Genomic DNA, 144,179 nt, shown 5'->3' with positions numbered 1-144,179 from the left:
ACTATGGCTGCCTGAACAAAATCACGAAGAAGGACATGTACCCGCTCCCACGGATAGACGACGCGCTTTATTGATTTCACAATGCGAGACAGATTCCTTCGATAGACCTTAAGACCGACTATTGCCAAATCGAAGTAAGCGAGAGAGATCGAGAAACGACTGCCTTCATAACACCGAACGGCCTATTTGAGTTTAAGGTTATGCCCTTTGGCCTTTGCTCGGCCCCTGCGATTTTTCAACGAGTGATCGATACCGCACTGGTAGGCTTGAAGTGTCATATTTGCCTCTTTTGCGTCTGCAGTGTCGTTGTGTTTAGTTTTTTTTCACACTTCCAGCGACTCCAGCGTCTTGAATCTCGTTGTGCTTCCAGCACCTTCTTGTGTTTTACAACACCTCCAGGGCCTGGAATCTGTACTTCAAACAATTAGGATCTCTGAACTGACTCAAAGCCAGAGAAATGCTGCTTCACATACAAGGAGCTCTTGTTTTTGGGTCGCGTCATCAACAAGATGGGAGTGCGCCCATATCCGCAGAAAACAGCTGCCATCCCGGCCTTCCCGCCACGCACTGACAAGAAGGCCATGCGCGGATTTCTCGGCTTGTGCGTCTATTACAGATGCTTCGTCAAGGACTTTTGACAAATCGCCAAGCCACTAATACAGCTTACGTAGACCAACGTCTATTTTAAGTGGACATTTGCACAACTTCAATCATTTCAGAAACTGAAAGGACGCCTGCAGGACTGAAAGGATGCTGCAGAGGAAACTGAAAGGACGCCGCATTTCGACGAATACGCAGATACAGAGATCCACACCGTGACAAAATTCTACCAATCTTCAGCAGAACAGCTAGTTCATGCTTATTTAGGTTCCTGGTGTAGTTGCTTGTTCAATAATATAACTGCATTTTAGGCTAATAAACTGGCTATAATTAGTCATATGGTGGCTTGGCGAAGTTACACCCCACATTTAACTAGCCATAATAAATACAATTCGATGAGCAGACGCCGTGAATACGGTGAGCAGACGACATCACACGAATGAATACTTGTGGAGGGGCTTACATTTCTTGCTATTGGCTGAGGGGCTTGTAGCATCCACAGTGCTGAAGGGAACTTCAGAAATAGAGTCTAGTAGCGCTTCAACAATCACACGGTTGTTTATGCCTGTCGTAATAGACTTCTCCCCGCAAACAGTGTTCACTGCAGGCACCTCGCCCACCTCACCCTCTGTCGGAGCAGATGCTGCTGGGCAAGTAAGTTTGGCCAGTGGCATCTTTCTGCATAGCAAAGTAGCGTGTCTGCGTTCCTTCAACAGACATTTTTAGATTGCTATGCTCTAAAGTCAAAGCTTGTAAAATGAGGGAGTCGCGGAAGGGTCATTGGACGTAGTGTGGAAGTTTGCTAGTCGTAGATGGATGAATGCAGAAACTTTATTTAGAGTCCTGACAGACGCGACAAGCACGCAGTGGGCTTCTCCTACGTAGCTATCATCATCATCATCATCATCATCAGCCTGACTACGTCCACTGCAGGACAAAGGCCTCTCCCATGTTCCGCCAGATAACCCGGCCCTGTGCTTGTTGCTGCCAATTTATACCCGTAAACTTCTTAATCTCATCTGCCAACCTAACCTTCTGTCTCCCCCTAACCCGCTTTCCTTCACTGGGAATCCAGTTAGTTACCCTTAATCACCAGCGGTTACCCTGTCTACGCGCTACATGCCCGGCCCATGTCCATTTCTTCTTCTTGATTTCAGCTATGATATCCTTAACCCCCGTTTGTTCCCTAATCCACTCTGCTCTCTTCTTGTCTCTTAACGTTACACCTACCATTTTTCTTTCCATTGCTCGCTGCGTCGTCCTCAATTTAATCTTAACCCTCTTTGTAAGTCTCCAGGTTTCTGCTCCGTAGCTAAATACCGGCAAGATGCAGCAGTTATATACATTCCTCTTGAAGGATAGTGGCAATATACCTGTCATAATTTGAGAGTGCTTGCCAAATGTGCTTCACCCCATTGTAAAAGACTATGTCTACTTAGGGCAGGTAATAACCGCTCCGCGGTTATTACGTGCTCTAAGTAGACATAGTCTTTTACAACTTGAAGTGCACGAGTACCTATCTCGAAGCGCTGCTCTTTTCTGAGGTTGTTGTACATTACTTTCGTTTTATGCAGATTCATTTTAAGACGTACTTTTCTGCTCCCCTTGTCTAACTCCGTAATCATGAGTTGCAGTTCGTCCCTTGAGTTACTCAGCAATGCAATGTCATCGGCGAAGCGCAGGTTACTAAGGTACTCTCAATTAACTCTTATCCCTGACTGTTCCCATTTTAGGCTTCTGAAAACCTCCTGTAAACATGCGGTAAATAGCATTGGGGAGATTGTGTCCCCCTGCCTTACACCCTTCTTGATTGGTATTCTGTTGCTTTCTTTATAAAGCAATATGGTAGCAGTTGATCCCCTGTAGATTTCTTCCAGGATGTTTATATATACTTCATCGACGCCTGGATTTCGCAGTGTCTGCATGACGGCTGATATTTCTACTGAATCAAACGCCTTCTCGCAATGTATGAAGGCTATGTATAGTGGTTGATTATATTCTGAGCATTTCTCTATTACCTGATTGATAGTATAAATGGGGTCGATTGTTGAGTAGCCTGTTATAAATCCTACTTGTTCTTTTGGTTGATTTATTTCTAATGTTTTCTTTACTCTGTTAGCATTCACTTTTGTAAATTGCTTGTACACTACAGAGAGCAAGCTAATCGGCCAGTAATTCTTCAAGTCCTCGTCATCTCTTTTCTTATGTATTAAGATGATGTTAACGTTCTTCCAAGTATCTGGTATTCTTCCTGTCGGTAGACACCTCGTAAACAGGGTGGCTAGCTTTTCTAACAGAATCTTTCCTCCATCTTTCAGCAGATCTGATGTTACCTGTTCCTCACCGGCAGCTATGCCTCTTTGCATGCTCTCCAAAGCTTTTCTGACTTCTGGTATTACTGGTGGGGTGTCATCTGGGTTACTGCTAGTTCTTATAGTATTAAAGTCGTGGTTGTCCCGGCTACTGTACAGATCTCTGTAAAACTCCTCCGCTATTTTAACTATCCTATTCATATTGGTAGTTTTTTGCCTTCTTTGTCCCTTAGTGCTTACATCCGATTTTCGCTATCCCAGGCTTCCTATTCACTGCTTTGACGCTTCCTCTATTTTTCAGAACGTGTTCGATTCTCTCCATGTTATACCTTCCTACGTCGGATACCTCACGTCTAATAATCAACTTCGAAAGCTCTGCCAGTTCTATTTTGTCTGTTGCACTTGAGACTTTCAAGCTTTGACGCTTCTTAATTAGATTCTTCGTTTCCTGGGAAAGCTTCACAGTGTCCTGTCTAAATACTCTTTCTCCAACTTCCACTGCACACTCCGTAATGATACTCGTCAGATTATCATTCATTGTATCTATGCTAAGGTTGGTTTTCTCACTAAGAGCCGAGTACCTGTTCTGAAGCGAGACTCTGAATTCCTGTACTTTCCCTCTCAGTGCTAGCTCATTGATTGGCTTCTTGCGTATCAGTTTCTGTTGTTCCTTTCTCAAGTCTAGGCGAATTCGAGACCGCACCGATCTATGGTCATTACATGGTACCTTGGCAACCACTTCCACATCCTCACGATGCCTGGGTGTGCACTCATTATATGGTTTATTTCGTTCTTATTTTCGCCATTAGGGCTCCTCCAGGTCCACTTGCGGTTTCCTCGTTTTCGGTAGAAGGTATTCAAAATCCATAAAAAATTGCGTTCTGCGGATTTTACTAGTAGCTCTCCCCTAGCGATTCTAGTACCGATGCCTTATTCTCCTACTGCCTGGCCTCCAGCCTCCTTCTTCCCTGTCTTTGCATTAATGTCTCCCATCAGTATTGCATGCTGTGTTTTACGTTACTCATTGCGATTCCACGTCTTCATAGAAGCTTTCAACTGAAGCGTCATCAAGGCTGGATGTAGGCGCGTAAGCATGTACCACCTTAATCTTGTATCTCTTATTCAGTTTAATTACGATACCTACCACCCTTTCGTTTATGCTATAGTAATCCTATATGTTGCCAGTTATGTTTCTGTGAAGTAGGAACCGCACTCCCAGTTCTCTTCTGTCAGCCAAGCCCCGATAGCAAAGGACGTGCCCATTCGGTAGCACAGTATAGGCCTCATCTGTCCTCCTAACCTCACTGAGCCCTATTATATACCATTTAACACCCTCTAGCTCCTCAAATAGTACAGCTAGACTTCCCTCACTAGATAAGGTTCTAGCGTTAAACGTTGCCAAGTTCAGGTTCCAATGGCGGCCTGTCCAGATCCAGAGATTCTTAGCACCCTCTGCTGCGTTGCAGATCTGACCACCGCCGTGGTCAGTTCTTCGCAGCTGCTGGGGACTGAGGGCCGTGAGTTATTTGACGTATGCATGTGGGAGGTAGTGGCCAGATACTGTACCAGGGTGGCCAATCCTTCTCTGGTGAGGGTGTGCGTTCCCGGCGGTGGTTACCGGTGAGGCCGCACCCCAAGCCTCGTAATGCAGTTCCATCACCACGCGGATTTTTTTTTTTCATCCGGTTGGGAACTGCGCGGCACCGGGATTAGAGCCACGGACCTTTTGCATGTGAGGCGGATGCTCTAACCACTACGCCATCGCTGCTGCAGATATGGTAGCCATTAAAGTATGATCTTCTTCAAAAATGAATGTTTTGCACGTACACGATGACTGACACTTTGAGAAATGTTGGCAGGGCATAGATATAAACTTACTAAATTTCCATAGCGCCTTGTGCAATGCAGTTTTAAACAAGGTACAGCACTGGCGGCCGCAAGCTTTTAAGCTGCTGTGCGTGAATTCTTGGCTAAGATTCTCACTCGTTGCGCAAAACTCACAACAGATGTGAATAAAAAAAATAATAAAACGCTTTTTTATGCGTTATGCTAAGGCTAACATATCCCCGTGAAAATTGAAGTGAAATTATATCACTGCGTTTCTCAGTAAACCAGTGAAATTGCATGATGTAACTGAAACCTACAACATGCTTTTGTTGTAGGCGTATCAGGTCTCCGATAATACGAGTTACACCTTGATTAGGTTTGCCTATTCGCCGTGGTGAAGCGTATACGCAGATTCGGTGAAGTTGAAACATGCTTATAGCTCATGCGTAGTCATATCTTTCAAACCCGAGTTCATGCACTTTTCTTATACACGCCGCGCAAACTATGCTATGTACCGACCCGTAGATGATTGCGTCAAATGTATGTCAGATCGTAAATGTCATATCGTAAACTTCCATTGACAATTGGTTATTGATTGATATGTGGGGTTTGGCCACCCAATGCAGATATAGAGAAGGATTGGCCACCCTTGTGCAGTATCTGGCCACTACCTCCCACATGCATACGTCAAAAAACTCACGGCCCTCAGTTCCCAGCAGCTGCAAAGCAACTGACCATGGCGGTGGTCAGATCTGCAACGCAGCAGAGGGTGCTAAGAATCTCTGTACTACAGGCCGCCTTTGAAACTTGAACTTGGCAACGTTTAACGCTAGAACCTTATCTAGTGAGGGGAGTCTAGCTGTACTATTTGAGGAGCTAGAGGGTGTTCAATGGTATATAATAGGGCTCAGTGAGGTTAGGAGGACAGATGAGGCCTATACTGTGCTACAGAATGGGCGCGTCCTTTGCTATCGGGGCTTGGCAGACAGAAGAGAACTGGGAGTGGGGTTCCTGATTCACAGAAACATAGCTGGCAACATAGAGGAATACTATAGCTATAATGAACGGGTGGTAGGTATCGTAATTAAACTGAATAAAAGATACAAGATGAAGGTAGTACAGGCTTACGCGCCTACATCCAGCCATGATGACGCTTCAGTTGAAAGCTTCTATGAAGACGTGGAATCGGCAATGAGTAAGGTAAAAACACAGTATACTATAGTGATAGGCGACTTTAATGCAAAGGTAGGGAAGAAGCAGGCTGGAGACCAGGCAATAGGAGATTATGGCATCGGCACTAGAAACGCCAGAGGAGAGCTACTAGTAGAATTCGCAGAACGCAATAATTTGCGGATTTTGAATACTTTCTACCGAAAATGATAAAACCGCAAGTGGACATGGAGGAGCCCTAATGGCGAAAATAAGAACGAAATAGACTTTATAATGACTGCACACCCAGGAATCGTGCAGGATGTGGAAGTGGTTGGCAAGGTATGATGCAGTGACCATAGAATAGTACGGTCTCGAATTCGCCTAGACTTGAGGAAGGAACGACAGAAACTAATACGCAAGAAGCCAATCAATGAGCTATCACTGAGAGGTAAAGTACAGGAATTCAGAGTGTCGCTGCAGAACAGTTACTTAGCTCTTAGTGAGGAAACCAACCTTAGCGTAGATACAATGAATGATAATCTAACGAGTATCATTACGGAGTGTGCAGTGGAAGTTGGAGGCAGGGTAGTTAGACAGGACACTGGCAATCTTTCCCAGGAAACAAAGAACATAATAAAGAAACGTCAAAGCATGAAACTGTCAAATACAACAGACAAAATGGAACTGGCAGAGCTTTCAAAGTTGATTAATAGGCGTAAATTATGCGACGTAAGAAGGTATAACAAAGAGAGAATTGAACACGCTCTGAAAAACGGAGGAAGCATCAAAGCAGTGAAGAGGAAACTTAGGATAGGCAAAAATCGGATGTATGCACTAAGGGACAAAGAAGGCAAAATAACTACCAATATATATAGGATAGTTGAAATAGCGGAGGAGTTTTACAGAGATCTGTAGAGAAGCCGAGACAACCACGACGTTAATACTATAATAACTAGCAGTAACCCAGATGATACCCCACCAGTAATGATAGAAGAAGTCAGAAAAGCTTTGGAGAGCATGCAAAGAGGCAAAGCTGCTGGTGAGGATTATGTAACATCAGATCTGCTGAAAGATGGAGGACAGATTGTGTTAGAAAAACTAGCCACCCTGTTTACGAGGTGTCTCCTGACGGAAAGGGTACCAGAGTCTTGGAAGAACGCTAACATCATCTTATTACATAAAAAAGGAGATGACAAAGACTTGAAGAATTACAGGCCGTTCAGCTTGCTCTCTGTATTATACAAGCTATTTACAAAGGTAATTGCTAACAGAGTAAAGAAAACATTAGAATTCAATCAACTAAAGGAACAAGCAGGATTTCGAACAGGGAACTCAACAATTGATCACATTCATACTATCAATCAGGTAATAGAGAAATGCTCAGCGTATAACCAATCACTATACATAGCCTTTATAGATTACGAGAAGGCGTTTGATTCAGTAGAAATATCAGCCGTCATGCAGACACTGCGGAATCAGGAAGTAGATGAAGTATATATAAACATTCTGGAAGAAATATACAGGGGATCAACTGCTACCATAGTGCTTCATAAAGAAAGCAACAGAATATCAATCAAGAAGGGTGTAAGGCAAGGGGGACACAATCTCCCCAATGCTATTTACCGCGTGCTTACAGGAGGTTTTCATCTAGAATGGGAACAGTAAGGGTTAAGAGTTAATGGAGAATACCTTAGTAACCTGCGCTCTTCCGATGACATTGCATTGCTGAGTAACTCAGGGGACGAATTGCAAATCATGATTACGGAGTTAGACAAGGAGAGCAGAAAGGTGGGTCTTAAAATTAATCTGCAGAAAACGAAAGTAATGTACAACAAACTCAGAAAGGAGCAGCGCTTCGAGATAGGTAATAGTGCCCTTTAAGTTGTAAAAGACTATGTCTACTTAGGGCAGGTAATAACCGCAGAGCCTAATCACGAGATTGAAGTAACTAGAAGAATAAGAATGGGGTGCAGCACATTCGGCAAGCACTCTCAGTTTATGACAGGTAGATTGCCACTATCCCTCAAGAGGAAGGCATATAACAGCTGCATCTTGCCGGTACTTAGCTACGGAGCAGAAACCTGGAGACTTACAAAGAGGGTTCAGCTTAAATTGAGGACGACGCAGCGAGCAATGGAAAGAAAAATGGTAGGTGTAACCTTAAGAGACAAGAAGAGAGCAGAGGGATTAGGGGACAAACGGGGGTTAAGGATATGATAGTTGAAAGAAAGAAGAGGAAATGAACATGGGCCGGGCATGTAGCGCGTAGACAGGATAACCGCTGGTCATTAACGGTAACTAACTGAATTTCCAAAGAAGGGAAGCGGGTTAGGGGGAGACAGAAGGTTAGGTGGGCAGACGAGATTAAGAAGTTTGCGAGTATAAATTTGCAGCAGCAAGCACAGGACCGGGTTAACTGGCGGAACATTGGAGAGGCCTTTGTCCTGCAGTGGACGTAGTCAGGCTGATCATGATGATGATAATGATGATGATGATGTGGGGTTTAACGTCCCGAAACCACCATATGATTATGAGAGACGCCGAAGTGAAGGGCTTAGGAAATTTTGACCACCTGTGGTTCTTTAACGTGAACCCAAATCTGAGCACACAAGCCTACAACATTTCCGCCTCCATCGGAAATGCAGCCGCTGCAGCGGGGATTTCACACCGCGACATGCCGGTCAGCAGCTGAGTACCTTAGCCACTGGACCACCGTGGTGGGGTGACAACTGGTTACTGCCACCGGCCCACAACGAATACCAGGGTATTAAACAAAACAGGAAGTTTCACTGTCCGTAAAGGTGAACTAATATTGTCACTGCCTTTCAACGCAAACCACAGGTGACAGGCAGCACTGAACAATTTCGAAGACGGTGCCACTATTTCTTGAAGAGACCGCAACATGTATTAACTTTTCCGAGATAAACAAACAGCCAGTGGGGCAAATATTTCATCACGCAGTTTACCACACACCTAGACATTCTCCGACACATACAGCTAATGTTGCCACTGTGAGATGAAGATTAAGCTTTCAAAAAGAAAGAAAAAACTTGCCCCAAAGACCAAGTGACTGCAGCCCACTAGGCCGGGTGATTTTACGAGAGATTGACACGGGTCCAAAAGTTGATATTTTGGACTTCATTGAGTAGTTTATGATTCGTGCACCTCTCACCAGGTATCCTGAAAGGCAACTTCGTTTTATGATTAAAGGCATAACTTACGAGAAAAAAGATATCAAACTTCACCAACACAGAGGCACCAATTTCGTCACCTGACATTTTCGAAAATTGCAGATGCTATAAAAAGACAAATATTTTTGTTTCAAGGAAGATATTGTGACGGGGCGAGGTCTAGGCTTATATGATAGCGTCCACCGAGAATCGGCAGCCGAACAATATGTCTGAAATGCCTCTCGCGCAAGCGCCTAACACACAGGCGTCTTCTTCATCTTCGCAAAGTGCCACGCTTGCTCCTGTCGATAATGCACCGTAACATCACTCCCGTGCGGCGGAAGCGCCGCCACGGCGCTTAGTACGGCGAAGACGAACGAGGAGGGTGATATGGTTTGAGTCTGGCAACGTGTACAACGTCTGTCTGGAGTGAGGGGGTCGAAGAAGCATTGTTCAGGGGTGCGATCTCGTAGCTCACGTCATTAAGTTGTCGTAACACTTTGTAGGGGCCATGGTAGTGTGACAGTAGCTTATCTGATGAGCCGACTTGGCGGTTTGGTGTCCAGAGAAGTACCCGAGACCCCGGCGGGAAGTACATGCTTCGGTGGCGACTGTCATAGCGGTCTTTTTGTTGCGCTTGCGACAAGTGCAGCCAATCACGGTCAAGCTGACAGGCTGCATAGGCTCGAGAACGAAATCGCTGGCGTACTCAGTAGACAAGGGGGCAGACGAAGGAAGGAGCGTGTCAAATGGTAATGCTGGATGTCGCCAAATAGCAAAAAAAAACGGCGAATAACTAGCTGTGTTGTGCCGTGAAGAATTGTACGCGAATGTGACAAAGGGGAGTGCTTTGTCCCAGTCACGGTGATCTGGCGAAATGTACATTGACAGCATCTGCGTTAGCGTTCGGTTCAGACGCTCGGTCAATCCATTTGTCTGTGGATTATAGGCGGTGGTAAGCTTGTGCTCAGTGGAGCAGGCGCGGAGATTGTCATTCACAACACGTGAAAGAAAGTACCTTCCTCGATCAGTAAGCAGCTGCCGCGGAGCGCCGTGATGAAGAATGACTTCATACAAGAGAAAGTCAGCGACTTCAGTGGAACAGCTTGTCGGCAGTGCTTTAGTGATGGCAAAGCGTGTGGCGTAGTCTGTGGCGACTGCAACCCATTTATTTCCGGAGGTGGACGTAAGAAACGGGCCTAACAGGTCAAGGCCAACATGGAAAAATGGTTCCGTCGGTGTGTCAATGGACTGTAGGAGGCCAGACGGTAGCACAGAGGGGCGCTTGCGGCGTTGGCAGCGGTCGCAAGCAGTGACATAGCGAATCACAGAACGATACAGTCCGGGCCAGAAAAAGCGACGTCGCACACGATCGCAGGTGCGAGAGACGCCTAGGTGACCGGCTGTAGGTGCGTCATGTGGTTGTTTGAGAACGCTGGTACGCGGGTGATGGGGAAGCATGAGTAGTAATTCCGGGCCATCAGCGTTGAAGTTGCGACGGTACAAAATGTTGTCGTGCAGTTCGAACAGGCGAATGGAAGGGTCTGTTGAAGCAGAGGTCAGACGCTCGATGATGGATAGTAACGACGGGTCACGTCTTTGTTCGGTGGAGATATCACCCAAAGCATGGATAGAGAGAACGCAGGGGTCTGAATCAAGGTGTGTCAAGAAGGGCGTTTCAACCGGACAATGTGACAAACAGTCTGCGTCTGTGTGCAGGCGTCCCGACTTGTAGTGGACCACGAACGAGTATTCTTGCAGACGGAGCACCCACCGACCGAGACGTTCAGATGGGTCCTTTAGCGATGACAGCCAGCAAAGAGCGTGATGGTGCGTAACAACGGGAAAAGTTCGGCCATACAGGCAAGGCTTGAATTTCGCCATGGCCCACACAAAAGCTAGGCATTCACGCTCAGTGATGGAGAACTTCCGCTCGGCATGTGAAAGAAGACGACTGGCGTAAGCAATCACGTGGTCCTTCCCGCGCTGTCATTGGCCAAGGGCCGCTCCAATTCCATGGCCAATGGCATCGGTCCGAAGCTCTGTAGGAATTGAAGTGTCAAAATGGGCCAGTATTGGTGGCGTAGTCAGCACATGGATAAGAGCCGAAAAGGCGTCCGCTTGCTCTATGCCCCATGCGAAGGGAACGTCCTTCTTCAAGAGATCAGTAAGCGGTCGAGCGATGTCGGCGAAGTTGCGGACAAGTCGACGAAAATAGGAACATAGCCCTACAAATCTTCGGACGTCCTTGGTTGAGCGTGGTTCAGTAAATTGTTGTACTGCTCGCATCTTTTCGGGTTTTGGTTGAACACCATCGGCACTGACAAGGTGGCCGAGTATGATGATTTGGCGACGTCCGAAATGGCATTTTGCAGAATTGAGCTGGAGAGCATCTTTTCGAAAACATCCAGAACAGCTGATAGACGTGTTATATGGCTGTCAAAGGTAGGTTAAATGACGATGACGTCGTCCAAATAACATAAGCAGATGGACCACTTATATTCTCGGAAAAGGGAGTCCATCATGCGCTCGAAAGTTGCCGGCGCATTACACAGTCCAATCGGCATGACTTTGAATTGGTAGAGGCCGTCGGGCGTAACGAAAGCGGTTTTTTCACGATCCATGGGGCCGACGGAAATTTGCCAATAGCCGGACCGAAGGTAGATAGACGAAAAGTATTGGGCACCATGGAGGCAATCGAGGGCGTCATCAATCCGAGGCAAAGGGTAGACATCTTTGTGGGTCACTTTGTTTAAATGGCGATAGTTCACGCAAAAGTGCCAGCTTCTATTCTTCTTCTCAACGAGCACGACTAGGGAGGCCCAGGGGCTGGTTAATAATAATAATAATAATAATAATAATAATAATAATACCTTTTATTTCTTCAAATAAAACAGTACATGTGACTAGGCCTGCCAAAGCCAATTGGTGGCTTGAGTGGCAGAGCCTGGCAGACAGCGAAAAACCGGACGCGTTACAAGATTGTACCTTATGGCCTAAGAGGGATGACAAGACAAAAAACAACGTGCATATAAAATTAGAAACAACAAAGCATATAAGCGATAGTTACGAGCATTATACAATATTTACAGCAATTGAAAGTGAAAAGGTGTAAAGAAAACAGAAAGAATTAGAGCAAATTCTCCTCAAGCAAAGTAACACACTGGATAATTGTGCAGCGTCATGCTTGCGAATGAGTGTCTATGAATTAACACACAATATGCATTACAATTGTAGACAGATATGCCGTAGCAGTTTCCTTATGTTGTATTTTGTTTTTGTGCGAAAAATGCTGGGGGAAAGTGCATTGAAAAAGGTTGGTACATAATGGGCTCGTATTCTAGTTCCATACTTTGTCGAACACCACGGCCTCCAGTAACGTACTTTGGGCCTTAAAGAACGAGAAGTAACATACGGATCCAGGAATTCTTTGGACCAGAAATGTTTTAAAACTACCATTTGAATTAACAGATCATTAAAGTATGGCATAAACAGCGTTTTGAAAATGTCTTTCTCAGAATTATTGTTCAGGTCGTAAGATATATTTTTTAAAATTTAACGCAATATTCTGTTTATTCTATTGTGCCAACGGACAGCGCAGTGTCCGTAAATTGTTATTCCGTAACGCAGTATACTGTAACCTAAAGCGTGTGCTATCATTTTACGTACTGAAAACGGCATGTTGTGTCTTATATTATATAATAGACATGACACAGCGCGAAGTCTTTTGCAAACATAGGCAAGATGACTATTCTAAAAAAGGTCGCTGTCAATGTATAAGCCAAGGTATTTTACAACAGATGAATACTGTAATGAACTACAAGAGCAGGATGAACAGTCAGAACAATGCAAAATGAAAGGATAAGCAAGGGTTACTTTCTTCAATGGGTTGTGGAGGCAGATTAGATTAGTTTGACACATTTATATAATGAGGTTATCTCGAAACCAATCCATGGCTTTAGTGGCAGCTGACTGAAGAAGAGTAATCGCCTCATAAAAGTTGTTTGCAGTCGTCGCGATCACAGTGTCGTCGGCGTATTGATATAGAAAAACCGGTATCGCGCTGTGAAGGTCATTTACAAAAATATTAAATAGCAGCGGACTAAGAATTGATCCCTGTCGAACGCCGGTTTCGATGATTTGGAACGCGCTGTGAGATTGTTCAATGGATACAAGTTGACGCCCTCCTTGGAGGAAATTTGCCAACAAAGACCAGAAAGAACCCCTAAACTCTAACTGAAGAAGTTTATGCAATAACAAGGTATGATGTACACTGTCGAAAGCCTTGCTGTAGTCAAGAAAGAGTGCACAGGCAACTTTTTTGTTATCGAACGCCTCGTTCAACTGATCAGAGAAGTTTCCCAATAGCGTCCGAGTGCTTTTCTCCTGTCAAAAACCATACTGGCAAGGCGATAAGATGTTGTGACTATCGAGAAAGCTTGTCTTCGTTAACAACAAATGTTTTTCTAGTATTAGTGCTATAGAAGGCAGAATTGATATCGGACGATAATTTTCAAGTTTATCACGCGCAACTCATTTGTGTAGAGGTATAACTATTGATGTTTTCAAGTTTATGGGAATTTATCCACTAGAAATAATGAGATTTATTAGTGCTAGCAGAACTTCATGGGTGTATTCAAATGTACGGTGCAAGTCAGTTATAGAAACACCATTATTACCAGCAGACTTTTTACACTTCAAACTGAAAATTATAGATCGTAAGTCCTCATGTGATATTGAAGGTAGATAAGCCGATTCGCTAACACTGTAACGTAAAGTGCACGGGCCTATTTGGAAATTTGTGTTGTTATTTGTTCGAGAGAAAAAGTTGTTGAATTGATCAACAATCTTTTGTGCGTTATTGGCTTGATTCGAAAAAAAGTTATTCAAAATGTTGACGCGAGTATTTGCGCCTCTAAAGGTGTTAATTAACGCCCAGGTTTTTTTGCTGCTGTTACTAGCATATTTAAATTTTGCTCGGAAATGGGTTCGTTAAGCCGAGCGAATCATAGCATTAACCTTGTTTCGGCTTTGCTTAAATTCGGCTCACAAGTCTGAGGAATTAAGATAACGCTTACATTGTGTCCAAAGCAAGTCCTTTTGTTTTCTTTCAGCGAGATTATGTGTTGACATTCATTTGTTATCCATTTACGTTGTTTAATCTGTATCGTTCGCGTTGCACTTTCTTGACAACGAAGAACTCCAGTCATAATGAGCTACCAGATTATCAAATTTTTTTGAATCTAGCACCGAAATTAGTTATTTTGTATCGGTTGGCATCGTCGTCATATGTGGACAGCTCATTGAGCCGCAAACAAAGTAATGGTCAGCTATCTTCGTCTGTACTATTGTGGTTTTTGTGAGCAGCTTCTGCACACGTACGAAAACGCGGTCAAGGCACGACACGACGAGCATGCCAGCCAAAAATTCCTCTCGAGTTGCTTGATTTATTCGGCACTCTGAGCCCTATTTAGAAAGGCTGTCTAAATAATCAGCAACGAGGCCTACAGTGGGACGCAAAAGGTCAATGTTAACGTCTCCTATGATGCACACATGTTCTTCTATCGATAAGGATGGTAGTGTGGACTCACGTTCAGATAAGAAAAGGCGCGTATTGAAACTGAGAGGCCGGTACACTAATAAGAGAGTCACCGAAAAAGCGGGCGTGTTCGAGCGCAGTGCTAGCACTTCTGCTTGCGAAAAGGAAAAGGATAGCTGCGAAACTGCCAATCTGTCACTTATAAAAACGGCAATGCCTCCTTCTTTTCTTGTTGGGGGTGTGTATGAAAAGGCTTGGTAACCCGGCAGAACAAATTGTGAGAATTACTCGAATGAATTGCTCATTTCAGTAATGACGAAAGCATCGAAAGTTAGGCGAGATGAAGAAGTGATGGCACAGAACTGATCCCTAAGTTTCCGAAGACTACGAATATTCACATGTGCTACTTTGAAGCCGTCAGATGAGGCACCAGAAAGAAATTTAGCTGCAATCGCGAAGTCGGTGCAAGGGATACTTTCTATATTCGCCATGTTTAAGCCAGCTTATCTAAATCCGATAGTTTTTCAATGCGAATGGTAGGTGCTCCTTCAGCTTTTCTTGCTAGCACCTTTACCGGAAATGTTGTAGGCCCGTGTACTCAGATTTGGGTGCACGTTAAAGAACCCCAGGTGGTCAAAATTTCCGGAGCCCTCCACTACGGCGTCTCTCATAATCATACGGTGGTTTTGGGACGTTAAACCTCACAAATCAATCAAGCTAGCACATTTCCGTCCCTCGTCCACACGAAGTTATAACCATTTTTTTCCCTTTCGAGCGGGTCAATCGGAAGAGTTCTCGGTTCGTCTGTGTCAAGTTTTAATTAATGTTCAAGCGAGGAAAGTTATCGGACTGGGCAAGATCGCGAAGGCCATTTTGAGCTCGAAGCCATTTTTCTTTTATTGAAGTGTTCTGTACTTGCACAAGAATGAGTGGGCTGCGTGTAGATTTATCATTGGTTGGCAAACGATGTACCTTGCATATTTCATCTTCTTGAAATTTTACTAGGTTCAAACATCCAGCTAAGTCACTAATGAAGGACTTCAGGTTTTCACCTGGTTTAAAAGAAAGACCATGGATTTCAAAGTTACAACGTCTACTATATTGCTCTAATTCATTTATTTGCACTGTCGTTCTGTCAAGAACTTCAGCTTGATGGGCAACTGTTACGGAAACAGATTCCACCTCATATCTTAGATGCGAGATTTCGGCTTGGTTATAAGTCATAGTAGAAAGCATGGTATCGTATTTTTCCAACAGGAAGTCAATAGACGTTTGAATTTCTGTCACAGTGCCCGCCATCTTTTCACGGGTTTCTTTGAAAGAGAGCAGTTCTTCAACTTTCGACACAAGCATCTCAACAGTGCTAGTCAGATGGACCAATTTGGTATTAACAGTAGATAACTGGGGAACAAGTGAACCATTGCTATCACCCGAACCCATGCCAGACTTGCACATCTGACACGCCCACGTTTCACGCCTAACCGTAGACATTTTGATATAAGCACTGTCAGTGATCGCGGAACAGTTTTTTCCTATGTGAAAGCTTGCTTTAAACTCGAGCACACCAGGAATTGCCTTCGACAGGCTTGGTACATGATGAACACAAGGAAGACATTGCAGTGCAGTCAGCGGCAATAACCAAATCACTATTTTTAAGGTGAAGTTTAGGGACCCACCTGCCAAGAATGAAGAAAAAGTTTCAGTGACGCTGGCCCGTCTTGCCGCTGACTGCAATGCCGAGCCAGGAAGGCAGGCTTTTTGTACGCTGCTAGCGGCCCACAACTACCGACAACAAGTGGACCAGGTTGCAGTGATGCAGATCCAAGAACGGGCGTGTCCATGGATTCGGGGGCCACGTGCGCCGAAGAGCGTCTATGATGTCAGTGCTTGACGAAAACAGCGATTATCTCCCAGGCTTCTCACTTTGTCCTGCCAAGAATGAAGAAAAAGTTTCAGTGACGCTGGCCCGTCTTGCCGCTGACTGCAATGCCGAGCCAGGAAGGCAGGCTTTTTGTACGCTGCTAGCGGCCCACAACTACCGACACCAAGCGGACCAGGTTGCAGTGATGCAGATTTAAGAACGGGCGTGTCCAGGGATTCGGGGGCCGCGTGCGCCGAAGAGCGTCTATGACGTCAGCGCTTGACGAAAACAGCGATTATCTCCCAGGCTTGTCAGTGTGTCCTGCCAAGAATGAAGAAAAAGTTTCAGTGACGCTGGCCCGTCTTGCCACTGACTGCAATGCCGAGCCAGGAAGGCAGGCTTTTTGTACGATGCTAGCGGCCCAAAACTACCAACACCAAGCGGACCAGGTTGCAGTGATGCAGATCCAAGAACGGTCGTGTCCAGGGATTCGGGGGCCGCGTGCGCCAAAGAGCGTCTATGATGTCAGCGCTTGACGAAAACAGCGATTATCTCCCAGGCTTGTCACTGTGTCCTGCCAAGAATGAAGAAAAAGTTTCAGTGACGCTGGCCCGTCTTGCCACTGACTGCAATGCCGAGCCAGGAAGGCAGGCTTTTTGTACGATGCTAGCGGCCCACAACTACCGACACCAAGCGGACCAGGTTGCAGTGATGCAGATCCAAGAACGGGCGTGTCCAGGTATTCGGGGGCCGCGTGCGCCGAAGAGCGTCTATGATGTCTGCGCTTGACGAAAACAGCGATTATCTCACAGGCTTGTCACTGTGTCCTGCCAAGAATGAAGAAAATTTTCAGTGACCCGTCTTGCCGCTGACTGCCGCTGACATCAGGAAGGATGATGGTTTTATTACGTCTTTAGTAATCATTTTGTCCACTTCATTCTGAATTACTTGGCGTTCCTTATGAGATACGCGATATGGACGCCGCCGTATAGGACTGGCATCACCAGTGTTGATCCGGTGAGTCCCTTCAGTTGTTTGGCTGAGAGGGCGGTGGTCAAAGTCGAAAACATCTCTATATGATGTTAGCAGACTATGAAGGCTGGCAGCTTGCGCTGCAGTGAGGTCGGGAGCAATCATCTTGGTAATGTCATCTGCAGGCAGAGTGTAATTGCGGCCAAGACCGGGGCAAGTAGTATCGGTGTGCAAACCAGTAACCCTGCAGCTGTCAAGTGGAGATAGGGTGGCCAAAAGCATGTCTTGCGGAATAACTTGAGTCAAGAGACTCACGTTGAGTAGTGGTATAACCACTGTAATATTAGTGATGGCGACACAGTGTGAGCAAGGGTAACGTCTCGCGCCATCAGTACGTCGACTATAGGAGTGACGAGGTAGTCACCATCGGGCACATGACGTGAGCACGACAAAGTGACATATGTAGCAGCTTGCGGAGGCAAGCGAACGTGGCGAAGAGAGCTTAAACGGGGAGAATAGTCAGCTGGAAAATCGGCAAGCTGCGGCAGTTCTAGCTGAAGAGCACCAGTGGCACAATCAATGAGGGAAGAATGACGTTGCAGGAAGTCCAAACCAAGCATTAGGTCATGAGGACATGTTTCAATGACGGCAAACTGAACTAATGTAGGATGACCGGCAATGAACACACGGGCCGTCCACATCCCTTGAACTTCAGGGGTCCTCCCATCAGCGACACGAAGTGTGCGGGAAGCGGCAGGCGTGAGCACTTTATGTAGGCGTCGGCAAAGGTTCGCGCTCATTAGAAAAATGTGCGCTCCAGTATCTATAAGGGCAGAAATAGCCACACCGTCCACGTCAACGTCTACCAAACTTTGTCGCGTCGGACGCGTCAAGAGAGGATTTGTGGAGGGAGTCGAAAATGCAGCGTCATCTCCGGGTGCTGCACCGTTTAGTTTTCCGGGTAGGCAGGAGTGGAGTTGATTGGGGACGACAACCTGTGAGTCTGCAATGTTCGAGATGACTGCCGACTGACGACCATACGGTGACGGAGATCAGCTGTTGAACCTTCTGTAGTTGTTTGGCGGACAAGGCTGCGCGGCAGATGCGAATCGGGTGCGGTCTTGTCGGTAGTGAGGTTGAGATGAAGTCCGAGGTGGCTAGGACCAGTGGTAATTCCAGTAACGGACGACATGACCGATACGGGGGCAATGAAAACAAATTGGTCGATTGTCGACGGTTCTCCACGCAGCAGGGTCGCGAGATCGGGCCCTAAACTGCTGCTCGTGATAGGACGAGGGTGGATGCCATGAAACTCGCTGCGGGCTGGGCAAAGCGCACACCGAGGGAATACCTATGCTGGCAAGTTCTTGGCGGACGATGGCTTGAGCCGTGTTAGCAGTGAGTGGGGTCGTGTCACTTGCAGCGGTGCGAGCCGGAGCAGAGGCAATGGCTTCAAGTTTGCGCCGTACAATTCGGGTCGCTCGATCAGATCAATCTAGAGGTGGCGGCTGTGTTCTTGCACGGTCTTCGCAAGACGACGTTGCAGCCGTATTCGGAAGGCTGGTAAACACGCTGTTAATCCGCCGACTCTTTGCTTGCTCAAAGCGTCGACATTCTTTTATAGTGGCGTCTACTGTAGAAAGATTTTTGCAGATGAGGAGGTCGAATGCATCATCCGCAATACCCTTAAGAATATGTCCGACCTTGTCAGCCTCTGGCATCTCGGCATTGGCTTTGCGACAAAACGATTACACATATTCTATATAGGAGACGCAAGACTCGGTCGAGGTCTGCGCTCGAGACGCGAGCATTTTGTTCGCGGCCATTTTTCTTTCAATCGTCTTTCCGAACAGGTCCAAAATTTGCTCCCTGCAAACTGCCCAGCTCCCAAGTTTTGTTTCATGGTTCTCATACAATGATGTGGCGGTTTCCCTAAGATAGAATGACAGGTTCGCCAGCATAAGAGTCGGGCCCCATCGGTATCGAATACTCACACGTTCGTACTCTGCCAGCCAATCTTCAACGTTAACTTCACCTGGATCGCCGGAACCGCTGAATGTGCCAGAATCGCGCGGGGGTTCGAGCACGAAGGTTGTGGTCGCAGAAGGAGATGTAGTTACCGCATCATCTCCGGCCGCAGGAACACCAGGAGCAGATGCAGACGCCGTACTTTCCGTCATCGTTGTGGAATGACCCTTCAAACGACGGCTGCTGCGAAGTTCCGTTGCGAGTCGGTTACCCAGCACCTCCACCAATTGTGACGGGGCGAGGTCTGTGCTTATATTATAGCGTCCACCGAGAATCGGCAGCCGAACAAGATGTCTGAGTTGCCTCTCGCGCAAGCACCTAACACACAGGCGTCTTCTTCATCTTCGCAAAGTGCCACGCTTGCTCCTGTCGATAATGCACCGTAACAATATTTTTTGTCTGAATTGCATGTCGAATGAAGAATGAATTCATACGGTTTCAAGTTTGTAGACCTCAAAAAATAGCTTTTAAAAATGTCTAATTTTGCGACAGTTTAAAATAAGTTACGTAATCCCTATTTTTTTTCTCCGAAAGTAATGCAAGCAGCGTTTTCAAACTTGACACGTTTCAAGGATATAGTGCGTTCAATGGGTACGTAAATTATTGCTGCCGTAGGGCAAATGTAAATTTTTATACAATGCCTCAAAATTTTCATATTGGCAAAAGTGTACTCCACTGAAATTTGAATAATAAAAAAACCTATCTTCTATTTTTCTTAAAATCTCGTAAATAGACAACGGAAGACCATCATACAGTTATATAGAAAAACATGTTGCATTATCTTGTTTTTAGCGACACTATTCGTGGTACAAATCAGAGCTTTTCAAGAATGCGCTGATAAGTTAAGAAATCTAGAAATAGGAATGGAAAAGTGGCAATAAGCTTCAAACGCGAGTAAACGTGACCGCATTTGGTGAAGAAAGGCTGTTTTAGCAGATAGGAGTAACTATTTTGAACACGGTATTCTACAGTATCTGAATTCACTCTTATACGTAGAGCACTGGGACTTCTACTATGTGGTGCCTTTCCATTACTGACACACAGATAGAGCTGCTGTGACGGCCATGTGTTTTCAACACGTTGGGTAAGAGAATTGAATGTTGAATGTGTTCATAAACAATTCATAACAAATTTTTATCATTTGGTGCACGAAGACTGCCGCATTAGACAGAAGAACACGATTTAGGGCAAGTTGTCGTCCGTCGTCTGCTCTACAAATGAATTGCTGTGTGCCGCATCTCGGAGGCAATGCTTTAGATCATATGGTTCAAAGTAGAGACAAAGATTACACCTCCCGTAATTTTATTGACAAAAACATTGTGAAATTCATTTTAACGTACTATACTTCAGTTTTGCATTCGCACTGTGGATACTTGCGCACAAGTATCCACAGTGCGAATGCAAAACTGAAGTATTTCTTACAAACTGAAACGTGTATTTCCTATCGAGCTAAGTTAGGCGACAGCACAATGAAGGACCTTGCAAGTTGTTATTGTTAATGGTGCCTTAAAGCTAAACATGTCCAGCCATTGATCTCGTCATTGATTATAGTCATGTTAGTCGTACAGTGGTGCCGATCATAAACCAATTGAACGAGACGCTAGACTTACGCCAATCACCTATTTTGTTTTCAGTACCACGCCCAAACCAACAGGCACATACCGCTTCGTATGTGCTATTTAAGGCTTCCAACTATCCGAGAAAACAGAATAGGGCAGGAGGAAAAGTTAGAAAAAAAATTTAACACACAAAAAGAATGAGGTCTCAAATGCTTTAGCAATGAGCTATAACTACTTACTGCGCACACACCTGCTACGTTCTAGTGGTTATTTATATGATTTCTAGATTATAATTTTCTGTAGCACGTCTGCATTCGTCATTCCACAAGAAAGTGAATTAAGCCCCTTCTCTCATGATAAAGTGCGCCCAGTAAGCGTTCCTCAGCTGTCCGAGTATGTGTGTACCACTACGGGGATATACCAGCTAGACGTAAACAAACCAGATCTCCCTGTCACACCACACAAACACGTCATAAGCGTGATAAGTCAATGCAGTATTGCGTTGCACGGACATAGTGTTCAATATTGCCGAAATCCTCGAAGTGTTGGCTAACAGCCGCAAAAACATCAGGCGCTTAGCCGACACCCTTGGCTTTGCTGCGGCTTCCATCGCGGGAAAAGCCCACGGGTCGGGCACGACAGCGTCGCAGCGCGGAAGTTCCCTGCAAAGGGTCCTCACTCCTCTCATGTATTGGTGCGGCACGTTGGGCACTCCCCCATGTTCAAGGTCACTCCAGTAACGTCGTTGGCGCAAAATGCAACATGCCGCATTTCGCGCCCGCTTCTGTTTGCGCCTTGTGTCAGACTATTGGCCGTGAGATTGAGCAGAGTGACCACCTGGCGGCAACTGACCGAAACGGGGAAATGTGCATTGCTCCTTGCGTCGTCTGATAGCCATGTCGTGTTTCTATGTGCGCCAACGTCATGCACGCTCTCAAAGTCTGGTTCACCCAGTCGTGTCAGCGCAATTGTAACTATTTTTACGCATGCCTGAAAGGATGTGCGAAGTAATTTTGTCTTTCTCGGCTGCTAATGCATTGTCAGTGAGTGCAACTTTCCAGAGTGCAGTTTATTGTCGTCGTACCCTTCATTCACCAGAATAGTTTCCAAATGGGGGCCGCTTTCTGTTTTATGCACATGGCAGAATTCTCTTGGCATCTTTCTAAACATGAGGACTATTAAGTGGTACGTGAATTCAGTGTTTTATAGCAACTCTGTTTAAAAAGGGGGGAGGGTTCTAGGCCATGCAATTGCGCGCTGTTGGTAGGTGTAAAACTACGGCACTGGCTGTATTTATCGATCATGCGACGAGCCTTAGTTGTGTTCATCTGACCGTGGTACCACTACGTAGAAATGTTGCCATCACATAAACTGTGAGACTTTTGTACTGCTGCGCATGGTAACACGGTTGCGCATGGTACGCAAGTACACATTTGTGCATCCATGCGCAAGCACACGAATGCTCAAGCACACTAAATACACGGTTGCGCATATTAAGAGAGTTACCATACGCAACCATGTGCTTAGATTTACGAAAGCTTTAAAGAGTCTAGACGTTGAAAGTATTTCAGATGGCATGCTTTATATAAATGACCCGCACGAAAATGGTAATATCCTGGCAATGGACTGTCTGTTTCCTACTATTGTCCTACATGACCTTTATGGTTCCTAATCCTGTGTGTTGCCTGCAGGACGCTACTTTAAGTTTACAAAACCCTTCCTCTTCCTGTGGAAGGATTCCTTCTTGTTACCTCTGGGATGTGTCCTTTATGCTTACTGCACGATGTTACCTGGCAGTGAACTATATGTTACCTGCAAGTGCACCTTAGTTCACATGTTGGTAAGAAGTGGTAGTACAATAATAGTTCTTATCAGTGCAGCGGCCAGAGGGTTGAGTGACTGTGGCAAATCTCCTCCCCACATTCCCGTTATGACACACACACGCCACACGCACTATATATATATATATATATATATATATATACATATATATATATATATATATATATTGCATTTAAATATAAATAACATAACGTAAATATATGTCAAGCAAATACTTACAGCGCAAAGTATTTTTTTCAATTTTAGGGAAAAAACTAAAAAGTTAAGCTCGCGAATTTTGCAACGTGCGAGAACAGAACGGCGACAAAGAGACACGAACGACACGACTCTTGTCTCTTTGTCGTTGTTCTGTTCTCGTGCTATAACTATCGTCATGTCAAATCAACTAGCCCAAGCTGCCACACTTCTAAGTCGTGAACGAGGTGGAAAAGCTGAAAGATTTTACGATACAGCCGCCGGAGGACGCGACCGCTCGCTGGCGCGCGGCATTTACGTTTCCGAGTCTATGATGAGAAGATAATTAGTGATAATATCTACGGTTGAAATGAGTGTCCCGGGAAGGAGTTATGCGACAGGTACTGCCGCCAGCTGCACCCCGTCGTCAACCTTCCCCGCCGCTCGCCAGCGCACCAGCAACAGGCAGCGCCACGTCACGGTGCATATAATTTGTTTCTTCGCCACCGCGTGGGAAAGCGCCCGTTCACAGCATCACGAAAACCTTTTTTAGCAACTATATTTGTGCAAGTGGGGCCCCTGTGGTGGTTCGCAGGGGTCGGTTTTGCGTGAATTTTTGCCGTGTTTTGACGTGTGCTTGCGCTCCGTGTTTGTTTTTTGTGTTCTGCTGGTGCTGCTTATTGCAAAAATGAGCTATACTCAAGCGAGGACGTGTGGCGTCGTATTGTAGAGCACTCGCCAGGTATGTACCACATTCCTGCTGTAAGCGCTTTGTTAGTGCTACGTTTTTCGTAACATGTGGACGATAAGGGCATTTTGTTAACGTAACGAACCTGTTTGTGTGTATCGTGTCGTCAGGATGAAGGCAACTTTGCGCGAAGTGAAGAGCGGGCGAGCTTTGTCTTTTGATTGAAGCATGGTTCAGTGTTTATGTGTGCACAGCGTGAATTCGGCGGAAGTTTTGAGCAGAGTTAATGGCGGCGCCCGCCCCTGTTGGCCATGGTGTTGGAAGGGGGCTTGTGCGCGATGGACTGCTATTTTAGTTAGATAATTCTTGGGCAAAGACGGCGTTTGTTAGCTCTAAGCGTCGATCACGTCTAGGGTGCGTGTGCTTGGATCTGTTTCTTTTTTGCACGCCTGTTCATATTGAGTGCTATGGAAGTGAACCTGTCTAAGACAGTTTCATAATTTGCACGTCCTTTTTAATTGCTATCATGAATTCTGGCGGGTAGCTGAACGTATGCAGCTGTAAGCAACCGTGCTGGCAAGCATCTTTGAACTACCGTACAACTCGAGTTGTGTTCGCGTGCAGCATGTTGCTTAGTCTTAGGTAGGGCTCACAAAGCTTGCACTTACGTTTAGGTAGTCATGCTGCCCGTTTAGTCAAATCCGAGCTTACAGCATACACTCTCAACGTAAGTTGCCCGATTCAGCTAGAACTCTTGAATTCTGAGCCATTTGTTAAAATTGAACTGTATTTTCGAGCAAATCTTCGATGGCTAATTGTGGCCGAATCACTGTATCTTAACTGTGCGAGTCCTAATTCCATCATTAGTGCATGCAATTGAGCACATTTGATTTTATTCAGCTTGTTTTCACTATGCTTGGATTTCGTTCTTTTGTTTTGGTTTATTAAATATTGTGTGCGCCTCGCCCGACCATGGTGTTCAAACTTTGCCAAACACTTTTACATGTACAAACAACAAGAACAGTTTAGACCACCATCTGCAATGAAATTTTCTAATAGATGACAAGTTCGAACTCATCTGGTCAGGAACATACATGAAAAGAATTAAAAACCTCACACTGACCACAAATAAAAGCATATTAGTCACCTGTGAGCAGGGCTCCTGTACAGAGGCCAAAACGCCATGCTTTTCTTTGCTTTCATTCATGGCCAGTGTGTGGTTTTAATTGGTTTCACATCAGATGACAAGCTCAAGTAAATTCTCTAGGCATGCACTACAGTTGTAGAAGGGAAGTCTGGTGTTCGCAGAAACAAAATTTTATTTGTCACTCAAAACTTGTGATAGTGTTTTACATCACAATATGCATACATAAAGCATGCACGTGTTACTGTTTAAATGTAAATTAGACATTATACTTATCTGAGAATCATGAATATAGACTGAATGTACCTAAGCTGTTTGCATTGAAGCAAATATATGTCGGCAATTAGTCTTACATAATGTTTATTGTGTATTGCTAAATTCCAGCCAATAGCTTCCGGTATTCTGGTTACTGGAGATTGTTGCAGAAGCTTGCATGCTTAGTTAGGATGGTATGTCGTAGCATTTCCACTTTTTTTTCATACATTCATAACACAGCCTGTGATAAGAGGTATGTGAGGGGTACTGCCTATTTAGCCAACCAGAATTATTGAAACTAATGGCCATTATTTAGCAGCAAACAATAATAATTTAGGGAAACCAATTTCTGATAATGTAGGCATAATAGTCACAATGTAAGCCGCCGGAAAAAAGCTACATTAGCTGTGTTCAAAATAATATTCAGAATTTAATTTCATTTGTTACCTGCAATGAATCCTTGATAAAATTGCATACCGTCATGTATGTGCTGTCATATCCCTAAATTGGCATGTACACCCACTATGCAGGAGCGCTATTCAAGCATATTTATGACATACCTGTAATGCGGAAATTGCATATTCTTTTTTAAAGTTGCGGCTGGCTTCACCAAAAACATTGAGGAAGCTTTTCTTGTAACATGTCCGGTTTTCGTACGTCCTGCTTTTTAAAGACACATCATTCCTGGTCATTCTAAACAACTGCCAAACAAAGCTTTACTAACCGACACATTTTACTAAATCGTTTTTTTTTTCATCGCAGCCTTTGCATGCTCGTTGTACGAAGAGTGTGGAAGACATCCGGACTAGCCTGTCATCAATGCTGGCTCATGGAAAACTTGGCTGCTGGTGCACAGCAGCTGTACATTTTTTCTGTTTTCTGTGAAAAGGGAACTTCACAGAACCACCTGGTTGCTGTATTCAAGGAGCACGCATGTTCAGGATGTTCAAATATAACCCTTTTGTTTTTTCCATAAAAAAGAAGTCAGCGCTGTAAGTTATGTGTGTAAAAGCCTTCTTTGACGACAGCATGCAATGTGTCCAGGGAGACGCAACTTGAGATATTAATTATCATTGTCTGCGGTGCCATTGACTAAGATTGATTAATGAATCTATTGGTGACCGCCGCAGGCGGTCACGTATGTGTTAGTTATTTCAGCGAATCACATTTCTATATAACTTCACTTGTAAGAATTCTAGCATGCTTGGGCTCAGATATCCTGCTGGAAAGTTTAGTTGTGGCTTGAATCATTATGTATGCAGGAGAGTGAGAACTAGGACAGACTCCCTGATGTGATTGATGCATTTATTCTCATCATAAGTCAAAGGCATTGGTGAACATTATAATAATGGCTGCCCTTTTACTTTTGGCTGGCGAAAGCAAGAACTGGCTGCTCGTCCCACTGGGGAGTAATATTTTGCTGATCCTCACTGCCTTGCATGTGTAATCACGAAAAGCAAAGTTAAACTTTGGAACGTGATATCTAGAAACAAACATGCTCAAAGAATTTTTTCAAGTGGGACTGTGTAAAAACACGCCTGCTTTCAACGTTCAAATGCAGACATACCCGCTTATTTTAGTTACTAAAATTTTGGTATTCTTATTTGATGAGGAAACTGACAGCATTATTTTTTTGTTTCCGCCTGGACACAACTTATCTGGAAAGTGTTTTTTTCTGCTGTTGGAGCTGAATTTCGGTTCAACTACAGAGCACATTTCTGAATGTGTCAGTGCTACTTACTAAGCTCTTTAATGCATATTTAGTTTTTTCAAGATCTACTGAGTGAGCTGTGCTCCAGACTTGCATATCATGTTTTAATTGATGCCTTGTTATGTTAAGTGAGCATTGTTAATGATAACTGATAGAGGTCATTCTGGAATATTGTAACTTGAGTCCATAGATTGAGGTGAGGGGAATGGTGAATTTTTCTAACTACTTTGTAATATCTGGTTGCTTTATTTTTTGTGAAGTGTAACTAGAACAATATTTGCTAAGTTTGTGTTAAAACCACGATATGATTATCAGTAGAGACCGGAACTTTAGAGGCACGAAAAAAAATGTTTTAGGGGTCTATAATAGGCTCTAAAAACTGCCATTTAGGCATAAATAGGCGTTAAAAAACTATCATTCAGGAATTTATAGGCACTGATTCAGTAGCGTGCTGAGGACAAATATTTTACTTATAACAAACACAGCAGGTGAATTCAGAGCTTTAGAAAAGCTAACTTTACATTTTCCATTAAAAGGAATAGCAAAAAGCACAATAGTTTGAACAGATTTGGGTGAAAGCTGAGGTTTCACCCAAGCTGAGAACAGCTAGGGTGAAAGCTGGGGTGGGGAGGGGGGATAGGGACCACCCTGTCTGTGGTGCATACTTCCACCACTTAGTGCATACCTTCATTGCATGATGTTACCCAACAAGTTTAAATTGTGGATTACTATGAAGTGTAGCCGATAAAGTTGAAAGTGAATCATATCAGTGAAGCTTTCACATATGGCTGCATTCTGTGTAGTATGTGCATGCGAGTTCACAGATGTTGATATAAAAATAACATGAATCTGTGTGCCCATGAAATGACCACAAAATACACGTTATTCGCGCCGATTCAGCAGCTGTTTCAATAAATTGACAGTTGCATAAATAATTTTGGAACTTTTATGCCTATGGGTGCATCGGAGTGGACATCAAACTTGAAAATATTGTTGGCCTTTCCCATTTCTTCTCGCCGGCTTCTCATGAAGACCGTTTCTCGATCGACGAAGTAGACTTGTCATCCACTGGTTCTTTGCCTGATAAAGTCATTTTACGGCTTCTCTTTATTTTACATTGCTCAGCAGACTTCCGACAGCTGCTGTTACGAAAAACCTAAATGCCAACAAAACGTATGTGTATGCTGTAGTCGGCAGCGCTAGACTAGCTTACTTTCGGCTGATTAGTGTACGTTCTAGGTACACTGCTGAGCTGCACTACTCTCGCACCTAGTGACTGGGATTTTGAAGGAACAGTGGATACACTAGCGTTAGCCTCTCCTCGCTTTGCTACAGTACACTCTAGCAACGCTCAAGCAGCCGTGCTGCACTACTCTCAAACCAAGCGAGGGAAGTTTTTTAGGGGGGCCAGCTACCACTATAGATGCTAGCCTCGCTCTTCCTCACTGGGGTACAAGCCCCACTCACGTAAAGCGCGTTTATAGTGCGATATTATTGGAGCGTTGGCAAACGTGACATGCGTCGGATCACATTGGCCGAGTCTAGATATACGTTGGCTGTGGCAGTGCGTTGACTTATAATCTGTTTTCACCAATATACAGTGTATCATCAACACAGTGCCTGCGTGCGTCGACCCTACGTCGAACCATAATCGCACTTTACCAGTAGTTAAAAACATCGACGAAAAAAAACGAGCACTCTATGCATGTGTTGTCATTAATATAGCCACATCAAGTGCTTCTTGTTTAACCAGGCCTAAAGTTTTTTGTAGCACCGTTATGCACGTTATTCATCGATAAAATCTTTCTGCTGATCACTTCTATAAGACGTTTACGGGCGCAAGAACATGTGCGTACACGTGGTAAACGGAGTGTAGTGCGAAGCGTCGTCAGCCACTAAGCTTTCCTGACTAGAATTGTTGACTCTCCCACATTTCGTGGTTAACAGAATGAGAAAGGAAAAAAATGATATGCGTATAAATCGCGAATGGTGGCACTAAACGAATCGCACAGATATGCGGCTTTTTTATGATCTTGCTTTTTCTCTTTTTTGTAGTATGCAGACGAAAGCGATGTAAATAAGTAGTTAGGTCACGCTACAGCAGTGCGTAGCAAGTGGAACACAAGCTAACCACGCACAAACAATACAGAAAAGACGTGATTTAATGCGAAAGCGTGAAGATAGTCATCCAGGGCGGGTATCCCTATGAAAGGCAAAATGCGTTTCACTGGCGGGTAATGTTAATGTTGCATAGGCGTTGTGCGCCGATTCAGTCTAGAAGAGCGTAGATATCAACAGTAAACTTTAGTCAACGCATTTTATCTATCTGCCGTCAATTCGCTCAGACCACATGCAAAGTAGGGCCGCTGCGTGTATTTCTAAACACGCCGCCGACCGCCTATCCACACTTTCTCGGGACATTCTGCCACCTATCGGCCGATCTCGCCGCCAATAGAGTGCTCAAGATTCGCTAGTGTACCGACAGTGGCTAGAATAGGGAAGTGTGATGAGCGGCAAGCGACGCCTGTGGAGCGCTCTCAGGAGCAGCCACGTTGGGGGGGGGGGGGGTTCAGTCGTTTATACGTTGTTTACACGGTTCTCACAGTTTCGTTGGGCACTTTCGTTCTCGTTTTTTTTTGTGCGGTAGCTTTCTCATGGCGCAAAAACAAAGCCATTGCTTCATCCCGGGGTGCACGTCAGGCTACAAGCCAGCTAAAAACAACCATGCATTGTTCGGCATTCCCAAAGGGCGAAGCTCTGTCAGCGCGCGGAATCGCTCTCCGCCACTGCGCAAACAAACTGCTTCAAGAAAACTCGGCAGTGTGTGAGCTGCACTTCGACGAGCGGTTCATCTCCAGGCATTTCGATCACACTGTGAATGGCAAAATTGTCTGCATTGAAAGGGGTAGGCCCATAGGCGTGCGCAGGATTCCCGTTCAGATGGGGTGGGGGGTGGCGAAGGTTCATTGCAGCGCCCCCCATTCATAATAAAATAGTGTATGAGGCACATTTTGCGCCCCCCTTTACGTGACTAAAAGAGTGCCCCGCCGCCTACTCAATGTATAGGGTAGATTTAGCACCCGCCTGCCAGGTGACTACAACAATGGGTAGGCTTTTCGGAGAAACTCTTCGCATTTGTAGACGCCTTTGAAATCACGGTTTCAAAGTGGTTTAGCTACAACGTACAAGCTTCGCAGTGACAGCTTGGAAGAGCTTGAATCCTGCTTCGAAAAAAATTTAACACTGGCCTGCACGCAAAATGGCCCGAGCCTCACCAATTTGACCAAGTTTTCTCGGCTCGAACAAAATTTATCAAGAAATGCAATCAACTAATACATGTATCTTCTTCGACGATATAGCTAACTTGGAAAATATTCTGTGGCGGTGCCCCTCGCGCTGTGAGGAAGTCATCAGGCCTTCCAAATGGGCGAGTGCTATTACAAGCTTCGGACTCAAACCAGTCCACCGGGCCCACGATACAGCACAGAGACTACGTCTTTCTGTCCCTACGTGGGAGTGGCCCGCAACGTGCTAAAGCACGTTCCGAAGGACCAAATAAAATTCATCTATTCACCCAACCCATCTGCGTTTTTATACAAAGGCACTCCACAAGGAGCGAGCATCTTCCCGTGAAAGGAGGACTTACACCTGAAGCTCAGGCGCGTCATCCAGGCTTGCATCCCAAAAGAAACAATGTTCCGTGGTGCGCTTGTGAACATTAAAATTTTTTTCTTGGGGTAAAAAAAAGATGTGCGACCAACTATTAAGAATGCATTGTTGTAAACAGTTAGTGAGTGACTACTCAGAAGCGTGTTGTATGACGAGTGTGCAGAAAATAAAATGTTTTTTATTCTGATACGGCTCGTGATTCTCGTCTCTGAGTTTGATAATGTGCTAGCAGAAGTAGCTATAGCGAGCCATGGATGTTACGAATGATGGAGCTTTATTTACAGATCAGTGCTTCAGGAAATGATGGTTCGCCTTGGAAAGTGTTGCAAGCAATGGCTCACAACTGAGTTGATCGTTCCACTCTTATACAACTTCACATCGACAAAATGTTTCAGTGCCGTCACACGCTCACTATCGGCACCCTGTTGATATTTCAGTTCAGTCGCGCACCCGCGCATGTATCCTGTTATTCCAGAAGCTAATTAACATATTTGCTCGGTTGCCATATGAGGCAGTGCATGAGCAACAACATGTATATTATATGTTTCACACTACCCGCGCGTGTGATTGATTCCTGTCTCTGCGCAGCGCATCGCCAAATTGGGTGACGTGGATGGATGGATGGATAGATGTGGCTACACCCTTTAAATCTGGCGGCGGCTAACGCCACCAAGCCGTAAAGCTTAGTGAACTAACTATTAGATTTATCTTTTTTCCCCTTTAAATAGTGAGGTTGAGAATTCGTACTTTGCAGTTAAGGGTTTAATTTTCACTCGTGCCTTGACTTTAGCCACCAATCAGATAACCTCTTTCCAGTTAAGTCTACCCGCCTAAAGTCTATTTTGCCCTCCCTGTTCCTATACCCCAGTGCTTTGAAAAACTCTGCGCCATCACCCTGAACTATAGGGTGAAGCCCTTTACAGAACATTATCAAGTGTTCGGCAGTTTCTTCTTCCTCTCCACACGCACTGCATACTGTGTCTACCCCTTCGTATTTGGCCCGATATGTCTTTGTTCGCAGTACTCCCGTCCTGGCCTCAAACAGATGGAACTACCCCGAGATTATCATAGATCCTTTCCTTGGCAATTTCCTGCTTAAAAGTTTGATAGATCTCTAGTGCGGACTTCTTAATCATGCCCATTCTCCACATGTCAGTCTCCGTTTCCTTCACTTTCTTCTTAACCGAAAGTTCTTCTTGGTTTGGCCACCTGCTGTTTTCTAAGTATTTACCAGTCAACTTCCTGGTTCGCTTCCTCCATTTTGTATCGACATTCTTCATGTACAAGTAGTTGAAAACCTTCCTAGCCCAACGCTCTTCCCCCATTTCTCTCAATCGCTTCTCACATTTTATCTTGCTGCTAGCTTCCCTGCCCTCAAATGATGTCCATCCCATATCACCTTGTACTCCCTGATTTGGTGTATTCCCGTGAGCTCCTAAAGCAAGCCTACATATTCCACGTTGCTTAATTTCTAATCTTGCTTGAACTTCTGATCTCATGCACAAGACCGCATTGCCGAACGTCAGCCCAGGAACCATGACCCCTTTCCGTATTCCTCTCACAACATCATACCTATTGTAATTCCACAGTGCCCTATTTTTCATGACTGCTGCATTCCTGTTACCTTTAGTCGTCACGTATATTTCGTGTTCCCTCAGATACTCGGTCCCATTGCTTATCCATACGCCCAGATATTTGTATTTATCTGTTATCTCTAGCGTGACGTCCTGTATTCTAAGCTCACTACCTTCGTTGTCACACGTTGAATGGATAGATGGATATGGCTGTACCCATTAGATCGGGCGGTGGCTAGCGCCACCAAGCCGTAATATTTAATGAACCCAAAACTATATTTATTTTTTTTCCTTAAAAAGTGCATTTGAGGATTCATACTTTGCAGTGATGAGTTTAATTTAATTTTCACTCGTGCCATGATTTTAGCCACCAATCAGATAACCTCCTTCTAGTTAAGTCTACCCGCCTAAAGTTTATTTTGCCCTCCGGTCCCGAAACCCCAGTACTTTGAAAAGTCTGCACCATCATCCTGAACTATAGGGTGAAGCCCTTTACAGAACATTATCAAGTGTTCGGCAGTTTCTTCTTCCTCTCCACACGCACTGCATACTGTGTCTACCCCTTCGTATTTGGCCCGATATGTCTTGGTTCGCAGAGCTCCCGTCCTGGCCTCAAACTGTAGAGAACTACCCCGAGTATTATCATAGATCCTTTCCTTGGCAATTTCCTGCTTAAAAGTTCGATAGATCTCTAGTACGGACTTCTTAATCATGCCCATTCTCCACATGTCAGTCTCCGTTTCCTTCACTTTCTTCTTAACCGATAGTTCTTTTTGGTTTGGCCACCTGCTGTTTTCTAAGTATTTACCAGTCAACTTCCTGGTTCGCTTCCTCCATTTTGTATCGACATTCTTCATGTACAAGTAGCTGAAAACCTTCCTAGCCCAACGCTCTCCCCCCATTTCTCTCAATCGCTTCTCAAATTTTATCTTGCTGCTAGCTTCCCTGCCCTCAAATGATGTCCATCCCATATCACCTTGTACTCCCTGATTTGGTGTATTCACGTGAGCTCCTAAAGCAAGCCTACCTATTCCACGTTGCTTAATTTCTAATCTTGCTTGAACTTCTGATCTCATGCACAAGACCGCATTGCCGAACGTCAGCCCAGGAACCATGACCCCTTTCCGTATTCCTCTCACAACATCATACCTATTGTAATTCCACAGTGCCCTATTTTTCATGACTGCTGCATTCCTGTTACCTTTAGTCGTCACGTATATTTCGTGTTCCCTCAGATACTCGGTCCCATTGCTTATCCATACGCCCAGATATTTGTATTTATCTGTTATCTCTAGCGTGACCTCCTGTATTCTAAGCTCACTACCTTCGCTGTCATTAAAAATCATGACTGCTGATTTTTCCTTACTGAATCTAAAATCTAACCTATCTCCCTCATTACCGCAGAACATTATCTTTCGCCAGGTGGCGCTGGCACACGTGCAAACGTGTGCCAGCGCCACCGGGCGGTTTCCTCCTAAGGCGTTACGTGCTAGCTGGCACGTTCATCACACTTCCCTATTCTTGCCACTGCAGTGTAGCGTCGCTGCATAGAGCGTGCGCGCGCGTCGACGTTACATCGGAATATATCGGACCTTAAATACAAAAATTCACAGCCGACGCTTCTTGAACAATGTTTATACTCTAGAAAATAACACGACATTGATCACCTTGTCTACGTGCCGTAGTACTGCAATAAAATGAACTGAGTATTCTGAGACACACTGTGAACATGTCAAGTTTATTTACAACTGCGGAATCGCTTCCGGTCGCAAATTTTGTTTGTTTTCGTTTCTCGCAGATTTCACTGCCTTGGGCTACGCGGGGTCTCACAGGCTCCGTGGGGACGACATAAGCGCCGTACTTCCTTTCGCAATGCGTTTTCTGGCACCATCGTTTGTATCAGTTCTCGGTCTTGGTGCCATCACTTCGGCTGTAATGTCATCTGCCGACTCGTCTGTGCTCAGCGCCTCGTCTCTCATCACCAAAAACTTTTACTATAAGATTCTCAGGCCAACAGTAAGTAAATTACCAGCAAGTATTTAGATACAGTGTAGTTTTGTGTTGCGGCCAAGTCACTTAAAAGGGCCAAGTTGACAGGAGTGTTACCGCTGGAAACGGTGCGAATAGACACATGTTCGCTATTTACTTGTGTTCAATGGTACGAACCCTTGTATATTCTTTACTCTTTTTGAAAGAACGAATCACTAAAAAATTGAGCTAAAACGTTCAGTGTCCAGAAAAAAACCCTTCGTGTTGTTTTTCATCACGCGCCAATAGAGACAGTAAGCAAGGTTGCTAAATGGCCGAGTTTCCGGCGTGGCGCGAGCCGAGTACTAGCGACAAAAGGCGAGCGCTCCTACAGGGGGAGCCCGAGCCAGCACTTTCTTACTAGTTCCACGCTGCGGTCTGGGCATCGGTGCATAATCCGTGACAGGCGGTACTTCTACTCTACATTGTCTAGCGAAGAAAGCACCTAGAGGCCACGTTAAGCTTCAACCAACTTCGCTATTTCTTGAGCTTTACACAGCTAACGTGAACTTCTCCACTTTTTTTTTATTGTACGGACTTCAGTCGCCTAGTGGTAATGATGCTCGACTGCTGATTTAAGGTCGTGGGATTGAATCCCCGTAGCGGTAGCCGCATTCTCAATGGATGTGAAAATACTCGAGTCCCCTGCAGTTGCACTTAGGTGCGCGTTCAAGAAGTCCGGGTGGTAAAATTTCTAAAGTTCTCCACTACGGCATGTTTCATAGTCCTATCGCACTTTTAGACATGAAACCCCAACAATTACTATTACTATATTTGTTATTGCGACATCCATTTTGATAAAATTCTCAAAGCATGTTGGCCATCGGCGTGCCCACAAGGTTTCGTATGAAGCCGATATATATAGCATCGGCCCGTGCGCGTTTACTATTTTATTTGAAAATGAAAGCGTTCAAGAGCCGCCGACAAAAGCGGCTCAAGAGGTGAGAAGAAGCGCTGGCCCTCTTTCGTCGCGCGAAAAACTTGGTAGTGGAAGATGCGCGTCTCCGGGAGGCTTTATACATGGCTCGGACGGGCCTGGTTGCGCACTTTTGTATTCACAGGGATCAGAACCCGCCTCACGCCTTTCTGTGCGGTTCGGACCACTCGCTTTGCGATGCAGTGATGAAAAGCACAAAGGGCTCTCCACTCGCCGCAGTGCATTGCATGATAACGCATACAACTGCTAGTCTTGAATTGTATAAAATTTCGATCTGGTGCTATCGCATTTGTACGCTCAAGCTTTCTGCGAGACAGAGATTAGACAGTGACTTCTGGGGCACTACGATTTACACGACGTCAAGTTCTAGACGGACAATCCTGGTGATATTTTCTGAAGTCGGTGGTGGACGTGGTCTAGTGAGTGCTCGCGTGAGGACGTAACAACTACATTGACAAGCCGGTTAAACCTCTAAGATGGACGCCCACTTCTTACCATTTGGAAGTGTAAACATTCTATTCATCATTAACTTCACTATCCAAATATATTCGTCGTAAAAGAAAATGGCAGGTGCCATTGACAGTGCCTTTCAGAAGGCGCCCAAATTGCCCATTTCAAGTACCTCGTCGACTTTGCAGCACAAAGCTGACACTGTGCTTATATGTCATGCGAATCTATCCTTACGTCTGCGCATCAATTGCGATTGCTCTCTCTGCTAATTGTTCTCGTAAAATATGTTTGGAAAATACGTTGCGTAATTAGAGCTTGCGAAAGTTCAAATTAGCGAAATCTTACACATGCGCATTTACTCATACTTTCGCAGAGTCATACAAGTTGACGAAAGCAGCTGCCGGCATGTTCAATATCACATTCGTCATTTGGGCAAATATGTGTCCAGAATAAGACAAAGTACAAGCAGTTTCAGCCAACACTAATAGGGACGATAACAGCATCACGAGCGATTTCACCAGCGGTAAAGCGCGTCGGCAGTTTTCTAGAAGATTTCAGTGTCATCGCTGGTGGCTGGGTAAGCTTTACAGTGAGCTGGAGCACCGGTAAGCAATAATTTCTGCCAGCCGCCCAGGATGCACGAGCCCTACATGGCGGAGGCCGCATGGCCAATTGAAATGAAGATGGGGCGGATGTTCAGGAAAAGAGAAAAAGTAACGTGAAAACTCGATTAGAAATTAAATTTACTGTGATTTAGCATGTCACAGTGTTGCAATTGGAAAATGTGATTCTAAGCAACAAAAAAAGAAAACGAAATCTCTGTGCAACTTTTGGTGTTGAACATTCCTAGCTATGTAGCTATGCGTGAACTCGCAAGCGTCTCCATTTATAAGATACGAACCGAAAAACGAAGAAAGTGTTGCAGGTGCTCATTGGGCAGTCCGGAACACTGGTCTGATGAACTTCGTTCGCGAGAGCAGGTAGGCATACTAATGTAATGGCTCTTTTTTTTCACCTATACAAATGTGGAAAATAAAGACGTATCTGGCTCTCTGGCTCAATGTGAACATGGGAAACGATGCCAGCTGGAAGTAGTCATTTTTGTTACTGCTTAACCTGATCTAAGGCCAAATTTGGTCGAACGTTATAGCGTTGTCTGCGCCGATACATCTAACACCCACCATTATTCGCCTAAGGATTTCCACAAGAATGTTTTAGCGTAAATGTTTTTCTATACTTGCTCACTGCGTCAACCGAAGTTGACAAAATTAGTGTGATATACTGAAGATATTTTTAAGGCACTGAATAAGTGGCGATCTGGCACGTGTGGTGCAGTGGCTATGGTACTCGGCTGGTGACCCACAGGTAGCGGCATCGAAGCCCGGACGCCATGGCCACACTTTCGATAGAGACGAAAATGTTTGAGGTCCACGTGCTTATACTTAGGTGCATGTTAAAGAACCCCAGAAGGTCGAAATTTCCGCAGCCCACCACTAAAGCGTCTCTCATGATCCTATGAAGGTTTCATGACGTTAAACCCCAACAATTATTATGAATATGTTGAAAATTATTATGACGCTTTTAAACTACACGGATAGCTTACCGTCCACATGCGTACAGGTTGTGACACACGTGCGTGCACAGCCTACTAAAGTAAGTGCACATGTTCAGTGATATGCCATATTTTCATTTTGTAAATAAGTGAGAATTTTGTTCACCTAGTGCTTTCCACGTACTTTTATAAACAGTTGCGTCATCACCTAATCGATCACTAATTTACTTGATGTGCCCATAGGATGCACCTAACACACTGCAGTGTTCGAGGTCGGTTAACCGTAATTGTCGTGGGTCTTATAGTAACTGGGCTGAATCACTTGCATTACCTGAAACATTAGCTGCTTTTCCTTCAATTTTTGGACATATTTAACCCAGAGCAACGATTCGTTCCTGTTTTCGCGCAGTTTATTCACGTACAGACCTACAGGAAGGCCGAGGAACGCCAGAAGAGCGAGGAACGCCAACAGGCCGAAAATACAAAAAAAACGCAAGCTCGGGACGCGCGCGTGCACCAACGCTGTGGCTTGCCGTTTCATGCTGCTTCGTCGTCGTTCGCATAGTTCTCTACATTGGCCCCCGATGAATAGCGTAGCCAACCTGGCGACTTAAGGCGTAGTCCCTATAGCGGGGTCGTAATACGGCTTCAGGCGACTCACATGCACAATTTCTCGGCCACGACAGCGTAAGTCATGAGACTGTGTCAAAGGCTTAATCTCATAATTGACTGGTGACGTACGGGCGAGAATGTGGTAGGGCCCGTGGTATCGTGCCAGTAATTTCGACGAAAGGCCCGAAGTGCTCGGTGGAATCCAGAGCCAAACGAGAGCACCAGTCGTGAAAGTAGAGAGATGTCGGTCGGTGTCTTGCCGTAGCTTTTGGTGGCCTTGGTCCTCGGTTGTCAGTAAACGGGACAATCGTCTGCAATCTTCTGCGTACCTGGCGACATCAGAAATTGCAGTGTACTCAGAGGAGTCGGGCGTGTATGGGAGGATAGTGTCCAGCGTGCACGATGGTTCGCGTCCGTACAACAGAAAGAAAGGGGAGAACCCTGTTGTCGCGTGCGTAGCGGTGTTATACGCATACGTGACGAATGGAAGGACAGTGTCCCAATTGGTGTGGTCTGAAGCTGTGTACATCGTCAACATATCACGGAGAGTGCGAATAAATCATTCTGTGAGGCCATTTGTCTGCGGGTGATATGCTGTCGTCATGCGATGAACCATGTTGCACTGAGCGAGCAACGCTTGAATGGCGTCAGACAAAAAAACACGCCCCCGGTCGCTCAAAAGTTCGCGGGGAGCACCATGGCGAAGAACAAAGTTGCGCAAGATGAAAAACGCAACTTCCTGCGTGGTTGCTGCGGGTAGTGCTGCCGTCTCCGCATAACGCGTGAGGTGGTCCACGCCGACAATTTTCCACCTATTTTCAGAAGACGACGTGAAAAGTGGTCTGCATAAATCGATACCGACGCGGTCAAACGGACGCGCTGGACAAGGCAGAGGCTGAAGTGTACCGGCAGGGCGTTAAGGTGGGACTTTACGTCGCTGGCATGCAGTACAAGCACGTATGTACTTGCGGACAAATGTGTACATGCCGCGCCAGTAGTACCGCTGACGTAGACGGTTGTACGTTTTGAGAGCGCCATCGTGAGTGCTTTGCGGGTCGTTGTGGAAAGCAGTACAGATTTCCGAGCGCATGTGGTTGGGTATCACTAACAGCCACCTCCGACCTTCAGACGTGTAATTCCGCCGATAGAGTAGGTCGTCTCGAATAGCAAAATGTGTGGGTTGACGTCGGATAGTTCTTGAGACCAAATTAGCTAGCGGATCAGTCAGAAAGGCGAGGAGTTGGGAAATCCACACATCTTTGCGTTGTTCCGATGCCATGTCTGTGAAGTCGATTGGTGTTATGACAGCTGAAGAAGGTGACTAGGAGGTTGGGTCAGCCGGTAGCGGCGAGCGGGATTGCGCATCAGCGTCGGAGTGCTTGCGGCCGGATCGGTATACAACACGAATGTCGTATTCCTGTAGGCGAAGCGCCCAACGACCAAGGCGCCCCGACGGGTCTTTCAGCGATGATAGCCAGCATAGAGCGTGGTGGTCCGTGACGACTTCGAAAGGGCGGCCTCCCAGCACCTCCACCAGATGTCGCGCAGTTTATTCACGTACAGACCTACAGGAAGGCCGAGGAACGCCAGAAGAGCGAGGAACGCCAACAAGCCGAAAATACAAAACAAACGCAAGCTCGGGTCGCGCGCGTGCACAAACGCTGTGGCTTGCCGTTTCATGCTGCTTCGTCGTCGTTCGCATAGTTCCCTACACTGTCAACAATGACGTTATTTACCAATTGTTTCTAGACTTTGAAGGTACTTGCAGTTAAAGACATCGCTGCAAAGTGAAGACCCAAATAAACTGTACTAGAGACTATTTTACCAAAAACACATATTTACTGCAAACTACTGCAAACTTGGGCTGTTAAGCCAATGTTTTCTTGTTTTGCACATTGTTACACAAATTAAAAAGGTCATAAAACATCAAATGCATAAACCCAAACATATAATTGCGTGGGCATGCACCGTAACACTCTTCGTTTTGTCGTGAAAGATGCAAAACACAGAGAATAGCAGCCTATTATGATGGCACTGAAACCCATCCGTAAAATAGTCTATAGGCAGACAAAGCGCATTTAACAACTGAATTTATTGAAACGAAAAAACCAAGAAGGGTATGGGGTGGAAAACGAAACAGAGGGCACTGAAGGCAAATTCTAACGGGGTGCAATGTATAAGCAAAACACATGCTTTCATAAAACTCAGTATTATCGTTTTTCTTGCTTCGTACGGGTGCAAAAGATAGCCCTAGTGTTCAAACATTATTATTATCTTTCTGAATATTTTATTTGTCTATCTTGAGGGGTACTTAAAATGAGTTTACGCATGTGCCAAACTTAAGAACATCATGCTAGTTTCATTGATTGTTCTTTAAATTCTGCCTTTGTTGTTCACCAAAGTAGTAGTTTTTGTAAACTTTGCGTGACATTTACAAGTAAAGCATTGTTGAGCGAAATTCCTCTTTAATGAAAGCCTACAGAAAAAATTGTATTCCTAGAGCCTTTTACTTAGGCACCTGCCCAATGTACTGCATGGGTATTACCCCGGTAGGGTCGTCCAAGGTTTTCATTCAGTGCCCTGTCCTTTGTGTGTCAATCCACCTCTTCTTAAGTTCTGAGGGGCGAAGCTCCCTATGCCGTGGGTCATGCGTCTGCGATGTATGTAGTAGTAGTCGTCGTAGTATTAGATAGCCACTTCTACAGCCGTACTATAGAGGAGCGGCACGCGCGCACCCTTTTCAATCGAGGAGCAACCCCATGCGCGTTAATCATAAATAAAAGGATAGTTGTTTCTGGTGAAATAACTTACAGAGAGGTGTATTGGTGGCTTGCTTTCCAATAAAATTTGTTTTGAATTTGATGCTTACTGAAAAAAAAAACTAGTCAGAAGAACGCACTTTGAACACTGTGACGAGAAAGCGTTGCCACGTTAAACTCAGTGGGCGTAACCTCCTTGGTTTTAGCAAGGTTTAGCGTGGGCAGGGGCGCGGTGCCGTGGATATAGTGAACTAGAGGTGGCGAAAGGTGGGAAGTAGACTCGAAGCGCAGGCCGTTAGAAAGTGTGCGAAGGCCACCTCTCGTTTAGTTCTTGGAATGTCCGCTGGATGGCGGTCCTTCTATATGCTGAATATATGATGAAAAGATGAGAGATGGCGGTACTTCGAGTGTTTACTAGAGATATGGACGGATGGATGGATGCACAGTTGGATGAACGGAAGAACGGTCGTATGTATGGACGGACGCGCGGTTTGACGCACAGACGGACGGTTGCACGAACGAACGGATGAACGCACAGACAGACGGATGCACAGACAGATGGACGGACAGATGAACGCACGGGCGGTTGCACAAACGGAAGTACGGCTGGACGGACGAACGCTTCGCCCCACTCATCATCATGCACTCCGTCGATATGCTGGGATTTTTTTCGTTTCAATAAATTCATTTGTGGGGTATGCTTTGTATGTGTATAGTCCAAATGTTTGGTCCTTAACCTTGCAGCGCTGCCTATACCTACATTGTATTCCCACTAACCTCCCCACAAGATTTCTGTAGAGAAAACGTCGTATCTAGATCCTGTGATGCATTCAACTACCGAGTATGTGTACACTTTATTCAAAGGCTTGACTTGCCGACCAGTGAGGTGGGCTTCGAGACCACGCATGCTCACTTACTACACTTTGTGTATACTTAGGTATATTCAGAAGTAATACGAATACGCATACATGTGGCAAAGCCCCACACTCAAGCATTCAGCGCAGATGGTTAACCAGCAAACCTTCAACGTGCAGGCCCGGTGTTAACCCGTTGACTCGTTAAATCCTTTTTTCTTTATTTTTACCTGTGACAAGACGTTTTAATTGTCGTTTGACGTCCGCGTGTTCCCTTTCTCATATACACTGCGTGGACCACTGGTGACCACAGTGTGTCTCCTTTCTGTGGCGCACAAATGTTTGGAGTTCTTCCGTACATATATAACGACGAAACGCCACTTCTTGTTTCATATCAATGTATCCATCCAACCCCATTACTCACCGCAAGCTTGCTGCACCTAACGTGGTTTGGCGCTGCCTTCAAGATACCTTCAGTTGCGTCTGAGCGACGTCATGAAGAAGCAGCGATTATCGGCGATCACGTAATCACGTGATTGTTTTTGTAGCTCTTGCGTATGCACCAATACGACGCAATGCCAATGCCAGACAACTTCGCGTTTGATAAGACACCTATGAATTTCGCCTTTACACTTGACGGTTTCTACACACAAAACAGTAAAAAAAACGAACACCGTGGCTTTCCGATTCTGTCCGCCGACGCAAGTAAACTCTTCTTACTTTTTTTCCTTCCTTCTCATTTTATAGATGACAAAAGTTCTAAACCCAACAGGCAACAAGACATTAATGAGGTAGTGAACTACACATGTGATAAACTGGTTATTTCGCATATTCTTGGAACGGTTCTTCGTATATGCGCTTTCTTCAGTGCGAATATTTATTCACGTGGCAATGCAAGCGAACGAAGATGAAAAAAACACACAAAACAGCTCATGATCGAGTAACCTGAAGTCCTTCAAATAACCTTTCAAATTTTCAAGTATGCTTTCTTGGCCATCCCCACAGGCCGCGGCATCGAATCCCGGCTGTGGCGGCTGCATTTTCATGGAAGCGAAAATGCTATAGGCCCGTGTGCTTACATTTGGGTTCACGTTAAAAACCCCAGGTGGTATAAATTTCCAAAGCCCTTCACTACGGCGTCTCTCACAATCATACAGTGTATTTGGTAAGTTAAGCCCCACATATCATCATTCTTGGCCATTTCCCCAGAGGTGGCAGGGGCCATACATTTGAATGAAAAACAAGCAAACCTCCCTTTGGCAGGCGTGCTTTTTACAAAAAATGTAACGTACCATCCACACGCAGATGTAACTAAATTGAGTGCACGTGCAAGTGTAAAGATGATGCCTCCATACTATGGATAATGTGCCTTCACTTTTGGTTTAGAGATGGATCCCAGCGGTGTATTATGAATGCCAAAGAGAAGCATAGAACAGTTTTCGCAAAATGTTGTGACGCCCACAGAGCGCTAGTCAGCGCCTCGCCATCTAGCAACATAAAGCGGCAGACTCAGTGGGTCCGCTCCACTGCCTCACCTGGAAGTCCTGTCCACCACCACTGTTGCGACCGGCCTTTCAGCCACCAGAGACCAGAAACAAAGAAGCTGAGGCCGGAGAAATGCGAACTTAACGGAGGGTTTATTTACACTCTGTACAAGGCAAGCTCCCTCGATTGTGCTGGGTGGCTCAACATAAGGGTACGTTCTCATGAGATTCCAAGATCGTGGAATGAGTGCAATCGCACTGTCCAATCACACCTGACATACAACTTTCGAGGGTGGTGCCCACGCCCACCAAGGTAAACGTCACCTATTGAGGTGTGGTTACTGCACTGCAATGTGGCACCAACTTGGCTGTTCCTTCATGATAGTATGCCGCTGGATGAGGGGTGCTATGCTCTGAAGATGATAATAATATACAGAAAATACGACTATTTGAAGGAAGAGATAATATAATAGCGGGTTTGAAGTTTTATTTCTTGTCCCCTCCTCACCTAGTCACGCATCAATTGTCCGCGAACATTGCTGTGAAAATACGTTTTTTACCCTTTTCATTGCAAGTTTCACAACAAAGAGAATTTCACCAGGCATGCACAGCGTTGTCTAACATGAGTTTATTATCACGAGACAGGCAATAAATGAAAAAAAAAACGTGCGTGATGTTACAGCTCCAGGAAAGCAAAATGACCCCACTATCAGCTTTATTGCCGGTACACCAGCACCCAGCTCTTGATTTACCGGTGAAGAAACTGTTAGGAGAGGCGTTTTGATATGCTGGTGCTGTGACGTCGCTTATATGATTTTATTTATTGCCTGTCTTGTGACAATAAAAGCAGTGTCTTGGCAGCGCTGTGTACGTGTGCCTTTTGTAGCTTTTTGTCCCTTCTAGGCACGCTGTTCTATGTACAGAATTGAAACTTTTGTAATGATGTCTCATTTCGCATGTGGCATCTTTGCAGGCAAGTGTAGCAGAAATAGCAACGGTGGCGCGGGCCATTGTATGCATGGTGGGCACGGCGACGACGACAATGGCGCTGAGCGTGCAGTCTGTATACACATTGTGGAGTCTCAGTGCAGACGTGGTGTACGTCATGCTGTTCCCGCAGTTGTTGTGCCTGTTCTATCTCGACAAAACGACGAACACCTACGGTTTAATCTGCGGTGAGTGCACTCATCGTGTGTCTGCATTCAGAAAACTAAAATGATTTTGCAAACTCAGTAGCTCCAGTCCGCTAAATTCCCGCATCATTTAATACCTCGAAATTAACCCAATTTCTTGTTGGGGTTTCTAAAAAATTGTCATGAAAGAGAAATGCTGAGGTGCTTAGCTACTCTGATTACATAAGTAAATTATAAAGAGTAATATCTGGTATTTTACATCCACAAACCACGACGTAATTATCAGTAATGCTACGAGGCGCTACTCTGGCCCTTTCGTTCTTTATGGCGTTACTCATATTTAGCGAGTTTGACCTCCTAGTTTTACAATGACATCACAAAGTACGCGGGCTTTATCGCAATGCTGCTGTCGTGGCCGAGTTCAAACCCGCAATCTTCGGGTCAGTACCCGAGCACCGTAGTCACGGTTCCACCAAAGTGGCGTGCGCCATCAGATCAGACATATGATGTTGTATTGCTGATTTCACAAACTACAAATCTCCCAAACTACAGTTTTTGTCTGTCGCTTTCATTCGCTTTGGTAGATCAATGGCAAGGGTGCTAAGCTACTGACCTGAAGGCCGTGGTTTCGATCTTGGCCAAGGCCATAGAGTTTCTCAAAATTAACTAAAGGGCACTCTGGCGCTGCGATCGTTCAGCGACCGTGGGAATGATGGGTAGTAGACACATTTGCCTAGTCTTCGTACTAGCGGGCGGCGAATTGTACTTGCGGCTTCGTTTATTGCTGTGTTTCGATTTTGTTTTGAAAGAAAGATTCAACCCTTTTAAACTTCGTGACCCAATTTGGAAAGGTAATTCGAAAAAATAGGGTGGTGAAGCGCAATCGCTGAACAGTTGCCGATTTTTGTTTCGTGAGAAAACAGCTTCAAGCCCCACGAACACACACGGAGCCAAAAGCAGGCGAGAAGTACGAAGTTTAGACAAATGTGTGTACTACCCATCATTCCCATGCTCGCTGAAGCGCCGCGAATTGCAGCTCCCATAGGCACTAGCGCCAGAGTTCCCTCTAGTGTATATTGGGAAACTCTATGGCCGCGGCGGTTGCATTTTTATGGAGGTGAAATGATAGAGGCCTGTATATACTGTGCGATGTGATTACACGTAAAAGGACATCAAATGGTCTAAATTTTCAGAGCACTCAACTACTGCGTCTCCCATGAGATTTTCGGGACGCAAAGCTATACATAGGAGTATCTCTAGCCTTTTCCACGTTTTTCTTTTTGAGATGAAGAACAATATCCAAACTATAGCAATCAAAATTATTTTTATCGTCAAGCTGAAACATGTGACACTGATTTTAAGAATGTTCACCGTCTGCTACTATTTATTGGCTTTATTTACACACTCCATGGCCTTCATGACTTTTCATACTACAATTATTGCGTGCTTCACTTATTATTATCTTGTCTTTTAACCTTGCCTATATTTATTTTACTTCTAAATGCAACAAACAAACATTCAATGCAAATAGAATCGGATGATACTTTTTTCCCTTTTCTAAAATGTCTCATGTATAATATGCATTGAAGACAAAGTCCAGGTTAAGGAGAAATTGTGTGCAACTAGTCTTTCTACGAGCAACTGAATTGGTTGTACAGCAGAGTAGGCTTTGTCAGAAAATGTTCTGGTTTGCTCCCACACGGCGTCTGAACCAGAAAGCCCGTGATGGTGTGATGTGGTGGAAAATACCATTCAACGTTCCAATTTCGAGACTATAGCGTCAATTGCCCCTGCAGTTAAGGCCCTTTCGGATGGGTGAAATTCATAAAAGAAAGCCCACAAAGTGTACATCCGTCAGAAAATTAAGTCGGAACGCGTGACTAAGGACTGCATTCACGCAAAACTGCATCGCCGCACTATCTGACGTTGAGCGTATTGTCCCGAAACGTCGCAGTGCACGTGGGCATCCTTTTATGCAAGCATCCATGTTTACCATGTTTTAATACTAGCTTGCAGTGGAGCATCTGAATAAAAGTAGTGCTTTGCGGTAGGGGTTGACAACTTTGTCCGATCCATCATGCACTCAGTTCGACAGGGACACGGTGACTGTGACAATACCACATAGAAAAATATTTTGAAGCCATCTCACTGCCACCGTGACGTCACTCACTTTGACCGAGCGAGCACGAGTACGGGAGGCGGCGAATACAATGTCATCATCATTTCCTATTGAAAGAAAGCGTTCGCGACAAGTTTTGCATGTGTAACAGCTTTATTCTGCATTTTGGGTCTAGAAAGAGACAGATTTAGAGGGGCGCTGAAAAACTTTTTTAAATTTTGATTTGTTGGGCTTAACGTCCCTAAACCACCATAAGATTATGAGAAATGCCGTAGTGGAGGGCTCCGGAAATTTCGACCACCTGGGGTTCCTTAAGGTGCACCAAAATCTGAGTACACGAGCCTACAAGATTTCTGCCTCCATCGGAAATACAGCCGCCACAACCGAGTTTTGATCCTGTGACCGGCGGGTCAGCAGCCGAGTACCTTAGTCACTAGACCACTGTGGTGTGGTACTTTTTCAAATAACCACGGATTGAATTCACTAGAAGAACCTATTGCCTCACAAATTTAACGCCGTTAAAATTGTAAGAATCCGTTCAGTGTGAGTTGAGTTACAAAGAGTTGTTGAATGCTGAAATGGATATCGATATGTGGGGTTTTACGTCGCAAAACCACCATATGATTATGAATGACGCTGTAGGCGAGGGCTCCGAAAATTTCGAACACGTGGGGCTTTTTAACGTGCACCCAAATCTGAGCACACTGGCCTGCGCATTCTCGCCTCCATCGAAAATAGAGCCGCCGCAGCCGGTATTCAATCCCGCGACCTGCTGGTCAGCAGCCGAGTACCTTAAGTGGGATTCGCACAAGGGAGAAATCGCCGTAGTAGAGAAGAGGATGGCGCATCACGCGACAACAACGTCACGGGTTAATGTGTCGACGCGAACTCCTCGCGGCTCTTTGGGAGAGGCGGGGATTGTTTGTTTCTCCGACTGGTCGAACGATCCCCGTGCAGTAGGGGATGTAGCAGAATTTCGGGTGGGTCTCGGGCCACATTGTAGTCCTCTCTCCTGCAGTGCCTGTAGAAGCCGGTGGTGGCGGCCGTTTCAAATTACGCTCCGGGCTTGCGTGCACCGTGATGGCGAAAATAAACAATGAGGCAGAAGAATACCATCGTGGAAGAATACTATCACATGTGGGACATCTCTTCCGATCACTATAGTAACTTAACCTAAACTATGTTGTATGGGAGACGATAGTCAAGCAGATGATAGAGCGCTACCATCTCTATGAAGTGACATTCTGTTTTGTTTTAAAGTGGTTAGTCTGTTGAGAATGGTGACATCGCCCACTGTTGTTGTTGGTACTGCATGCTACTGCTCTGCTTGTTCGGCCTGATGTAGATATCTTACTTTATAGCGAACATTTTAATGGGCCTCTTTATTCAAGATTAGACGCTCATAATATAGGCAGCTGTAAAATCTGAGATCTATTTTTTATTTTCAGAAACATGACATATATACTTCTCTTTTTACATTTTCGGCTGCACTGATGCAGCAGAATCTTGGGCTGAGTTCACGTAATGAAGACAGAATAAAGTGTTTAAAAGCAGCAAAGTGGCAGAAGGGGGAGTGCAAAACGGGCACTCAATTTAACCCACACCAGCGATTTCTTCACCCAAGAAACACCAGCGCTTTTCACAGTGGATGATTGGGCCAGTGGGTGATACATTTTCTAAGAGTACTATGCGGTAGAAAACACGGACGGTCACGGATGGTCTGCTCTTGTCCTCGTCTTTTTCCCGTTGGTGTTTTCTACCGCGTAGTAATCTTAGACCAGCGCTTTCCTCCTTTTTCAGTCAAGACACAACGCGGCTTCGACCCCCCCTCCCTCCAAGACGAATGCTTGCCAATATCTGTGACTGGGGGTCAAAGAATTTTTCAGTGCTCCCGCTCCATTCAATGGTGGAGGTTCTGGCCACACTAATCTCCCCCACCGTTAACTTCGTCCGTGTGAGTGAGGGCCATTCAGAGGGACTTATTCTCAGCTGTTGACGTTACTAGGCTCGGTATATATCCCCTGTGTATTTCTCCCTCGTGTGAATGCCGATTTAGCCACTAGACCACCGCGGCGGGGCATGTTCCGACAAAAGCGCTGGAAGCTATGCAGGGAGGGATAGCATGGGAAATAAAACGTCACGAGCGCCTCGTGACCTTGAGTACTTTTTTTTTTATTTCAATTGTCAGTGTGATCGCGTGCACACGCGTTGACAAGTTGCAGCCTCCAAGGGCAATCTCTTTAACGACCGAGAGCGTCATGCTCAAATCAGCCAATGGCTGATAGATGGGCTTTTTTACTAGTTTTCCAGTGTCCGCGTGATATGTCAAAATAGAGGAAAGCAATTTTAGCTGAATTCGATAACTTGTTCTGAATTCTAGGTCGCATGCTGCGCTAGATTATTTGGCTTGCATGTTGCCGGGAGCCTCTAGTGCTGATCGGCAGCGTTTTCAGTCCATGCTCAATAAAGTGTTGCAGGGCTCCTTTAAAGTATTATATTACGCTTCAAGGGGGAACCGTAACATAGTATTGAAAAAAAAATGTATACTGTTTCTTTCTGTGATATTCAAAATCTTCAGGCTTCTTCGAATCAGAATCAGTCATTTTTTTGTCTCAGTGCATTTTTTTCTCTCTAAAACGACATATTTCAAAACTTGTGCAGTGACATGTAATGCAGGTATTCTTACGTAACAAGGAAATCCTTGCAGTTCAACCGTTGCAGCCGTGTGTAGAGGTTGATTGATTGATATGCGGGGTTCAACGTCCCAAAAGCTTCAAAACGTCCAAAGCTTGCATCCTCAAGTGCATTTGGCACTTTCAGAAAAAAATGGACCCAGCACTGCGACAAGGAAACAAGAGAGAGGCATCAAGATTCCTGTTCAAAATGCTACATCTGGCCGTGGTCGTCTTGCGAGTATTATTATTGGTGAAATATATGTGGGGTTTACCCTATCAAAACAACCATTTGATTGTGAGAGACGCCGTTGTGAAAGCCTCCGGAAATTTCGACTAGCTGGGGTTCTTTAACATGCCCGCAAATGAGAGCACACGGCTCTACAGCGTTTTTGCCTTCATCAAAAATGCAGCCGCCGCAGCAGGCATTAGATCCAATGAATTACCGGTCAGCAGCCGAGAACCTTAGCCACTAGAGCACCTGGGCGGGGCGGGCTGTTAATATTGGTAATCACCAAAACGATTATGGTTTCGTCATTCAAAAAAATTGTGCCGGATTGAAAGACACGCCCAAAGCTCTTCCAGCAACATATTTTCACACGGCATCAAATGATACCAATCCACCTGATGGCCTTTGCCCGAAGGACACTGAAGCTTAGTGTAAATTTATCAAAACCCAGTTTAATGGTACACCAATCGTTATAGAAACCACCTTCGAGCAACTGTTATTGATGCTCTTAAGCCAAGATATCCAGAACAAGCTCATCGAAAATTTTTTGCTAAATGTCATCGTGGGAAACTTCAAAACCCCAACAATTTGTTGTATTGTTGTGTGGAAGTGCGCTCCGAAAAACGTTTTCCTCAGACACCAAACAATAAAAATATGCACTCTTGATGCTGAGTTCACATTTAATGATGGCAATCTAACCCGTGTGATTATTTGAAATTTCGCTCTGGTACTGCACAGTGCAGAGCCTACGCACCCTTTAGCTTCGTCGACAGTATACTTTTTTGACAGGGCCGCGCATCAGACGACAAAAAAGTTTCGCCAGACAATTCGTTTATACACACAAAAAAATTATATTGTTTATGTGTCTCTGGCTGGTGCCTAGAAAAAGATCCCGTGGATTTGCTGTTATTTTGTTTTACTCTCGACATAATGCATATTTTAAACTTTAAATGGAGTTATCTTAAAAGAATCTTTTTTGTACTGATTTGCTTTAATCTCAGCAACCACAGTATTTAAAATCATAAATTTTGGCAAGAACTCAGGTAACGTAATAGACAATACTCTGAAGTAGAATTACTGTTGTGTGAAGTGGCTTTCTTCTTCAATACGAAATCTAATAGCTATTACCGAGCATTAGTTAGGTACCTGAAGGGGAAATAAAAAAATTGTTACAATTTTCAGGGTAGATCTGCTGCAGTGAAAAGAAGGGTTTATTATTACCACAGCTATATAAAAATATTTACTGTAACTCCTAAGTTGCCGGAGAAAACGTTACATAAACGTCACCCAAAATACATGGTGGATAAAAGGGCTTACCCTGTTCGTTCAAAGTCTTTGGTGAATTATTTGTAAGCGATTTGTTATTTCACGAGGAAGTCATAAAATATTAAGCGCTATCAAACGTATGGTCAATTTATAAGTCGATTATTTGATGCCCCTCAAAAGGACGGAATGTGGTGAACTTTATTGATTTTTTTATTGACACCTGTCTACGTAAAGACGTATCGTTACTGAAAAGTGTTCGCTACTGTTGTAAGTATGTTACTCAGTACAATGTCAGGGTGATCACCAATGCAATAGACAACTCAATCTTCCGCTTCACACACAAAAAACCTTTTGAAAGACAGAAAGAGCGGCATTTCCTTTTTTGATCTGGCCCTTTTGCACTGGTGCGTAATCACTCACATTACTTGGGTCTTTAGGGAAAAAAAATCGGCGCTGTGTGTGAAGTAAGCCGTGTAGCCTCTATGAGAGCTAATGTACTGCCGGGTCTTCGAATGGTATATTTTCTAGTGGTTTCTAAATATTGTGGCTTGAATTGCAGCTTGCACATATAAAAACCATTTAAGAAAGCAATTTGCCATAGGAGATGACAGGCACCTAAGTTTCGCTGAAGTTACAGTAGTGCACATTTCAAGGAAATATATTTGGCAATGTGCTGGCAAGATTGGCCCAAAATTCAAATAATACAAGAAGTCGTTTGAACACCAGCATGATAATGCTACACATAAAGCTAAATCACTAAGCAACGCACCAGCAGTAATTCCTTTTTCTCAACCAAAAAAACGGAGGTGCCACTGGTGCTATTCACAAGAAGCAAATTGTTTACCGACCCTGAAGGAAAAACGGCTGTTCTGAGAATGTACACTACTCGCAGATTGACTCCTCGTAGCGTGTGGCTGCTGGTGCATGTGCCGCTGCTCGTGAGTGTTCTCGGAACCAGGGTGTTGCATTGTGGTATAAAGTGAGAGAGAGAACACTTACAGAGCAGGATTACTCCTCCTTGTCGCTAAAGAGTCTGCATTTAGTTTACAAAGCGGACACTGTCACCGTGATGGTGCAAGGCCCGCGCGCTTTCGTGCGCATGCATCCTCAAGTGAGTGGATGGTGCGTGCCATTTAAGCACACGACGCGCTAGATTGGCATACTTCAATTATGAGGCACGTAAGCTTCGCAAATAAGACATGGGATTCAGCTAATATATCGCACCTGGCATGAGCAAGTAGGCAAAAAAAAACGCAAAAACATATAAAGTGTGTCAAGCTTTTTGCCACGACGAAAAGGAAAAAGAGTCACGGGCCTGTTTCCATGCAGCATTTAAAGAATAACTTAGCATTTTGTTGCATCACCTCGAGCAGCCGATATTGCGGCTATTATATATGACAAACTTTTGTAGAGCTGCCGACCAAGGAATAGCGAGCGAGCTTCTATCACATTTATTCAACGATAGGCCACAGCTTGCCCTAGCAACGCTAATACATTGCATTATTTCCATATTGCAAAGAAGCAAGCCTGCCACTGATTTTATGTCTTGTCGAGGCGGAAAGCAAAAAGAATACATTCAATGTTTTCATGCAGATATTTGTCAGGTATACGAACGTACACAAGACACAATCTGCTAACTCTATTTTTTGTCTTACTTGCACAGAATGCGTACCGCATTGCCTAAGCGCGCAGAACGATAGGGTCGTATGCTGGCACCACAATAAAAGTGGTGTGCAGTGGCGAGCTAGTGTGGTCGACATGAGAATGTGCGTGAGCCTTGCAGCGCCACGCTGGCAGTGTACACACTTGGAACTACAGGCGGACAATTTAGTGACCGGAAGGAGTAATCCTACTCCGTAGGTGTTCTTCCCTCGCTTTCTACCGCAATGCAACACATTGGTTCTACGCGCTGTCACAAGCGGCGGAACTTGTACCATCGGCCACACGCCCAGAGTGCCCTGTTTCAATCTGTGAGTAGTGTACGTACTGCCACCCGCGTTCATGACTTCAATGTCCGGGCTTACGCTAACAAGTCAGAAGGTCATACGACATCTTTACTTTAGAGCAAGAACGGAACATGTATATGGTATCATTGAACGACTTAGAAGCATTATGAACGTAAACGTCATACGTACCTTCAGTTCACGAAGAGTACGGATGTCATCGTCATCTCGACGAACGGCACGCTCTCATTTTGTTCTGCGGTCGTCCTAGAAGGAGCATTGACATCAAATTTACTCATGCCAAGATTTTTGCGTCAGCGAGTAGCTATAGACCCCGTAGCAGCGATTCGCGACATAAAACGCATTTGAGGGATGAATAACTATAACTTTTATTTATAATACTGCGATCTGGCACTATTCAAAAACGGCTGGCATTCCCGCCATTTTTAGCGCTGGGAGCACCAGCAGTAGCGCAACCTCGTGGTCTCCTCCAGGTCAAGCCACAGCTGACTACTTCTCCACAGAAAATAGGGACGTCAGGCTCAGCGGCTCCGCAAACAATTCGTCTGCTAGGCGGACACATTCAGCCATGCCTTGTCACCTGTATTGCTGCTGTCGCCGTACAAAGTGTCGACTCAGGTTCAATACGATAGCCTGGAGCTCAGAATCTCCGCGATTCGCGACGTCGTGAATTATTTTTGCTTCAATCGACCTTTTGCCACTCCGAAATGGACGGCGTTCGAAGCAGCACTGCCGAGGTGCCCGAGGATGCCGGCATCAGCCATGTTCGCTCGTGTGTCTCAGCTATAGCTGAGACACACGACACCAATATATATTGGTGTCACCAATATATATTGGTGACACCAATATATATTGATTATATATATTGGTGTCTTTTGACGTGCAAAGACACCAATATATATTGGTGTCTTTTGACGTGCAAAGCATTCAGGTATACGCAGGGGCGTTGATGCAATATAGCTATCGCAAATTAGCATCAGCGGAAAAATTGGAATACGTTTCCTGCTTGTCAGGTTCTTTTTTGCGCCTCCGGATGACCCCACCTATTCATCCTTTCACGGTTAACAAGGTATTACCACTTTTACGTTGACACAAAGTCTCCAGATGAACTAAAATTCAACAATACCTGGATGTTACTTGTTAGCGATTATATTTGACTACACGCTCTTCCACTTTTGATAGCTTGTGTTCGTGTTGATATGTAACACATATATGAAAAAGACACCGTCATTGCGCTTTTTTCGTGCTTCGAACTAGACGACTGTAACTCACCTGCAACTCACAACGATTCCTCGACATGCTGACGGACAAGCACACGTTTAACCGTACTCTTTTCTTTCGCCATTCTTTTAAAGGTGGTTTTCATTTTGATAATTTCACGAAATCGTTCAAACCGGTGCGATGAAAATTACACGCGACGAGCCACGGCTGGACTAGACTGCACCTGCGCGCGCCAGGCTGGACCTAGCCCAGCCATGGACGAGTGCATTTCTGCACTTCGGCGCCAGTCGGCGCCACGATAAAAACACTCGGCTCGTACACGTCATCGCTATTAGGGCATTGTCGCTCAGGATGACATTTATGGAATGTATCACACCGAACGCGTAGCACTAGTGTTGATGTTGCAGGGCAGTCTATTTTTCATTTTTATTTTTTCTTCCTAGCTTTTCTACGCTGTTTCACATCGAATTAAAATAACTTACACGTGACGGATCCCATTTAAATTTGGAGAAGAAGACCTATGCATACCAAGCGATCGAATGATGGGCACATCTAGATCATGAAGTTTGATGTCAGTGCTTTTTTAAGTAATGCGAACACACAAACCTTCGGTTCATTGTTGCAATTACTGCAACCATTCGGTACGCCACATCACCCCATCGAGCGAATTCCCAGCCGTACACTATGCGAATACCCAGTGCACAATGCGCTTCATATATACAAGCCGCAGTTGTTCACAGGCACAAATAAACGCGGTCTTCTCCAGTAGCAAGCAAGCACACCAGCACTCCACGAAAGCTTTTGTCAGGGTAGGTAATTCATCGCTATGAAGAGGAATGAACAAGCGTAGGCACATCTGTGCAGCGAAAGATGACCGTCAAGGCGCAGTGACGTCAGAGCTCGTGGCAGGAAGTGGGTAGGCGTGAAATTATCTAAGAGACATTGACTTTGAAGTGTACGACACTCCATATACCGAGACTAAAGAGATAGCATATCTTGTTTTATTAGAAAACTGGGGCCCCATATAGCATTACTTCTCTACTCAGCACGTTCATTTTGGTCGAATCGTACCGTGTGATACTGAAACACAAACAAGGCCAACGAAAGCAAAGGGAAGTTCAGCCGTAATAATGCTTATGTTCATAAACAATGCATCAAAAAGACCGACAGAACACCTTGCACATACAATAAGTTATGTGAATGGATCAGACAAAAAAAAACGCTTGCAGGTATCGGCGAAGTCATTCTTTACTACTGAAAGAACCACAAGAAAAGGAAATTGAAATGTGGGCGAGCGAAAAATAGCATCAGCTATATTTATCTCAGCCCCCATCCCATCACTACCTTCATAACAGAAATTCAGCAGTTTTTGAAGCGTCCATTCATGGAAATGATATGCAACATCTTTCTCGGAATAGATTCGATCATCAGTGAGGTGAGTTAATCTCCTTCAAAACAAACAACATCCTACTCTTCTTGAATGGCAATCTACAGCGCATCCGCCACTGCCCTGAAGAAGATGCGCCTGGCCAGACCACAAATGTTCGCTCGCACACATTTCCAATGAATATGAATTCGCAACCCAGGAACGCGACAACGTGTGCCTTCCAAGGTCTTCAAGCGTGGTTGTCCTCCGAAGAGTTATGTGAACGGGGCTTTTGTCTTGCTGCAAAAGAAAGCAACCGTAAGAAAGGGTCTGTCCAGCACATGTGGAAGCATGGTGTTTTGCATCAGGGAACCGTAGTACGACACTGCGAACTCCCCATCGAGGCTGACAAGTGGCCTTCGCTCATCTTTGTTCATGACACTCTACACGGACACTGAACACTGACCACTTCAAAAGAACGCTCATTGTATGACCATGATGGTGCTTGCTGTTTTAAAAAGAACCAGAATATACAGGCCAAGTCTGTAGAAAGTTGCTTTCGCAATCGGTATGACGCAATTTGCCAAACGTAGCGTGCCTTGAAGCATCGCGCGAACAACGCGTAGACACCTCTGTGCCAAAAATGTAAACATGAGTGTTTGACGTGCTGCTATTCAGAAATTATTTGTGCACAATTCTGTTATCTGCAGTGTAGCTACGTTTTACATGACAGCGTCAGATAACCTTATTTGTTGAAATAAGTTTGGTAATTAGCGAAAAGTACACAAAAAAGTTTTGGCTTATGCATAGCAACAGAACTTGCTAGGAACACGAAAAGTGAAGAAATCAGTTGCCTCGAATTTAAGGGCTGCTACACCCTTTTCTGGTGATCCCACCTACTGCAGAGGTGGACTCGTCAGAAAGATTACAACCGGCCACTTTTCTTTACTCCAACACTCATGGTTCATAGCAAAGTTCAACGTTGTTCGCGTGATCGCTCGGGGATAAAATGCTTTTGCGCCGCGGCTAAATGGGCAAAGCAGCTTCTTTAAAATGTTGGCACTATGTCACTGTAGAAAATTGCGGCGATAGGTGGCCTCGACCTTTTTAGGTGACAAAAAAATTGGGGACCCTTAATCTTCGCCTTTAAGAGTTGAACGCGTAAGCGAAATCCGGCATCTTGTGCGCCTTTCAACCGCTAAGTGCATACCTAATAAGATCTTTTGTTACATACACACAAACGTGCGCGCGCGCAAGCGCAACGTATCTATAGTAATGCATGCAGTGACTGTTCACTGTGGCCACTTCCTTATGCTAGAACGGCGCTCTGCTGTAGTCAAGACACGTTTTTACAATCTCTCTCTCTCTCTCTCTCTCTCTCTCTCTCACACACACACACACACACTCACACACACACACACGCGCGCGCGCGTTCGCGCAAATGGTACAGATCTAAAGCAAGAGTTGCATAGCCTCCAATATACACACCGCACGCTTATCATCTCAGAGGCCATAAAAACTCTTACAATGTCTCACAGATGGCAGCACATTATCTCGCACTTGCTGTTTGCTTGATCAACGCCTCTGAAAATGCATGATATATTTTCCGCTGGATAGACATTGTTGTCCATTTTTAGAGCTCTTTGAAAGTTCCCTGTCATTCCTCATTTATTTCTCCTCCTCCTTCTTTGAAAGTTCTTGTGTGTTTTTAGCCGCGATGGCTGCGCTCTCTCCGGCCTTTATCGACATAATTTGATGGCCTCCCAAATGCGCCTACAAATCTCCGAATGGGCTCGTTTTCGTCGTTGCACCTGTCGAAACAAATGCGTTAAGGAGACTACTACCACTACATGCCCTTTACGTAGTGTTTCTTTGCTAAGCAGCTCCAAGTAACATCGTGGCTTTGTGATTGGACAACTTTTTGCCACGCGAACGGCCCGGGTTCATTTCTTAATTGGGCCAAAATTTTATTCTATATTTTGTTTGCTTTTTCTCGATTTTTTTTGCTCGCAACCAACAACATCAACGGCACAATTCTTGCGACACGAGCCCTCTGATGCTAGAACGTTAAAAGCGTCCCCGACACCTCTGTCCACAATCAAAACGCCGTCTTCGGAATTCGCAATTCTTGGCTATAGCTAGACCTTCGATTCCACAATTGTTCCCTCATCTCGAAAGGCACAGAAGATCCTAGCGATCGCTGTCTTCGACCTGCCAGTTCATTGGAGAAGTTTCCTCGATGTTTTAACCTCCTTAAGAAGGCGGACGATAAATATGAATCTCCGGTCTTCAATCGGAACCCCAGTTGTAATTTTAGTGGGCTACGCACCTTTGTCCGAAGCTAGATATTTCTAAACGTTTAACAAAAATTGCTTACCACTGAGTAGCCCCAACATATCACAAAAAGGTGAAGATAAGGGATTGGCTGACAGCCATATTCTAGTGGAACCACTTAAAAGCTGATTGACAGATCAGAAAAATTTGGTCTAGGGTGCCCTTGTGGCGGTCCTTCTGATATTTACTGTTTTTATCAGTGCTTGAAATTTTATACAGCTGCATAAATTACTCCGACAGATAAGTGCAATGCGGAATTTTTATTGATAAACATGTCTTTGCTTGTCGAAAATCTGTCAGCTTCCTTGAACAAAGCCGTATTGACAGGCTATTAACACAGCCAAACCCTTGCTATGCGTGGTTACACAGCACTAAGATCAGGAACTTATCGATCGGACAGGAAATCCTACGATGCATATCCTTGGGATTAATTGGCGTGATCACACTGATTGAGAGCTTGTGCTACCGTATAGAGAGCATGTAAATCACAGTGGGTTCTGTGTAAATGCAGAAACTTGCACAAACAAGTACCAACTGTGACTAAGTAAAAAAAAAACCATTGTGATGACTGAAAAGTACAAAGCGTGTTTATCGATAAGTGTATGTTCGCGGCTTCAGTATGCACCAAGCGGGAGCTCTTCGCTCTGCGGTGACATTTGGAGAAAGCTTGAGTTTCCACTTCAACAATAGAACTTGGTAGCACAATGGTGCTCCGATCGCAACGCGTTCATCGTTATTATAGTTTTGTTCCTTTCGGCATGGTCAATGGTGTGTGCGTAATTGGACACTTGAAGCTATCCTCTAGTGCCTTGAGCGAGTACTGTAGCAAACCACCCACTGCAGTTTCCAAGATCTTTGCAAAGCTATGTATATGGTGCGTTTCTTCAAAAACGCACTTGGCTCATGCTTCCGGTACGATCAATCACTTTGCCGCCTTGTTGCTGTGTAACCTAAATATGCGCAGTTGCACGGTTTATAGCATCTGGTGTCCGACTGTGCACTTTTGTTCTCTCGTGAAGCTATAGATAATAGGAAGTTTTCGAATAGGGGCCCCAAAGAAATAGCGTCAAGGACACTGCACATGCACGAAACCCTAACTGCGTTTGGTTTTTGGGTTGTGGAGGCTATTTCCCTAATTTAGCAGTAGCTACAAACCCTGCTCCAAAAATTTAGGGCCAAACAAACTTGACGGAACCCACTGAACTGACGGTTCTCGGCCAAGACTAGAGTGTCATAGAATAGGGGGAGTGTAGGAAGCACCGCAGACACTATTCGAAAGCTCATCGTTACTGCTTGACCCAAACTCTCCATACGCAAAGGGCTTCGTGGCCTGAAACTTTTGGAGCTCTTATTGAAAACTCCTTAATAGTATTTCTAGTTCACGTTGTTATATTTAACGCTGCATTAACACTTCCTTGATTGCCCCGCCATGGTGGTCTAGTGGCTAAGGTACTCGGCTGCTGACTCACAGGTCGCGGATTCAAATCCCGGCTGCAGCGGCTGCATTTTCGATTGAGGTGAAAGTGCTGTAGGCCCGTGTGCTCAGATTTGGTTGCACGTTAAAGAACCCCAGGCGGTCGAAATTTACAGACCCCTCCACTACGGCGTCTCTCATAACCATATGATGGTTTAAGACGTTAAAACTCACATACTAATCAAATCAACACTTTCTTAATTGAGCTTCTTTATATTTACTTCTGATTCACCGGCATTATTTCTCAAGGGCATGATGTCTACAACTGTCTACAAACTGAAAGTTGCTGACATATTCTGCCTTCAATTTTCGTTTTCCTATTTCGACCCAATCTAGTGGTTTGAATTACTCATCTGAACACGTACTGCGCAAAACAATTTGGGTGATCTCTCACACTAAAGCAAATATTGCAGTGCGAAGCAGTGAGAGAGGAGGCATGCATATCACGTGTTCAACTTCAAAATAATTCTAGCCACATATGTAAAGATATTTTGTTTACTACCACATGTTTGTCACAGATGCACGCACGTTTATTCAGGCATAATATTAGTGTATATTCTAAGGTGTTGTCGTTACTCATGAAATGCAAATATTAGTGCTAGGCAAGCTAATGAAAGGAAGCCCAGAGTACCAAGATATTGTTATGTAAATCATCATATATGTAGCACGTCGAGTATCGCACATTTGTTTTCTGCTCGTTATATACTAGTATTAGCAGTTTAAACTTATGATAACGGCCCCGCCGCGGTGGTTTAGTGGCTGTGATACTCGGCCGCTGACCCGCACGTCGCGGGATCGAATCCCGGCTGTGGCGGCTGCATGTCTGATGGAGGCGGAACTGTTGTAGGCACGTATGGTCAGATTTGGGTCCACGTTAAAAAAAACCAAGTGGTCGAAATTTTCGGAGCCCTCCACAACTGCGTCTCTCATAATCATTTGGTAGTTTTTGGACGTTAAACCCCACATATCAATAAATCAAGTTAAGATAACGGCCACGGCAGAACCCAATTCATAATATGGAAAATACAACGTAGATGCACGCTTGACAACTCTAATCTAATATAACATTTATTTTTATGAATCGCTCATTTGATCGAAAGGAAATTTCTTCATTATATAAAGTCCCTGAAACGCGCACGGGAAAAAATTAATACTATGTGCAATGTCACGTGCACACGTCGCCATTTACATGTTGCGACATCAACTCTAGGTTTGTAATACGATCATTTCACCAAATTTGGTATATATCTGGTGAAGGAATGGGTCACCGGTAAATCAAGTTCGTATCACAGTACTTGGGATTTGCATCTCGGTATGTCACTATTTCTGTGTTACGACATGTCATTTGTGTTCGTCGTGCGTTGATTTCGAGTTTGAAGAGATACGACTTTCGATATACATCAATTTCTTAAAACCACCAAGTTTACCAGGTCTGTAAAAATATACGGGCATATCGAGGTATATGTACAAACGCCCAATTTTTATGATATGCATGCCATTCATATTGATCATTGTCTCATTTCACGGGACATATATTTATGTACGAATCAAGATAATGAACAGCGAGTGGAGATCCAAGGCCGGGTTTTACATCATGACGTAAGCGCGCTCAATTATTTTTATAAAGCAAGGCATGTTGTTGGACTAGTAGGTTCATGGTTCATGGTTTCTAGCTTGTGTGTGTATGTGTTCCCGAATTTATATTTATTCTACGGCCAGTTTAAACCTTTTTAAACTGTTTACATATTACGACACGTCATTATTACTGACCCATGATTATCTCATGGCATACGAATTCTGGTATATAGGCTGTCCAGGCCATCGTGTAGCATACTTTTGAAGGAGAGCAACGGCGCTACATCCTGGGAATCTGGTGCATACTGTTCTTAGTACACGTAAGCAGCCACTTCTAGAAATTTTTTTATTCAGATATAATTATTCAGCTACAAATATATTTGTGACTTCATGAGTACTCAACCAAATATCAAAGTGTCAGTGGGATGTATTTTGTCATGTTTTAAAAGGCACCTAACTGCCCTACTTACAACAATAACATGCTCAGTTTCTTTTATTCATAAAGAAGGCGCGCAAAATCTGAAAGCTGGCATTTGACTAGAATACAGCGCCCATCAGGAAGAAAGTTAATGAAATGGCCGCTAGAGAACGAAGGCGTGGTTGTGAAAACTGGAACGCACATACCGCACACGTCGATATTGTGTGCGACTACGTCAAATACGTTTGTCACATACCTATGTCATTATATTCTAATTCTGGTATAAATCAAGTTCTTGTAATGGCCGGGAGGGAACCAAATCCACGTCATATAAACTACCACACACAGTTGGCCGATAAGTAATACGGTCTATGCACTGTTAGCGGCGTTCAGTGGCCAACTGTCAACTGTAGAGAGCATTTCTCTCAACGGGAGACTGCTTTCTCTGGCATCGCACTTGCCACTAGACGGTGTGGACCGAATTAGCATGATGATTTTTATGTGTAAATGGCTGTACATAGTATGTCAGGACGCTCATGTCACGACCTGTCATTTACGTTTGCTGTAAGCCCGTTTCTTATGATTTATGCTTTAGTATATAAAAGTGAATGAAAAGGCGCCGTGATAGCAAAGTCCATGTCATGTAAATCAGAACGTATATAACACCCTTGTTGTCATATTCTTGTTGTGACTAGTCTTTCACACTATCCATGTGCGCATGCTAACCCAATCATGGTATATATAAAGTTATTAGCTGCCATGGGAGCACCGATTGCGTCTTAGGAAACTTATGGTATACATGATATGCATAAGATTATTTTCATCTCACTACCAGTCAATGATTTGACCAATGTGGTCATGCCATACGAAAATTGTCATAGTCATGCTCTCATGGTCATGCCATATGATTATCTGCGCAGATCAAGTTAACAAAACGACCACGAGAGCACCCAATTCCAGGAGGCTATTCATACGTTTAAAAGGCTTGTGTTTGCTAACAAATACTTCATATATGAACTAGGGATGGTATCGGTTTTCTTCTCCCCATCCACAATTCTAATGTTTTAGTTGCTTTGTGGATATGCAAGGTAGTCACAGTGTAATATGTGTGTGCTGATATATTCACATATGATCCATGCACCGCTAAGTGACGCATTCTTACAATGGCAACTACTTTATATACCTAGTTGAATGCATATTCATGGCATATTAAAGTTACGTAATGATGTGATGATAAGGGTGGGCTTCGCGGCTGTGCCACCACACATGCCGCTAACCCGTTCCTCCTGATCATGCAGGTTTTTGCCCGCATTATCGCCGACCTGCTACTGCCTGCCTTGCTGACTGTATCGTCTGCCACCCCGGGAAGCCGCCTACCTGCTACCAACGAAGGCGAACATTTTGTTTGCCCCCTCCCTGGCACCCATGCTTCCGGATCTTCGGCAGCGCCACTCCTCCTTCCGTGGATCGTCGAGATAAATCCGGCCACCCTATCGCCGTCGACAACATCCCCTGCGCAGCCTATAAAGCAGCAGCCACCATCCAGCGCGCACTGTGGGCTTCGCGGCTGTGCCACCACACAGGCCGCTAACCCGTTCCTCCTGATCATGCAGGTTTTTGCCCGCATTATCGCCGACCTGCTACTGCCTGCCTTTCTGGCTGTATCGTCTGCCACCCCGGGAAGCCGCCTACCTCTACCAACGAAGGCGAACATTCTGTTTTCCCTCTCCGTGGCACCCATGCTTCCGGATCTTCGGCAGCGCCACCCCTCCTTCCTGGATCGTCGAGATAAATCCAGCCACCCTATCGCCGTCGACAACATCCCCTGCGCAGCCTATAAAGCAGCAGCCACCATCCAGCGCGCACTGTGGGCTTCGCGGCTGTGGCACCACACAGGCCGCTAACCCGTTCCTCCTGATCATGCAGGTATTTGCCCGCATTATCGCCGACCTGCTACTGCCTGCCTTGCTGGCTGTATCGTCTGCCACCCAGGGAAGCCGCCTACCTGCTACCAACGAAGGCGAACATTTTGTTTGCCCCCTCCCTGGCACCCATGCTTCCGGATCTTCGGCAGCGCCACCCCTCTTTCCGTGGATCGTCGAGATAAATCCAGCCACCCTATCGCCGTCGACAACATCACCCTGCGCAGCCTATAAAGCAGGCACCATCTAGCGCGCACTGTGGGCTTCGCGGCTGTGCCACCACACAGGCCACTAATCCGTTCCTTCTGATCATGCAGGTTGGTAGTTCGTATCCCACGTCTACTAAAAAATCAAGTAACTACTGTTTGGTGCAGGTGCCGAGCCCACAGAGCTGCTGCTTGCTTGTTACCGAATGTGTTAATGTCGTACGTGCATTGTTCTTGCTATCGGGAGATGTAGAGACGAACCCCGGGTCACACATACTCGCTGAGCTGAAAAGTTGTCGCAGGGCCAGTCGGCAATATTATCTGAGATGCAGTGTCTTAAATCCCAGATAGCCACCACAAACCAGACTATCACCGATCTTGGAAATTGTATTGCTGACTTGGAAAATGACTGCCAAAATCTTCTAACCTTTCGAGCGGAAGTAAATGAAATAAATACTAATACCACCGAGCTAACGCACCGTGTTTACGACATAGACGGGCGTCTCGATGTCATCGAGAATTGTTCCCGGCGTGACAATCTAATATTATACAATCTCCCTGACACTAATCATAAGGAAACATACACTCAGTCAGAAGAAATAATAATCTAGCACTGCCTTGAAGGACTTCAACTCACTGCCAAAATCTCGAACCGAAAGACATAGAGCGTGCACACCGCCTAGGGCGGCATAGCAATAACAACAAACGGCCTATAATAGTGAAATTTTCGTCTTTCAAAACTAAAGAATCTATCCTTTCAAATGGCCCAAAACTAAAAGGTACTTACTTTAGCATTGGCGAAGATTTCACACACCCTGTTAGAATAGCCCGAAAAGAGCTCGTTGCTTTCGCTAGGAGCAAATCCGTGCCTTTTTCACTGCGCTTCCAACTTTGCACCTCGGCTCTAAGCGATACATTTACGACCACGAAGCAGGAATTGTCAAAGAAAAAACATAGGGATCAGTACGCCGACGGTAAGCGCGCCAACAGCCACGTACAAGCACTAAAGCTAAGCTTTCGCTTTCGGTAGTTTATACTAATATCCGCAGTTTTCTTCCTAAGCGCGTGCCCCTGTCTAATCTATTAAAATCATCTGGCAGTAGTATACTTTTATTGACCGAAACGTGGCTTACTGACGACATTTCGGATACAGAGGTTCTGGCTGACTTGCCGCACTTTATTCTTCTTCGTCATGACCGTAAGAACTCACGTGGTGGGGGAGTACTCATCGCCACTAGAAAAGAGCTATCTTGCTCCCTTATCAACATTCCTTCACAACTTGAAATATTATGGGTATTGGGACGTGCCCCACCCGAAACAGTATTACTTGGCGTATGCTACAGGCCCCCTCGCTCTGATCCAAATTTTGCCCGCGAACTGAATGAAGTGCTGTCTACGCTTACTAATAAACACCCATCCGCACATATCCTCCTCTATGGCGACTTTAATTTCCCGAATATTGACTGGATAAACGAAACACAACTAATTACAGAAAATGCCGAAGCAAGAGAATTTGTCGATGTTTGTCTGAACTTTAACCTTACGCAACTGGTGTCGGAACCAACTTGTGTAACTAGTGAATCTTCGAACATTTTAGATCTTATACTAACAAACAGCCCCGAAAGCTTAGAATCTATCTCCTACCTACGTGAAATCAGTGATCATAAAGTCATTCATACTACATTAAACTTCATCCCTAAAACACGCCACATTTCCAGCAAAACAATTCATATGTACAACAAAGGTGACTATGAAGCAATCACTAATGAACTGCGAGATTTCCTGCCTGAGTTTGAATCCAGTTTTGATTCCAGATCTCTTAACAGTAACTGGTTAGTCTTTAGGGACAAAATTTTCGAGTTAACTAATACATATATCCCAAAGATGAACTTACCTGCTAATCAAAATAAACCATGGTTTTTGAAACTTTTAATAAGGCAGGAAAATAAAAAGAAACGTCTCTTTCGTACTGCGAAACGTAATGGTACTGCGTGCGCATGGGAGAAGTACTATGCTGCAGAAGACGCATATTATGCTGCAATTCGAAGTGCAAAACAGACGTTTTATCGCACTGACTTACCTAAAATTTTAACAAATAACCCTAGAAAGTTCTGGGAAGTTATAAACCCGCAACCGCCGCGCGAAATAACGCTTATGACCAATATGGTGAGGAAGTTAGCGACGGTGATTGTGCCGACGTTTTTAACATCGCGTTCTGCTCTGTGTTCACAAAAGAAGCCGATTCGCCACTTCCCTCGCCACCTACTACGACGTTACCGATAATAACACCAGTGGAATTTTGTATTGCTGGAATTTCGTCCCTTATCGACAGACTTAAACTTTCATCATCGGCTGGCGTTGACAACATTAACTCTAAACTGTTAAAAAACACTAAACAAATTATTGCAGTGTATTTGTCGATGCTGTTTTCACTGTCGCTTAAAACAGGAATGCTGCCAGAAGACTGGAAAGTGGGAAAGGTCATTCCGGTCCACAAATCAGGTAACAAACAGTCACCCCTAAATTAACGCCCCATTTCACTAACCAGCGTCTCATGCAGAATCATGGAACACGTCATATACACTCACATAATAAACTTTCTGGACGCTAACAATTTCTTTCATTCTTCCCAGCATGGATTTCGTAAATCTTTATCTTGTGAAACACAACTAGCTATATTTACTCATGATTTGCACGCTAATCTTGACCGTAACTTCCAGACTGATGCAATCTTTCTAGACTTCGCTAAAGCTTTTGATAAGGTACCACACAAACGCCTGTTACTAAAACTCTCCCAGTTGAATCTGCACCCCAAAATTCTTGCATGGATTTCAGAATTTCTTGCTAACCGTTCCCAGTTTGTCGATATTAGAAATAAACATTCTAGCTCCCTCCCGGTAACATCGGGAGTCCCCCAAGGTTCCGTCCTCGGACCCCTTCTGTTCTTAATATATATTAACAATTTACCCATGCATGTATCTTCTCATATCCGCATGTTTCCCGACGATTGTGTTCTATACCGCAAAATTACTAACCCCTCTGATCAAACTGCGCTTCAAAATGACCTTCATCGTGTAAAGCAATGGTGCGACCGGTGGTTGATGGAGCTTAACCCCTTTAAATGCAAACTCGTTTCTTTTCAACGCCAGCATAATCCCTTGCATTTTTCTTACGTAATAGCTAACTCTACTAATGAACAATATAAATCCTATAAATACCTAGGCGTCACCTTATCCAGTGATCTTTCATGGCGGACGCATATCACGAACGTCATATCATCAGCGAACTGAACTCTGGGTTTTTTGAAGCGTCATTTGCATCATGCCCCACCTGACATCAAAGTTCTCGCCTATAAATCTTTAATCCGAACTAAACTCGAATATGCAGCACCCGTATGGAGCCCGCACCAGGTATACTTGATAAATAAATTAGAGTCTGTGCAAAACCGCCCCACTAGGTTTATACATTCTTCATATTCATATAACAAAAACATATCATCCCTTAAACGTGAAACTGGTCTTTCGAATCTTTCAGTGCGCCGCCGCATTACCAGCCTTTGTTTGCTACACAAGTTCTTTCACAGCCCTCTTAATCAAGCACCCTACATCGTCCCACCGACGCGCATATCTCACCGCTCTGCCCACGCGTTTCAAATTGCCCGTCCACATGCTCGCACTACTACTTGTTCTGCCTCTTTTTCCCCCCGTGTAGCATTGGACTGGAATGGCCTTCCCTGTGACGTTCCAGCCATCACGTGTCCATCAACATTTAAAGAAAAGGTCACCGCGCACATTTCCATTTGAAAACCTGTGTACATTTACCTGTAACCCACCCTTTATGTAATACCCCCTACATGGGGGTCTTTAAGGTAATAAAGTGATGTGATGTGATGTGATGTTTCTTGTAGTTTACGTCATCCATACTTCCACCCTGTTCTCTTCATGCGCCAGTCTGCAATAAATTGTTCATGTGAATATTTGAACTCAGTATCTTTGTAGTGAGTGTGAGGAACAGTTAAGCTTGTGCGCCCAGTCAGTCGCATCATTCTCAACATTATATGCATCAGTTGCAGCAATGTTGTTTACCTAACAGTCATAGCATTTTTTGTTGCTTTATCATGAATGAACAATGTGTCAGGCTGATGATCTAATATGAATAATATACGATTATTACACTTTTTAAACCCATCTCTACTGGAACACTCTAAGACAAAGGGTTTTAAAAAGGTGTGTTCGTCCTTTTAGGGACTAATTAGGCTGTCACAAACATTATTTCTTTGATGGACTAACGGGAATGAATCTAACAGTTAGTCCGAATGGACAAGCTCGAGGGACTGACATTTACTTCCCACATTTACACCTTGGCGGGTAACTGTTAGTTCACACATTTACACCTTATCGGGAAACAATTAGTCCTCACAGTTGCACCTCCCTGGACGAACGGTTGGTCCACTAAAATACTTCAATCTAACAAACTTTTTATTCAAAGTTCCAATATTGTTTTTACATTTACTCTCCGCAAGGCCTAATACTTTTTTCGCCTGTTTTTCTGCAGTGTGACAAACAAATGACGCGAAAAAGAACACGCGAAAAATTATTTAGCCACCTGTGCGTCACTGCTTTCGCAGTCACTACAACAACGAAAGACAAAACTGAGACATTCAAATCTTTTATTTTTCTGTATACACATGACATTTCTCCATTCCATGGGAGAATTTGTGGTGAAACGCTCAAATTCAGCCTCGTTGTCACATCTTGTACAGTCTTTGTGAAGCTCCTCCGACGGAAACGATAGATGACAGGCATTGCATACGCCAGCACACACAGTCATCTGCATGCTCTGTGCCCACGGCTGTACAACAAGATAGTGAAAATAGTTAGCCACACGTGACAGAAGATGAGGATGCAAGCATATCACAAGTACGTGCAAGTTTATATAAAAACATACGTGTAAAATATGACATGCAAAGAAGTTTACTTTCACATCCCTATTGCAAAAACCAGTGCCACTGGGTGCCAGCGTACAGCTCCATGCCTGATTATGGGCCCATATGACGCCGGTACCAGCACCTCCCAGCGCAGGTACTGGGACGAGCGGCAGCGTCCCTGTACTCTGTGCAAAACGGCTTCGCAGACGTAAAATGGGGGTGCCTACTCGCTATAAATGAACAAATATATATAAGTAAAGTCGCGCGCATTCATATTGAAAATAAAAAAATGAACATAAAAAAGTAAAACGCCAATGGAGAGGATTTGATTTCGCCACCTCTTGATCTTGAACCGAGTACGTTACCCACTACGCCACGCCAGAAATTAAACGTGGGGTCGTAAAATGACTATTTACCCGAAGAACGCACCGTTCAACTTCATGTTTATCAGTCGCACAGTCAAAACTGACACAATATTTCTTTCCTAATAACAATTGCGTCTTAAATAGACAGTGACAAACGGCTTCCGGCAACTGAACGACATACGGATATTAGCAAGAGCGCAAAGTTTTTTGAAGCATCCGCATCTTAGCTCTGAAAAATCTCAAATTGACTGGAAGAGTAGCCACAGAATGTCAGCTGTTGCTGCCGATAGTTTTTTTGCTTTGATAGTCGGTTCTCGCACTTGCTACTGTTCAGCATGTACAGATGATTTAAATGTCTTGTTCGGTAGATATCCGCGCACACGAGTGAATATTGAGTATTTTTCATTCGCACAAGCGACGATGTAGCAGTACACATTCTGCGTGCCGGATCACATATTATATCGATACCTTCAGCTAAGAAACCATCGAAAAAATGACTAATGCAATCCACTCAAAAATTATGTCAGTATGTTAGTTCACTAACGCGTACTAAATGACCAACTCGAAAAAAATTGCGTGTTCTTACATACGAGTAAGAGAAATTCCGGCTCCTGCGCTCAGAAGGAAGCTTTCGCTAACAGCCTACGTTGCCTACACCGACACATTGATCACCACTGCTTTTTGTGCGGGCACCACACAAGCAGATAAATGGCCGATTTAGGCTCAGGGTTGTCTAAATTGAACTTTACAGTCGTTCTTACACCTTAAAGTTGTGCCTACTTAAAGCAAAAAGCGCCGACAGCAGGTACACCGACGCGGCCGGCACGATAGGCCTCGCTGGGACGGGGCACTGGGTAAGGCTGCTCTCGAAGCAGCCGAGTTGCGATGCTTGGAGTTTCTGCATTTCAGCTTTGCAACATTTCTAACTGTTACCTAAACTGTACCTGAAGTAAGTTGAAGGTCAATAAATGTCAGAAACACATTTACTAAGTGGCGATGTCAAGCGACAGCCGTTTTCCTGGCCTCCGCTGGCAGTGTAGAGCGGGCGTGCCAGTGTACAGATATATACAATTATATTAATACCAACAAATAAAAAAAACACGCATAGAAATACAAATGTAATCCGCTGAAAACGTATGCCAGGGAGCCAGTTGATGAAGGCGTACCAAATTACAAGCTGAAAATTGCGTGTTGTTACGTATCAGTTGGAAAAGTACCGGCTGCGGCCGGCAGCTTTCGGTGACACCTTGCGTAGCTGAAAGCGCGACGTTCGATCATCAGCGCTTCTTGTGCGAACATCGACATAAACAGAAATAGTTGATTTAGGTTCATGCATATCTAAACTATACTCTACAGCTATTCTCACACTTTGAAGTTGTGTTTACACGAAGCAAGAAGCGCCGGTAACATATATACCAACGCGGCCTGCATGACAGGCTTGATGTTCGCTGGGCCGGGCACTGGGTAAAAAAGACCACTCTCGACGCGGTAAGTTGGGACGGTTGAAGATTCTGCATTTGAGCTTCGGAACATTTCCAACTCTTACCTGAAGTAAGTAGAAGAATAATCATGGCCAGGCATACATTTATGCGGTGCGGCGGAATCGAACGACAGCTTTTTTCTCGCCTCCACTGGGAAACCTTGCGAAGCGATCGAGAGAGCTCATTTCCGTGTCGTCAACTTTGCGGCAAAAACAATTCCCTGTTTCTGTTAGGAGTGGCGTGCAGCTCCAGGCTTACAAACACTGCAACTTGGAATCGTTACAGCTATACACAGATGATGCGAATTTGACGCGGGGGCATATGCGAAAAAGGTGCATTATAATTGCTGCGATACGTACGTGCCCCGCAAAAATTACGTATACTCGGTATTTGTTAGGGTAGCATCTCTCCGTGCCGTCATAACAAGCGTTTTATATTCAACGACACCGAAACATACCACGGCACACGCAACAATTAGGTGCACGCGGCGCTGGTAGAAACAGTGCGTGCTCCAGTATTCACCAGCGTTGGCCAGTGAAAATTCCAGCACTTCCAGCGCTTCGCAGTGCGCACCAGCATCACAGCGTTTCAGGCAGAGGTTCGACACAGCTTTTTCCCAGTGCGCCCAGTGAAGTGCCAGGGATTGCAAGCGTGTACCAGTGTCTCCAGCGTGTACCAGCGCCAAAAAACGTACTGGCATCACGCTGTTCTTGCAATAGGGATATCTTGCAGTCCTTCTGAAGCTGCTTCGGCGAAAGCGATAGATGACTGGGCATGCAGATGCCAGCGCACACAGTCATAGCCTTCTGCACCCTGTGTGCCCACAACTGCACAATAAGTTTGTAAAAATAGTTATTCACACGTGACAAACCACGCCCCTGCCCGCGAGCACGTCAGCTGCGCCACCCCCTGCCCACCGGACATCCGACCAGACGTTGAAGAGACGGAGGTTGTTCAAAACACCTATTCGTCGTTACTCCTGCATTACGGGCTTGATCGACGAGTATACCCTCTACCACACCCAAAACAGACAAAAGAGGAAAGCGTGATGCTGAGACACTTTCAAAGCAACACATACACACTCGGGGCCCTAATGCACCGTCTCTACCCAACGAGATATAGCTCTATATGCCCGTTCTACAGAATACGGGACACCCTGGCATACTTGCTTCTTTCATGCCAGTGTATTGCCAGACGTAATCTCCAACAACACACGGCTGATATTGAAGCAGGAACGACGAACGAAGACTTGACCGAAACGTGGGAGGCGAAGCTCACCCTCGAGGAACTGGAAGACCAACAACAACTCGTCGCCAGAGCCAAGAGGGCAGTAGAAGCCATAGGGTTCCTGGACAATAAGCCCTCCCACCTCAGTGTGGCACCCGGCATTTCTCGGGGCACTGTTTCGTAAATAAACGTTTACTTCTCTCTCAAACACGTGACAGAGGATGAATATGTATGGGTATGACAAATACGTGCAAGGTGAGATAGAAACATACGTTTGTAATAGGACATGCAAATAATTTCACCGTGATGTCACACATCGTCAAAGAAGCATTTCGATCCCCTGAGTCAGACTGAAATAATGTATCCGTTAGGGCTGCTGTCTTCTCGGCCGCCACGTTGGCCTTTATTCCCGATTGGTGGTGTCGTGAGTTGGTCGTAACCATCTTGACTTAGCCAGAGTTATTCAGCGCGGCATGGTGACGTGTCGACACCTGGGTGTGACGAAACGTAAACGCAGCAGCGCACAGTCATCCAAACGTATGCACAATGGTCAAGCTCTCGGAGCATTTTGCTGGTGACGTAACGTCAACCGTCACCAGCAAAATAAGGGGGAAGGCTGAGCGAATAGAGGAGACAGCTAATTTCTTCGGCAGCACTTTGTGCACGGCCCGCATCCCCCGCGTGGTTAATCTCTTTCGAGACTATGTGGTTTGCACGCGACACGCATCCCTCTGTGGTTACTGCTGAATGGTCTATCCGTTCATCGCGCGTGCTTTAGGGTTCCGTTACTCCTTTTCCGGGTAATTTCGCCTTAAAGTGAAGCTGCACTGATCTTTTGCGAGTTTGGACATTTTGTTAAATGTGATTTTTTCCCATTCAGGAAGTGTGCAAATGGTTATTGGTTAGCTGCCAGATCGTAATAAAATCACGCACTACGTGACGTCAGCAGAAAAAGAAGAGTGTTCCACACTCGCCGTAGTTGCAGTAGGTGACGCTGACTAACATCCTACCTTTAAAAGCATACACATGCACTATAAAGTGCACAGGCGGAAGACAGTCACTGCAGCTCAGTGTTGTAGCATCCGACACGCTATTCGAAGGTCACATACTTGGTCGCTACCGGTGGCAAGCTATCTTTTTGTCCACTTTCTTTCTTCGTGTTTGCATAACATTTACTTCTAATTACATCCCCTATACGTTCTCTGACAATATTTTCTTTTGGTTCTAATTTGTGATATTTGCGTGCAGTAAAAGTGCTATATCCGCTGTTCTTACTGTGCATATTTTGAATCAAGAATGCACATGCGAATATTTAGATAAGCGTCACTGTATTGGAAATATGAACAAAGCAAAATGAACGACATCCGTTCGCATATTGTTGGTATGCAAACCGAGGTGAACAATGGCTGCTGACCCGAAGGTCGCGTGTTCGATCCATTGCATTTCCGCGGAGGCGAGTTGGCAGAGGGCCATAACTGTGCGATTGTAGTGCACGTTGTAAAACACCATCAGCTCAAGATTTCAGTAGCTCTCCACCACAGCGTGCTTCATGTGGTGATTTCGATACATAAAGCCTAAGCTATTATATGTTTTGCTTTCATATGAATTAGCAAGTACCCACATCGATTCACAAATATCTGTCTTAACAATGTCAGTATGTCAAATTATATGGCATATTATCTGGAGGGGTTGTGTGACATCTCGTACCCCTCCGAACAAGCTTTTATAGTGTTATAGTTTACCATGAGTTTCGATCACTGAATGAACGTATTGGAATGCAATTTGCGGAAAGAATTATTGACGTTATGCAGAAACTGGCAGCATGAAATGTTGTTTTGTAACACATAAGCGAGATAGCCCCGCCACGGTGGTCTAGTGTCTAAGGTACTCGGCTCAAATTGCGGCTGCGGCGGCTGCATTTCCAATGGCGGCGGAAATGCTGTAGGCCCGTGTGCTCAGATTTGGGTGCATGTTAGCAACCCCAGGTGGTCGAAACTTCTGGAGCCGACCGCTACGGCGTCTTTTATAATTAAATGTTGATTCTGGGACGTTAAACTCCACATAATAATCAATCATTAAATGAATCAATGGTATAAGCGATATAGATGATATGCTATATTGGCTAAAATGCAGGAGTAATATGCTTCTTTTTTCATAGTGTTGACTTTGTTTGACTGAAACGCACACGCAAAAACGTCGAGCAAAAAGTGTACGGTAAATGTACGTCGAAGTATGTCGTAATGACAAGATTCAGCAACTCCACCTTATTTGCATTGTGCGTTCTCAGGAGTGATCGTGGGACTGGTAACTCGGGTCCTGTGTGGAGAGCCTTCATTGAATCTGCCAGTTGTGCTGAAGCTTCCATTCTATGACGAAGACGTGGGACAGAGGTTTCCACATCGAACCCTCTGCATGTCTTTGAACATGGCCACCACGGTGCTGGGCTCGGCTTTATGCGAACGGCTGTTTCGTCTGGGATATCTTCGCAAACATCTAGACTACTGCAGGTTGGTTCTGCTAGAAAGAAAAAAGTTGCATGTTTCCATAGAATATAAGTGCAACAACAGAATGCTTCTTATTTAGAAAATTCAACCAGTCCTTGAAGAGTAAAGGAGCCAGTTCACAATGCTGGATGAAGAATACAGCTTTTGTCAAACAAAGTAAATTGAATTTGGACAATATTTTCACGTTTGCTCACTCTTTTCTACACAATGCATCTGAATATGTGCCATGTATGCCAAAAGTTATGAAACTACAGAAAGATTTGACTGTAGACAAAAAAAAAACGTTTCTACGGAACATTTTCGAACGTTCTATAGTGAAGGAAAAATAGCGATGTTTCCACAAGTCAATTCTAGGCTCAAATGCAAAAAAAAGGACAAATAGTTGTGTGCGCCCGGGTGTGGGCAAGTTTATTGAACTTACCAGAACGAGTACAGGTTGAAGGGTTATTTGCGATGGCCAAGAATTTTAAGCTAATGTTTTGGTTAATGTGAACTTAGAAAGGTGAGAAGATTTTTTTTTAATGGAGCAGCTACAATACTGAAAAAAAAACATGTAGAGGTGCGTAGCACGAAGGCCCAGTGATTCTCGTCTGCTCTGTTGTTGTTTCTGAATTAAGTTAACCGCGCAGACACAGAACCAACTAGGCGGAAAAGTGTTATATAGGTTGCTTTCTGCTGTTGTTATTTTATTGCTATAGTTATTGGTGCTACGATTGGTGGTACTGCTACTGCAAAAACAGTGTTATAATATAAAGTGGTTTTAACGCAACGTGCTGCGAAGTGTTGTGCAATGACGAATATATTAGAGAGTTTTAGTACAGCGGGATGGTGCTACCAACACATCCTGCAAGCGCATTCCGTTACGTGGCATTGTTTGTCAAATGACCTAAGTGCACCGTAGTATCCGCATAGGTAACGAACGTGAAGAGTGTTGCGCTATCTGGTAGATCAATAGAGAGTTACGTGTTGATTTGTTTGATATGTGCGGTTTAACGTCCCAAAACCTCGATATAGTAATGAGGGATGCCATAGGGGAGGACTCCGGAAATTTCGACCACCTGGGGTTCTTTAACGTGCACCCAAATTTGAGCACACCAACCTACAACATCTCCGCCTCCATCGGAAAGGCAGCCGCCACAGCCGAGATTCGATCCCGTGACCTGCGGGTCAGAAACCGAGTACCGTATCTACTGGACCACCGTAGATGGGCGTGTTGTTACGTGTTGTTGAAGACCATTCTGAGTCAATCGATGTGTGCCAGCTGGATTGTGGGCACATTTTCAGCCGCTGTAGTGGCAAATAATACGCGATGGACCGATGGAAAAGTACCGCCAGCCGGTGCTCGCCTTTGATGCCGCCATATCGCGAAACGAAGTCTCGCGCTGTCGCAAAGTGCGGACACCTCGTACGCACGCACGCAGGCATCGCATGCCTGCGTACGTAGTGGTCGCGTACTTAACGCGATAGATGCGCGTTGCGGTCTGAGCAAAAAGTGGCGTCCTTACGTACGGAACACTGCCACGTAAAGTACGTACGCAGTACTAAAACTCTTTATTATGTTGAGCTACAGTAGTATAGTTGGGCACAGGAGAGCCTTAATAGTTGTGGCGCTATTGAGTTGTTGCGCTGCAGCTGCCTTTTTACGCATCACGACTGAATTAGTGTGGCAATGCGGACGTTCCACTTGCGCATCTGTCGCGTCGAGTTCAGGATTAACTTGCCTGACGAGCGGCAGTGGTCTGAGCTACAACGGTGCCGTAGTCCTGTTTTTGCCGCTTATGTTCTGCAGCTACTCACTGGGCCTTTTCATCGAGATGTGCGTGCTGTTTTGGCGCGCTTGTCGAGTGGCGGCTGTTCATAGCGCTGTCTTTCTAGAAACGGTTTCCAAATGGCGCGTGGTGATTGGGCGCTTACAAGTAGTACCGGTGGGAGAAGAGAAGGCGAGGTTGTGGCGTCTTTTTATCATGATCATTTTACAGCAGAAGGTGTCATGAGATCTCAATGAGGACCGGTCTTGGCGCCGTAGCTATCTGCCACTCTCGGTGTTCGTAACCGGTATCGCGAAAAATAAGAAAACGACAAAAAAAAATAAAACAAATATCTCGGATATAATGGGGTTGGAACCTGGGCACTTTCTGCGGCAGCGTAGTATCCTTCCACAGAGTGATGCCTCTTCTCAAATCTCTTTCGCACAAGGACACCACAGAGGATTTATGTCGGGAAGAAATCACGTTGACATGTCTAATGTAGCTTGGTGAAGGAGTACAATTACAATCGGGTATCGCCCAATGTGAATTGCGTAACGAGCAAGTGATTGAGTGTTCCCAACCCGGTACAACCACTCAACCATAATTCTTCTTCGTGATCGGTCTCCGCATCAACAAGGTCCAATGATTCCTTGGAAATACAGAACGGGTACCTCGCTTCTCCAAAGAATTGCGAATAATGACGCAGTGGGTACTTCCCAACTTGAGCAAAATTATAATTTATGGCGTAGTGTGTACTTGTTTTATCAACCCCTCGAAATCAACAAGGTCTAGAAATGCCGCCCTTGCATCATTCGCTGTGACTGTGCTGCGCTTTCCACGCAAGCGTAACTTTTATTATTTTTTTTTTAAATGAACTGGGCTACAGACTATGATTGCTTATTCAAGGACGGGGTGGATGAGTATTTTCAATATCAGCAATAGGTTTCATGAGGGACCAAATGAAAGGTAGGTAAAAATAACAAAGCCTATGAGGAAGTAAATATATAATTTTGAAATAGAAATCCTTCAACAATAATTACGAATGAAGAACACTAGCAATGTGCTAATCTGGGCAGAAATGGCTCACTGAAGAGCGATAGAACTGAAGGAGTCAACCAGGCAACAGATTTAATAGGATAAAGGAGGAGGCATTGTAGTACTTGAGGCTGCGAGGAAACAAATAAGTGTTCAATGTAGCAAGAAGCATAACTTGATGTCGTGGACTTCCTCGTTAACTGACGTGTAAGATGTCCTGTTTCCCTTATGCTGCTCAAGAGGTGTCGTGGCCTGTTTCCTCGATGACACACTCTGATTACTATAATAACAGCATAAGATAACTATTTTAACTTGAGCGAAAAAAAAACAGTGCTCTTTACACTTAGTAGCACTGGTATCTCAGCGGTGGCTGTTGCCTTCACAGCACGTACGTTCCGTCATCTTAAGTTCTACAGTGTGTCACTAGCTTTGCTGATATAGCTAATACAGCCGCGGAGTCCCCTCTCTGCACCATTGCTTCCCTTTGAGGCCGTTCACGACAGTCAGATGGTTTCGGGGCCACTGATTCAATCCAGTTGCAAGCCAACCCTAAACTGTTGTCAGTTTTGCGAGCAAGAGTTGATTTGGGTGTCCTGGGTATCAAAAATTCCAGTGTCATGGGGATTCGCACTGATACACTCGGCATATGCACTAACTGGATGCTAACCATTCACTTGTCATAAAATTCAGTGGCCTTGTATTAAGTGAAGGTAGTAAAATGCAAGTTAGCCAGTGAATAGCGCTGACTCAAATGGTTAGTGCAACACTAAATTGTTAGTAACAACACAAGCAACTTAGTAACCATACACCAAGTAGACTACATAGTGAAATACAAGCTTACGCCTATTTAGATATACGTGCTTGTGCTTTGCCATATCAAGATGATTTCATTACAAAAGTATAAACTTCATAAAAAGAAAGTGACGTTGTCCTCGTACATTATTATACTTCATGTAACAACCATGGTAAGTGCGCATCACAGCAACATACTGATGGAAAATGATCACCTACTCATATCGTAACATCATACTCACACTAGATTCTACTCAAGAAATTTTTCGTATTTTCATACTTATATGATCACATATAAATATGTGAGCATTGATCATATCAGTGGGTGACTCATACGAACGGATCACAAGCGAGAACCCACATGAAAACGCACATTCAGCAGAGTAATTCTTCGACATAGCCGATTTCTACTCATGTAGCAGAATGAAGGCTATTTATGTCCCTATTTCGAGATTGCACACCGTGTGCTAAGTAGCAGCCGCACAATTTAGCAAAATAATTGAGGCCCACCACGGTGGTTTAGTGGCTGAGATACTCGGCTGCTGACCCGCGGGTCGCGAGATTGAATACCGGCTGTGGCGGCTGCATTTTTGATTAAAGCGCGAATACTATAGGCCCGTGTGCTCAGATTTGGGTGCACCTTAATGAACCCAAGGAGGCAAAAATTTCCGTGGCCTTTTACTATAGCGTCTCTCATAATCATAGGCTTGTTTTGGGATGTTAAACCACGCATATCAACCAACTAAAAATAATTGTTGTTTTCTACATATTATTGTGTGTCCTTCTATAGACCTAAATGTGTGGCTTCACGTAGCAACAAAACTACAATCCGGAAGCATTCAATAAATTTAAACAGCCTAAATTTTGCATGAGTGTCACGATTATAGAGAATTATACTGTGGTATCTACAAAATATCTGGCAACGTAGGTGGCTGAGTAGGTACATAGTTAAAAACGCTGATAAAGCTTCTGTAGTTGATATCGGCAGAAGTTACAACATTTACTAGCTGCTTACTAGTAAAAGTTTACTGCGAACTGTTTACCGACTTTTTTTAGAGGGTATGGGAATATCTTATGGACCAGATTGTAGGCTTTCCTCGCGCTGTAGGGAACCTCTCGATACTGTCTTGCTACGGCAGTTTATACTGAGGGTGACGAGCCTCAATAGCGAGCTTTAGTATATCGGAAGATGCTTACGTTAGCGTTAGTGCGCGTCTCAGCAATAACACTATAACAGAACGCGCTGCCTGGCATTTGGTGATCATTTAGTACAGGAAAAGGCGTTCGCACTCACGCTAATGCAAGTGCCTATGACATTATATAGTTATAGAAACACTATATGCACTGTGGAAACCACAAGTGCGCCACAAAGTTGAACAGACTAGAAGTCACCATTGCTGCGTCTCCATGCCGCATTTGGTTCATTCTCACATCTGACGGCCCGAAACACACCATTTTCTTTCGACATATGCCACAAAGAGGCATTCCTGCGCACCCTTATTACGTGCCTAAGCTTGGATTTTGGCCAATTCCACCTTAATGAATGGCGTTTTCATCTCCGCGCGTCTAACGACAACATCAGCGAACCTTGTGAAGAAGTTTTTCTAAGCCCTATGAACCCTGAATCGACTACGTATATAACAAACGCAGCTCCTTTATTGTCAGTATTCAACTGGCGAATCCTCAGCACTCAAACCTAAATAAAATACGACCACCACTTGGCAACAAACAAGTTTGACAATGCAGGCTGACGACTACAAAGATTCGAAGTAGAAGGCTCTCGCTTCAACAGGCACCGCCTTCTTGCCTTAAGTATAGGATCTCCTGCGTGCGTTAGCATTGAACGCAATATTTCATTTCATTTCACTTTATTTACAATTCCAAAATGATAGAAAAAAACTGTTTGGACCCATAGCCAAATGCTAGAATAGGGTCCGATGATGCGATACAAAATGGCACTGTATCAAAACGATAGCACAACTCAACAATAGCACATGTAGCAAAACAATAGAACAAGGCATTGAACCAGGATACAAGGTGCTAAACATTGCGGGTATAGTAAGGAAGGTTAGGCATTGTACATAAATATATATTTAGATACTCGAACTTGAGTAAGATAACAGAAACATGTAATTTTATACACAAAAAATTAAACGCAATGAGTAATAACAACTACGCAGTAAACTCTCACTGGACGTAGTGGTACTTATATACAAGGATTGAACGATTTTGTTACTATTAAGGGGGTTACAAAGACACATTAAGGATTGCAAGGAAGTGTTTTTTTATTTTGAGAGGAAAGTTAACAGCCGATTTTATATCCTGGGGCAGTCTATTCCAGATTTTGGTACCGACGAACTGCAGACGCCGTTTTTCATAGACGTTGATCGTGGGAGGAAGGTTAAAATTACCGGCAGCAGTATTCCTCGAAGGGCGGGATGAGGAGCAAAGAATAGACGAATGAACAGGACGGTTATACCTTATGATATTATTAATGGCAATGGCTGTTGTCTGTTGATGCAAACTGTCCATTGGTAAAATTTGTAGTTTACTAAACAGGGGTGCGCTGGGATTATCGTGGCTTGAGTGCGTTATTATTCTTAGTGAGCGCTTCTGTAGTTTTTGTAAAGGCTCCAGGTATGTAGTGCACGTCCAACCCCATGAATCAATGCAGTAGGACAGATGACAGTGGATTAGAGAAAGGTACAAGATCCGTAATATTGCAAGGTCGAGATAATTTTTCACTTGCAACAATGCATGACAGCCCGAAGATAACCTCGAGCACACTGATTTTATATCGGGATGCCAGAGGAAATAGTTGTCGATAACTACACCTAGGTATTTAAATGAATTGATGCGTTCAAGTGCATAATTATTCATCTTCGATTGAATGCTGTCTATATTTATTGGCATATGTCGGGAATGGATCATCATGTACAGATTTTTTTTCGCGTTGACGGTAAGTTTATTTGCCTTGAACCAATGTGATATATTTGCTAGTTCAGCATTTGTTTTTGTTTCAATTTCTTGCATATTTTCTCTCGTAACTATTAAAGATGCATCATCCACGTACAATAATAGCTCTGGAGATATAACAACCAGTGGTAGGTCATTCACATATATTATAATGAATAAAGGGCCTAGGACAGATCCCTGTGGGACCCCTGTGCTCATAGGTTTTGCGAATAAGTGATGCCACCTAGAGAAACAATTTTACTAGCATGAGTGAAGTAGCGGGAAAATAATTCAAAGCTTTCATTTCTGAAGCTATAGTTAATTATATGTTTTATGGATGCTATGATAGATAGTGTCAAATGCCTTCTGTAGGTCAAGAAATACAATAAAAACTAGTTTATGGCTATTTAAAGCTGTGTTGACGTTTTGTGTCAATGTTTGAACTGCAGTGGAAGTAGAATATCCCGGACGGAAACCATGCTGTTGCGGACATAAAATTTGATATTTTTCCAGAAATTTGTTGATTTGAGAAGAAAGTAGCTTTTCAAAGATGTTTTATTATACTGAGAACTGATATCGGGTGGTAACACGAAGAGTCAGAGCGATCACCGTCTTTAAATATGGGCAATACTTTGGCGACTTTTAGAGGATCAGGGTAGGAGGAGGTTGCTAGGGAATGATTGAAAATGTTCCACAAGATGGGGCTTAACATGTCTATATTATCCTTGATCAGATGGACTGTGATTCCATCCTTCCCGGCGGTTTTGTTAATACACAATTTTTTCATGGTAGATAACAGCTCTCCTAATTCTATGCCATGAGTAAAGACGGTATTGGATATGGAGCTGGCTAAACACACGTAATTAGAGTTAGGATGAATAGATACCAAGGACGGGCAAATACTAGTGAAGTATGAATTGAATCTTTCAGCAGTTTGATCGTCTATTGTTAAAAGGAGAATACAATGCGCACCAGAATTTCCTACAACACCTTGTATAATTTTACATATTGTTTTTGTATCCCCATTCGCGCGTTGAATCAAGCTGGAGTAGTAGTTCTTTTTGCGTACGCGGATTATTGCCACAAATTCATTCCGTAACCTTTTATACTGCCCTAAGTAATAATGATTATGTTTATGCTGTTTCCAAGTAATGTACCAGCACTGTTTTTTCTTCAAGATAGCAAGGATGTCTTGGGTCATCCAAGGGCAGAACTGGACGTTATAAGAGTGAGAAAATACGGTACTACTAGTGTCACTGAAAGCAGTTCTTGTAGTTTCGATTAGATTGGCAACCTCAGTATTTACATCATCATGGTACAGACTGCTTGGTACGAGAGATAGAAGTTCGTTCCTTAATAGGGTATAATCTATCTTTCTAATGACAGGGTGATTTTTAGGTGGAGTCTTGGACAGGTCTATAATCGAGATACAAATAGGAAGGTGATCAGAGATTGGTTCGTCATACACAGTTGCATTGATGGGGGTGGATGTGTTTGTCAACACGTGGTCTAAGATCGTCGCTGAGGCGCTAGGTAAACGTGTGGAGGTAGAAATCACGTTTCGAAGATTGAAAGAAGCAAGCAAAAACTCGTAATTAGATTCAGAAGACGCTAGACTGCACGTATCGATATTGAAGTCTCCCGTAATGACAACGGCAATATTGTAGTTTGCCGCAAGTGTAAATAGCGCCTTTTCAAGCATATCTAGAAAAGAAACGCAAGATGAGTTCGGAGAATGGTATATAACTCCTATGATAAGAGAACACTCCAAGTTGATGAACAGTAATTCAATATCTGCGACGCTGCATGTGACGGATTCTAGTTTCGAAAACGAGTGTCCTGATTTTACAAAGACGGCCACACCGCCGCCACGCATGCGTCTATCTCGTGGATTAGATATGATTGCGTACCCATTGATGTTGCAATTTCCACCCTTTTTTAGCCATGTTTCTGTCAACGCTATAACATCGACAGGTTGGGCATGCGTAGAAAGGAACGCGAGGAGCAAGTTCAAATTCTTGTTGAAACTGTGGATGTTCGTGTAGAAGACAGAGATATTGCTGTTTTTTTTAGGTACGTTGTAAGGCGCGATTACAGAGAGTGGCATGATGTTACTTAGAGGAGTACCAGTAGTTGCAAACTGCTACTTATACTATTTTCATCAGGTCGTCATCGAATGTGATGTGTACAACTCTCGAGTTCTCGGACTTCCGCATTAGAATTTTGCCATTAGCAGCCCATGCAAATTTCCAGTTCTTTTCCCGTTTGCACTGGATAGCTTTTCCGAGCAGAATTTTGTTTTCGGGACACGAATGGGCATTCACGTATACTGGGCTATCTACTTGGTAACCCAGCAGGAACGCATTCAGCCGCTTCTTTTTTGCGGCAAACAGAAGCCTGTCATGGGTAGCTCGAGAGTTGAATATGACGGGTATAGTGGGCAGCCTGCCCCTTTTTGTGGGGACAGGATGCGCCACATCCACGTCATAATGCGAAAGCGGAACACTCAGGCAAGTGGCCACCTTATATAGTGTTTGACCGAGGTCTTTCTTTTCAGTTAACAGCACTCCTTTAAGTTCTAGATTAGTCCGCCTGGAGTACTGCTTCAGGTCTACAATTTCTTTCTTTGCGTCTCTGAGTTCCTTCACAAGTTGATGACGTTCCCTTTCGTCTTCGAGACTGCGCTTTTTAACTTCGCTCAGCTCCTGTCAGACAGCCTTTAGCTCAGATCTGAACTAGTCAAAGCCCTGACTATGAAACTTCATAGACTCCTCGAAACTACTAACGCTAGCTTTGACCTCTGTCATGGCCGCCATGATGGTGCTGAACATTTCTATTAGCACCTTTGCGAGTTCTTTAATAGAACTGGGCGTTTTGGCCCCCAGTGCTTTAGAGAGCAAAGCAAGGGCATCCATGAAGGCAGGCCGTGAAACAGAGAGTCAGCACTATATACACGAGAACAAGAGAAGGATGCCCATGTAGGGCGCCATTGCACAAATAAGTAGGCACTCAGAGTAGACAGACAGCCATTTTCAAAGCAAGGAGATGATACAACAAGCTCCCATAACCCCCCTGCAATGCGTAAACGCAGGAATTAGCAGTCGTGCCCGGACGGCTGCCAGTCTGCTCTGAGCGCCGACTGTCCAGTTGAGGCCCTATTTATGAATGAAGGGGTCGCCACAAGCTGAGTTGACGGGAAAGCAGACGCCACGTCCGGCTGGGGTGGTGAGTAGATGCGGCACGTGCAGATGAAACGGCAGGAGTGCGACTGCGCCCAGCTGAGCGTGGTATCTTGCTATCCGGTGGGGATATCAGGCCTGGGTGAGATACCCTGTCAGTGCCTGCAATGCATAAACGCATGAATTAGTAGTCGTGCCCGCACGGCTGCCAGTATGCTCTGAACCGAGATGAAGTAATTGATTGATATGTGGGGTTTAACGCCCCGAAACCGCCATATGATTATGAGAGACGCCATAGTGGAGGGCTCTGAAAATTTCGATCACCTTGGGTTCTTTAACGTGCGCCCAAATCTGAGCACATGGGCCTGCAACATTTCCACCTCCATCGGAAATGCAGCCGCCACAGCCGGGATTCAAATCTGCGACCTACGGGTCGGCAGCCGAGTACCTTAGCCACTAGACCACCATGGCGGGGCCCGAGATGAAGTTAAGAAAAAGAAAGGGCAGAAGGGACTGACAGGCGCGAGTGTGCCAATCAGCCATTGTGACTCTTGCCTTTGTTTTTCCTCTGTAAATTCATCTTGTACAAAAATCACCAACCCCGTAACATATTAGTGAGAGGTGCTAGCTAACCATCAAGCTTTTCCAGCTATGGTGAATCTTGAGCTCTTCTCGTCAACGTCAGCGTATCCGACGAACACGGCGTCGCAACCATACGTTTTCACGCCGCTCAAGGATCCCGGTACACTCTGTTGGAGCATTGGCGTCGACGTTGACGATTGGTTGGCCATGATCGAACGAGTGAGTGTGCCGAACAGATTTGATCCCACAGTTTAGTTGGCATTAGCCAACTGAACTGTGCTGTTTTACTTGAGAGGCGCGGCCAAGGTATGGTATGAAAATAATGAAGAACTCAAAAGCTGGGACCCATGCAAAGAAAATATGCGAGAGAGGTTTGGCAAAACCGCCAGTCGTAAGATCGCCGCCACAAAGGAATTGGCCGGCCGTGCCCAATCCCCAAAGGAATCATACCTCGCATACATTCTAGACATGCTGGTCCTTCGCTGAAAGGCCGAAAGCGACATGACAGAAGGTGACAAGGTTGGGCATGTCCTGGAAGAGATTGCCAACGATGCGTTCAATCTCCTGATGTGCAAGAGCTGTTCCACTGTGGACGTGATCATCAAAAAGTGGCGTTAGTTCGAGCAAATGAAAATTTGCCGCATTCAGCAAACATTCGCCTGAATCCTAAGACCAATGTAACATTCACTTGCCAGGACCAGTCGGCACCACAACATCTGTCGCCGCCAGTAGACCTGGCAGGCATTGTTTGCCGCAAACTGGAAGCAATGACGCCCTCAGCGTTCTATTTACGCAGCACTGATGCCACTTCTGTTACTCTTCTTGTTCGAACCATTATGCACCAGGAGCTTGAAAACATCGGAGTGCATTCCGTGTACCATGTCACCACGCCCAGAGTGAGCGAACACCCTTTCGCGATGTCCTCCTCCGACCGACGGTTTTCTCCACGTACTCGTAACCCGGCTGAGTGCCCCGCCTTGGTGCTCTAGTGGCTAAAGTACTCGGCTGCCGACCCGCAGGTCGCGGGTTCGCATCCCGGTGGTGGCCGCTGCATTTCCGATGGAGGCGCAAATGTTGTAGGACCGTGTCAGATTTGGGTGCACGTTAAAGAACCCCAGGTGGTCGAAATTTCCGGAGTCCTCTACTTCGACGTCTCTCATATTCATAAGGCGGTTTTGGGACGTTAAACCCCCCATATCAATCAAATCGAAACCCGGCTGAGTGGCGAACTGCAGATGACCGCCCTAACTGTTGCAACTCTCAGCGCGTTGGACATATTGCCCGTTACTGCCACAACATATGGCTCTCGGCACGACGACCAATATGACCCGTTTCGACGGTACCGCCCACGCCATTGCACCTGCCCATGATTCCAATGCCGTTGAACATTCTTGGAACACTTCGTACAGCCGCTCGGCTTTACTACGGAGGCACGTCTTTTTCGCCGCAAACACGTCCTCCATCATCCCGTTCGCAGCAGTCACGGCACTTCTCGTCGTCGTCCCCCCCCCCCCGTGGCTTCCAGCCGCACACACTTCTCGTCCCCCGTGGCTTCCGGCCACACTGTCTCAGAAAACTGAGAAATGCAGCCTCGGAGGTGGTGTTGCATTGACGACTTCCGGAGCAAATCCTCTCTCCGTTTTCACCAGACTAAGTGTACTAGACGTTGTAGTAGATGGCGTACCTGTGCAAGCTCTTGTCGACACCGGCGCAAGCACTTCGTTCATGAGTTCAATCTTAAGCACACATTTAAAGAAAGTTCTGACACCAGTTGCTGCACAAATGCTCCGTGTGACCGATGGCGGTATGCCGATGGTCCTCGGTCTGTGCACTGCGCGCTAAGTATAAACTACCACACTACTGCTGTTATTTTAGTCGCGATTGACCAATGCCCTTATGACGTTATCCTAGGCCTAGACTTCTTGTCGAATCATTCTGCTCTTATCAATTGTGCTACCAGCGTTCTTAAGCTAGAGCTACCTCAGATAGTCACTGAACCCCACACTGCCTCGCTATGCCTGTGCTCTTTTCAGGATGTGCGGCTGTCACTTCAGGCAGCCACCTACGTAGTTTTTCTCTCGCCTTCCTCTTGCCGAGGTCTTTTTGAGCCCAACATTGCCATCACCCATACGCTTGTGACTGTCACTGACAACTGTACCTCGCTTCTACTTCTCAATTTCAGCTTGTACCCTCAAGTGCTTCCTCGTGGCATGTTCTTGGCCAATATATCTAATGCTGACGAACTCAAAATCGCGCTCTCACAACCGAGATTGATTTACTTCAGTCTCCTGTAGCTTGCAGCAGCTCTTCTCCGCGGGATCGTTTATCGAAGTTGATTGCACCCGACCTCAACCCTGCTCAAGCAAGCGACATTCGTCGCCTGCTCGCGTCATCTACCGACATGTTTTTTATTTTGAGAACAAACATCTACGACAAACATCCGCCGTTCAGCACCGTATAAACACTGGTGACGCCTGTCCTACTTGCCGACACCCCTATTTTGTCTCCCACACTGAGAGCCGAGTTATCCAAAGGAAAATTGACGAACGGCTCAACAGAGTTGTCATAGAACCACCAAATTGTCCTTGGGCCTCCGCTGTACCTCACGCTTCTTATGGTACCGGGCACTTCTGCGTTGACTATCGCCACCTCAACGAGATCAGCAAAAAACGATATCCGCTACCACACATCGATGACGTGGTCAGCTGCCCGCACGGTGCTACATACTTCCCGTCTAGTGATCTTCTGTCCGGCTACTGGCAGATTTCTGCCGATCAAATGGACCGTGAGAAGATGGCCTTAATCACACTGAGTGGTTTATACCAGCTAGGGATAATGGCTTTTGGACTATGTAACACCCCTGCGACATTCAAATTGATGATGGACTCTCCTGCGCTGTTATAAGTGGTCTACTTGTCTCTGTCACTTATATGATGTGATAATCTTTTCATCTACTTTCGATAGCCACCTGATCGTCTCGCTCCAATTCCCGCAGTCTTCAAAACACCTTGACTACAACTGAATTCCTAGAAATGCTGATTTGGTTGCTGTCAAAATGCCGTTTTGGGCTATCTTGTAAACACTGATGGCGTCCAACTAGATCTCGAAAAGATCCGCGCCGTCCGCAGGTTTCCGTTGCCACGTCCTCCATTTCACATCCGGAGCTTCATCGGCTTATGTTCGTACTTTCGTCTTTTTGTGAAAAACTTCGCCGACGTTGCCAGGCCACTCACAGATTTGCTGAAGAAGGATACCACATTCTCATGGGGCCCTAGCAGGCTAAAGTGTTCACCGCTCTCATTGGCTACTCAATTACAACCCCAATACTTCCCCACTTTAATCCTTCTGCTTTCATAGAAGTTCACACCGACGCCATTAACCACAGTATTGGCGCAATTTTCGCTCAGTGGCACCACGGTGGACAGTGCGCAACAGCTTATGCCAGACACCTGCTTTCTCCCACTGAGAGGAATTATTCCATCACTGAGAGTGTTTAGCTTTAGTTTGGTCCGTCACCAAGTAATGGCCATATTTCTATCGTCATATATTCACTGTGTTACAGACGACCACGCCTCTGCTGCCTGAATTCTTTGAAGGACGCGACTGGATGTCTGCGTCACTGGGCTCTGAGGCTCCAGAAGTTTTTCGTTTGGTGTCAGGTACAAGTCTGGCCGTTTGCATAAGGACGCAGACTGTCTTGCTCGTCACCCGGTGGATCCTCGTGATCTTGTTGTGCCTGACCTAGCGAGAAGCGTAATGACGTTTATTTACAACGCCGATATGCGCATCGAACAAGGACAGGATGTGGCAGTGCGCACTATTTTCAACACAATTTATTCTGACAGCCATGACCTGAATCCAATATGTTCTCGCTGCATGACGGCGTCCTCTAACGCCGCAACGTCAGCACTGAATGCCCTGAGCTTCTACTAGTCATTCCTTGTCATCTACGGGCTGCAATAATTGAACAACTTCACGACGCATCAACAGCGGGACACCTTGGCGTTTCCCGCACATACGACCCAGTGCGACGTCGGTACTTCTAGCCTGGACTGTAGCGCAGGGTGCGTCGATATCTCGCCACTGTGACCCCTGCCAGCGCCGGAAAAGGCCTTCTTTCCTGTCGGCTAGATATCTTCACCCAACTGAATTGCCCTCTGAACCTTTTCATCGCGTAGGACTCAGCCTCCTTGGCCCTTTTTCGACGACGACAATGGGAAATAAATAGATCGCCGTCGCCACAAAGTTTGCGACCCGTTACGCGATAACAAGGCCATGCCAACCAGTTGCGCCACTGAGGTCGCAGATTTTCTTTTTCATGGCGTAATTTTACACCACGGTGCACCACGGCAGCTGCTTATGGACCGCGACCGCTCTTTCTTGTCCAGAGCTGTTGGTGACCTCCTTCGATCGTGTGCCACAGCGCATAATCTTTGTACCGCCTACAACCCACAAACTAATGGCCTAACTGAACGTCTCAACCACACGCTCAGAGATGTTTTCGATCTACGTCTTCCAAGATCATTGAGACTGGGACACCACGTTGGCCTAAGTGACATTCGCATAAACTTCCTCTCGACATGAAACCACGGGATTTTTCACCTTTTCATATTTTGTGTGGTCGCGACCCCGTATAGCCGTTTGAAACCACCTTGCCTCTCGTGCCATCTGCTTCCGCGTACGCTCGAATTGCCATTGATAGGGCTCACATGGCTCGTTAAGTTCCCCAGTCTCGTCTCGCCAGGTCACAGGTTACGCAGAACGCCCGCTACGACCATCAGCGTCGTAATATAAAATTTGCCCCAGGCAACCGCGTGCTCCTCGGGTCACCGTGTCACCGTGTAGGTCTCTCCGAAAACCTCTTGTCCCGATACGCAGAACCCTACCTAGTCTTACGTCAAGTTAGCGACGTGAACTACGTGATAGCGCTATTGCACTCCAATACGTCCCCAAGTTGGTCCTTGGTTGACATTCTCCACGTTTCGGGCATGAAACCCTACTTCTCTCACACTTCTCCGAACTCGCACCGAGACGGCGCTTCAAAGCCGGGGGGTCCTGTAATGGAGATGGAGTAAAGAAGAGGAAGGGCTGAAGGAGCTGACAGGCCTGAGTGTGCCAATAAGCCATTGTGACCCTTGCCTGTGGTTTTCACCTGTAAATGCATCTTGTGCAGAAGTCACCAACCCCGCAACAATATGCCATAAATAGCGTTTTTATGAAATAGTGTGGCCTTCGTTAACGTTATGAACATAGTCAGTGTGGAGCCCACAACGATAATTCTAAATTTATGCGTTTGCTGTTTTCCGCTATACTAAAACTCTCTAATAATTGTGAACTAGCTAGAAAAAGGTAACTACCACCATCTGTAACGAGCTGACTTAGTCACAAGGTTTCCTGCTTAAAATAGTCTTGGCGGACCCTTCTATCGAGCGCGCGCTTAAAACCATCCACTCGTGTCCCAAGCTTTCTCACCAGCACAGTTCTATGTATGATTGCATTATTTTCGAGTGAAGATGGTTTCAGTGACGCAACAGAAAGCTCTATAACATGATTTCCGTACACTCTTCTTGTTGTCGCATGACCTGCACAAATTGTGAGTGCGCAAGTTTCCGTTTATACCGTTCGCAAGGAGGTGGTACGGATAGCCGGTTACATGCCTTGTTCCGGAATACCTGGAGTTTGTACTCCAATTAGGAAACAATTTTCTGGAGCATATCTTGTGCTTCATAAGGCTACCGTAATGCAAATTAGAGCTTCTTTGACGCAATTTTGGCTACGACTACGGGTGGCGTTCTCTTTAGCTTGGTTCCAAATCCTGGAAGGCTTGATCATTTATGACACGCCTTTAGCGATCACTGTCGGTCGTTGACGACCACACATTTCTGCGCATAAGTCTTTTGAATAATAATGTTCCTGTGTGGCCCTTGCGTAATCATTCTGTTAAGAGGGTTTGTTGCCGTTAAGGAGTTACGACACGCAAACCGTCCAATGAGCGAGCAGTTCCATAAGAGGGCATTTTTTTCCTCTTTGGTAGTCGGGTATTTTTTTTCTTTTTGGTAGACGCGCTTTAGTTACGTTGCAGGCTGTCTCGATTGAGAACTTGGTGCATATTATTGGTGGCTTGGTCGTCATATGTTTGTGACGTAAACCACATCACTCCTTAGTCAATCACTACGCGGCGTTGAACATTTTACACTGACTTTGGTCTCGAGCCTTTTTACGTTCTAAGCCACGAAACTCTCGATTGTTGCCGTATTTGCCATGCGTGGCATGCCGCGGCGGCATGTTTCCGGCACGTTTATGTGACTCGCTTAGTCGTACCCTTATGCCGCAGTGAGTTTATACGAAATAGATGAACTAGAATTCGAAATTAGGTAAAATTGTCGAGCCCTAGGTTCAGGCAAATGTCGGGGTGCCAGGGTTTTTAAACTGATTTACAAGAAGAAATTGCCTAAATATGTTCTGTTTTTAAGTCTTTTATACAGGAATCTACCACGCCTACACTGATATATCATTGTCACGGATACGACGTTGTAAAATAAACGCTAACATTTGATCAAGAAAAAACTAGAAGAAAAATTTCCAGCACTGGGAGCCGAGCCAGCGAACCCTGCCTCCTGAACGCGCGGTGCGAAATGATAGGCCTCGAAGAACACGTGCTTCGGCAAACTTACGGCGAGGTATTCATATACATCATTTGCCATTGTGAGTATTTCGAGCTCATGGCTACAGCGTGTTGTCGCGTTTAATAGCGAGATAGCATGGCAGGCTCAAAGAAAGAGCTTTCCATATCGTTACCCCATCATATCCACGCGCGCACGAGCTAATCTCGCGAAAAGAGTGGTTGGTAGGTGCTGTGCTCTCACCGTAACTTACGGAAAGCAACAATGCTGTTTGGTTGAATACAGCACCCGCCTTTTGAAAGGAGCGGACCACTCGGACAACGAGGTTACAGCATTAAAAGATTTAACAACAATTCCAGTTCACTCTCATCCCGTGTATACACGCTTAAAAAAAGGTATCGCTTCTTACTATCTTTCAAAAGCCAACTCCGGCAATTTTTTGAGGTCAAGGAATCCCAATGAAATTCGCTGCGTACGTTCATTTGCACATTGCGGTCATTTATGCCAAGTTACAGTCTTGATACATTCGCTGATTGTTTGCAAATGAATTTTTAAAGATTGCCTCGAAAAGCTCACCTCGCTTATCAGAATATTGGCAACACTGTCCCTGTGATGTCATATTTGACAAGCCAACAAAAATGAGGCAGCCAATGGCATCGCTACTTTGGCCACTGAAATGTTTATTGTCCTTGTCACAAGTTGACGTCGATGGTGTTCAGCACGGGTATAGCACGAGAAAGCTTCATTCCTTCCCGTGAGGTGCATGGCGGGGGCTTCGCTGGTCTGGCTTTCATTGTTTTCATTCTCCGTACTGGCGTGACCATTATTTTGCCTCCGGTTTTGACCAATTAGTAAGTCATATGCAGACAGGGCGCCTGGTTGGGTTTCTGTTGCGGTATTGCACTTTTTTTATTACAAAATTGATTTTCCAATATCCTGAGCTTTCAACTATTGGGCTCGTGACATTAGTGTCTCAAAAAAACATAAAAACACCATTACCTTGACATGGTAGGAAAATCGCAGGAGTGGACCTTTAAGGTGGTAAAGTGCTTTTGCAAAAATCAGTACCCTAAGTAGTAAGTGCACGTGGTAGACTAGAGACATTTAGTAGTCCTAGGTAGTTAACGTCTGTGATCAACTATCTGCAGTGACTTACTAAGTATTGAACGTTGTAGAACACTTTACTGCCTCAAAAGTTGATAAGTAGCACTACCTTTTAGACATAACATGTACCATTTGTTGTACTCTAAGGGGAAGTCTCGAAGTGCATGGCATCGCGACGCGGCCACCGCTGCACTCGCACGCCGGCAGTAGCTCGCGCATGCGCAAACGCTTGAGGAAAGTGCTATCAACTGCATCGTCGGCGACGGCGGTGTGCGCTGGCCACATTGTCGGGAAGCCTGCTGATTTCGTTGTTGCTGCGAAACTATGCCGAAATTCTGTGTTAGCCCCGCCGCGGTAGTCTAGGGGCCAAGGTACTCGGCTGCTGACCCGCAGGTCGCCGGGCCTAATCCCAGCGGCTGCAATTTCGATGGACGTGAAAATGCTGTAGGCCCATGTGCTCAGGTTTAGGTGCACGTTACGGAACCTCAGGTGGTCCAAATTTCCGAAGCCCCCCACTATGGCGTCTGTCATATGCATATGGTGGTTTCGGGATGTTACACATCTCCTATACATCAATCGGTGACGTAATTGTTTTCCTTTGCGTAGGCACCGCAGTACGCTGCTACAGGAAATACCATAATGAGCACGCACCGTACGTGGGATTTCATTTTAGGCTAAATAATTGCGAAGCACTCTACACCGAGTAGCATGCAGCCATGCAGGTTCAACATAATAAAATAAACGTGGACGAGTTCAGAAATGCTGCAGGTTAGGATAACTACCTGAACGTGCTTTTTATCGATCGCATTCCTTGTGGCAACACTCACTCAAATACACTGAAACGCACGCGTGAAGATTCCGATTTCTCTTAATGTCTTGTCATGTCCCCAGCCACGGAGATGACGACGCTCATTTTTGACGGCAGCGAGGCATACTGTGATAAGGTGAGAAATATTGGCCCACTTCCCGCATCAGCGAAAAAAATCGGCCCGCTGTCCCGGCTGCGGTGGCTGCATTCTTGATGGAGGCGCAAATGTTGTAGGCCCGTGTGCTCAGATGTGGGTGGGTGCACGTTAAAGAACCCCTTGTCGTCAAAATTTCCGGAGCCCTCCACTACGGCGTTTCTCATAATCATATGGTAGTTTTGGTACATTGAACCCCACATGCCAACCGAAATCGGCCCGCGGCATCACAAATCAGCCAGCGAACGCTGCCGTAGCAGCAACGAGGTTCAACCGTTCAACACAACGCCCCCCAAGCGTCTGCACACGCGCGAGCTGCTGCCAGTGCGCGACTACCGCGCTGGCCGCATCATGTCCGCACAAAGAAGCCACGCACTACGAGATTTCTAATAAGTGTAAAACAAACTATACGTTTGTTTCGTGCGTTACCCTTTGTGTTTACGAAACGCGGTTCAAATGTCAAGCTATGATACTTGTTAGTTCACGCTCATCATGTATATATTAGAGACATTTAGGTTGTACGTTTACATCTTTAAGTTAAAGTGTTACCGGTTTGCTTTTGCCCTCTTACCAGAACGCATATCGTTCAAAGTTCTAGCTCATCATACGTAAACGTTAACGTACGTACGTAAATGTGTATACCATTACGTTTTCCCAAACCCTAAATGTTGATGCTAACTGCATTTGAACTGCATAATATTGAAACACTGCTGCGGAAAAATCGCGAGATACTTTTCAGTCGTGTACATTAGCACCGTATGCGCAAAAGGGTGAAAAATACAAGATTCCTACAACAATAGTGTCGAATTTTTGTGACACATCGTGCAACCAGTCATGAACCCGTTTGTTTACTCGATGTGCCGTTGAGACATTGGGTCTCAATGGCACATCGCACCCATTATTATCCACGCATGGGTCACGATGAATTCAATACGCCTAATAGTATTTTAACAATGGCAGGGATCAAGCAGTGGACCAGTAAGCTTTGTGGCTCTGCGTCAACGTTGCAGGTGGTTCGAGAAGATGACCGTACTTGAACGAGGCGACGCGGTGAAAGAAGAAACAAAGCCAACGGATAATGCTCGACCGCTTTCAAGTAGAGCCGATACAAAGACAATCAACACAAGCAAAGCTACACCTACAAATTACCCATTTCCTTACCTATCAAGTTTGAAAAAAACCGACACACAAGACAACGACCCAATGACTGAGGTGCCACAAACGGCTGACCCCTTTGGCACGGATGCAAGCCGCTTTGAAGAAATGCGCCTGGCTGGCAGCTTCTCGTCCAGTCGAGCATCAAGCCGAGCACCAAGCCGGACTGCCTCCTTCATTGCCACTGCAGCACCAGGCCTCTCAGGCAAACAGGTTTGCGAGGCGGCGTTGCGACTTTTCCGACCAGGCGAGAGCAGTATTTGTTATAGAAGTTTGTCTAAAGAAAGGGGTTGCGAAATCAACGACACTCCGTTTTGATAGTTACGCTGTTAGTGCTAAGTGGAACGCATTTCTTAAAAGTAATCAGTGTCTCGTGTTTCAAGGGCAAAAAAAGAAACAGCTCACTGGCTTTTGAAGGAAGTTCTAGAGAAAAACTCCGTAATAAGTGGCTGCCAGGAATCGTTTGACAAATATTCACGCATGCTGCATAAGCCGGTTTTCATTCTTGCAGCGCCGCATTGTGAATGCTTTTGACATAGTGCGTTCATGAGTTCATCTACAGAAGTACATCTGGCTAATGGGACAGCGTTTATAACTTCACCAATCGCGTTTGTGTGATCGTCAATGACTGGCTGTCAATGCAAACATACCTTTATTTTTTTATTTCGAATATTACCCGCAGCGCTATCTTAGGCATTATTGCGGGGGCAGAGAGCCTCATAGAATGAATCCGCAGTCGTGCGGCCAACTAAATCTGCTTGGTAAAATTAAGATAGCGATAATTACCTCCTTGACTAAAACACAATTTCTCATAAATAATTGCATTATTTTGTTCTGCGCGTTGACATTAGCTATGCATGTCCTCACAAGCCACTTCGAAGGGGCACCCGCAAAGCGCTTGAAGAATGGTCTGAAGTTGGTGAGCAGTGGAGACACATGCACGCGTCAAGCGCGAGTAATTTCGCTCCTAGTTATCTAAAGCCTCACGCGTTTAGGAATATATTCAAAGTGATGACGTGTTGCCATATAAGTGTATACGCTCTATGACAGGCGCAGTTACCACATTTTTGGCGAGTTTTTAATGTGAAAACATCCACATTTTTACTGAAATGTTCCGTTTGTATGGTTTCCGCACATACGCAATTATTGGTCTACGGAAAGGCGTATGATTCGGAAAGGTCCACATATAAAAAAAGCCTCGTGATGGAGAAAGATCGGCACATAAGAAAATCCACATGATGCAAAAATGTCCGTAGATTACGAAAGCCGCATGATGCGGAAAGCTCCGCTGATAAGAAAAGCCGCATTAATGATGCGGTAACGAAACGACCGTCCAAATCTGGTGCAAAGCAATATAATGTGTAGGTTGAATGGACGTCAACATTTTGTGTATATGCAATACTGTGTACAAATCACAATACCTGTTGAATATGCATGATGAGACAATGAATTATTGTTATCTTTCTTAGAGTCGTGATGCGGGAGGAAAATTAGCTTTTAAATAGAATATATTAGGAAGCTACTGAATTGACAAGCTAGCGATCATAAGTGATGGTTGTATTGCAACAAATCAATGCAGTATTTTATGCAAGACAAAAAAAAACTATATAGTTAATAAATGCATTAGAAAAGCAATTATAAGCATATCGGAAGCAGCCCTGCTACATTGCATACTTTTTTTGTCTGCATGCTTCAGCTGTGAATAGCCACATCGCAGTTTTGACGGTACGCAAATGAGGTGAATTTGCACCGTCATTCAACGAGCTACGCCTAAGCCACATGGTGGTGGCACTAAACAGAATGAAACAACAGCAATTTTCGAACGAAATTTTTAAACTAAAATATTCATAGCACTGTGAAAGCGTGGTGCTGTGTTTATCTCTTGAATGCTTTGTGGAGATTGGAGAATAGCTGCTTGATGCTCTGGCACCACAGTGTATACCGGCGGTCACTGCCATGCACCTCGACGTTTTCTTCATATGCACCTGAAAATGTGAATGAGGGCGCAAATGATGTCAGACACACATGTAAGCACCTTAGTTCTTATGCACAAGAAATATAACGCACAGAATGAAACTGAAAAACAAAGGCCCACAATCCTTCCTGTTATGCATATGTGAATCTTAGAAGAGAGAAGAGTAAAAATTAGTTCTGCCACTTGCAAAAAAAAACAGCACGCTTGTCACGGTAAAAATACCTAGGTTGTTCTTACAACTTTCCACGGTATCAATAATTCAATGAGATATTATTACAATAGCATAAAATAAATGCTTCGGGTACACTTGAGCTTTAGGAACTGCCAGTAAAAGCCGTCATTGTACATTCAACTGTGCGTACACCTACATTTGCTGCCTTTGAACTATACAGTTGGTGTACAATAATGGCATGTTTACCAATTTTGTGACGTAAAACCATGCAACCTAAGAAGGTTATAAATCACCATGCAGGCAAGCAGGATCGTGAAGCTCCCATTACAAATCTGTACAAGCCCCACTACTATAGGTCATCCACACAGAAATGGGTGAGCAAGAGTAACAAAAATAACTGCCATCAGAAGAGATAGGTGCATGTGCTATCTGTAAGTGCTAACACCATGGTACATACAGCGTGCTCATCGCATTTTAAATACCGATATTGAAAATAACTGCTCTCTTAGGAATTTAAAAGGTGTCGTAAAACTTAGCAACTATATAAAGAGTGACTTATCATCAAAATCACCTTTTCTTATAACTAAATTGACTAGGTCTCGAAAATATAATTATACAAGAAAAATTCTGCAAGAGAACTATTAAGTTCGAAGTTATAAGTTTTATTATGGCCACCACGATGATAACAGAAAAACTAGGCGTAACATGGTTAATGTTCGTTTTTAAAGCCTATTTTCACTAAAGAACTATATCACAAAAAGCACAGCATTCAGGCAAAGCACCACAAAAACGCAGACCTCTTTGTTATTATCTACGATGCCTTTGTACTGGTATCTTTACCTCTACTTGCCACCTTTTATCTAGGTAACTAGTGTGAAACCATTCAGATGAAAATTTACTGTGCCTACGCGGGCTTTTCGTCGAATCTGGGTATAAAAATTGTGAAGCTTGAACTAAACTAGGCGGCACAAGCCCTGGAACAGTGAAACTGGACGACCCTTAAGACTACTTTCATTGCTTCTGGTTTCTTTCTAGGCCTAAGAGTGAACATAATGGCTTCATTCAATTGCTGCTAACAATTAAATGCATTCAAAATTGGCCAAACTTCAAAGTGCGTTCAGGCATTTGTTGTTTTTTCCACTGGGCCATTTTACACCAAACATGCAAACCATGCTGCCTGGCGACCTTCACAAATGTGGAGTTTAAAAATGGGGCTAATTTACTCTATCGAAAACAGTCAATCGCTAGAATATTTTGAAGAGAAAAAAACTTTGGTCACGTGGCTGCCTTCAGAACTTCAGAGATTGTCATGTGAGTGTTGTTTTGAGAAAATTTCAAAAGTACCACTTTTTCTTGCTACATCAATCTTGGTTTACATTGCTAGTAATTGTGCTTCTGTAAAGTATTTGAAGCCAAGTAACATAAGTGGAACATATGGCCACACAGGCTTTGAAGATTTCAGCCAAACTGTTTAATATTTGCATATTCCTATCGCAATACTGCAGTTGGTATGAATATTTGAGCAATAAATACTTACACCACAGAAGGCATACTTTGCTTATTGTTAGGTTCGAATCACCAATGTCAGTATATTATTATTTTTGTCCACATTGAGATGCGATTCGCACCATGGGTTCGTCCAATTAAAAATTACTTTTATGCGTTAGTTCAAAGCAAATAAACAGTTCTTGTTATATGGCAAGTTTTATCATTACAATTTTCGCTTTAATGAAGAAAATTATTTTTGGAGTTTCCCATTGACGGCCATGAGGAACTTTGGGGCAGAAGCTGCTATTTACCAAATGCGAAAACGGCGATCACACAGAAACTTAAAAAACATTTTCTTCCTTAAAAAAAACTGTATTGACATAACTTTTCATATAAAGAGAACTGCACTTTTGCTTTTGATGTGGTGAAATAATTTGCGCTAATACTATTGAGCTTCATGGACTATACACAAGCACCCTTACCTATTACCTAGACCAAATTTGGTGAAGAGGCAGCACTTTTTCAAATTTTTTTCAGAAACAACACCCAGACGACATTCTGAGAAGTCCAGAAGGCTCGCAGGTGACGTAAAGTTTTGTTCTCTCTAATAAATTTTAGCAATTTGCTGTTTTCAATGAAGTAAACTAGCAGCCTTTTAAAAGTACATTTAGGGTAGTCGCTAAACTAGATGGGATGTTTGGTGTGTAATGACCTCACTACCATTTTTTATTATAAATCTCAAACTATCATCTTCCTGTTACTGCCATTTTTACGTGCAACAGCTGCATAGGAAAGAAAAACAGAAAAGCATGTCTTACAAGGTGCAGAATGTAAGATCCTGCATATGTTCATTACAATAAAGTGCAGCAAACCTACGTTAATTTTGTGTGGTCTAAAGCAAAAGCAATGTAGCAATTTATTTGGAGCAAAGCGAAAACTTTTCATTTGATCATGTGCGGTGATAGACAGGAAGCACTTATCGCAAGACTGATGAGCCTGTAATCATACCGAATGAAGATCAATACGCTGTTCAGTCCGACACATAGGCATCTTTGCTTTAGGAAAGTCATGCATTATTGATTCATGCACTACATGGGACAATACAAAAGTTGAGCAGGTGAGAGCACAGACTCTTTCAGTGCTTGTTTGCGTGCCTCTCTATGCGGCGATGTATTGTTTTTTTTGTTCTGAGGTACAACATAATCTAGCTGTTTTCTTCTTTACTTCCCCCTATGACGTCATTTCCTGCTGGTCCGAGCAAAGCTCCCACAGGATTCAGTGTATTGCTGAACCAATCATGCATGATATGCCGCGAAAGTACTCTAAGTTAACCGAACAACCGCATAAGAAAGCGGTCATGTTGTCTTTTCATAACACTTGACCTGGCTTGACTATTTAGACACAGAAGAGTGCAAATAGCATGCATTACATACGTTTGGTTGCCATTATTACAAAAGTAGGCTTCACTATTGTAATGAAAAGATGACATGTGTGATGTAATTACTTTGATACACATTTTTTGTGTCTACATTGTTGTTCTGTCGGGTTTTGTGGCGCAAAAGCGACTACGGCTATATTGCGCCGATTTCGTGCCATGTAAATAAGACCTTTGAGACAGACATTTGCTTCCGCTTTTGCATTTGTGCAGATTCAACGTCATTATTTTTTGTTTTGTGCATAATGGTCACGGTTGCAGTCAAATAACTTGTGCTGGTAGTGTTGCACTTAGTCCTTTGATGCCTACTACTGTTTGTCCCAAAAAAATCAGCTACGTTGACTAGACTTCTATGGATTATGCTTTTCGTTCCGTGGATTTATCCATCACGAGAGCAAGGCTTTGTGCACATGATTGCTTGTATCAGCGAAGAAGCAGGGGTAAATTCTTGAACGATTGTTTTCAGGGGTACTTTTATTTCAGTGAGGTATTTGATTGACGGCTGAGCCACTGAATTCGTACCAAGGATATGACATTTCAGGACTCAGTGTTTTCTAGAAGCTTTTATGTTGCTAAAGCATGATGATAAGCACAAGACAATTTCACACATCTCTTTTGTGAAAGCATTGAATAAAATTCAGCCTATTTTTTTAATTTCTAGCTTTTTAATCTTGCATTTTCTAAATCTTATGTTTATTTCTCACAGCAACTTCAAAAATGTATCTGCTGGGTGCCACTGTACAGCTCACTCAATGTTGCAATAAGAGAAAACACATGAAACAATGCCCTATTCGAGAGCCCGACGTGATGATCTAGTGGCTAAGGCACTCAGCTGCTGTCCCGCAGGTCGCGGGATCAAATCCCAGCTGCGGCGGCTGCATTTCCAATGGAGACGGAAGTGTTGCAGCGCCATAGGCTCCTATTCGGGTGCGCGTTAAAGAACCCTAGGAGGTCAAAAGTTCTGGAGCCTTTCACTACAGCGTCTCTAACAATCATATGGTCGTTTTTGGTACGTTACACCCAACATATAAATCAATCAATCAATCAATCAATCAATCAATGCTCTGCTCGAGCACAATGAGAGACTATTTTGCAAACTGGACAAAGGGCGAAAACTCTCCAACTAAAGCCAAGCAATTGTCTTCTCACAGCCTAGCTGTCATTTCAAGATGGAAAGTTTAGAGGTGCATTACATGGGAAGAATAGAAATAAAATTCGGCTAACAAAATTAGTAGTGCAGTCATAATTTGTGTAAGCGCATGATGTGGAAAAGTTGTTTTACTCCGAACCAGAGTAAAAAGAAAACAATGCTGAATATAGTAGCCTTGGATATAAGATCATATAAAGCCGAGACGAATTTTTTTTAAAACAAGAAGGTATAGTAATACCTCGTTAACTAAAACTTGCATATCTCGAAAAATCAACAAAGTAAAATTTTTTGGCACCGAACATCTCACTATACGTGTTATGTACATTTTTGCCTTTATCTCAAAGTATATTTGAAACGAATTGTGGGTAAATTGAAATATCGACTGGGAGTTGAACGAAAATTTTGTCGTTGGACCATTTCACAAGAATCACGCGATGCCGCCACGTTGAAATCCTTCCACTTTTTCTAATTTAGCCACACCTGTCACTACGTCAATGCTTTCCGCGAACGCGAAGTGCCCCAAGTCTCAGCCGAGCTACATTTCAACTTTATCAAGCAACCCTGTGGCACGTCATATGATGCATTCGCTCAGCAGAGAGGCCACCCACCCTTGACGTTGCTTGCTTCAGTCACTTTGTGTAGTGCACATGTTTTTCCCTGAGGTGTGAATTCCATTCATATATGCAAACCACACGGTATTGATTTTTCGCTGACTGTGAGGCGCAACAAGCATGACCTTAAAATAGTGCAAGTAGATAACACTGGAAAACAAGGTTGCCCCAATTAAGAAAGTAGAGAAAAAAGGTTGAACAAAATCGAGCATTGCGCAGGAATCTAGTATCCCTTTGTCTACGCTCTTGACGGTGCTGAAATATAAGAAGAAGGTGCTAGATGGATTTCAGCAGAGCTTCTTCAGCACGTGGAAGTGGGTTCGAGGGTCAAAGTTCCCAGACGTTGAAGGGGCATTGATTGTTTGGCTGCGAAATGCCAGAGCAGCCAACCTTGTCGTTACCACAGCAATAATGATGGAGAAGGCGGAAGCCCTTGCGAATGGCCTTGCTAATGAGGCACACAGACTTCAAGTGCAGCAGCGGCTGGTTTGAGTGCTTCAAATAAAGGAACAGCGTTGTGTCAAAGTAAGTGCACGGCAAGAGCGGCACTATCGACGCAGCCACTGCAGGCAATTGGCGCAGCAGCCAGTCGTCGAGTTCCGAGAGAGTTATGATGGCAGAGTCATCTTCCTTCTTGACGAGGCAGCACTTTTTTTTCAATTGTTGCCGAGCTGCCCCTTCACACCAAAGAATGGAGCATGCTCGGGAGTGTAACAATGGAAAGACCGGGTCACTCTCCTTTTCAGGGCAAATCCCGCATGTGAAGAGAATTTGCCAAGTTGCCAGAAGCAGAGATTGCAGAGACGAATGACTTCACAGACTGTGAAAAACTTTGTCAAGAGGTTATCAAGCAAACAGGTAACGGTGCTACCGAAAATGACCTCATTTTGGTAGAGTATACACTGTGTCAGCCGGATGCGACAGTGACCGAAAAAATTACAGATGCCCAAGTTGCTGAAACGGCCACTACTGTAGGGGACGGTGAAGATGACGACGATGCCGAACCACCTCGAGAGGTGCTGACGTCTTCTTAGACGACACAGTTGCTGCGCTTGCTTCGATATAAGGTCGAGTGCAGCGGCAGCAAAAATCGACTGATGAGATTTGTCAAGCAGCCAGACGACACTTTCCTAGGCTTGAGTGCGACCACAAAACAGACCAGCATTAGCCAGTTTTCCTCTGCTGAACAAAATAGCAGTGTTGCAAAAGCAAGCTGGTTAATGTCTGTTGTATGTTATTTTTCTGGTTTGAACCTGCATGAATGAGAAACTGCTGCTGAAGAGCTGGTAAGTAAGACTTTTTTTAAAAGCGCTCATATTGGCTTTTAGCGTAAACTTTGCTTACCTTGAAAGTCTGTTTATCTCGAAAGTTTCCTTGGTTTTTGCGACTTCGAGTTAATGAGGTATTACGATAAATTTAAAATGGCTCTGATACAAAAACTGTTTACTAGAAGTAAACAGTATTTTGTTGGCCAGTATCTGCCATATTATTAGGATCAGTTAACATTGATGAACACGGGCAAACGTTTCAGTGATGTATCGTGTATATCAGAATAAGCAAATATGTTCATGAAAGTTATTGGTATGTCCCTTCCTCCCTCTTTATACAATGCGACACTTGAAATCTTCTGAAACTGCATAACTATTTTCTATGCCCACGAACCAGTTTTACAAGGTAATGGAGAACACGCCTACAGAATATTACGCGAAACATGATTACCACAAATGACCAGCTAGCATAATTTTTCACTATACAAGTTTAAATGGTCATGTTCACCCAACTAAGGTGCTTGTGATAACAAGCCGAAATAACCTACATGTAGGGAGGGCTTTGGGGCCGTCTTCAAGTGAACTTGTAGTACTTAATGTGGAGTGCTTAACACCCTCAAGTGAGGAACGGCATTCTAGTACAACGGAGAACGTTGGCAGCTGTCAGCTTTAAAAATAACTAATGCAGCTAATGTTCCCTGACACACCTGCATTTACAGAGGCGAAGAAGCTACTGCCATCTAAGGCGGTAGCCCCAATAGGATCAGTGAAAAAATTGACTTGGCTAGACGAATGTCCACACATATCAGCCCAACTCCTTATGGCCACCCTGGTTTAATCTGACACATTATTTTATCACTTATGGTGGGAGAAAAATAAAACCACTGAAGCACTCACAATGCACAGCATGAGGTTCCTCTGGAGTGGCCATCTTCATCCTCCGAGATGAAAGAGCAGAACAGCGCTAAGGCACTTCTGGCACTGATTTTTGATGCGACACACTGACTTTCCTGTTCATGGCAAAGAGAGCTTGGGGGTCCTTAGTCTTTTATGAAGGTAGCTGACACTCCTCGTTTTCTGCTTAAGATCAGCCCACGCAAACCTGTAGATGAGGCCTTTAGAATTCTAAACAATTAATATCCAATTTTCGCAGAACACACATTTCCTCGTGGTACACTGAGGAATTCCTTCTAAAAGTTAAGGCCTCGCATATATGCAAGCATTTACAATTGACCCGAAGATGCACTTGGCCCTAATGAGAAAATTTATCAAGTATTGTATACAAAAAAGGATATTCAGCACAACCACAACTCCAGTTGCACATGGAAACAACATTAGCTGGATGCTGTGGGCAGTTTTCAAGAGGCAGACCTTAAGCTGACACTGATGGTGCAACTCTACTGAAAAAATATGCAAAGATTGCATGATTAATTTAAAGTGGTGCTCATGAGTAGGGAACAAACAGAAAAAGCTCACAGTGTGTAGTCTGAAGCACGCGAATATGTCGTTCTACTCATGAGCAGTGCACAAAATTCTACATTCGTACCAACCAGCTCAGCGACCCGCCGCGGTTGTCTAGTGGCTATGGTACTTGGCTGCTGATCCGCAGGTCGCGGGATCGAATCCCGGCTGCTGCGGCTACAATTCTGATGGAGGTGGAAATGTTGTAGCCCCGTGGGCTCAGATTTGGGTGCAGGTTAAGCAAACCCAGGAGGTCGAAAATTCTGGAGCTCTCCACTACAGCGTCTCTCATAATCATATGGTGGTTTTGGGACGTTAAACCCCACATATCAGTCAACCCACTCAGGTAAAAATTTTGATTGAATTTCTTGATTACGTGACTGTCAAGTGGCTAGAATGTGTGATTGGAGGTAGAAAAAATTTGTGAATTGGCCTGCAATCATTTTGCTACTTCAGTAGCATTACTTTTTTAAATTGCATTGAAAGGGCCTAGAAACCAGTAAGTCATGCAGCCTGCCTGTTTACTGCAAATAGTCAATGCGTTACTGTTCAGAAATATTAGTGTTCAGAGTTTCAGTATGTATCCATATTACCTCCGCCAAAATTATTCTGTGCTGCTTACGTGGTGACGTCAACCCTCAAAAAGCAGCGCTGCCGTCGTGGCAAACTGTCGGAAATACATGCATTTCTGATGCACGCGAAATGCATGCTTTAACCGCAAACTGCAGTGAATAAACATATAAAGCTGTCATGCTGACCTGCCACTGTTTGTTTCTAGCGCTTTCTGCAATACCATTCATAGTTCTAGCGGAATTCATGTCATACAAAAAATAAGCCCTAAACTTTTCTTCATTCACTACATAATTAGACACTCTAACCAGTGAGTTTCCCATTGCACAAAAAACAGCTACTATAAAAATCTATATTTAGTCCCTTTAAGTGCTTTATGCTTTAAGCCATGTTAATAGGGTCAATCGGTGTTAAACACAGTCTTGTCTGCATGAACTCTTGAACCAGGCACCATATAAGCGGAAAGACACACGCAGAGCATGAGCAAAATCTGGTTTCCCGTTGAGGATTTTTATTCACTAGAACAACACATCTCTATCTAGTCAGCAGATGATAACGCGATGAAACCAGCTCGCACTTGACAAGGACGGGCAGAAGTAACAACGCCTGCACCCTGTGCTACCTGTCCATCCTCGTTGAGGGCACACTGTTTTCACTTTATCCTTTTGCAATTTTCATATTTAGAACAATGCTCGTTGCATGTGCTTTGAGGCATTGAAATCTGTGATATCGTCATGTCTAGCCCATGTAATGTATGAAAATAGAATTCAAAGTAGCTGGTTTCAAAGATAACAAAGTGCATTCAGCACCATGTCCTGTAGCCATTCTTTAGGTAAGAGGCTGAATGATTGATTCTTCTTCAAAACATAGCTTAATTGTATTCCCTACAAGACCCAGCTCTGACACTTGCACATTATGTTATCTTCTTCAGATTATAAGGTACCTTTTGCAGCACACACCAGAAAATCTGCAAAAAGAATACAAGTTTACGTTTAAAGACTTGTTTTTTGTCAGACAAAATATTGTTCAAAGCTAGCAGATAATGCTGTTAAGGAGAGTATAGGAGATATTTTCAAAGTTTTTAAACGTAATTGTCAAAAAAGAAAAGTAGAAGAAAAAATAACTTGCCCTGCGCAGGAACCCAGCGTGCAACCTTCGAATAACGTGTCCGATGCCCTACCAACTGAGCTACCATGGCGGCTTTCCCTCCTTCCACTGTGTGTAGTATATATGTGCATTTAATCGTAGGAGAGTCAGTCAGCACGGCCTGTATTCAATATGCTGTGTGTGGGACACGTTTTCTTTTTTTGCGTGCTGGTGTCATGCAGCACGCGAACTTATTATTAGATAACGGCTGACCCATTACCCTCATATACAACCTCACGGCACCAAGCCTGCCAGAATGAGTTCATCGCTACAATTGAAGGAAAGAAATGCACGCTTAAGGGCTCGTTTTTCTTTGTTAGAAACGATATTAATGATAACTATGAGACAATGCTGCCGGAAAAAGTACGAGGGATACTATTGGAAGTAAATGTAATATAATGGTGAAGAAAGAAAGGCGTAAAAAAGGGTAACTTGCCGTGGGCAAAGACTGAAGTTGTGACCTTGTAATAACACTCCGATGCTCTACCCCCCCATCCAAGTTTGGGGTATATATGTGCATTAAATGCAGCAGGGTCAGTCAGGCTGCCTGCTTGTAATAAGATTACGTGCTACGTGATGTCCATAGGAAAAAAAGCGCCCCAAACTAGCCATAATGGCCACATGCAGTGCCGAGTGACCCTCCTACGATTAGGTGCACATATATACCGTACAAAGTGAAAGAGGCGATAGCTGCTGCAGTAGCTAAGTTTGTACAGCACTGCAAGCTTTATTCGTTGGTCAAAGGTTCAGACCCTTTCTACGGCAAGTTATCTTTTCTTCCACTTTTTTTACAAGTACATTGAATTCCTCTCAATAATATTCCCTATACTTCTTTGGCAGCATTATGTATTTGTTAGTTCTCAGAAAATCTGCAAGTCACATGAGGTGGCAATGGTGTGCCCTCCCACCTAAATTACGTACACGAACACACGCACAACTGACTAAAAACAAGTCGCACACCGTTAAGATGATTAGGATTCACTGTTTCAGATTATTGAGTAAAGGGAAGGACACTAAATTTAAGGGCTCGTTGTCCCTGCTGAACACATTATAATGAGAACTAGCAGAAAATGATGCCAAGCAAACAACTTAGAAAGTTGTAGATATTATTGTGACGAAATTTAGAAAACGGGTAAAAAAAGAAAACTTTGTGACAAGCGACTAACACGTTAACGTTTCTGACAATTGGATTAAAATTACTTCCTAAAACATCCCTATAATTTAATGGTAGTGTCGTCTGTAAATTTTCAATAGTATAGTAGTGAGTAGGCCGAAAAAGAAGAAATGTGGCATTGACACTTTTTTTACCACAAAGTCATGTGAGGATATTAAAAGAGCAGAAGCTGGTTTGATTACAGCCAGAATATTTAGTTGGAGTGAATAAAAAATGTACACACATTTTTACCAAAGTTTCTAACACATTTTGAGACATGCAAGTGTATGCAGGCAGTAATGTTAAGTACTATTATTTTTTGTCACTCTATGCTCTGTGCCAGGTGTCGTTAGGGTGGTGATAATGATAATCAAGTACGTTGCCGAGTGCATTGGCATCGACTACACGGCATATTTCAAAATACATCAGCTGTTAGTAAAAAAATAAAACATTTATGAGTTCAACCAAATCAAGTTATACCAACTAAGTAAGCGCACCGTTTACATCAAACCAGAAGGCATAAAGCGATTCATGCATTACACCTATGTTATGTGATTTCAGCAATGAAGGTCAAAGTGACAACTGTTCGATTAAAACCCTTCTCATTTCAACATGCATGAAAAGCACCATATCAGAATATGTTACAGTGCATGTAATGTCGAGACTACTAGACTATGTCTATTGGCCTCTCAGAAGCAGGGTATCTCCTTCACGTTCAAGGCGCAACCGCTTAGCCTTTCCTAAGCTTTTTTGTACATCTTTTCTGAATTTCACATATCAATATGACTGATTTATAGTGAACAAAGTTTCCTCACACATTGAAACCTAGTTCTGTATGTAACGGCAACAAAGAGGCCAAATGACCTCCACTTGTTGTTTAACATTTCAAGCAAATGTGTGCGAAGAGTTCAGAATAGTGGCCTGATCAACAATTACAGCTGCAGCAGCACAAATAGCCACAGGTGCCCAAAAAGTTGCTCGAAACAACCCCTGCTTCTCTTTGAGACTTTTGGAAGTGTTCAACCTCTCAGTGCTCACTTTACGTCAATATTTTTTTAAAATACGTGTTTGTGTGCCCACTGCTCTTCCTCGTTGCACACTGAGGAGGAGCACACGGCAAGCAGAAGAGGCAACCCGATGAATGAAGCATAGAGGAAAAAAAGCGAAATAGGTGAAGGCCTCTTTTGTATTATCCAGTGTGTTGAACATTACTGTTGTGACAGCATATAGAAAAATTATCACGGCTTTGCATTATTGTAGACTCATACACAGCTGCAGCACCATGACTAAATTTCAACGTAGTGTTGGTTTAGGATCCCAATATAGTGGTAAGCTGGAGATATCTGCATTTGTTGGGCCCATAATAAGACGGAGCATTATGTGATACGGTAATTTCGTTTAGAATCCACATCATATGGCTTTATTGTATTTGTGGGCACAAGAAACTCTGGTTGCAAAGCAACATGGCAGAGCCTAAACATGTGTCACCGACCGCTCCAATCTGAACTTGCACTTCGTACTTTCCCATTATTATTACAGCCACAAATAAACAGTCAAATCAGCTATAGCTGTGTGCCAGCTTCTCCTAAAGACAAAGTATGAAGGGTGTTTTGTCAATATTAGGATCAGGTATTTGTTCCGGAACACTTGCTGTCAAAGCATCAAAACTCATATATGAAACGAAAAGAAGCGTCGTTTTAAAAATCAGAAGACACACAGTGAAAGATAAATATTTGATATACTTGAGATGTAAGGCATGCACAACAGGTGCTGCCAAATCTCTTTGCCGGTAAGGCAACCTGCTTGCTTCATTCACCAAACGCAATTGAAAAGATGCCCCGCCGCGGTGGTCTAGTGGCTAAGGTACTCGGCTGCTGACCCGCAGGTCGCGGTTTCGAATCCCGGCTGCGGCGGCTGCATTTCCGATAGAGGCGGAAATGTTGTAGGCCCGTGTGCTCAGATTTGAGTGTACGTTAAAGAACCCAAGGTGGTCGAAATTTCCGGAGCCCTCCACTACGACGTCTCTCATATACATATGGTTGTTTTGAGGCGTTAAAACCCACATATAAATCAATCGATCTGCAAAGATGCCATGAAGACACCAAGCAGCTGATGCAGCATGGATGAACAAATTTCCAGGAATTTCCACCATTCATAGTGGCTAAGCAGCCCTGCAGCCTCCACAGTATTGCAACCAATATGGAAGACAAATAGTTTTACCCAAAGTTTTTGGTTTGCAGATATCCATGCAACACGCATAACCACTCTACAAAAATCTTGGTTAATTTTGTGCTGGGTAGCAAAACGGATTTCAGTAACAAGCAAGCCTCCCGGCCTGTTCCTTTTTTTCTCTCCATTCTTAAAATTTATTCCATCCAAGGTTAATATTGCCCCCATTGTGAACTTGCAGTATGGTTAGGAGTAGGAATGTATTTAAAACACATTCCCATGAACTGCAAATAAGAATGCAAAAGTGTTTTGTCAGCTGTTCAAGAAAACAGCATGAACGTTGTTTTGCTGAAATCTGTGTTTTTATATGCGCCATCTATTTCAATATTCACAGTCACGAGCATTATGGGAATGAACACGGATTTATGCCTAATCAATGATTACTTGTAATAAATGAACATGATTGCAACTTACTGAATATCAAAAGATAATTTTCCCCTTAAATATTTACTGCTATGAACACCATAGCACTTGCCAACATGCATTTTGCACAAAACAGTGGTAAGCTGGGCTAGTATCTATGAATGAGCAGTAACTAACAGTGCAGCGTAAGAGCTAGAGACATCAGTAAGAACACTGTGGGACAAGCACAGACCGCCAACTGTATAACTCATTGCACAAAACTTTCCCTGAATATTATCGGCCATAGAACTCGTGCAAATGAAGGTCCAGTTGGAAATGAACAAGTTACAAAACCAACAACGCCTGTTTTTTCCAACTGGACCCTCATTCACATGAGGTGTGCAGCAATGAGCCTTTACCGGGGCATGTTACAGTGTTACCTCACTACTGCACGCGCAAGGTGTGGCTGGCAAAACACTCCCGCTTGTGGCTCAGTGCGGGACAGTTTTTCTTTTCTTTTTCAAACCTGTAGTGTATATATGTCAGCAAACGTCTAGCTGTATGGTAAACTGCTCCATGAAATAGTTGCCACGCTGGCCATTTATCTTGAAGTGAACTTACGTGGCGGCCTGTGCGAGGAACAGTGGCATCATCTTCGAAAATGTGCACTGTTGATTGTTTCGTGTAGTGCGCGTTAAAAGGCCTCGACAATATTGCTTCCCCAGCTATGATACGTGTGCGTGGTGTATGCAGCATGAATAACAATGCGTCTTGATTGCGAACACATTAGCACTCATTGTGGAAGTGATCGGCTGTCTACAAAACTTGATTCCACATTTTAGTCAAAATAAATATGCACTTGATGCGACGATTTGTGCCTGGGTATATCTCAGTGTTTGCGCTTCGTGCAGAAAAAGAATTGCATGATCACCGGACTATTGCTGATGCAGCATATACGCCTCACCCTGACGACTATACAAAGCCAATAAAGATATAACTCGTTTTATTGGAGGCCTCATGTCCTCATGTAAAGAGCAGAGAATATCGTTTCACATATACTTAGTACCTTTACCACTCGATATTTGTGAAGTGACGATGAACACTACAACTTTGTGTGTTAAGTCTTAAGGGAGCATTTTAAGTACGCAAATGCGTTGTAGGAGTAATATGCAGCGATGTAACTGCACAAAATATTACGTATATACTGAAAATATAGAGTTTAAGATCGAATAAATTTTCATTGGGCTATGAGAAACGCCACCATAATTTTGGTTTATTTTAGCGAAAATTTGTTAAACCCAGCCTAATGCATGACAAAAAGTGTTTGTTGTTTTTTTTTCCATTCATCTTTTATCAGAACTTTGCAACGTGAGTGAGAATCTTTTCCGTAACATATCTCATGGCAGCTCAAAAGAATGCAGCAGCTAATGCCGTGCCTCGTTGAAAGCTGCATTTCACATGTCGAAACAAAAACTAAGTGCGTTTACGTTTATACCATGCAAACAATCTTCAAAGCATCTGTTACAGTCAATGTGCAAAACGTTCGCTTTCGAGGAAGAATTTGTTTCACGGCTGTTATCTGCGACAAGCAATTCTCTGTATGTCAACCCAACATAATCTTTCATTATAGGCAGATACTTTTTCTTTTTAGTGTCTTTAAAAAAATTCGCCAATCATTTGTCTGAAGAATGCAGACACGCTCAGCCCTGCTATGCAGAAAGATCCCGCCGGCAGAACTTTCTCACCAAACAGTCCCTGCACCAAAGCAGGGAAAGGGGGTTGATGTGCTCGTAGCGACATCCAGCGTTTGCTAACAGGGGCAGAGGTCTATTAGGCAACAATTTGCGCAATACATTTTTTAGATGACAGAATTTACTTGTCCCACATTGTTCTTACTGATCTACATTGTTCTTTTGTCGTGCTGCGCATTACTAGGCATTTAGTCACTATGATCTTTGGAAGATAATTTAAGTGTTCCCTCTTGTATTTCTGACAACTGTGTCGTAGCGTAAACTGGGCAAAAAGCAGAACAGAAATGCAGTCCCCATAAATATACCAACATACGTATTCTACTGCTAACAAGAGTCGGCACTGCTTTTATCATTACCTGTCTTCCTTTCCTCTTCGCCTTGGTTGTGCTGAAACAGCCAAACACCTGATGAGTTAGTCAGATGAGAAGTATCATTCTATCGAAACCATAAATGCTTGCATCAGCCGCTACACAACTACACAGCATTGAAACATACTTTAAACATGCTGGTAGTACATTATTTTATAAAAAACAGCTCTGGCAGATTAGAAGATCTCACATTGTGCGTGTAAGTTTTCTTCACAGTTGAACGCACAGAGCCGTCCAATTCTACCTTGAACACCGCGCCGTGTGGCCGGCGCTCCGCGGAGTGCCTCTGCCGGGTGCTTCGGAAACTAGCACGCAATCGCAATGGCAGCTGTAGCGGGGCTTTCGCAGCGTCGTCTGCTAAAGCGCAGCCGCTTCACCAAATCGCGCCTGCTTTTCGATGAAGCAAGCATCACTCGTGTTATGTAAGTACGCAAATAGAGATGTTGGTGTGGTTCTCAAAAAGCGCAGAGGCTGTGATTTTTTTTAAAGCAATCGCACAAGTAAGAAACCGCGGCCCATACTTGAGCAAAACTTTCAAGCCGCACTTGCACTGCCACAACTAAGCTATTCAGTGTAAAGAAATATTATCCCGCAGCTCACATGACTGCTTTGGTCAGCGCAAAGTTGGGCGCCGCGAAAAATTGATTGATATCTGGGGTTTAACGTCCTAAAACCACCATATGATTATAAGAGACGCCGAAGTGGAGAGCTCTGGAAATTTCGACCATCTAGGCGCCGCGAAAAAGATATTAAGCGAGGCTTAACATAACTGCTTGCAATCTTTGAAAATGTTGATTAGTTACGAACCTGTGAACAAAATAATGTGACTTGTTTGCTAATTTAATAAAATTGATATAACATACTTGTTCCGCCGATAGCACTGCTGTCATGTGCTATCAAATTTAACTCGTGGATATTCCACCCTTATGCACTGCTTACCAGCTGCCGTGTTTCTTTGTGTGATTCATACAGACAAATTGGGAAAAGTTCTAGTGAAGTTTTCCGTGGATCTCGTACGGGGCAATCAGTGCACCAAACAAGCCCCGATGACAAATGTTCACTGCTGTAAGCAGTTACGGAATAATGCGTCATACTTTTTGTATCTTGGCGACACAAGGCCCGCTCATCGCTTTATATCTTTCTTGGCTCTAAACGTTAGCCTACTGCTCTGATTTATTGTGACGCTTCAATTTGTAGTGCCATCAAACTTTCTGGTTTTATTGCCGCGGGATAACAGACTAGACGTGTTCGGTAGTACTTCATTACAGTATTGCTTTCCGATTCAAGGACCATGCCGAAAGTGCCGGAAGACGAAGGACCACGCATCGTAGATTTATGCCTTCGAGATTATTTTTAACGTGCTATATCTGAGATTAGAAACCATGCTCTTGCAACTGTCAAACGGATCAGTCAAGCGTGCAGAACTTAGGGACACAATGAAGACGCTCTCAGCAGCGTCGTCGCCAGGTGACTACGAAGGACGAAGACCTGCAAATTGTGGCAGCCGTAGCGGGAACATCCAAGAAGTGCAGTCCAAGAAGTACAGGCTGTGCACAGGCTCAACTACATTTCGGCTACAACCATGAAGCGCCTCTTCTACAAAATAGGACTTGCAAGCCGGACCGCTGCCAGGAAGCTTCACTCAATCGAGCAGAAAACAAGGCGAAGCGGCTCGAATTTGCAGAAGGTCACGCCTACTGGTTTGCATCTCACTGAAAACGGGTAGTATTCACAAACCAGTGCACGTTTGGGACTCAGTGGGGTCGAAAAACATGAATTTAGTGCCCCACGAACACGCGGTATTTGAAGCAGTGTTTTTTGGCTTTCAAGAAAAAGTCGTGTTTGTGTGAATTCGAGCCGCTCCTTTTAGCAGAGCTAGTTACCTGTGATGTGACTGTGCAGTTCGTGGTTACACTTTATTGATTCAAAATTAACGGCTAAATATTGCCAAAACCTTCTTTCACTTAGTTAATGCAAGTTGCGAGAGATATCCAACAGGAAGATAATTTACTGAAGTTAATTAGACACTAAGAACAGCCCCTCAAATTTTCGTTTTTATCTAGGAAACTAAACAATGTTTTCTAAAACACTTAACTAAATGCCTTTTTTGTGATGAATAATGTATGTACATTTAGCAAGTTTATATAAAATTTTTTGTAACACCGTTTCAACTCATGAGAACACTCCTGAAGGTGACTTAATTTTTAATGTTGATGCACGTGTGAATCATATTTCGGAAAACACGCCCGAAAACCTCTGTAGACGACCCGCAGGCCAACTGGTCAGCGGCTGTGGCATCTCAGGCCTAGTCTGCTAAAGCTCGTCGTCTAAAGTTTTATGGTAACCTCATTTTGCTCTAGGAGTCTCTTCTTCATGCCCATCAAACAATAAAAATATGAGTAGCTACCACGAGTGTGTGGCCCTAACGTCTAATGTCCCCATGGTAACAACAAAAAAAATCGTCCATCATTGGCTCGGTCATTACTTTGTCGCGCTACTATTTTCCGCGTTTAAATGTTGCAGCATCATAAAGCCATAGTGGTCCGTTACTAAACTACACTTGGTAATTTCCTGCAGATATATGCTGCGATACATAGATCAAGTGCCCGCCAATGGCCGAAGTTCAATGACCGTCTGCGGGGCAATAACGAAGAATGGCCTCGATTACCTCGTAAGGGTGCATAGCTGTTTCATGGCTGAGAGCTACTGCTCCAATCTAGACGATGTTTTGTTGTCATTCCTTTTGGGGAAGGTGTTTACGGATAGATTTTGTTATTGAACAATACTGCTTCCCAGTACACACATCCAAGCTGACTTCCTATTTCCTGCAAGAACGTAGAGTTGCTGAGCTGGAATGGCCACCACAATTTCCAAGACATGAACATCATTGAGAACATGTGGGGAAACATGATGGCAACGTTGTGCTCCCACTGCCTGCATAGCTTGTCTTCGAACAACCTTTGGTCAGCATTAGAAAACTTCTGGGAGGAAGCCAGGCCGAACGTTCAGACCAGCTACGCCTTGTATGCGTCTGTTGCGGAAAAGATTAAGGCGCTGATCGAGACTCATGGTGATGCCACCCGCTTCTCAATAATCTACTATAGTTATCTGAGTAAAACATATGAGCTAACTGAAAAGCAGACATTTGTAAATGTCCCAACATTTTATTTTTGCTTTCAGATAAGCTTGAACAGAACTTTTTTTTCATTTCTTGACCAGATAAGACTAAGTGATGGTTATGCACTCGTCTGTTAATTTTTTTAATAACAGCGAATTGCAGCCGGTGCATTGCTATAGTGTACACACCTAATACCGGGCGTAATACACCCAGTTGCATTTTATGGTGCTTTTCGTGATGCCTAACTTTGGGGTGATCAAAAAAGTCGTGTAAGCTCTGGGAATATTTTTCTCTTCCGCATAATCACTCAGTTGTGGCAGTGTCAGCATAGCTTGAAAGAGGCAAGGTTTATTACTTATCGGATCGCTTGCAGAAAAGGCACAGTCACTCCTCTTTTCGAGAACCGCACCGGATTCTCAATTCGCGTGCGCAAATAACAAGACTGATGCTTGCTTGACCGCAAAGTAGGCACAATTCAGTTGAGCAACGATAGTTACAGTGCAATAAGAGTACGATGACACAGAGACAAGAAGGACGTCCTTCTTGTCTTTGTGGCGTGGTTCTGTTCTCACGCTATAACTATCGTCATCTCATACCAACTAGGCCAAGCTGCCACACTTAGGTTGAGCGGCCAAGCTCTAGCAGGCGACGACGCGAAGGCTCCGCCTACAGCTGTCATTGCGCTTGCGCGTTGTTTCCGAAGCGCCCGGCTGAGGCACTCCGTGGAGCGCTGGCCAAACGGCGCGGTGTTCAGGGTAGAAGTGGATGGCTCTTTACAATGTAGGTGCTGGCCCGTACAATATTAGTTACAAGCAAAGGCGCCGTGCAGGCATTAATAGATTGCACGAAAACCTCTCTATCTCTACATTAGGCACGCACGTTATAACGTTTAACAAGCAAAAGCCAGTCTTCAGGGGCATAACAATGCGTCACCGTGAACGTATGCTTATAATACCCACTTTGTGGTTGGCTGCGGGAAGCGAACCAAAATGGTATCACCAGCGAACGTAAACAAAGTTCTGCCTTGCATCAAATGGTGCTTCAGACTTTGTTTAAACAACAACATAGCAAGCACAGCGTGCGTTCTGCTCGGTATATTGCACATAAGAAAAAATCAATCAGCACAGATATGCATGTTGCTGCAGTTCTCGCGAATTAGCTCGCATAAGGCCGTGCGGATTCGCCAAGGTTCCGCTAGTGTCTGCGTTGTCAAAGCGAATCGCAAACCGCACTCGCAAAGGCGCGTAAGGCTGCCGTTTCACGACGCCTTCTTCGAGTGCGGCAACACACACTTGCACTGAGTGGCATACTAAGTCTACATGATAACGTGTCCCACTTACCTTTAGTTTCTTTTGAACTTTTGGGAGAAAAGGCCAGTTCCTCCTCCTCGACTAGCTTCAACACTAGCTAAGGAGGAAAGAGGTTTGAGGTTCGGAATGGGTCCCCTCGATGACTCGAGTGCACGGTGGCAGCGCGAAGGAAGAGCCATAGTCTGGTGAAGAGACGCTTTATTGCAGCCTCAGGCTACTGCCCGAGTCCAAGCCCGAACATCCGCTCTCTTTTCACATTCAAACATCCTCTTTTCAACCCTTGGTCGAACAAAGAGTCTTTACAAAAACCAATCACACGTGTGGGCTCGAGTTGCCACAACCAATCGCAGAAACACTTTCATAATAGACACTGCATTGGTAAAAACCGCGTTACCAAATACAACACGCAAAGGGATAGGTTCTCCGCGTGTGACACTCTCTCCCATGCCAGGCCGTGCTGCCCCTGTCGGCCGTCTTCCGTCGGTGGCCGTTCTCACGCTCGAGCCCCGCCGGCTCTCTCATTAAATGTTGCTTCGTAGAAGCGTCCCTAAGAGCGGTGAGTACACCATTGCGCTCTGTGCGCTTATTAGGTATACATGCGACAGCGAGGCGCCCCGACATCTTAACAACAGCGAGGGAGATTATGCTCGTCTCCCTCCAGCCACTATGTCTCGGTCAGCTAAGTGATCGCGTCCCCGCGTCATTCTCAATGATACGCGTGCGTGCCTGCCAACAATGGCTTAAACTGAGACGGTGGCGCCTGACCTGCCTCTTGCTAGACGCTTTTCCGAGTAAGCTTTCCCCTTCTAATCCCGAATGGGGGGGCGGCCTTGACTGCTCAGCTTGTGAACCGTGAGAAAGAAGAAGTCTCCTTTCTTTTCCGCGCTCGAGTCTTCCGCGTTCGCCTTCACAGAACCAATCAGCTTCCTTAGTTGAGGAGTTGGGAACTGGCCACGTGTTCTACATCAGCCGCATTAATTGCTCAGCACTCAACACGCTGATAATTGGTGCCTCATACTAACTCCTCCCCCCTCAAGAGTGTTACTGAATACTCGATGTCCAGTAACACGATACAAAAACAAACAAAAACTCGCTCAAAGTAAACTTACTCTCGTTGTACGCACATGCGTGAACCGAGTATCGCTTTCATCTCAACAGGAGAACATCCGCGTCCTTCTGCGAAATAGACGCAGCAACACATATACATAATGCTCTCAAATCGTCCTCCGAAAGCAAACACTTTCGAAATGAACTACACTGAATATCGCAATCAGAATGTTAAGTCCACAGCGTCAGCCCGTTCGCATTATCTTGTCACAGGGCACACGCCCCATGCATAGTGCGGTAGCATATTGTCTTTTAAACTCACAACACCACACGGCCATTGTCCCAAGACGGGAGACCCACTCCCTGCGCCCTCCAGGCTCCGCATGACACACTTAAAAAGAGCGACGGACCCAGCGGTATAGGTATACCTAAGTCTTAACGGATCACACCAAGAAAAAAGTTGATAATGAACTTACTTCTCAAACGCTACCCTACTTAATCTACAAAATTATTTCCACAGAACACATAAACTACGCCTAAAAGCTGTTCTACCACTTAGATGCAAGCTCGCATCTCAAAAACAACACAACAAAAAATGTATGGTACAACAAACAAAACATTTTCACATCACACCGGATCCATTAGTCTGTTCGACTCACCTAAACATCATGCTTAACACCTAAACGTGCGATGCAAACAACTGTACAGTCATTCAATGCACAGAAACTATTTCAGTGGCTTAATATCATCATCAACAACAATACTCAACCATATGAAACCGACAAAACATCCCTTTTCCACAAAGAGTTACAATCACGCAACCCAGTGGTCATCCGAGACGCGAAAGAGTATCAGCAGCCTCACTCAAAGCGTCTAATTACCAACAAGTTTTGTTTGCCTCTTGTTGCGATTAGTTCAGTCTATTACTGAAGAATGCGACTGATCGTTGCCATTACCCTATCGCTAGGGAGAGGCAACCTCTAATTGCCTTTTTCGATGCGTTCGTGGCGAAACAAAAAGCTTTGCTGGGGTTGGTTGCCGTCAACTTAGAGAACGACGCCAAGCCCTCTACCTCAATCAAACGCTACCTGTGCCTCTACGTTGTACGGCAGCGTGTGCAACACTCTCGAAGTGCCGTTACCGATAATTACCAGACTTCCCACACAAAGCATTTCACAATGTCACCGCTCATCGGTAACATGCCATACTTAAACACTAGAAAACGAAAACGCAAAACTAGTTACTACAATAACTTCTGTCTTTTGCGATTACAAAACAAAAACTGTTTCAAAACGAAAAAAAAACACAACACAGAACAAAAATACGTTCACAAAAATTTGGTACTTATAATCTTCCAAGAACTTACGGTTCCACTGCACTCTTGAGTCGCACACGTGACGGTCCCGTCCTGACAACCTTTCCTTTTGAACGGGGAATACGCCAGACATAGAACCCCCTCGTTCTACCGCCGAAACCCCATGCTAGCCGCTTTTTGATGCGCTTTCTCGTTTTCTTTTCTGGGCAGTTGCCACCGCAAGAGTTGTCGATCGCTGACACTTCCTCTCGGCTCGACTCTAACCCCACAGACTACTGGCGTGGCTGCTTCCGGTCTAACTGCTTTATATCAGTTCTCTTGACGTGCGACCCCTTTTTCACCTGATGCCGCACATCAGCCAGAAGCAAATAGCGTTGCTCTGTCCCGTCGCGATCATTTCCACGGAATGAACCAAGCCGCTCGCTGTTCACATCACATTCCGCAGCAGAATTGCATTTTTTCATCTGCGCCTGCTCTAAAAGTGAAGCGGACTTAAACGTTTGCGGTTTCCTTGCTCGGCAGTCCTGTTTCTCCACTGTGCGCTGCACGGCGTAAGCACTAAGGCTAAACCCTCGAGGCACATGCTCTGGCTCCCTCATCGGTGAATACTGCCTCGGTGTTTTGCCCTGTCTTGAACAGCTGATTTCTCCCTTATTACCCTCATTTAGGTCGCGCAGTGGCTCTTGCCGGTGATGATGAAGGCAATCATAATCAGTGGGACTCAGCAATACCGACACACTCGTATTCAACTGGCCGGTCACTGCGCATCGCAATTTTACAGGCTGAGCAGCTCTTCCCGTCAAGGTTGGGAGTGCCAGAGGTACGTACAGCAGACGTGCAGTAACATTAGGACCGAAAGCGTCTGTTAGCCTTATTGTGGCCCTACTCTGGTCCAAAACTTCAGCGGACACTTCATTCTCTCGTACCACTGTAACATCCGCACCTGTGTCAATGCGTGCGAAACAGGACTTGCTTCCCACGAGAATATCAAGATGCGGGTCTCTCATGAGTGAGTTTTTCATGACAGCAGGGTGTCGCAACGATGTAGCTGGCCTCTCGAATGACCGCTCATTCTGGGCAGCTACGCAAGAAACTTCTGCTTTATTAGCAGCTGTGTCACGTGAGAGCTCGCAATTTCTTTGGAAGTGACCCCGCCGTCCGCATCCAAAACACACTCCTGAACTAGGGCGGAAATTAGCACTAGCAAAGTGCTTGGCTTGCGCTCGGCAACTTTGATTCCTTGTCACCGTACCACGGTAACTCCATCGCGCAACTCCCTGCCTCCTGCGGTCAAGGCTGTCTTCAAAATTGGCAGCTAACTCAGCAATATCATTGGGCTTCAACCAGCCCTTTATTTCCTGCTGAATGACCAATGAGCTGACATCAGTCGGCATTAGCTACTTCAGCCTGTCAGCTATGAGTAATTTCTGAAGGCTTTCAAACGACATTACCTCTCTACTTTGAAGGTAGTACGTAAATATGGTTTCCAGGCGTGCCTTCACTTGGCGTCACGATTTACCGGCTCCTCCTTTGACTTCCAAAAGCATTCTATGGTACTCGGTTGGAGTCATCCTCAGCTCCCTTAGCACCCTCAACTTAAAATGTGAATAAGGCATTACCCCAGCTTCCGATTGATTGGCCAAGAACGTACGGATCTTCTCAGTTAAAATGGCAACAGAATCGTGCCCTGAATTTTTTCAGGAATGCTCAGTGCCACAAAAAGAGCGTCCACGCTCTTCAACCAAGCCGGAATCATCGGCTCACTACTGGGCATGGGCACTAGGACTGCTTTCAGGTCTTTCGCGTACCGTGCGATACTAGAATGCTGGTTCCGGTTTTCCGGCTCTTCTGACAATGCATGCGATGACTTCACTTTCTCTAGCTCAAGCTTGAGCTTTAAGACTTCCATCTCGAGCTGCAACTCGCGGGTGCGATCCAATTCATTCACACTGCCACCTTCCATCACATCTTTTTCTAAATCCGCTATCTCCCAGAGTGTGCCTGAACGCAAGTGCATTCAGTAAGAAAAAAAATTGGGGCCCCGAGAGAGCACAAAGCAGGCCTCACCTTGCAGTGATGCGTCGCCCGATGCACTTGACAGTTAGAACTGCGTCAGCCTCGTCACCAACGCTATGTGCGACGAGCACTTCCAGTGCAGCAGGTCTCCGCCCGGTCACCTCTGTCGCTGACTCAGTCTGTCACATCGACTGCCGTGCTGCTCTGCTCCTGAAGCAGAACCCTGCAGCGCCTCCCCGGTAGGTCCGTCTCTCAACGACGACCATTGGCTCTGCTCTCGTTCAGTGACGCGCAGCCGAACTCCAGGCTCCAATGTTGACCAGCAGGCTCGTACCGACTGTCAATGCTGCTTCTCGCCGCGCGCCAGCAGGTCCCGAAGCGGTGAGCATCTTCTCAGCTTCTCGGACTTCAACGCCTCTTTGCTGCGGGCTCTCCGCTCCACGTCAACTGCGCCAGTTAATTTCCTCCTCCTCGACTAGCTTCAGCACTAGCTAAGCAGGGAAGATGTTCGAGGTTCGGAATGGGTCCCCTCGATGACTCGAGTGCACGGTGGCAGCGCGAAGGAAGAGCCGTAGTCCGATGAAGAGACGCTTTATTGCAGCCTCAGGCTACTGCCCGAGTACAAGCCCGGACATCCCCTCTCTTTTCACATTCAAACATCCTCTTTTCAACCCTTGGTCGAACAAAGAGTCTTCACAAAAACCAATCACACGTGTGGGCTCGCATTGCCACAACGAATTGCAGAAACACTTTCATAATAGACACTGCATTGGTAAAAACCGCGTTACCAAATACAACACGCAAAGGGATAGGTTCTGCGCGTGTGACACTCTCTCTCATGCCAGGCCATGCTGCACCTGTCAGCCGACTTTCGTCGGAGGCCGTTCTCACGCTCGAGCCCCGTCGGCTCTCTCATTAAATGTTGCTTCGTAGAAGCGTCCCTAAGAGCGGTGAGTACACCGTTGCGCTCTGTGCGATTACCAGGTATACATGCGACAGCGAGGCGCCCCGACATCTTAACAACAGAGGGGGCATTATGCTCGTCTCCCTCCCGCCACTATGTCTTGGTCAGCCAAGTGGTCGCGTCCCCAGGTCATTCTCAATGACAAGCGTGCCTGAAACAATGGCTTAAACTCAGAGGGTGGCGCCTGACCTGCCTCTTGCTAGACGCTTTTCCGAGTAAGCTTTCCCCTTCTAATCCCGAACGGGGGGCGGCTTTGCCTGCTCCACTTGTGAACCGTTCGAACGAAAAAGCCTCCTTTCTTTCCGCGCTCGAGTCTTCCGCGTTCGCCTTCGCGGAACCGATCAGCTTCTTCAGTTGACGGGTTGGGAACTGGCTACGTGCTCTACATCAGCCACATTAATTGTGCAGCACCCAAAACGCTTGTAATTGGTGCCTCATACTAACTAGGCCCCACAGGCGTCAGCCGTCACTTCGGAGTTCTTCGAGCGCCCGCACAGACCGCCGATTCATTGGACTACTCGCACTGGATCCGCACTTAGAAAACCGCGGGATCAGCGCGCAATCTTTGCATATCGCATGAACGAGGGACGCTGCTTCCTTGCGTAAATTTAATACTTTCACTTTCAATGTTCTTTTGCACATAGCGCACACAAAAAATACACACGGAAAAGGCATGCGAACGGAAAAAATGAAGGCAAGCAACACGTGGCTTTGGCTGCGTATGAATTTGGGGCTGTGGATTTCTTTGGCCTAAATATCTGATTGCAAAACATTGTCGCCGTAATAAACTAAAAAAGTGAATTTTAACTGGCAAATTAACTTCAAAAAACATCATAATCTTATTCAAAAAACAATTTACAAAACTTACACTGTTTTTTGCAAATTGTATTGTTTTATTTTTGTTGTAGCAGACGACAGCCTTCTACTGCTTCTACGACAGACGTAGTGCGGTTCTACGTTCGATGCTCTACACTAGTTTTATCTGCCTTCTCAATGAATCAGAGAATAACTACAAGCAGTAACGTTTTATACTTAGTGCAGTACGCGATCTTTTAAGGCATGATGTTTATTTGCTTTGAAGCAAAGCGAAGCAAGCTGGCCGGCGCGATCAGCTGATGTCACCGCTACGCGCGGCCCAGCCGTGCGCATCACCGTCGCGTCCCGCGCACAATTTGTGATCGAGCGAGAGAGCTACTAGGTGGAACACAGCTAGACGAAGAGATTAATAATGCATCACTTCATTTCATGCGGTGACCGAATAAATCGCACGAGAGCCCCAGTAAACAAGCTTCAACTACTCAAGCTTTTGTGTAAGCGTAAAAATACGCGTTTTCATCCGCGAGCGACCGGCAATCCATACATAGTGTTCATGTGATGTGAATTCCACCGTTTTCGCCATCTCCCGCAATGCCCGGGTACCTCGCTGGGTAGCTACAGCAGTTTGCGTGCTGCAGCGCGGTTCGTTGAGGGCTTGTCATCTGTTGCTGTGCACGATGTTCGAAGAAAAGCCGTGCGGTTTTTTGTTGTCATGCTTTAACGAGCTAATCGGGTCAGGAAGGCCTCGCTTGTTAACCCAATACAAGACCGGAAAATCAAAACGTGTGACACGTATACAAGCCACTGCGTACACCGGCGGCCCACTACGATCTACAAGAGCCCATTATATAGCTTTTACTACAAATTGCGTGGTCTAAGGACAAGTGAAAGCTCAAAGTCTCTCGAGCCGCAATTTGAAAGTGGGTGAGCGAAGCGCACTGCTCCCATCAAAAATGAGTCATCATGCAGAGCTAGGCAAGTTTACAGGAGATATAATATAAATACCAATTTTAATATGTTGCTGCAGACCACACCAGCAAAGTAGCAATGCGTCTACCAGAGTGTTTTAAACAGTGATGATGTTGAGCGTCTTCGATTGGAATTCGAGGAAACAGCCAAGGAATATATTTTGCAAGGTATACTTCGCGTGGTGCGTGCTGCGATGATGCCGGTCGCTTTTTTTCGCGTATGTTTTGACTCATTTTTACCTTGTATATTACTTTTGTTGTTGTGCGCTAATTTACAGTATTGTCCCTGAAAATGATGCAGACCGTTTTAGGGAATCAATCCACCAATATTTAAAAAAACCTCACCCCCCAACTTGAACCAATTGCCTATACTTCAAATCGCGAGTGAACGAATATTGTTTCACATCTGTTTTCACACTTTGTTTGAATGCAATACCCGAATTTCCGTGATTGCCTTCACAATTTGAACCACTTCCCTGACACGCTTATTGTGCATGTAGTAGTCACGGACAAGTTTGTATTTACAGTACCTATCTATGTTTGCCGGTACGCGCTTCGGTTGTGACTTCATTACTTTCCTGTAATGAAGTTACACCTGAAGACGCAAATATCATCGGTTCTTCAAGTCGCTTTTGGTAATCGGTGCCAGCCAAGCATGCCCGTGCTTTTCGGAAAATCGCAGTGTGTTCTCAATTTTAGGTAATAACTTTCGGCAAAGAGAACAACCTGATGCTCTGCTCACTCTTCGTGGACAGTTATATCAACTTTCCTCACCAGCAGCTGATTGCTTCAACTTGCATCGTTAGCCAAAGTGAACGGGCGCATGCACGAGGAAACAACACGGCAGCGGTCGGCCACGTATTCAGGTACCCAGGCGTGTTGGTGGCGCATTTCGAAAGTGAAGATTCGGCGCTGTGTGATGCACGTGCACACTAGGTATAATGATAAAGTACGCGAAGACCTTGCGGCATACAGAAAATCACAAAATATATGGTCACAGTAATAAGTATGGTAGCATGTCATTCATGATTATGCGAACGCTTATTTTGTTGATAGTGCATGAGCAGTTTTATATGTCAAACTACACGTTCTCTTCTCTAGCTTAGCCGGCTAACGCTGTACGTTCATCCACGCGCGCGCCCCTCGTTGTCACGGGTTCCAATGCAGTAGATCAATTTTTTTCGTTTGCTTTAGTTTTGTTTCTGAAGAGAAACTACTTGTGTTTGTTAATAAAACGTGTTTAAAGAGTCAACGGGCACAGAACCACACGCCGCAAACACTTGTGAAGTGTGGTTTTGTGTGTTCATTTGGTCTTTTCACTGTACATTATGGCTATAAGAAGCACCAACTAGCCCGAGAACAAGTCCTTCTGCATGTGTTTCTTTCTCGAATTTTTCATATGTACGACATGGTGCATATGCACATACGTTATGTTGAAAAACGTATGTTATCATAGTCAGTGTCTCAGCAAAAATAAAACTGTATTATACGGAGTCCACGCACGTACTATCAGTGTCAAATTAAACGCGAACAGCGGAGCACGTGGCACAAGCCTTATCAATGGCTTAGTGGGCGCCGTCCATTAGTCGTAGACACAGACAGGCCCGCATATCCGGTGTGGCAGCACTGAGCGATCCCCCTATTGATGTCTATAGTGCAATATTTCCATTTGTGTTCCAGGTATGGTAATTTTATTTGAAAGGAACAAAATAAAAAATACAGAGTGACTACTGCAGCCGAAGGCGAGTATTGTAGCACGGTTTGTCATCACGGAGTAAATAATCACGGAAGGCCTGGCAAATTATATTTATAGTAGACAAAACTCGGTTCATAATGCTGGCAATTTCACACTGTTTCACTTTGTGCAGGTACAGCGAAACAATTGGCGCTCTCTCTTCCGAAGAAGCACTCGACATTTCCAGCTAAAGTGAAGCCTTTTCCGGTCGGTCTCTGTAAGACTGATGGATGGATGGATGGATGAATGGATGTAGCTGTACCCTTTAGACGGGGCGGTGGCTAACGCTACCTAGACGTATACTTAGCGAACTAACCACTAGGTTAATTCTTTTTTTCCTCTAAATATTGAATTGAGGACTGTTCCTTCGCTGTGAAAGGTTTAATTTTAACTCATGCCTTGACATTAGCCACCAATCAGATAACCTTCTTCTAGTTAATTCTACCCACTTAAAGGCTACTATGCCTTCCCTGTCGCTAAACCCCAGTGCTTTGAAAAACTCTGTGCGCCATCATCTTGAACTATAGGAGGAAGACCTATAGTTCAGCACGAAGGTTCAGGTTAAGGTGAAGCCCCATTGTTCAGGGTGGAAAAAGAGGTGTAGAAAGAATGAAAGTCTTTTACAAACATTATCAAGTGTTCGGCAGTTTCCTCCTCTTCTCCGCATGCTCGGCATATTGTGTCTACCCCTCCATATTTGGCCGGATATGTCTTGGTGCACAATACTCCCGTCTTGGCTTTAAACAGTAGAGAACTACCCCGGGTATTATCATAAATTCTTTCCTTGGCAACTTCCTGCTTAAAAGTTCGATAGATTTCTATTGCAGACTTCTTAATCATGCCAATTTTCCACAATGTCAGTCTCCGTTTCGTTCACTTTTTTTTAACCGATAGTTCTTTTTGGTTTGGCCACCTGCTGTTTTCTAAGTATTTACCAGTCAACTTCTTGGTTCGCTTCCTCCATTTTGTATCGACATTCTTCATGTACAAGTAGCTGAAAACCTTCCTAGCCGAACGCTCCTCCCCTATTTCTCTCAATCATTTCTCAAATTTTATCTTGCTGCTAGCTTCCCTGCCCTGAAATGATGTTCATGCCATATCACCTTGAACACTTTAATTTGGTGTATTCCCGTGAGCTTCTAAAGCAAGCCTACCTATTCCACGTTGCTTAATTTCTAATCTTGCTTGAACTTCTGATCTCATGCACAAGACCGCATTGCCGATGGTTAGACCAGGAAGCATAACCCCTTTCAATAATCCTCTCACAACATCATACCTATTGTAATTCCACAATGCCCTGTTTTTTATTACCGCTTCATTTTTGTTACCTTTAGTCGTCTCGTATATTTTGTGTTCGCTCAGATACTCGGTCCCATTGCTTATCCAGACGCCCAGATATTTGTATTTATCTGTTATCTCTAGCGTGACTTCCTGTATCCTAAGCTCACAACCTTCATTTTCCTCAAATATCATGGCTGCTGGTTTTTCTTTACTGAATCTGAAACCTAACATATCTCCCTCACTACCGCAATTGTCCATCAATCTCTGCAAATCTTCCCATTAGCACTATAATATCTGCGTACATTAATGCTGGTAGTGCCTGATCAATGCGTTTTCCTTGTTTGACGAGAGAGAGGTTGAAGCCAAGTTCACTTCCCTTTAATTGGACCTTTCATCCTTCTAGGTATGTTATGAATAACAAAGGTGACAAAGGACACCCCTGCCGAAGCTCCCGTTTCACCTCTGTGGGCTTGGATACCTGTTTTTCTCACTTTATAACTACCTTGTCAATTTTATAGATTTCCTTTAAAATATTAGTGACTCCATCTTCTACACCTAGTCTATCTAGTATTCCCCACAAGTCCTATTGAACCACGCTGTCTTAGACTTCCTTGATATCCAAAAATGCTAGCCACAGGGGCCTTAGTTCCTTTTCTGCTATTTCGATGCACTGCGTCTGTGAGAACAGATTGTCTTCCAACCTCCTGTGTTTCCGAAACACATTTTGCAGTTATCCCAGTACCCATCATTTTCTATTCATGCCTGCAGTCTTTCCTTTATAATCTGCATCGCCAATCTGTAGACCACTGATATCACTGTTATAAGACGGTAGTTGCTTATGTCAGATTTGTGCCCCTTTCCTTTATAGGTCATGCTCATCCTGCTAAGCTTCCATCCATCGGGAATTTCACCATCGATTATTGTTCTGCTTAGTGCCTCTCTCAAAGTCTGTTCAGACTTCGGACCCAATGTCTTTATCAGCGTAATTGGAATGCCATCTGGGCCTGTTGATGTACTACTTGGAACGCTCTTTTCAGCTTTCCCACTCTGATTGTGAAACTGGATCAATTGCGCCACTTGATCTATCCTTGTTTATTGTGGTGCATAAGGCACTTCTTTGCAATTTTTCTGACACCCTTGTTCTTACATATTCAATAGCTTCGCCACCGTCTAGCCTAGCACCTTTAGCTGTTGTTATAAACCTCTGCTCTAGGCTTGTTTCATTTCTTAAAGAGTTTAGATGGTTCCGAAATTTCGCAGCTGCCTTTATATTCTTTTTGTGTACTTCTGCCAGCCACTGAGCTACCATTCGCCTAATCTTTTCATCGATCAGAAGGGATGCATACTTTCTACAGCTTAGAAAGATTACCCATTTTCTTTCAACATCATCTGTTGGTTCGCCCCGCTGCTTAGCATGTCTGTGTTCTCTAAAGGCTTCCTGACGTTTTGCTATGGCTCTCTAACTTCCTCATCCCACCAACTCTTGGGCTTGTGTCTTCTTTTCTGGGGTGACTTGTGACGTGCCTTAGCAAGCTCTAGCTCGAACATTCTAAGTAGATTTGTTTATGTCCACACTGTTTTATTATCCTCAGTGATTTATTTCTCAATTCGTTTAGTAGCACTTGCTATTTGCCTTTTATAATGAAAATTTTCCTTTAATTGCTCATCTTGTCTCCTTCCCACTTTCACTGCTCTTCCAAAATTTAGCTTGATACGTTTGTGATCACTATCCATACTTATGGAGCCACCTTCATCTATGTGCATTCCCCTGAACTTATCATACATCCTATGTGATAACAGTGCATAATCTATCGTAGACTGCAGCCTTCCTACCTCCCATGTTATTAGCCCTTCACACTTTTTAGTACTGTCGCAAATGAGAAAATCGTGCCTTTCGCACATATCTATAATCATTTTGCCTGTTGAGTCAGTATACCCATCTATATCTTCTATGTGCGCATTCATATCTCCTAGTATAAATATCTCGCACTCTCCTTCTAATTTTTCAGCGTCCTCTTATATACACTCAACCAATGCCTGCTTTTCCCTTTCGGCCTTCGCTCCCATCCATAAGTACACCAAACCAAGGAGTGTCATTTGCCTTGCCACGTTCCCTTTTAGCCATAAATGCTCCTTGCACTCCTGCTTGACCCTTTGCCAGTCGGTACTTTTATGAATGAATACCCCAATACCACCCCCTTTCTGCTGACTTCTGTTTCATTACAATATTCCCATACGTAGTCCGCACTGCAAGGTGGTTGCTCCATGTCCCGAAGATGTGTCTTCACAACCCCATATACCATCAGTTTCTCCTTCCTTAACTGCTCTTCTATCTCTTCCCACTTTAACCTATTCCTGCCACCTTGCATGTTAATATAGCCTATGTCTGACATAGCACAGCCCATGTGCTTACGTCGATTTCTTCTCCCACGGACTCCATGTGGCTCGAATATTCGTGCCCTTTGAACCATTTTCGGCTACACTGTTGGCCTCACAGCTCTGGGCCCCCCTAAAAAAGCTGTTGCTTGACGACCCATCCTATTACCAACCCTCCTGCTCGTCGCACCACTGTAGCGAATGCCATCCTGTGCAAAGGGGTGAGCACCGGGCTCGTACACGTCTTGGTTCACCTCCATTACGCTGTATCCAGGTTGCCGGCTCATACCCTTGATCACACGGTTAGCCTCCGCTACCCTCCTTTCAATTTCACAAGACTGCCCCCAGACCTTTGCGAATGTGCATATGGTCACATGCACACTCCCAGAGGATTCTCGGAGCTTACGCATTCCATCTTTTAACTGTCTTTGACGGTCCTGATCCTTGCCCTTCAACATATCATTGAGTCCAGCAAGAATAATGACGAGATTTTCGCCCTCCATGCTGTCCTCTACGAATTCCTGAGCTTTGGCCAGTACTTTCACCATGCCCTTCCCTGACTGGGCCTCCACCCCCACTCTTCCATCATCCTTCACTGTCTTGAAGGCGCCATCCCTAACCCTGGCCACGTTAGAGTCCCCCACCACGAGGACCCTTCTACACTCCGATCACTGGCTTCCTGTTTGTGATGACGCCCCTGTTCGCTTCACCTGTTTCCCTCTCAGCCGTCTGTCCTATGTTCCTGTCCTGCTCGAAGACTGTCGCGCCACCGAGCTGCGTGTTCTCGGGGCCTCCATGCTGTGTCCAGACACTGCGGCCCCCTGATCTCCCTTCTAACCTGTTCCTTCCAGCCTGTCACCTTCTCTGCTATCCATGCCTTCTGTCTCACACCGCTTGGGGCCGGTGCAAAGCGCCATCACCTGCTGCTCAAGCTTGGTCCACCCTTCCCACTCTTTTCAAAGTTCGCCGTTCATTTGCTCTAATAGGCGGGCGGTAGCCTCCTCCTGCTCACGCGACATTCCGAGCTGTTTTTGGAGTTCTATTCTCTGCTCCTGTTCCGCCCTAAGCTCCCCCTGAGGCCCCTCAATGCCAGCCTCCGTGCGCTGCACGGCCGCCTTCAGTGCCTCGCACACCATGCACACGAATCTCGCCTTCTGCGCGTCGGCCAAGCTCGTGAATGCTGTCTCATCTAAGTAGCACTAGCGCTTGCATTCTTCGCACTGCACCAGCTAACTCTCGCTCGTGCTTTTCCTAACATGCTTACCATCGCCCGCCTGACCATCAAACCGAGTGCCCGACAGCCCTACATTCAACCCTAATCCCGCTATCCAGCCGGCATCGTTACCTCTCCTACCTCAGAAGCTGCCGCCTACACCGCACACATACGTGTTCAATTTCACTAGTAGCATAACACCAGGTCCCCTTCGTGTTCTGCTCTAGCTGTTTAACAACTAACCGGGTGCTCCTAACTTCTTAAAAACAGCCGCTTACCCCGTTCACGTGGTTAACGTCACTACAACGTTGTCCGTGTACCACACCTACAGTACTCGCAACGCCAATTATTGATTAGGAAAAAAGATACCAATGGTGTTCACAAACACAAAGAAATAAAGAGCAACTTATCTCTCATTGCGCACTGCGCCTGCACCAACTGACCTTGTACAACCTTGCACGACCTTGCAACGATGCACCGACCTTGAAAGAGTCCAAGGTGCACAACCTTGCACAAACCTTGCAAGAGTGCAAGTCAAGCAGTGCTGGTGAATGAGATACGACGATCATTTGAAAATCAACCGCAAACCGATTGTATTTCTCTTTTTGTTTTATCTTGCCAACACATTGATTGCACTGCGACGCTGAAGTAAAAGCAAGAAATTGCGAGTGATACGCTCAAAAGCGGTTGGCACGCCCATAATCGCCACCATTATCACCACACGAAAACTAGGGCACAAACGGAGATAATGGACTCTATGGGGATCATGCAGTGCTGCCAAACCGGATGTGCACGCCTGTCAGTGGTGATGACTGGACGGCCAGCACTATACTGTTTCTAATGCTTGAAACACGCTCTCCGCTTTTCGGGTTTCATTTGACGCTGATATTACAGTGCCACTATATTGAGAACACTCACACTTGGTAAACTCAAACGAGCTCTGAGATAAGTTTTGTGAGGTCTTTTAGGCAGAAATTTAGTGCGTCAATGTGACTTAGGTTGGCTGAGTATGGTCTCATAACATTTGTAGCGTCATCATCATCGCCATTAATCATCATCGTTATTTTTCAAGCCACCACGCTGCGCTTCTCGTGCAGCTGATGCGACAGCTCGAGGCGCGAGCTGAGGAGATGGAGCTCACGTGCCTGGCAGTTCGGACGTGGCAGCCGCCGCCGCTTCGCTTCTGCAATCACCCTGGATAATAAAGTGGCGAGAGGACAGACCACGTTGGCCCCTGGCCCGTCTTACTCTCTCACTACATTGGTGACCACGGACACAAGAACAAGCGACCGGCGCTGCACTACTGCCACCGAGCTACGCGGCCATGTTCAAGTCAGCACAAGCCTGGCAGCCTCAATTCAACCCGCCACTGCCCCCGTTCTGGACCTCTCGCCTAGAGTCGTGGTTCGAGGAGTTTGCGGCGGCCTTGTATCACAATGGCATCTGGATCCAAGAGCTCATGTACGAAGTGTTGGAATACCATCTTCCACATGACCTCAAACACCACCTCACATACTTCTCCTGGAGCCCTCGCCCGTACGATCACTTGCGAGATGCCGTGCTCAAGTTTTACGGCCTTAAACATGCTCCTCCTCCCAAAAATGACACAACTGCACCGAGCTCTTCACCTTGCAGGACGCCTCTCGCGCCACAACCAATCCAGACCATTCCCCTGCAGGCAACTGGCCACATAGATTCGACACCGGCCTCTGCACCGTTCACCGTCGCATTCGCTGCACAGACTTGCTCGGCTGAACTGTGTCCCGGGCGATTCGAGAACCTCAGCTGGGCCAGCTCACTTTCCTGCAGACTCCCCGCCTATCCCGGCACCTGTGGAGGCCCGCGACACCACTCTCACTAAGGACCCAGAGCCCGCTGTGACACTGCACGCCATCAGTTTCCCCTGCACACCGTTGCCTGCTGCTCAAAACCTTGTGGACTGCCAGCACCTACTAACATCATCCTCGATGTATCCTACAGAAGTTCAAGCCCCTGAGCATGCACGGCTGAACGTGCATGATGCTGTGACGATGTCAGGAAATCCCGAGGGCCGCACGCCTGGCTCACCACAGGTGGAGCACACCGTGCATGCCCCAACAGATGCGCAGTTAAACCATCCGCCTACCAATACGTACACGTGCTTGAGCATTTCAACGCCATCGACGGCCCATGACAACTGTGACACCACATACCCGTCGCTCGATCTCGCATCACCAAACGTCGGTTGTAGCTCGAACAATGCGACGACTCATCAGTGTACGCCTACGCGTTACACATTGTCAAAGGTCGGAAAAAGCAATCTATCAATGCCCTCTGAGCCGGCTCGTTATCACTGTAAACCATGTCGCACTTCATTGGTTCAAAGCGCACCGTTTCCAACTTATCTGCACCCTACTCGGCCGACCAGGCGGCCACCGCAGCCGATAATGTGCCACCGGAAGCGACGGTACCAGCACGGTAAACACACTACCAGGGTTGACCGCACTCCCTCTCGACGTTCCCACCAGCTCCAACAAGGAAGTAACACTAGACTGTCTGGACTGGCCGTACTACGCTCATGCTACAGTCCATCTTTTAAGCATCAGTGTCCGAGTGCGCGCGAATATCGACCGCACCGAAACGGCCCGTGTGTGTTCTCGGCCCTTGACCGTTTTTCACCTTGTCGTTGGTACTCGCTATTGACAAAAGTGTCTCTTCATCACGACCCTCGCCCGCTCCTTCCAACAGCGTGCCTGCGTAGCCACCCTCGTCCGCTGCGCCATTCCCAGTGTCGCCCGCCAGAGACCAACTGGTTGCCGATTGTCCCTTCCAGTTGACGACCTGGACTGCTCACGGACACCGTTTCGTTTTGCAAACCTAACTCGCTTGTATACACGCTCTCATTATTTTCATTGCGGCTTCATTTCTGCGGGGGGGGGGGGAATAATCTGTAGCGTCATCATCATCGCCATTCATCATCATCGTCATTTTTCTAGCCACCACGCTGCGCTTCTCGTGCAGCTGATGCAACAGCTCGAGGCGCGAGCTCACGAGATCGAGCTCACGTGCCTGGCGGTTCGGACGTGGCAGCCGCCACCGCTCCGCTTCTGCAATCGCCCTGGATAATTAAGTGGCGAGAGAACGACACGACCACGTTGGCCGCTGTCCCGTTTTCCTCTCTCGCTACACAATCTTGTTCTAATATAAAAAATACTGCCTAATACTGCTTAAGGAATACCGATAGGTAAATGGGAGTTTTCGCAGTTATGAAATCCTACAGGCCACTAGTCTGCTTTAATTAACGTCAATGTTGGCATACTCATAATATAAGAAGTTCAATAACAGAACTATAAGACATATAAAACAGCTTTCATGAAGTCACTTTATGGCAAGGAGTCTTTGATGTCTGTGTTATTGTGCTGCTAGAAGAGTTTAAGTAGTAATTTTATGTTCCCGCTCAACCAGAGCTTAGGGACATAAAACTCGCACTATGTCATGTCCCCTACAGACCACGTTTCAAGCTTGAGAATAACCGATCTCTACACATAGATTGGTTACTCTTAAACAAATATCTTATCACATAGATATTTGTTTGTATACGAAACTCAATTATATTGGTTTGAAGCTTTTGCAGTCATTGCTATGTACCTGAAAAAATTGTGGAAACTAGCTTGGCATACTCACTTGTAAGTGCACGCATTCAATTCTTTGAAAAGCACAAGTATGAACATGAGTGAGTGACAAACGGCACGAGGAAAGCTGAGTAGTGATTACTTACACGCGTGCGCGATTTCGCATGTAGCATGAACGTGAGAATGTGTCTATGAGTGTGAATCAGTGTGAACTTGAATGCGAGTGACTATACACTCTAAAAAATATCGAGTGAAAAGGGTGTCTTTTTGTCCCACTACAATAATTGTCATCAGGCTTGCGTGCGCTTCCTTTCTTGAAAACTCGGCGCTGGCCACTTTCCGATTGAGAACCAAATGAAACCTTGATAATGGGCATGTTGATCGTGACCGGAATGTACCGGGCACGGGGCGATAGCGCAAGGATTGAACGCAATATAGATGACGAATATTGTTGTGGGACAAGAGACACCCTTTTTACTCGCTCTTTTATTAGAGTATACTCATGACTTGAGTGAGAGAATGTGAGTATGAGTGAGTGACGAGTGATGTGAGTAGATTCGAGCATGAACATGAGTGAACACTCTTTGCTTTGAGTAGTAGCATGCGGGCCAAATGGGTGAGTACTGAAGGGAGGAGTAGAGGGAATACTCTTCGTTGTAAGTGTATGTGCATGGGAATAAAGTATGGGTGTGAGTAACCTGAATACTTATCAGTGCAAATACCATAAAATTGCGAGTGAGCCCCCCTCCCTGTTCTTTCTAGTGCAAACAGGCTGCTACAAATAATTACACCAGTACACCAGTATATACGCCAGTAATTTGCCCTGTGCTTAACCGTGTGCAATTTTTTAGTTTCTGTAGGACGTGTCTGTGAACGCAGAGAAATATTTTTTCCATACAAATACTTCAAACACATGAGTTGCTCGACACAATTATGGACACACACGTTACGTGTGTGTGTCCATGCAGCCATGATGAGAATTTTAAAGCATCTGTCTCACTTCTATTCTTCTTATTCAATAAAACAGGCCTCTTAGTTGTGCCATATATAGCACTACAATTGAAGCGTAATCTGCACTCTAGGCTGTAACAGTGCTTTTGAAAATCTCGAAACAACACAGCTTTATACACGACATTCCGTGCAACAATGATAAGCACCACTATGTGTTCGCACACATCAGTTGCGCTCTCGTGCTTAATAATTCTTTTTCTGACGACTCTGTCCAACCCCTACGCACTAGGACAAGAAATCAATTTGACCTGTCGACCTGGTTCACCTTTCTGGCTTTATTTTGTCTTTTTCTTTTTTTTTTCTGTTTCATTTCATTTTTCTGATCACTTCCAGGTAACTTTGCTTCATACATCTGTATCTTCAGTTTGGTTACTTGATGCATGAAACTTGCATGAAAGCTAATAACAAAGCAGCTCGACATTTGGTTTGTGACTTTCAATGCGGATTCTCTGCGTGGTGATGCACATGCGTTATTGGTCACCTCTGAGTCGAGCAAAGCACAGCACCTAAAAGTACACGTAAATAAGTGAGGCTGACTTTTCGCCATATGATGTGGTCGTAGAAGTATAACAGCAGTAGAATAAGAGGGAAACCTGGTCACTCTTCGCATAACTTTCTCACGAACACATGTAAATACACCAATGTTACCTCTATGGCCGAACTGTTAGCATATATGTGCACTTCGACAATTTTTTCACTACTGAATCAAGCAGAATGAAGCTCTTTACCCGAAGGCGATTACGTTTGTCTCCAAACTTTTATACACAAGGCACTCTGCACATACATGGCACATCATGAAAGCAAGCGTTTCACCAAAATTGGTCTGAAAATTGTTAGAAAAGCATCATTTACAGACCACCCAGGTACCGCTACCAGTTTATCAAGCAAATATACTATCTACTTCAAATTTTCTTTTCTGAAGATTTCAGGTGGTCTTTTAGGCAAAAGTGTATAGTGCAAGCCTGTGACCTATCAAAATGACTGATTATGCTCTCACAATGCACATATAAAGGAAGAGGTAGACACCTAATACTTTTTAAGGAAAGTGTTCCTTTATTGTGAATCTTTTCAATTTGCAGAGCCCGGGCGCCATGGGGATTTTTGGTTGAAGCCTTTGTTGTTTTCATAGTACAGAGAATACCAGAAGTTCAATAACATATAAGTAAGACAAAAAAAAAATAGTTTTTTCAGTGTTTGTTTCACGGAAATGAGAATGAGTCAGTTATCAGGACCAACAGGCTGCTACAACTAATCACAACAGGACACTATTATTATATCAGCAATTGCCCTGTGCTTACACGTATTTAAACAATTTGGTTTCTGGTGGACGCATTCGTGAACAAAAAGAAATAGTTTTTTTCAATAAAAAGCTCATTTCGTTTAACTAGGTCATTTGCAACCATTCTTGTGTATATAGCTATCTCACTTACTGAAGATGCGACAATTACAGCTTGATATATACTCACTTATAGGTCAGGACTAAGCACACTCATTCCAAAGACGCAAGCATAATGAGGGGTATGAGTAAACCACAATGTAAAATTAAGTGAGTACGCAGGTTGGTACGAGTATGTATGCGCTTGAGCATCGATAAGTGGGAGAAGGTATGGGTACGTGTGAGTGCTATCAATATTTATTACTGTTATTTGTGCATAAAGATCAGCTGTGCATTGATGTGTATTTAATTTTCTGACCACCTCCACTAATCAGCTCAATGTTGTTATCATGCCTGTCTTACAGTCTCCCTTGTTTTTTCTGTCCTCATTATATACCTTTGAAGGTTAAATTGCTATAAATTGTGTGCATCAAGCTTCTTAGTCTTTAGAAAAGTAAAGTATTAGGGGCAAATTTGCTTCATATGGAAATATCTTAAATTTGGTTGCTTGATAACATCTATGAACACACATAACTAAGCAACTCAACATGTGATATGAGATCTTTAACAGTTGTCACAAACGTCTGCAATCCTATTTTCGGCCGCACGCCCCGTCGTCCAAGGAAGGGCGCTTTTTTGCTGGGATGATGACATCCGGCGACTGGCGACGCAGCGGTGGCACTGCCGCTGCGTGGCCGCTGTACCGAGATGTGTCGAGGAAAACGAAATGACCTCGAGAGGGGATGAGACATGTAGGAAGGAAAAGTAGGAGAGGCCCATACGTCACTCGTTCTGAAGCCGCGATGAAGCCAGAAGTCGGCCATATTGACTGGGCTAATTCTCCTCTCTTGTTTACATCCGAATGTAAAGCAGAAGGCGCGACTCTCTCTCCGGCTCGAAAAGCACGTGGGCTGCGCAGCGCGTGTGTCTTGACGATGCAAAACTAATGGAACGAGGCTCATCTTCAGCGAAATCATTTCGTCCGACTAATAACAGGGAGTATCGGCTCAGTGACAACGAAGCAACTACAAGAGAACACGAGCTAGATGCACTGACAACGGCGAGTGTTTTCACGTCATTATTCAGCAACTGTACAGACAACACGATCGGCAGTGCGCCTTCTACAGTTGCATTCCGCTACGTGGCCGACACAGCGTCCGGCCACTGTTTCCGTGTTCCGCGTGAAACTCACCGGCGTCAGAATTCTGCGAGCGTGGTAACTATGAGCACGGTGCAAGTGACACTTGAACGCGTTTGCTGTTACGTTCAGATTAGACGCAATGCTGGTGGAGAGTGTACGAAGCGAAACAAAAAAGGTGTTTTAATAAGAACATGTTGTTACTGTACACATCTAACAGAAACCTACGTATGTTCACATGGTTCTCATGGCGTCTTGCTGGGATCAACAGCATGGTTCGTTATCACAAGCAGGAGCACTGCTCAACCTTCACTGACGTGCAAGGCGTTCGCCGTCGTTCAGCTTCGTCATTGTGCCCAACGCAATTTCGCTGAACACTAACTGCTTCATCCGCGTCATCCGCCGCACGACACATGGATATGCACTTGTTCCACGCACTGTTCAAACCCCGTGATGGACAAAGGGATTTGTAAACGTTGCTAAGAGTACAGTAACTGCCAGAAGAACACTGCGTAACCAATAACGCGGTGCAGAGCACGGATATTGTCAGCCACTGCTCAGCACGAGACCTGGGGAGGCATACATGCCGCCGCCAGTCGCGGCCACTTGCTGCTAGACCAGCTCCACTACGCAACACGTAACCATAGCAACGCCGCCGTTGTGCCCAGTGAATTTGGCTGCCCTAATGTCATTTCCGCCACACTTTTCACGCCACGTGCCGGCTGGGCATGCCCTCTCTTAGCTCTCTTACTCCGTGATATGGGACATCTCGAAAGAGTTTGGACTGCATCGAAATCGGTAGTTGACGTGCAGCCAGCAAGAAATGTCGTCTTGGGGTCGCGAGTCTCGCGTAGGTGGCGAGCATGGATTGACCCGCGCAACGTATATATCGCGACGGCTGCAATACCGGGCACCCTCGTCGTGTACAATTCTAATGAGACCTTCAGCGACACCCCGTGAACTCCCCTACGTGAACCAAGAGCTGGCCTGGTCCGTATGGAACTTGTTATTGTGACTTTTTGCAAACTGTTATTTTTTATAACCAGCTTATAACTAATCGTAGTTATGTGCGCTTCGTTGCACTTAGAAATTCAGAAGCGCGAGCATGATCGTTATCTTGTAAATTTTCTCTGTGTCTCCTTCAATTTAATTATGTTGTTATTTTATTTACATTACACGTATTTGTGTTTTGTCTGTACCTATTGTAATGATTTTTGATTATAGTTACATAGCTGTTCTTTCCATCGTGCAAACGTTTGTTGTTGTCTCATAAGTTGATTTTTAATGTCCTTGCCATTGTCCTGGTTCAAACAAATGCTTGTTTGTGTTTAATCAAACGTCCGTGTCTGCTCTATGAGTGTGTCGGTCAGGGTCATACATGACCACACGTGCAAACTCACACGGGTCGACCGACCTGCAAATAAACTTGAGATGTGCCACTTCGAGGCCTTTCAGGCGTCGCAGGTTGAAGCGTAAAGTGGAAGCCTGCGAGTCTGCTGCACGTCGATTGTTGGATCGGTGGAGCCTCACCCAAAGTGTGCGACAACAGTGAACTTCTGTATGACAATATGTATTCATTATTGATTACCAGTGACACATGCCACAACAAACTCATGTTTTAAGTGAACAGTGTGTGTAATACCCTATGAACACTGGACATTTTCGTGTAATTTGAATGAAATAACATTTGCATATAAAGGGATTATGCAGCTGCTACATATAAATTTATCATCTCTTTAAAATCAAATGAATTAGGCAATCGAATGAGTTCGCGAAAGACATTCATTGTCACAGTCCCAAACGCATACCTTCTACTCCAGAGAGAGAAAAGGTGGCATTCGCAGCATTAGAAATAACACCTGCATGCATGCAAACAGGCTAAACTAGTAGCTTTTTAGGACATCTATTATTTTAACTAGAATGAGGTCACAAATGTCTTTACTCTCCATGAGGTGGCACTTCGCTGCCGGCGCTGATATAACAAGCAGACACCTCTAGGCACGTGTATGCGTGTATCTGAAGTAATGACATCAGCTGCAAGAGCGCAATTACGCTGGGCTGAGACGCTTGCTTTCATAAAGCTATGACATTTCCGTTGCAAGCTGTTCACCCGCATGGGCGCATGCGAGACTATGTTTTAAAGTGAACAAATGCAAAATGCTCTGGGTTTTTGTTATGCGTATAATTGCATCGCAAGCTATACCACGTGTGCATCTGAAACTGCGCGTTCTAGAAAACCTGAATGGACTCGAAACGTTCATTTTGCCGTTTTTTTGTCACGCTTGCGCACGGCGTGTTACTTGTGGTCATTTTATCGGCTGTGTTACAGTGTTCTAGAAGGTCTGTGTCTACTGGTTAAGCAGGTCGTCTTGGTTCATGGTGGCCATCTATTCTGCATTATAAAATTTCTATGCGAATTTATTCAGGAAAGTAACTTTCCAAATGTATTTTAAAAAGAATTACTCAAGTAATAAACTGGTCAAGTGGAGGCCCGTCCTGTCTACGTGTTTTCTTCGTTTTTATGGTTGTTATTTTGACGCAAAATTGACTATTCCATTCAGCGTAACTTCCCTTTTTTATTCCTTTACATTTTCCTTCTACTTTTTAAGCCATTTTTTCTGAATGGTTGACATTGATATCATGTACGATCATAATACCATTACTTTTTCTGGCCATGGTGTAGCACCATTATATATTGAAGGGCATTCGTCGCTTCAACTGCCACTTCAATCTAATGACATTAACACTTCGAGTTTTATTATTAGTCGTGGCAGCTTGGGCTAGTTGGTATGGCATGACGATAATTATAGCGCGAGAAACAAACGACGACACAGAGACCTTCGTGTCTTTCTTGTCTCTGTGTCGTCGTTTGTTTGTCGCGCTATAACAATCGTGAATATTCCGCCTGCCCTCTTTACCACATTTTCACTAGGAAGTTTCCGTGAGCTCCGTATACCTTCCTGAAGGAAGTTTCTGCATACTCTGTAAACCTTTCTATATTTCCATATCTTTCCAGTTTTCTGTAAGGAACGATCTGTATATGTGACAAGACATCCGTATCCTTTCATATTGTTTTTAAGGAACTCTCCGTATATTGTACATGATTTCCGTATCCTTCCGTAATTTCCTTAAAAAGATTTCCGTAGATGCCTTGCAAATTCCATAGGCTTCAATAAAAATCTATAATTTTTTCGTAGAATGCATAAGAAAACTGTACAGAGTCCATAATTTTTTTTGATAAGCTTTCATACGAAACTTTTCAGTAGCAATAATTCTAGCTTCACCTGTAAAATAGCTTTACGTGTAAGTATGGCAGGTTTTCAGAACTAAACCTACGCGACGTGTAAACTTTTTTTTACAGTTGCGGGGCAGCACTTATGAATGGTCTACAATTAATTTGTAATGAAATTTTTTGTCTTATCATTGTTCTCCATTTCAGTCAACAGCAGTGTTATTCATTTGGATAAGATATAATGAAATATTCAATTTGTAAATGTATATGAATTTTACTTCTCTTCGAAAAACTTTTTTTTAGATTTTTCGTATTCTGGAGACCAAAATGGGCAAGTTTGAAACAAATAGGCCTGGAATAGCTTTCTTGGGCCCGATGAGCTTTTACCCTCTTTAAGTCGAGGAATTTTACGTCTCTCTACAAAATCTAAATAGGAGCCGACAGATTGAAGCAAGGTAGTGGTATAATCAGGGTTAACAGTGGAAGTACCTCTGACTGGCTGGCAGACATTCCGTTTTGATAGAAAGATCTATCTTTTTCAAAAGCGCCATGTTATCGTTGGCGTGTTAGTTTTAAAGAGGTTAATGTTGACGTCAACTTCTGGTGGTGGCGCGTGTCCCTATTCATAATCGCTGTTCAAAAAGCAAAAAAAAAACTATAAACCAGAAGTGTGCTGTCCTCTCTTCTCCTATAAAGTCAGATGACAGTATTGTTGTTCTCGGAAAATAGACAAGTAAAAAGAAGAAAGAAAAAACTTAAAGTTAGAGCGATGTGCTGTTCAAAACTGTTGGCCACGTCAGACGCGAAGAAACCAAAGAGCTTACAGCTTTGGAGCCGGCAGATGGTCGCTGCGTTCAGCCACCACAAAGGGTTGCCGACGATAGCGCTGACGTCTGTTCACGAACACCTACGAATGGGACGCACAACAAGGAATCACAACAAGGAACAAGGTGCTCGGGAACAGACTTCACCTTTACCTTCGGCAACCCTTTGTGGTGGCTGAACGCAGCGACCATCTGCCGGCTCCGAAGCGGTAAGCTCCATGGTTTCTTCGCGTCTGACGCGTCCACCACTTTTGAACAGCACTCCTCTTCAACTTTGAGTTTTTCTTTTTACTTTTTACTTTTTCTACTCTCCGAGAACAATTTCGAATCACTACTACTGATTTGAAGGGAAGTGAGAACAGCAGTCTTTCGCTTTATAGTTTTTTCGTTTCAGACGGTGATTCTCAACACAGACACGGGCCACCACCAGGAGTTTACTTCACCACTAACCCCTTTAAAACTAACACGCCAAGGTTGACATGGCACTTTTGAAAAAGGTAGGTCCTCTTATCTAAACGTCGGCCAGCCAGTCGGAGGCATTTCCCCTGTTAAACCTGCATATCCCAGTATCTCGCTATACAGTCACTTAACGCCCCCATGGTCTATACTCACTACCACGTCCTAGCATTCGATAACTAATACATTCCGCCCATGCCTTATCTATAATTTGCATTGGCGTTATTTGCCTGTAATCTTTTTTTAGATTTCTCAAAGATTTCGCAACGTGGGTGTCTAATTGAAGTTACGCAGTCTTTCCCAGTCACGCAATAAGGTTATCAAGAAATTGAAGAGTTTCGCAGTAGTTTTTCTGCGCCTCTTATATGTACGTTCATTGAGCGAAACTATGTTCTGTTGTGTTCATGCGCAGGTTTTCAAGAATTTACAAGCTGACTGTGAAGATAACAATGGGCTCGTGGTGGGCCCGAAGATAAGCGACACGCGCGCGAAAAAGCCCACTGCGTTCACCGCGCTGGAGTCCAGAAAGTCCAAGGCACCCCTAGCCCCTTCAAAACCGGAAACCCTCCGCCACAAGGCTGCACTACGTTCCTCTAAGCCTGAAGTGCCTGCACGAAAACCTGACATCATTGTTAACAAAAAAGAAGTGGCCGACCCATCAAACCAGCCGAATGCTGGCCTTCGTCAGCCAACAAAGATCGCCAAGGCCAGCCGGTCGGCCTTCGCATTATCGAAGAGCAAGTGATTGAACATATAGCCTGACCTGACCAAACGCTGCATCAATAATGTTTAATACGGACTGATACAAAAAAGTTCATGACTGGACATAACCAGTGAACAGGTGTAGGATCACACTGGTTACCTCTGTTTTTATATCCGTGGTTTGTCTTATTACATTACTACGAACTTCATTTTTTATTTATTATAGTGTGTTTCTCCACCACTCCATTCTTTACAATTACTTGTGTTTTATTCATTAACATTGTGAACTTAGGTTCTATTTCAATCTTTTTCGGAATCCCAGGCATTAGCGTGGAGACCATGTTGCACGAAAATTTTCTTTGTGAAAAAATACGTGTTTAGAAAGAGTCACTTGTGTAAATAAAAAGATTAGAGTGCAGGTATCTTGAATAAGTGATATGGAAAGTATAAACAAAAATCTTGTTTTTGTGTGGTAATAAATATGCTGAATAAAAGAAGCATGCCAAAAATGATTGGGGGATTTCAATTTATGTTAGGCTTATATTATTCACAGTATTCACTTTCTCCATTGAACCACACAGACCTTTCGTTTCTCTACAAATGTTTGCAACGGTGGATTTAAAGCAAAATTCATGAAAAGTCGCGTTAATATTTCCAGTGCTGCCATCTATTTATGCTATTATTTGAAGCCCACATGCGTCTACCCACGATCTGAAGACTTCACACTTTGATACGCCAACGGTAGTGGCACAGTCGCTTGTGTTGGTGAACGGGTCGCCAGTATGTTGTATATGCCAACAGCTGTCTATGCTGGTGCAGCACGCAACGTTGAAATTCTGATGCACAGTGCGGGTTTAGTGAGAGCTTAACAAAATAGCGCCAGAAAGTGCAGCTTGGCGGATCTTACGCAGCATATGACTTATTGCAGCTCAGCTCACATTACGTAAACTGTACTAAGAGAACTCGTTCGCAGCTTCAAGGATGAATATTAAGATATATGGTGTATATAAAATGTAGGTTCTTTCCAATATTATAGAAAATGATTCTCATCACTCGGCGCCCGAGACGCATCACCAGAAGTGGTATAGGTAATTGAGAAAAGAAATGTACACCGCTATTCCAATAGCGGCGATTGATTTACTGTTCATTCAAAGATGAAGCAGAAGCGCTGGAGATATTCTAGTATGCTGAAAAAAACTTGTACGTACAGACTGGACAAAAGTTATATAAGTATGGACACTAATGTTACAAAAAAAAAAGAAAAACACTTTGCAATTGACCTGTCTTTTGTAAGGCAACCCTACAAAATTGGGCACAGCCGATGGTGCCTAACATTTCAAGCATGGTTCAGAACATGTGGCAGAACTTCAGGGCCTCATCTTATTCCCTCGCTGCTCCGCCCTTACACAACTATCAGCAAATCGTCACCTCTTTGTCTTCTGATAAGGCAGTACACAAGGTCGATCAAAAACTTGCCACAAGGACATCACCTTCGCGCACGTGAAGCGCAATTGCCCCTAACCCCAAATAACGCAACAACAAAAATGTAAATAAAACCTAACTAAAGAATGTCAGAGATGCTTAGGCAAGCTCCGCGGCGAACAATTATTTAGACTTAGAGCTACACGTACTGGGTTTAGACGCCATAGGGCGGGTTCCCCGTAACACGTAAACTTCTTGACGACGGGGCAACAATTCACCTGTCCCCTGTGCGCTGCAAGAGGAACCACTTGCTCAACACCCGTGTGTACACTTACGACTTCATTTTTAAGAATTAACACGGGAACAGTCGAATACATGCCACTGCGACAATAGGCACCAAATCGAAGACTGGACGTCCAATCATCGCGACTTCAGGCACGTTCTCCCTTGTCGCCAGCCTGCCCACTACCAAGCGCTACCGGAACTAAGCCGGACCGGAACAAAAGGCTGTGGGTGACCTACGACTTTTTGTAATGCACAGTGCGTGGAAACGGCTTGAGTAAATAAAACCACTCGGCTTGAGTAAACCCAGCACGTGGCTGGGCGTCAGCTGAACTAAAGTGAGGACTCAGCGCACCGCTCTGGTTCTCGGAAGAGGCCCATTGATGCGCCGACTGCAAGTGCCCGGCGGCAATCAGGGGTCCATCACAACGACGTTTATAATCCCACCCCTTTTGCTGTCCACGTGGCCGTTGGTTTTTTTTCTGAGTTAACTGGAGCTTGAAACACTCGGTCGTCTCTGGCGCTACAGAACAACGCGGGGTACCGTGCTGGCGCTGTACTGTCTGCGTTCACGGCAAACCCGGTCAGACAGGCTTCAACCGAGTGCAACTAAAGTAATGCTGTCTGCAATAGGCTGACGCGCCTTCCCAAGCTTACGACACTAAGTCAATAGAAGCATACTAAAACTGCCGCGCAACACGCAACCTGCGCAGCCGCATGAACTTGGTGCGGTTCTACAGTGTTTTTGGCACAAGGGAAGTTTGATGGTCAAAGAGCGTGAGGACGTAGTAACGGGTATAAACAACAGTGGCGCTAAGTGGCTGTGTACACAAAATTCCTCCAGCTGAAAGAGGGCAAAAGCTCCTGAGACTAAAGATTACTATTTCAGGCCAATTAGTTTCAAACACCACTATTTTCTTATTCAGCGTACAAAAAAATCTACAAAATGTTTTCGGAAGAGTAGTGAACTACATATAAGTCTACAAATTACATTTGGTTGATTATTTTTTTCAAATGAAATACAGAGCTGTTGACTGCAATCTAGAACACAGATAAGCCAAAAAGTCATTGGAGACCCTTCATTAGTGCTGTCATACAACTGCAAAAAGTAAAGTTTACACTCCACGACGCACCAGCTCACCTACCGACCGATATAATCTACAGCTCAAAGTACAGGCGAAAAAATTTCTGACCTCTAATAATGAGCCAGCGATTTCGTGAACGATGTGGACTTAAAAGCATAAAAATTGAAGTTGATCGACGTTTACAAAAAAGATCGAAAGCAAGGCAGGAAGAAAAACTTCATCGCAACAAAGAGACAGACGCTTCTTTCGCTACTCCAAAAAAACGGAGTACCCAATGAATGCCGAACGACGTGCGTCACGCTGCCTAACTCGAAGTTAGTATTATTAGGCGCACGCACCAAGCACTTTCGCAGTGGATAGCAGTGGCTCCTAGGCGCTTTTCGTTGAGCTTTCTTGTGAAGTCCGACAATGTTTTTGTGTACATCCTCCAGCAAAGGAAAGTGTTGCAGGCAGCTCCTAGTTTGTCTGGACT

General features: G+C 44.7%; 1 protein-coding gene across 2 annotated transcripts; it reads left to right on the top strand.

The window, feature by feature from the left end:
- The first annotated feature begins 23,606 nt into the window (after window positions 1–23,606).
- On the top strand, window positions 23,607–141,427 carry LOC119161687 (uncharacterized). 2 transcript variants are annotated; one of them, XM_075880625.1, is made up of 8 exons: window positions 23,607–23,778; window positions 25,886–26,115; window positions 33,876–34,093; window positions 43,727–43,928; window positions 72,940–73,159; window positions 93,147–93,504; window positions 97,464–97,508; window positions 140,629–141,427. In XM_075880625.1, the coding sequence occupies exons 3-8, from the start codon at window positions 33,950–33,952 to the stop codon at window positions 140,959–140,961; spliced, it is 1,302 nt and encodes a 433-aa protein (XP_075736740.1). In that variant the 5' UTR covers window positions 23,607–23,778; window positions 25,886–26,115; window positions 33,876–33,949; the 3' UTR covers window positions 140,962–141,427. The 2 variants fall into 2 exon arrangements, with proteins under 2 accessions (XP_075736740.1, XP_075736741.1); XM_075880626.1 differs by lacking the exon at window positions 97,464–97,508.
- Window positions 141,428–144,179: the final 2,752 nt, after the last annotated feature.

The sequence above is a fragment of the Rhipicephalus microplus genome, chromosome X (genome assembly GCF_043290135.1).
Source record: "Rhipicephalus microplus isolate Deutch F79 chromosome X, USDA_Rmic, whole genome shotgun sequence".
NCBI classification, from domain to species: domain Eukaryota; kingdom Metazoa; phylum Arthropoda; class Arachnida; order Ixodida; family Ixodidae; genus Rhipicephalus; species Rhipicephalus microplus.
The sequence above is the reverse complement of the archived record's forward strand: the minus strand, read 5'-3'. Positions and strand labels throughout refer to the sequence as shown.

What these genes read in the sequence shown, in the direction of transcription:
- LOC119161687 (XM_075880625.1), top strand. Translation starts at nt 33,950, where the DNA reads ATGCGTTTTCTGGCACCATCGTTTGTATCAGTTCTCGGTCTTGGTGCC. An exon ending in ATAAGATTCTCAGGCCAACA is followed by an intron (nt 34,094 to 43,726) that starts GTAAGTAAATTA and finishes GCATCTTTGCAG; the next exon opens with GCAAGTGTAGCAGAAATAGC. An exon ending in CAGGCCTCTCAGGCAAACAG is followed by an intron (nt 93,505 to 97,463) that starts GTTTGCGAGGCG and finishes AATTTTTTTCAG; the next exon opens with AAACAACACCCAGACGACAT.